This window comes from Carettochelys insculpta, chromosome 4 (genome assembly GCF_033958435.1).
Source record: "Carettochelys insculpta isolate YL-2023 chromosome 4, ASM3395843v1, whole genome shotgun sequence".
Classification (NCBI taxonomy): domain Eukaryota; kingdom Metazoa; phylum Chordata; order Testudines; family Carettochelyidae; genus Carettochelys; species Carettochelys insculpta.
Genome location: NC_134140.1, coordinates 107,873,996 through 108,018,174, shown reverse-complemented (window position 1 = coordinate 108,018,174; position 144,179 = coordinate 107,873,996). Strand labels below are relative to the sequence as shown.

General features: G+C 44.1%; 1 protein-coding gene across 2 annotated transcripts; it reads left to right on the top strand.

The window, feature by feature from the left end:
• The first annotated feature begins 72,647 nt into the window (after positions 1–72,647).
• Positions 72,648–115,946, top strand: ENPEP (glutamyl aminopeptidase). 2 transcript variants are annotated; one of them, XM_074991971.1, is made up of 20 exons: positions 72,648–73,255; positions 81,129–81,270; positions 82,785–82,916; positions 84,930–85,050; positions 87,428–87,582; positions 88,224–88,337; positions 90,057–90,191; positions 92,972–93,037; positions 96,824–96,889; positions 99,124–99,275; positions 101,880–101,959; positions 104,869–104,999; positions 105,127–105,182; positions 108,363–108,513; positions 109,144–109,223; positions 109,305–109,406; positions 109,510–109,680; positions 110,800–110,940; positions 115,057–115,135; positions 115,607–115,946. In XM_074991971.1, the coding sequence occupies exons 1-20, from the start codon at positions 72,648–72,650 to the stop codon at positions 115,742–115,744; spliced, it is 2,820 nt and encodes a 939-aa protein (XP_074848072.1). In that variant the 3' UTR covers positions 115,745–115,946. The 2 variants fall into 2 exon arrangements, with proteins under 2 accessions (XP_074848072.1, XP_074848073.1); XM_074991972.1 differs by lacking the exons at positions 108,363–108,513; positions 109,144–109,223 and having other exon boundaries at positions 72,657–73,255.
• The last annotated feature ends 28,233 nt before the right edge of the window (positions 115,947–144,179 follow it).

The following is a 144,179-nucleotide window of genomic DNA, read 5'->3' as shown; positions in this document are numbered from 1 at the left end:
GTATCTCATATTTGCCATAGGGAAATGTGGTCACCCTAGTTTGCAATGCAGTTCTTCATACACAGAACCCAAAGCTGTGAGATACTCAGCAGTGCCCCTACTCCAGGGAATCAAACACACATCACAGATACTGTAAAAACAGAGACCTCTTATTTACAAAGGGCTTATTCACTCTGAAGTGGCAATGAGCTTCATAAAGGCAGACTCCTGAGCTTAACAAGATCTTAAAGCAGATCCTAAGTGATTGAGAATAATCAGTCATTGAATATTTGCCATTTCAAGAAGCTGAAACGCTCAGAGCAAAGCAGAACTGGCTGGACAAATGAGCTGGTTTTAAATCCTGTCCTAGTACTTTGAATGTAAAATGTCATATAGCAGTGCTAGTGGTAAGACTGGGCCCACCAATGGAGTGTGGAGGAGGGCAAAGGAGGAAACTGCTCCAGGGCCCAGTGCATACGAAAGGCCTTTAGGGCTGCCTGGGCAGGTGGGGGTGTTGCATGGCACTCCAGGCTGCACTGAGGGCTGGGGGCATGCTGCAGTCTGGGCAGCGCTGATGTTTGTCTACCTCAGTCCTGCCTCATCCAATCACAGTACCATTACTTCCAGGGGTGTGGAGCAGGCCTCCCCAGCACCTTGTCCAGAAGCCTGTTGAGACTTCATGCCCCACTGAGTAAAACTGGATCTACTACATAGCTAGAAGGTAAACCACATACTATCTCTCAAAGACAGGAGTCAGGCACTTCAAAGTGCCTGCAGCTACATGCAAGGCAGCACTTCAAGCTTGACCCTTTGAAGTTGCCATGGGCGAGAATTAGCCTTATGAAGTGCTGCATATTCACCTCAGCATGTCATTAGTAACCTCCCATCACCCTGATTAACATGCCCCCTTCGGAGTTGGGGGCAAGTGCAGATCTAGCCTATAGCTATATGCAGTGAGAAGCCATTTTAGTATAGCTAACTTAGGCTCTGAGAGGCCTACTTTTCATATCTTTCCTGTCAGAAGTAGTGCAAGCAGTCTGCCAGTAAGACATGGCGTGAGGGGCTTTTTGCAAACTATTTTTCCCTCATCCCATTTTTATGGAAAGTTAAGGTCATATTAGCAAAGTTGAGACATGTACGTAAGTCTTTGCCATCCGCAACACTCTTTCTGATGCCAGCTGGAGTTCTAGCTTTTCCCCACCTACCCTGACCAAAAAGGTGTGGTATTGCCAATTGAATTTGGATAAAGGTCACCCAACAGTGTTTCCTCCTCAACCTTTTATTAGAAATAGGTCTTGGGAAAAATACAAGTTGAGATCATTGGAAATTTGGAGTATTATTGATTGTCAAGAATTCTATGAAGTCAGACTTAATTTAGCATCAGTATTTAAGAACCAAAAGGTAAATTGGGTATAAGAACTCCTCATTGCCCTGGAAGAGGGGGGCCAGACTGAATCTGCAGCTGAATCTTCCACCTGGGTTGGCTTGCTTTCTACTATCTCTTCTATCTGTTGTCTTCACTATCATTTCTTGGAACAGTCTCTTATTTTTCCTCTTTAACTTAACCTAAATTCTACCCATTGCAATAACACCTTCCTCACTGACTGAAGCGAGCTGATGTGGGCTTCTAGAGGGTTCAAAGGAGTCGGTAAGTATTGCATCCTGCTTGCCCAGTGTAAGTGTAAACCCTAAGTGCTGGTAGTTGAGTAACTCGTATTATGACATTGTTAAGTAAAATCCTTGATGGAATCTCTGATTGTACCTTGATATTAACTGTGTTAAACATCTTCAGTTTGTATCTGTTAAGTTCTGCTTGAATATTATGGTGCTGTTATTTTAAACAAACTGTGAGTGCTGCTAAAAGTATTATCTGCGTATCACCGGAAATCTTGGAAAAAAAAAAAAACAAAACTCACCTCTAGCCTAAGACAGACTTTGTCTCAGACTCTTACTGTTAACTTGTTCTTCAACTTTAAGTTAGACTGGCAAGCCTTCCCAGATCCATAACTTCCACTACCTTTTCCTGCAAATCAGCATTTCTATTGGAGAGAGAGAGAAAATGAAGACAGAAATCAATAGACAGCTCAGGGAAGAGCAGGCTGGCTTCCAAAGCGAGTGATCTTGTACTGACCAAACAGCAACCCTCAGAGTGACCATAGAACAGTCACTTGAGTGGAACTCCCCCTCTACAGAACCTTCATAGACTTTAAAAAAGCCTTCAACAGCATTGATAGAGACACCTTGTGGAAACTGCTGCAACACCATGGCATCCCATCTAAAATTATTAACCTGATCCAGTATGTATGAAACCTCAACATGCCAAGTTGTTCCTTCAGCATATTCTCAGGAATGCGACAAAGGTCCATATTGTCACCTTTTCTGTTCTTGATCACAGTGGACTGGATTATGAGCAGGACAAGAGATGGCAGTGGACATTTTTCAAACAACTAAAGGACATTGATTTTGCTGAAGATGTTACCCTCCTTTCACACCAACATGAAAGCATGAAAGAAAAGGTCACAACATGAGACAAAACTGCCTCAATGACTGGACTGAGCATTAACAAAGGAAAGACCAAGAAATTGAAGATCAGCCAGTCCAACATCATCATCACCACCACCACCACCACCACCACCACACTGGGAGGAGGTGACCTAGACGGTGTGAAGCAGTTCACCTACTTGGGGGAGTATTATGGGCAGAGACAGAGGAACAGATAAGGATATCAGTGCCAGGGTAGTGTAACAAAACCCCAGGCTTGTCCTTGTGGGTCCCTGCATTGAGTGGCAGTTTAAAAGCAGCCTCAGAGACTTGCTGCGTCCCTCGCTCTGTCTCCTGTACTTGTAGGGGCTTGGATCACGGCATCACCAGGCCAGTCTCATCAATGGCTAGTCCAAATACAATTTTTCCATGGAGGAGGCTTGCTCCTCACCCGCTGCCTCTTAGGAGTGGCCCGCCTTTTCCTGCCCTCTAGGGCTGCTGTGATGCATGGGGTGGTCTGGGGGAAGCCCAGTCCCTTCCCACACATCCTGGGGTTCTGGCCCAGGGACCCTAGGCAGCTGGGGCAGGAGGGGCTTCCCTCCCTGGGTCCTCCAAGTGCTGCAAACCACCTCCCTAGGCCACTTCCACCAGACCCATTTTTCCCTAGTACCTTCCTCAGACAACCACAGTTCTTTTCCTTGAGTCCTTCTCTCCACAGTCTCTATCCATCCTCTATCACCTTCCCCACTCCTTGCCTGCATGGGGTGGCGGGGGGGGGGGGGGGGGGGGGAGGGAGGGGGTGGAGGAGCTTTTTCAAGGGTTCCACAGGCCTTGATTGGCCACAGTTGGTTAATTAGCCCCAGGTGTTGGTTCACCCTGCTGCTGCAGGCTGATCCTTCCTGGGCCTGAGTCCTTGGGGAACATGAAAGCACAGGGAAAAGTTTGATGACTGCTAGTATATTATGCCAGAAGAAGGGATTTTCAGCTTTGCAACATATGTTACTATTTTTGAGTTACATTTGAGCATCCTGTGCTAAATTTATGTCTGCTATAACTCCATTGAAATTAAGATAATATATACACCAATTGTGGCTATTATCTTTACAAGTGTCCTTATTAAGGACAGCTTATGCTGAGAGTAGAATTAATCATCCGTGTTAACTGTTTGCAGGATCAAGTCCTATCTGGTGTGTTACAGTGTCATTTTCCAGCACCAAATAAAAGAGCAGAACAATATTACAATAAGGGTAAAAGATGCTAATCTTACAGAAATTAGAGGAGCAATGCAAACAGTTCAAAACTATAGCTTGGAATACTAGACATCAGATTGTTTTTTATGAGAACAGAATATATATTTAGCCACAACTGTCTTGGCAGTTTTTTCATCATCCCTTTGCCAAAGCTGCAACATTAAAGAAGGATCACTGCACTGCTCCATGTTTACTCAGCTTGCCCTCAACTGATATATATTGTAGGAAAATATTTGCAAAAATCTCTGTGAAATAAAACAAACAAAACGGGTCATATTCAATGTCCTATTTTTGATGTGCTGGTTTAGTCCTGTGTATACTCATAACACACAATCAATAAACTCTACAGTAAAAGCTTTGTTATTGGGCATCCCTGGGGTATTGGGGATGCCAGATATTAAAATGTGTGGATATTCAAGCTGGGGCCAGCACACAGCCCTGCTCTATGCCCCCCACATCCATCTATCTAGGCAGTAGGCAGCCAGCCCCTCTCCCCCTAGCTGAGAAGTGGGCATCTGGCCACACTCCGACAGCCCCAGCCAAGTAATCGGCCCCATGGCGGCTGGCCCCAATTGGTAAACTGGCCCTGCGGCAGCTGGCCCTGGCCAGGTAACCAGCCCTGCGGCATGCCAGTTAAGAGAATGTGCAAGTTATCCAGGTGCTGGATAACTGAGCTTTTTATTGAGTTAAGGACCTGTGCAATGTCACATAAATCTATTAGTGAGACAATAATTAATACAAAGATACACTAGAACTCATTGCTAAAAGGCTCATAGCTTTGAAGTGGAAATCAAAATCAACAACCATAAAAGCTTGACTGCAGGAAATTTGTAGACCTCTCCACCTCCTGCACTCATTCGCAAAGAAAAAAAAAACAATCCCAAAACAAATAAACAAAAAACCCCACACAAACTCCCCTCCACACACATACACAAAGGATCATAAATCAGGAAGTCCTAAGATATGAACTCATATGGACATTTTAATATTCTTTTTAGGAAGAAAGCTATTTATGAAGTACAAATAGAATCAGTACATGTTATTTACAAAATAGTAAGAACAAAGGCAAACTGAAATGACAACTAGTTGTCTTCAATTTTTACTTGCATATTTGACTTAGTTTCTCTTTATTAGGATCTACAAATTGCATCTGTTCTTAAGCATTAGATTAGAATAAGTCAGCTATCCTGTCCATATATATCTTCTAAGCAGAGGCAACAGATTAGAAAAAAAAACCTTTTGAAATAAGGAGCGATTAGAAATATAGATACGGCTCATATGGCATGCATTCACCTGATCTTAATGGGTTCTTGAAGCTGCATGAGGGTAGGCGTATAGAAATACTGCAGTATTCCAACCCATTCTTGGATTACAGAATTCATTCCCTGCTCAAAATCTGTTATTTATATTTAAACTGATGGAAAATAAAAGGTATCACTGTTATCCAGGTAATCATTCTTATTTTTTTTACAATCATTAAATAGAAAACGCTAAACACTGATGATCACTGTGAGTTTAAAAAGCATACTGTTTGATTGAGTACAGTTCTAATCTGGAGTAACTGCACCGATTCCAGAGACCCTTACCCTAGTCTTTTTGAGGATAGCATTTTGTCACCAAAACTCAGGGAGCATCCATATTCCTAAGGAGTTAAATCAGTAAAAGTTGACAGTAAATCAACAGAACACAACAGTTTTGTCAACAGTCTTATTCCACTTCCCATGAGGGAGAATACCTCTGTCGACAGAGACCTGTCAACAGAAAGCCAGTCTGGCTATTCCAGGGGGCATTCTGTTAATAGAAAAGGCCTCCAGGGTGATGCACAGGTGCCCAGGAAACACCCTATCCACAGTAATCAGAGCTCTATGATGCTTGCCTTGGGTCCTTCTTAAAGCTGCAGAGAGCCTGCAAAACACTGTGGCAGGAAGCTGAGAGCATGAAAGCAGCAGAGGTACCATCTGCAGCCCCCATACTTTTGCAGCCATCCCACCCTGAGAACCCCCTGAGCCCGTGAGGGAGTGGACCTAGGGTCCCAGGAGCCACCCCAGGACACCAAGAGGTATCCCCCCTCCTGGACCAGGGCCAAGATGGAAGCCCTCCTGGACCTGTGGAGCAGGGAGGAATTACTCTGGGACCCCAAGTCAAAGCACCATAATGCCCCCATCTATGCCTGGATGGCAGAAGGGGGGCACCTCCCTTACCCCTTCATAAAGCAGGTCCAGGTGGAAGATAAAGAGCTCCTGCAGTGCTATGTCCAGGTCTGGGATGCTGGCCAATGCTCTGGGGCAGGATCTGCCACCTGATCCTACCACAATGAGCTGCACCACATCCTGGGGTGGGGGGACACATCACCCCTGCACCTCAGCATTGATACAGCACTCAAGACCCTCCTGCCACAGCCAGAGCACAACCACCAGAAGGAGGAGGCCTCTGAGCTCCAACCCCCACCAGACCTGGAGGAAGACATGACCTCAGAGGCCAGCATCAGCCCCCTGGTCATCACTTTGGAGCCAGTCCCTGCAAGGCCACCTCCTGCGCTTCGTCAGTGCTGGGTGAGGGTCCCTCCAGCGAGTATCCTCTGCATCACACACTCCAGGGTATGGGAGGTGGGTGCAGATGGACCATGATGTGAGTGTCACCTGGCCGTCTCTGGTGGGACCTCACACTAGAGTCCTGGCACATAGTCCTGTGCACCACCTGGACCCAGCAGACAGTCCCTGGGCATAGGGTCCAGCCTGTTGCCAGCCTCATGGGGCGCCAGGTGAGCCCCAGGCCCCAGATGGGGGAGGCTGCCAGCACCTGCAATGGCTGGAAGTAGGCTAGCCACAAGGGCGATGGCCTGACCTCAGACACACTGAGCAGTATGGCTCCTGCAGGCATGAGGCAGCACCCACTCCTGTGGACAGTGCCATGAGCTGCAGCTATGTGTGGGGGCCCCAGGGAGGGCCAGGCTGCTCCCAGCTTATGTGCCACACATCACAGGATCCCTCTGTGGTCGGACACACCCATCGGCTGCTAGCCCATTCCCCAGGGATGGTCCTGGAGACACCACGGAGTCCCCAAGCAGCAGGACCTGTTGTACAGGTGACATGTGGCTTTGTTCCTGGGACATTGCCATTTTCTGGGCCCAGGAAGTGTTGGTTGCTGCTCACAGTGGGGTGCAGGGCCTTGGGGACTGGGCTGCATGCATGACTCACCACCCCCACCCCTCATCTCCCTTACAGCTGGAATCACACCATCCGAGGGCCTCACTGCCAGGGTGAGCCAGCCCCACCCCAACCCCAACACCAGCATGGGTCTGCAGCCAGAGGGGACATTGTTGAGTCCAGGAGGACCTCCAGAGGGACCACAAGGCCACTCTCTGGAGGATGGCCAACCTCCTGGATCAATGGCTGTGGGATGACAGGGAGTAGAAGTCATGAGCTTGGGATCAACTAATGTCCCGCTTTGACACAACCACAGACATCTGGTGGGATATGATGGCCTAGCCACCCACAGCTGCTACCCCTGCCCCCACTGTGCTGCCCTGGCTGGATGTTCCACAGGAGCCGTGTCTACACGTGCACGCTACTTCGAAGTAGCGGCACTAACTTCGAAACAGCGCCCGTCACAGCTACACGCATCGGGCGCTATTTCGAAGTTAACTTCGACGTTAGGTGGCGAGACGTCGAAGTCGCTAACCCCATGAAGGGATAGGAATAGCGCCCTACTTCGACGTTCAACGTCGAAGTAGGGACCGTGTAGTCGTTGCGCGTCCCGCAACGTCGAAATTGCAGGGTCCTCCATGGCAGCCATCAGCTGAGGGGTTGAGAGATGCTCTCTCCAGCCCCTCAGCTCAATGGTGGCCGCATGGAGCGGCCCCTTAAAGGTCCCCTCCCCCTCCCTTCTTGTGCAGGAAGCTGAGGGAACGTGCAGGCGGCAGCCCAGACACGCGGCCAGCCTGCACATTCCTCAGCCAGCACAGCCACCCACCCAGCTGCGATGGCTGCCCGGCAGCCCCCCCAGCGCCCCTAGGGGACCCCCCCCAAGGGGAGCCAGGGCAGCCAGCCCAGCCAGAAGGGCAGCCAGGCTGGCAAGCGGCAGCGGGACCCCTCCTGGACGGAGACCGAGCTGCGGGACCTGCTGGGGCTCTGGAGCGAGGAGGAGGTGCTCCAGGTAATGGGGAGCAAGAGGCGGAACGTGGATGCATTCGCTCGGCTGGCCGACAGCCTGGCTGCCCAGGGTCACCCTGCCTGCACTCCTGATCACATCAGGAGTAAGGTGAAGGAGCTGCGGCAGAGTTATTCCCAGGCCTGGGATGCGGCCAGCCGATCTGGGGCCGCCCCCATCACTTGCCCCTTTTACAGGGAGTTCAGGGACATCCTGGGCCCCCGGCACACCTCCTCCCCTCCGGCCACCCTTGATACTTCGGCCGACGAGCCCCAGCGGGCCCTGCAGCCGGAGTCCACCCAGGAGGTAAGCCCCGCACCCCGGGGGCCCCCCCGGAGCCCACCCCTGGGACATCGCGGCAGGAGGAGGAGGAGAAGGAGGAGGGGGGCTCCTCCTCCGCAGAATCCGGGCTGCAGATCCTCCTCCTGCCATCCCGGAGCAGCAGCTGGGCCTCCGCCCCCCGGGGATCTCCAGACCTTGGGAGTGGACCGACAGGTATGTACCCCCCTCTGGTGTACACCCCTGGGCTTGAGGGGTGGGGGGTAATAGATATGTGTCCAGGGCCCCCCACATGCTCACATGAACAGAGGTAATAGATATGTGTCCAGGGCCCCCCAAGAACAGCAGGGCCATGTCCCTCACAGCAGTGCATCAGCCCCTGCCCCCCCCCCACCCCGCACGACAGTGCCATGCCCCATCCCCGGGGCAGGGGGGAGCGGAACCTCGAGGGGCCCCCGGGAGGAGGGGTTGGGACACCCCGCAGCAGCAGCAGCAGCAACAGCAGCAGCAGCAGCATGTGATGGAGTCGGGGGAGTGCAAAAGGGAGACTCAGGCTACATATGAGCAACAAGAGCTGAATAGCTCCCAGGGGCAAAGGATGATCCTGGGGCTACAGCTGGCAGGTGACACCTCCGCCCTGAACAAAGAGGAGGGAGGAGCCGAGCTGGCTTGGAATTGGGGGGGGAGGGCGGGGGCCAGAGGTAGAGGCTAGGGGAAGGGAGAGCTGGAAGGCAGCCAGCCTGAGGAGGGGGAAAGTTGCATCCCAGAGGGGCAGCCCTTGGGGTCTTCTCCCCAGGACAGGTTGGAGGGACTGTCTCTTCCGACAGCTGGTGCTGTCACTCCTGGGAGAAACTGAGCATCTGTGGCCTAAGAAACCTCTCCTGCTGTCAGACCCTGCGGAGTGAAGTGAGAGTCGCTCCCACCAGGGGACGGGGTGCAGGGCAGGGGGACCCCTGAACCCCATCCATCACAGCAGCATCTCCTGGGGACGAGGATGGGGAACCTGCAGCACAGGGCTGGGGGGACAAAGGCCACGGCTCAGGGCCCACACTAACGCCTGTCTCCATTCTTCTCCCCCACCTCCTCTCCTGTGTCCCGCACCTGCACCATCAGAAGGACCGGAAGAGAGCGCTGGCGAGGCGTCAGTGGTCCTGGAGAGCCCTCCAGGACCATTGCTCCAGGCAAGCCCCTCGGCTGAGGACCGACTGGCCCCACGGCGGGCTAGACGGCGGACCCCGCGCCACCACCAGCCGACGGCGACGGACCCTCAGCTGCTGGCCATCCACCGTCGGCAGCTGGAGGTCGCGGAGCAGCACCTGCAGCTGCAGGAGCGGGCGCTGGCCTGGCGCCAAGAGGCATGGGGGGCCTACATGGAGACTTTCAACCGCCTGGTGGACTACCTGGCCCCCCATGCCGCGCCGGCCGCCGCAGCGCCTGACGTGCCTGCTCCACCCGCCGCACCACCAGCTGCTCCGCCCGTCGCCGTCCCGTCCGCCGTCGCCCCGCCACCCACCCCTGAGGGCCGGAGCACTGAGGGACCCCTGGAGCCAGCTGAGACTCGCCGGGCATATCTTATGGTCCGGCCCGCCCCCAGCCAGCCCCGGACAGGGCTGCGGCCGCGGCGGGGCTCCCGGCCGCCCACGTCCAGTGCTGGACTTTAGGGGCGAGGGGCCCAGGATGTGCCCCCCCGCCTTGTATATAGTTTGAACTTATTATTTTGTGCCCCCCGTTTGCCCCGTCCCCCTCATGTAAATAGTTCTCCCCTTTATCCTCCCTGGTTTTCTTTTTATTAATGAGGACACTTGTTTGTTACGATTGTTTTATTTGTACATATTACTTTGGTTCCACATGTTGTATATAGTTTGTTCTTGTTTTATATATTTATAGTTAAAAAAAAAAGTTCTCAAAGAAAAAGCAGTTTAAGTTCAGCCACAAGTGCGTGCTGTCATTTGTCCAGGAAAAGTGGGAGGGGGGTGCGGTTGGGTGCTCCATGGTGTGGGCGTTGGGGCAGGAGTGTGGTGGAGGAAGGGGCGGGCAGTGGGGGGCCTGGCAGAGTTCACCCCGCGGCCTCATCATTGAAGTGGGCCCGCAGGGCCTCCCGGACCCGGGTCCCTTCGGGGTCCACCTGCCGACTGGGGGCAGCGGGTGGCTGCACATCGGCCCTGCCGGCCTCCACAGCCCAGCCCTGGAAAAAGGCCTCCCCCTTGCTCTCCACCAAATTGTGCAGGGCACAGCAGGCACCCACAATCAGGGGGATGTTGTTGGGGCCCACATCCAGGCGGGTCAGGAGACATCTCCAGCGTCCTTTCAGGAGGCCAAATGAGCGCTCCACCACCTGGCGCGCGTGGTTCAGGCGCTCGTTGAAGCGCTCCTGGCTAGCGGAGAGATGGCCTGTGTACGGGTGCATGAGCCAGGGCCAGAGGGGGTATGCCGCATCTGCGATGACGCAGAGGGGCATGGTGGTGTCCCCCAGAGGGATCTCCCACTGGGGGATGTAGGTCCCCGCCTCCAGCCGGCGGCACAGGCCCGAGTTCCAGAAAACTCGGGCGTCGTGGGTGCTGCCAGGCCAGCCCACATAAATGTCCTGGAAACGTCCCCAGCTGTCCACCAAGGCCTGGAGGACGACAGAATGGTAGCCCTTGCGATTCAGGTATCGTCCTCCACTGTGATGCGGGGCGCGGATGGGGATGTGAGTCCCATCCAGAGCCCCGAAGCAGTTGGGGAAGCCCAGGGTGGCAAAGGCCGCGATGGTGGCATCTGGGTCCCCCAGCCTCACGAGCCTGTGCAGGAGCATGGCGTTGATGGCACGCACAGCCTGCAGAGAAAGCACATGGGACAGCACCAATGAGGGGTGAGCAGGGTGTGCGTGGCCCTGCCCTGCCCTCCCCTGCCCTGCTCTCCCCTCCTCTGCCCTGCCCTGGCCTCCCCTGGCCTCCCCTCCCCTCCTCTGCCCTGCCCTGGCCTCCCCTGCCCTCCTCTGCCCAGGCCCCCCTCCCCTGCCCTGCCCTCCCCCCCGTGGGTTCTCTTACCTCCATGAGGACAGCCCCGACGGTGGCCTTGCCGACACCAAACTGCTGTCCCACGGATCGGTAGCTGTCGGGAGTGGCCAGCTTCCAGACAGCAATGCCGACCCGTTTCTCCACGGTGAGGGCACGCTGCATGGTTGTGTCCTGGTGCCTGAGTGCGGGGGTGAGCCACTGGCACAGCTCCATAAATGTCTGCCGGCTCATTCTGAAGTTCCTGAGCCAGCAGTCGTCGTCCCACTCCTCAAGCACCAGCCGCTCCCACCAGTCAGTGCTGGTGGGGTAGCTCCACAACCGCCAGCGTGTGAGGCGGGGCGGGGGGGGGCGGGGTGCTGCAGGGTTGGGGGTTGAGCCCTGCTCCTGCCGGGAGGGCTGGGTGGACCTCTGGCTGCTGCTGCTGCTGCTGCTGCTGGGGGTCCATGCCTGCGTCGCCCGGGGTCTGTGTGCCTATGGCTCCTCAGACCGCGTGCTGTGCAGGCTGAGTGTGTCCGGGAGGGGCCCTTTAAGGGAGCGGCTAGCTGTTGCCCCGGAAGCGCTAGTCCGCCCTGTGACCCTGTCTGCAGCTGTGCCTGGCATCCCTATTTCGATGTGTGCTACTTTGGCACGTGGACGTTCCCTTGCAGCGCCTATTTCGATGTTGAGCTGCGCAACGTCGAAGTTGAAGATCGACGTTGCCAGCCCTGGAGGACATGTAGACGTTATTCATCTCTCTGCATCGAAATAAGCTATTTCGATGTAGGCTTCACGTGTAGACGTAGCCAGGATGTCCTGGACCTCCTGCAATGGCTGAGGGCCATGGCTGCCCCCACGCCTCGCTTCTTGGGCCCCCCTGCTCCTCCTGCTGACCCAGACCCCACCACAGCCTCAGTACCTCCATACCTCCCCCTGGTCCTGGTCCCAATCCAGCCCCAATGGGGGCCCTGAACCCACGGCAGGAGTGGAGCCTGATGCTGATGCCACTCAGGGCCCCACTCGCCATTGGGTTCACAGCACCCCACCCCCTCCATGGACTGAGACCTCCCATCCTCAGCCTCCCCATCCAAGCTCTGATGCTCTCCAGCCCCAAGCCACCCTCCACCCCCACACTGTGTACATTGTTTGAAGAGTTTTGCACTTTGCTTTATTGTAAATAGTTTGTACATACACTGGCTCTTTTCAACACATTTTTCTTTGCTGAAGTAAAATACTTAGTTGTTCACCATGCCCGTGTCTCTCTTTACTGGGCAGAGGTTGGGGATCCTGAGTGGGTGAAGAAAAGTGTTCTGGTGGGGATGAGACAGGGCTATGGGCCCAAGACTTCTGCTGGGGGGAGCCTGGGGATGATTACTGGGGGCTATGTGAGAAACCCTGCCTCAGGGTCTCCCGGATATGCACCCTGTCCTGATGGGCTTGGCAGATGGGAACTGTGCCCAGCTTCTCATCCCCATGGCTGGGGTCCTCCCCACTCCCTGGGAGGAAGACCTTTCCTTTCCCCTCACTATGTTGTGTAAGGCACAAAATGCAGCCTCAGCTTGGGGGATGTTGCGCTCCCCCATATCCAGATGGGTAAGCAGGCACCAAAAGTGTGTGTGCCTTGAGGTAGCTGAAGGTGCACACCAACTGCATCTGGGTCTGGTTCAGGCGGGCATGAAAGAGTTCCTGGCTTGGGTCCAGCTGGCCAGTGTTAGGCCTCATGAGCCATGGAATGAGGGGGGTATGCTCATGTTCTCAACTGCCAGCTCATGGTGGGTGATGAACATGCCCTCCTCCATCCTCTGACACAGGCCACAATTGCAGAACACCTGGGTCTTGTGTGCCTGGCCTGCCCACCCAACATGAATGTCAGTGAACTGTCCACAGTGGTCAATCAGGGCCTGCAGCACCACGGAAGAGTATTCCTTTCTGTTGACATACTTACCCGTGCTATGGTTCAGGGCATGAACCAAGATGTGGGTCCCATCGATGGCCATGATCCAGTTCAGGAATCCCAGGGTGGTGAATCCATCCATGATTGTGTCCAAATCTCCCAGATGGATGACCCTCCTCAGAAGGATGGTGTTGATGGCCATTGTGACCTGCATAGGGAGGAGATCAAACACACACATCAGGGACTGAGGGGGGAGTCCCTGGGGGGGTCCTTCCTCTTCCTCCAAGCAGCGCTGTGTGAGGGTAGGACAGCATGGGCCCCCAGGAATGGGGCTTCCCCCCACACCTGCCATCCTTGCTTCCCAAGGGTCCCCCTTTCATGGGACACCCCCATCCCACTGTGCAGGGACTGCAGCCCGAGAGTGCCTTACCTCCATGAGGCAGACCCCAAGGGTGGACCACAGCAAATTGGTTTCCGATGGAGTGGTATGGATGGAGGGATGGAGAACTTCCAGAGGGTGACTGTGACCCACTTCTCCATGGAGATGGTGGACTGCAGCTGAGTGTCCTGCCTCCAGAGGTGGGAGCAAGCCAAGTGAAGAGCACTAGGAAGGTGGCCTTCTGCATGCGGAAGTTCTCGAACCACTGCTGGGTATCCCACTGCCCCAGGACAAGACAGTCCCACCAATAGGAACTAGTGTGGTGCCTCCAGATCTATTTAGGCACTTGGGAGGACAGACATGGGTGTGAGTGTCCAGCAGCCATGGCGAGTTCCTCAAAAGCCGTGTTGGGCTCACCCTCCATGAAGAAGAGAAGGATGACTGTGAAGAGGTGCAGCAGCTGATGAAGCACCTCTGCATGGGGCTAGCACAAACCCAGGTGCTGCTCTGGCACCATGGTTCACTGGAAAGTGTGTCTCCCAGGGAGCGTTGAAGCCCTGCTTTAGCATGCCTCAGAATGGGAAGGAACAGCCATCTGGGTGGCTGTGCTGTTGACAGAGCAATTCACTTTTCTGCCTGCCTGCAATCTGTTGACAGAAGCTTTATTGGAAGATATGTTCTGACAAAAACTTCTGTCGACAGATCGCTGTAATCTAGGCATAGCCTGAGAGTCCTTTTTATGTTCTACAGTGATACTTCAGTCAGATGCATTATGTGAATTGTTGAAATGTATTCTATGTAAAAATTGCAGTTGGCCCTTTGTACAGGGCTTTAATTGTGGATGTACATCAAAGAATGTGATAAATAGCCACCATTCCCTTACTGTGGACAGCCATGGTGTAGTGAGCTAAAAGATGCGAATGAAACTATATAGTGGTCTTTAAGTTTCTGATTTAAAAACTAAAATAATGCAAATTCCTTCAAAGCAAGAAGTGGTCAGAAAGAAATTCTCATTAAACAATTTTTGCAAAAAGAAACTAAAGCGAGCAGCCTTACATAAGACTAACCAAAGAAGGCTTCACAATCACGGCAGGAATCCAGTAAACATGGGGAGAGTTTTATTGGGCTAGTTAGATCAGCCAATACTGTAAAAATTCAAAGGTCAAGCCAATTATAATGTCTGAAATTGCTAGGAGAATTAATTATATTCAAAAATGATTTCCTGAAGAAGAAATAAAATAGGAAGAGATAGAAAAAAAAACATTAAAATCAATAGACATACTGAGATATAGTGTAAAGGGACAAGTAAAATAACAAATGAATACAGGCATGCAGACTAAAGACAATGCAGGAAGCATTTTTAGCAGTAGCCCTTGTAATGAACATTTAATTTGCAACAGAGAAATTCACAGCTTACTGCTGCAGCTGATCAAAGTCTCAGGCTTCCTGAGGAAGTTGTCAAATTGTCATGTGAAGTAAAATCTTACACTAGATGACAACCTGGTCAGGTCAAAGCTGAGAGGACGTGCTGGGTGAGCGTCACAGCAGAGTTCCTTACCCCAAGCTGAGTTTAGACTTCAAAAAAGAGATGGGAAGAAGCTAGACTCTTTGAAGTCTAATATATGACAGACTTTACTATTTCTATTGATATTGCATGATAATAGGGTAATCAGCTTTCCCAATTTTATAGGGGCAGACCTGATATTCTGTGTCTTAAACAGACACCTTCTATCCCCCATTCCCAATGTTTCACACATGCTATCTGTTCAGCCTACAAGGAAGGCACTCAGGTACTGCATTGGAATGGGGCAGAATAGTGTCCTAAAATAGACAGGACAGATATGTTCTCTGCTGTGAGGGTGACTTTTAGTTCTGAGTTATTTTCAAAGTTCAGTATTAGGTGGATTAATTCTCTGTATTTATCTTTAAAAAACACATTACTATCTTATTTAAAATACCATAGGCAATAATTAAACCCCTTTCTCATCCACTTGTAGGCTATGTCTACACGTGAAGCCAACATCGAAATAGCTTATTTCGATGTAGCAACATCGAAATAGGCTATTTCGATGAATAACGTCTACACGTCCTCCAGGGCTGGCAACGTCGATGTTCAACTTCGACGTTGCGCGGCACCACATCGAAACAGGCGCTGCGAGGGTACATCTACACGCCAAAGTAGCACACATCGAAATAAGGGTGCCAGGCACAGCTGCAGACAGGGTCACAGGGCAGACTCAACAGCAAGCCGCTCCCTTAAAGGGCCCCTCCCAGACACAGTTGCACTAAACAACACAAGATCCACAGAGCCGACAACTGGTTGCAGACCCTGTGCCTGCAGCATGGATCCCCAGCTGCCACAGCAGCAGCCAGAAGCCCTGGGCTAAGGGCTGCTGCCCATGGTGACCATAGGGCCCTGCAGGGGCTGGAGAGAGAGCATCTCTCAACTCCCCCAGCTGATGGCCGCCATGGAGGACCCGGCAATTTCGACGTTGCGGGACGCGGATCGTCTACACGGTCCCTACTTCGACCTTGAACGTCGAAGTAGGGCGCTATTCCTATCCCCTCATGGGGTTAGCGACTTCGACGTCTCGCCGCCTAACGTCGAAGTTAACTTCGAAATAGCGCCCGACGCGTGTAGCCGTGACGGGCACTATTTCGAAGTTAGTGCCGCTACTTCGAAGTAGCATGCACGTGTAGACACAGCTGTACTTTTGAAAAAAGGAAAATAATACTAGGTAACATTTTCAAAAGAACCTAAGTGAGGCTTCTAAGAACTTTAAAAAATTTTGAAAGTGGGACCTGGCTACTTTTGAAAAGTTTGCCCAGTATCTTAAGATATTAAGCTACTTTTATAGCAGTTGGAAATGATATACCAAATCCTCCTCTGGCAAAATGACCCCGAAATCTGCAGTATTATGCTTGAAAAGAATTTGATGTAATGTTGGCGGGAGGGGGAGAGAAACAGCAAGAAAGACAAAGACAGAAAAGCTGAGTAGTCACAAAGGACATGGTCCAATTCCTGCTGACTTCAGTGGACATTGGGTTGAGATCAAAACTTATTGGGAGAAGAGCACTAAGAGACGGGGTGCGGTGTGAGGCACCTAAATAGGAGATAAATAGGAGACTGAGAATTGCATTAAGAAATACTTCCAATTATTAAACATAATTGTTGAGCTTTCAAGGGATCTATTCATATGAAGCCTTTATTTACTTTAACTGTAGACAAGCTATGAGTTCTGCACTGTTGTACACTTGTAAATTAGTTCAGCTCAAAACAGAAGTCATAATGTTAGTAGTAGTAGCATCCTTCAGTCTACGTAGACTATGGATCGCGCCCTTCGTAGTTCCATTTGGGATCATCATTTGCAGCGTCGACTGTGACTGTGAAGGCCCACACAAGAGTGACAGTCCTTGCTGCATCTGTTGCATGTGTAATGGGTGTCTGGCAGGTCCTTACTGTGCTTTCTGTGGGCTCACTTCTCCTCTGCTAGCTGTCTGATCCTCATCTCACCCTTCTGAAGGCCCTTCTGTAGTTCCTGCCTCCATCTGCTACGATACTCCGCCAGCTCCTCCCAACTGTCCGGCTCGATGTCTGCCTCCCTGAGGTCCCTCTTGCAAACATCTTTGTAGTGCAACTGGGGGCGTCCGGGAGGTCTTTTGCCAGAGGCTAGCTCGCCATACAGGATGTCTTTTGGGATCCTTCCATCATTCATCCTGTGGACGTGGCCAAGCCAGTGGAGCCGCCGCTGCCTGAGGAGGGTGTGCACGGTTGGGATTCCAGCTTGCTCAAGGATGGCGGTGTTGGGCACTCTGTCCTTCCACGATATTCCAAAGGTGCCTGAGGCAGCGCAAGTGGAAGACGTTCAGCCTCTTTTCCTGGCGGGTGTACGGGGTCCAAGACTCACTGCCGTAAAGGAGGGTGCTGAGGATGCAGGCTCTGTAGACTTGCATTTTGGTGTGGGTGAACAACTTGATGTTATTCCACACTCTCTTGCTGAGTCTGGACAGAGTTGTGGCTGCTTTTCCGATCCTCCTATTTAGCTCAGTCTCCAATGACAGGGTGTCAGGGATGGAGCCTCATACCAAAGAAGCCATAATCAGAATGGGGTACCATCCCCCCCATCATTGCCCCCTTGTCCCCCATCCACTCCCATGTCCCCCCACCTCATCACACTGCCCCCTATCAGCTCTCATCACCCCCAGGTCCCCCTTCTCCTGGCCTCTCCGCACCTGGCCGCGCACTGCTGCAGCCCCACATCCTCCAGGAAGGTGCCGATCTCACGGCCCAGCCATGCCCTGGGTCCCTGCCAAAGCTACCAACTCTTCTTCTGGCTGTGGCTGCCCCTGGAGCCCCACGGAACTGCTGAGGGATGTGCATGCAGGGATCACAGGACTGGGACTGGAAGCCCAGGCAATCTGAGCCGGGCGTGCCACCACCAGCCTCCATGGGTGCCGCCATCTGCACAGCCATACCACACGCCCGCCAAACCGCATGCCCACCACCGACACCCCTTGGTCTCGCCCCCCACCCCCCACACTCCCCCAAGCCCACTTGCGTCCTGCTGCCCACGCTGCACCCTGGGGGCAGCGGGTCCCTCAGCTCCAGCCAGCTGTTGGGAACGCCACCGCCGTAACCATCTTCTCGCCCCTTACCCCTGTAGAAGTAACTAGCTCCCTCTAAACTCCCCTCTCAAAACTCCCTCCTGTTAGCAACCACCCTGTTTGCAAGCGCCCAGTTGCAAGCTCCCTGGTCGCTTGCCAGCAGGGTTTAAAAAGGTCTGGCCTTCCTGAGAGCCCTTCCCTCTGACTACCGCTCAGCCAATCAGCACGCAGAGTTTAGATTTCAAACCTAAACCTAATCAAGGCTAACAGCTTCCAACTGCCAGCCCGAGCACATGGCCTTTCAAACAAACAGACAGCTCAGCACTCCAAACACCAAACAAACAGACAAACCCAGGCCCAGAACCCCCCAAACCCAGACACCCACACACTCCAGAGAGCCACTTACCCAAAGGTGCTGTAGTTTGCCCCCTCCTTCCCCAGGACAGCCCCTCTCAAAACTCCCTCCTGTTAGCAACCACCCTGTTTGCAAGCGCCCGGTCACAAGCTTTTAATGTTAATTAAAAAAGAAACTGAGTGATGTTATTGTTTTAAAGGTAAAGTAATTTTAGACTCCTGATGTATCATAAGAAATGGTTTAGGGATTCCAAAACTGAACATATTTACTCGTTAGGTAGCATTATCTCTTAGTTTTACCATTTGAAACATCTTGAAAATAACCTACTAAAAATCTGAGAGAGTTTGTGCACGTGTGTGTCTGTCCATCCGCCCATCCATACATGTATGAAATTGTTGAAGAACTCCTGAACAGCAAGAGCTAGGGCCACCAAAGTTGGTATGGAGCTTCCTCTTAACATAACTTAAAGCAAGGTGAGGGTTTGGTTGTGCCAGAAGAATGGGATGTGCCTGGAATGTGACTATTTCTCATCAAACAGAAAGGTGGGGCTCTGACAGCAGGGAGTGTTATACTCCAGAATGACTACAGGATGGCAGCAAGCATGGGGGACAGCTATATGGTAGAATGACCACAGAGGGTGGAAAGCAAGGGCAGTCTCTGTTGCCCCCACAGCTCTAGAGAACTGAGGAACAGATGCCAGCAGAGGAAAAGTCACTGGTGCCCCAGCCAGGCTGGGGGAGAGGCCCTCACTGCTCCAATAGCCATGGACAACTGTGGAGCCTCCCAAGGCAGGGCAGTGTGGACCCTTCTGCCCCAGCAGAGCAGCTAGTGGTCAGGCAGCATGGCCCCTGGATCTCCCCACACCTTCCAAACCCCAACCCTGACTCCTGCACCTTCGCTCCTGCCCTTAGCCCATCCTTATTTCCCGGCCCTGACTTCTACACCCCTCACATCCCCAGCCCCCTGCTCTGAAGGAGACAAGCCAGTTCCAGCTAAATCTTCTACAGGTTGAACCTCCCTAGTCTGGCATTCTCTCATCCAGCAACATCAGTAATCCTGCATGATTTTAGTTAGCTGGAGAATCATTTATCACGGGTGTGGCCAAGTTTCCTGTGGTCCCATAAAGTTTGTTTACAGACACCAGTCCTGGGTTTCAGTGTTCTCTGTTATTATTACCCCGAAATGTTTTCTATGAGCCCAGTAGTCAGTAGAAGGATTGGTAAGGCTGCTAGATAATACTGACCTCCTTTGGGCTGGCAAATTCTCTTGTTTGGCGCTGGTCACGTCCTGAAAGAGCCAGATTAGAATGGTTCAACTTGTAGTAACAAATAGCAATAATGTGAAATGGCAGTAGCTAGAAAAGCAGAAGAGTTCATTGGCAGAATATGCATCTCATTTGCTGACCCCTAGTCTAGCTAATGCACTATGCCCTTTTCCAGCCAAGCCATGGTAAACAGCTGCGACAGAACAGCACTTCCTTTCCACAGTATATTTCCAAAGAATGATTGGGTACTGCATTATAATGCATTTGTTGGGATCAAGTTAGGCCTGTATGTTACCAGTTTACCAGGTCACACTCTCCCACTTCTTGGTTCTCCTTTCCTTCAGGTGCTAATCCTAGAACCAAAGACATTAGCTCTAAAGGTAATCCTCATTTTATCACTGGACTTTACAGTTAGCCCTGGAAAAAATACAGCACTGATTCATTATTAGCAGATTATCACTTTTTACCTTACTGGCTTTCCCCAAAGGTAAGCTATATACACTTGTAGAAACTTGCCACACATAGAATTTCATAAATACAAAAATATTCCCTGCAGAGATTCTAAAAGTTAGATGTGAATATATCAAGGTTTTGATTCTAACCATGCCACTTAGGTCTAAATACACTCCTTACAATACACATAACTGTTATACAAAAATTAGACTTGTCTTTACATATACAAATGCTTAACATTCAAAGTGTTCTTAACTTTCAAGAAATTTAACAGTTGATTATAATTCTAATTAGTGTCCAGAAGATCTGTTTTGTACCCAATTTCATTTTTATCCATATAATTAGAAAGTTCTCTGATTATGTGTAAATACAGTTTTGCTCCACTAAGCTTTTCCCCCACCATGAATACTTCGTCAAACATGCCTTTTCTTTGATACCATGTTTATTTGTGTATACAGAAAATCATTCAGCTGAATTTAGAGCTATGGAACAACAAGAACATATACCACTGCTGTGTTCAGTGTGACATATAAGCCGCGTCTACATGTGCCAGCTACTTCGAAGTAGCCGCGCCAACTTCGACGTAAGGCAGCGAGACATCGAAGTCACTGTCCCCGTCAGGAGATGGGAATAGCGCCCTACTTCGACGTTGAACGTCGAAGTAGGGCACTTGTAGCCGAGCCGCATCCCACAACATCGGAATAGCGGGGTCCACCATGGCGGCCATCAGCTGAGGGGTTGAGAGACGCTCTCTCCAGCCCCTGAGCTCTATGGTCGCCACTTGCAGCAGCCCCTTAAAGCTCCCCGCCCCCTGCCTTCCTGTGCAGGAAGCTGAGAGAGCGTGCAGGCAGCAGCAGTAACACGTGGCCAGCCTGCACACCTCCCTGCAGCCAAAAGACATCCCCCCCCACTGCGATGGCTGCCCGCCAGCCCCCCAAGCACCCCCAGGGCACCCCCCTCCAAGGGGAGCCAGGGCTCCCAGCCTGGCAGCCAGCTCTGGAAGAGGCAGCGGGGCCCCTCCTGGACGGAGGCCGAGATCCGGGACCTGCTGGGGCTCTGGAGCGAGGAGGAGGTGCTCCAGGTAATGGGGAGCAAGAGGCGGAACGCGGATGTGTTCGCTCGGCTGGCCAAGGGCCTGGCCGCCCGGGGTCACCCTGCCCGCACTCCTGATCACGTCAGGAGTAAGGTCAAGGAGCTGTGGCAGAGTTACGCCCGGGCCCAGGATGCGGCCAGCCGATCTGGGGCCGCCCCTGCCACTTGTCCCTTTTACAGGGAGCTCAGGGAAATCCTGGACCCCCAGCACACCTCCTCCCCGCCGGCCACTCTTGACACCTCAGCCGATGAGCCCCAGCAGGCCCTGGAGGCGGAGTCCACCCCGGAGGCCAGCCCCGCACCCCAGGGGCCCCACCAGGAGCCCACCCCGGGATGCCGGAGGAAGAGGAGGAGGAGGGGGAATCCTCCTCCAGCGACGGGGGGCTCCATATCACGCTGCTGTCCTGGAGCTCCAGCAGGGCGTCCGCCCAGAGGGTGTCCCCCAACCGTGGGAGCGGACCGTCAGGTATGTACCCGCCCTGGTGCACACCCCCGGGGTTGAGGGGCGGGGACAACAGACATGACCAGGGCCCTCCACACACCCAGATGACCATGGCTCCAAGGACAGCAGTGGCATGTCCCTCAGAAGAGTGCATCAGCCCCTGCCCCCCCAGCAGGACAGCGCCATGCCCCATCCCTGGGGATGGGGGGAGAGGAACCTAGGGTCCCCTGGGGGGGAGGGGTGGGACACCCATCATCATCATCAGCATCTCCCGGGGATGGGGATGGGGAACCAGCAGCAGAGGGGTGGGGGGACAAGGGCCACGGCTTGGGGGCCACACTAACGGCTGTCTCCACTCTTCTTCCCCCCCTGTGTTCTGCAGCTGCACCATCGGAAGGCCCAGAGAGCTCTGGTGAGGTGTCAGTGGTCCCAGAGAGCCCACCGGGGCCATCGCTGCAGGCCAGCCCCTCAGTGGAGCACCAACTGGCCCCACGGCGGGGACGACAGCGGACCCAGCACCACCACCGGATGGTGACGGACCCCCAGCTGCTGGCGACCCTCCGGCGACAGCTGGAGGTATCAGAGCAGCGCCTGCGGGTGGACAAGCGGCGCCTGCAACTGCAGGAGCGGGCACTGGCCTGGCTGCAGGAGGCATGGGGGGCCTTTATGCGCACTTTTGAGTGCATTGCAGACTACCTGGCCCCCCATGCCGTGCCGGCCGCCGCTCTGCCAGCCCTGCCCGCTCCACCCCCCCACTCCACCCACTGCTCCATCCGCCGTCCCACCGCCATCCTCCACCGAGGGGCCTTCCGCTGAGGGGGACCTGGGGCCTCCTGAAACCCGCCAGCCATATCTGCCGGTTCGCCCAGCCCCCAGCCAGCATCGGCCACGGCTGAGGCCGAGGCAAGGGTCGCGCCTGCCAACCCCAAGTGCTGGACAGTAGGGGGTGTGGGGCCCAGGACGTGGCCCCCCCCTTTGTACATATCCCCATTATTTTGTATATAGTTTGTATTAGACCCCTGTTATTTTATGATACCTGCCCCCCCAATGTAAATAGTTCTCCCCTTCCTTGTGTTCCACTATTTATCATATAATATATATATATTTGTAGTAATAATGAGAGAATTCACCATTTTGTGGTTTCAAGAACAACAGGTCTATTTTTATTTGCAAGAAAAGTGCGGGGGGGTGTGTGCTCTTGGGTGCTCTGTGGTGTGGGCGTAGGGGCAGGGAGTGTTGTGCAGGTTGGGGGGCTGCAGAGCGGGGCCTGCCAGCGTTCACCCCATGGCCTGGTCAAAATGGGCCCGCAGAGCCTCCCGGACCTGGGTCCCCTTGGGGTCCACCTGGCGACTGGGGGCAGCGGGTGGCTGCACGTCAGCCCTGCCAGCCTCCACAGCCCAGCCCTGAAAGAAGGCCTCCCCCTTGCTCTCCACCAGGTTGTGGAGTGCGCTGCATGTGCCCACAATCTGGGGGATGTTGGTGGGGCCCGCATGAAGGCGGGTGAGGAGACACCTCCAGCGCCCTTTGAGGCAGCCAAATGTGCGCTCAACCACCTGGCGCGCATGGTTCAGGTGCGTGTTGAAGCACTCCTGGCTGGCTGTGAGATGGCCCGTGTAAGGGTGCATGAGCCAGGGCCGGAGGGGGTATGCCGCGTCTGCGACGACGCAGAGGGGCATCACAGTGTCCCCCACAGGGATCTCCCACTGGGGGATGTAGATCCTTGCCTCCAGCTGGCAGCACAGGCCTGAATTCCTGAATACCTGGGCATCATGGATGCTGCCAGGCCAGCCAACATAAATGTCCAGGAAGCGGCCCTGGCTGTCCACCAAGGCCTGGAGGACCACTGAATGGTAGCCCTTCCTGTTCAGGAAGCATCCTCCGCTGTGCTCCGGAGCTTGGATGGGGATATGGGTCCCATCCAGAGCCCCGAAGCAATTTGGGAAGCCCAGGGTGGCAAACCCCGCGATGGCGGCATCTGGGTCTCCAAGCCGCACGAGCCTGTGGAGAAGCAGGGCGTTGATGGTGCAGACAACCTGCAGGGGAAGGACATGGGAGAGCACCAATGAGGGGTGTGCAGGGTGTGTCTGGCCCTCCCCCCCCAGGACTCCCCTCCCCCTCCAGGGCTGACTCCCCCTCCCCGTGGGTCCTCTTACCTCCAGGAGGATAGCCCCGATGGTGGCCTTGCCGATGCCAAACTGCTGGCCCATGGATCAGTAGCTGTCTGGAGTGGCCAGCTTCCAGACAGCGATGCTGACCCGTTTCTCCACGCTGAGGGCACACCGCATGGTGGTGTCCTGGTGCCTGAGTGCGGGGGTGAGCCACTGGCAGAGCTCCAGGAATGTCTGCCGGCTCATATGAAAGTTCTGGAGCCAGTGGTCATCGTCCCACTCGCCGAGCACCAGCCGCTCCCACCAGTTGGTGCTCGTGGGGTAGCTCCACAGCCGGCGGCGTGTGCAGCGGCAGGGCGGAGGACAACAGGGTCTGGGGTTGCTTCCTCCTGCCCTGGGGGCAGCTCCTTTTCCACGAATAAAAGGTGATCAGCTGCCTCCTGCATGGCATTGAGCAGGGCGAGCACTGCTCCTGCAGGGGCGGCTGGGTGGACCTCTGGCTGCTGCTGCTGCTGCTGCGGGTCCATTACTGCTTCGCCGAGGTGCGCATGCCTATGGCTCTGCAGACCGCGTGCTGTGCAGGCTGAGTGTTTCTGGGAGGGGCCCTTTAAGGGAGCGGCTAGCTGTTGCCCCAGAAGTGCTAGTCCACCCTGTGACCCTATCTGCAGCTGTTCCTGGCACCCTTATTTCGATGTGTGCCACTTTGGCGTGTAGACACTCCCCTGCAGTGCCTTCTTCAATGTGGTGCTGCCCAACATTGACGTTGAACGTCGACAGCACCAGCCCTGGAGGACGTGTAGACGCTATTCATCGAAATAGCTTATTTCGATGTTGCTACATCGAAATAAGCTATTTCGATGTAGCGTTCACATGTAGACGTAGTGATAGCCTTATACTGACACATCCTTCTATAAAATTGAATCATGTTGTATTTTATGAAGCTCATTTCAAATCAAAACTAATTCTTTGCTTCGCCAAAAATCTAACAGTCTTCTAAAACAACAACTGCATCACAAACTGTAGGCTCTCCAAATTGAAACATAGCTGTGGTTCTTTTTTCACCAATGAAAGATGACCTGTACAGATTCTTAACTTGTATTATTTGTAATGGATGGGAAATCCACATAGCTATCCACCTGGGGAATTGATACAGCTGTCAATAATGTGGTTTCATTGTAGGTTTATTCTAAAGAATGCACCACCTATGCACATTTTTGTCAGTGTCCTTTTCAATGTTGGACAGATCAAAAGGAGCTGGCAATTAAACTCCAATATAGTCCTATTACATTTGCAAGGACAATACAGTACAGACTGTAATGCTGACCTCACCTTGATCAATCAATCCTGAAGGTATTCCTGGTTCCCTTTCACGTGCAGCCATGTCTTTTCACAGTAAAATCTGCAATCTCTTTGGAGATAGGCTGAGTATTCCTTTAGTTCTTGTGAATACCACTCCACAACAGCCACAGTACATCAGTTGTCAGTGAGCATTGCTATATGTCTGGCCTATCAAATTTTATTATACCTGCTCTAAATAACAACACCCTGCACTCCACTCTGCTGTCTAGTCACTTCTCTGGAGACTCAAATGTAGGTTCAGCTTTTGAGAATTCTTTCCATCACCCTTTCTGTGATAGACAGTTCCCTCTGATCTGGCTTCATCAGTATCTGTCTTCATCAGTATCCGTGTTTGGCTGCTGTACAACATTGCTGGGAGTACTGTCGAGTTGAAGAGGCCAGCACATATTGGCTTGTTGATTTTTCATTGGGAGACATCCTTGGTAGTACTGAATGCTCACCAGTCTGCTCTGGTCTCTCCCAGACAAGACACAGAGTTGGGATTACCATCCTACTGCAGAACAAAACAGACACTGGGAGTGACTCCCAGTGAGTTCAGCAGTACAAAAGTTGACCTTCCATCCCCTTATAATCAACCTATTGAGCACTGTAGTGAAGACTGATGGTTTATAAAATCAACCTAAGACCCTTAAATTCAATTAATCCCCTAGTGTAGACTGGACCTTAAGGAGGGCATGCCAATTTCAATAGCCATCTGAAGACAAAGACCTGACTGCTTTTCACTCCTTCAATAGACTTTACACCCAGGCAGGAGCCTTTGTTCAGTCTCCCCATCCCCAAGGAAAAGTCTCATATTCAAGATGAACTTCCGTACCAGGTAGCATGGTCACATGTCTTTCTAGGGCCAACCACAGTTTGGGCTTACAGGAAGAATAAAAACATTCATGCATCATTGGTTTGAGTACTGAGCCATTAAGTTCCTAAGGTATTACTAATGGCCCTCAATAGCACATTTACAATTACAAACAGATTCACACTTAATATTTCTAATTTCACATACAGGAATGATACATGCACAAAAATATGATATACAGATTCAGCCAGTTGTAACTTTAAAATGATATGCTACATGACCTGTTTTACATAAAGCAGCGTTGGGTTATTCATATTCATAAGCCAATTTTCATAAAGCATAGGTGCGTGCATGATAGGATGAAAAACTCTCTCCATTGAAGTCAATGGCAGTTTTACTATAGACTTCAAAGGGGTCTGAGATTTCAACTTCAGGCTATAAATACATACACATGTATGAATAGAAGAAGACTTCAGTAGAAAATCAGGTGCAGTGTTGGCTGGCTAAATATATATTTATGAGTCTAATTTTAGGCACCTTTATTCTTAAAAATCTTGCTATTATGCATAGTTAGCATTTCACAGCTGTAGTTGAGGACAGTATTTCTCTCATATAGGTGGGAGCTGCTTCAGGAGTTGCTGCAACTCACGAACTAGATGGAGTTTCCAAGACCTAGTTGTCATGAAAATGCACTTGGACTGGAGTGAGCTCAGAATAAATTGGCAAGTTCATCAATCATCATTATCAAAAATAATAAATGAAGGAATTGTCAGTAGTGACTGAACATCATTGCCATCTGTTAGATGCTTGGTAACATGAGAAATGAGATGGGTTTGTCCAGTTCCAAGTGGATAGATTCCCATGTCACAAAACCTACCGCAGCTGGCACCAGCTGGCACCATGGTTGACTGGCAGGCAATCTCTGCACAAAGTCAGAGAACTGAATCAAGCAAGACCTCTTGCTTTTCCCTAGGCCAGGTTGAATACGATAGCTACTATGAGAGAGCTTGCTGCTGCTTGTATTATATTTATTATGTGAATACACAGAAGGTTTTGAGGTTCATAATCTGGCACTTTTCAGTAGTACAAACACAGACAAAGAAAACAAAGGGGACCCAATCATATCACCCTATACAACTAACATTCTGTGAACGGCAGATCTCTATTGAATTGACAAATCTGGTATTATCCAAAACATTTTCCAAGAGAAGTCAGTAATGGCAAATGAACCACTGAAGGGTTTTGTCTAAACTTGCATATTCCCCTTGTCCCTGGTCAGAGGCTGACTGAAGGGACTTCTCCATCTGGAGGAGTTCAGCCTCAGGTCCCTATCTCTGTATGCCCAGGACTTCATTTTTTCACTTTTGGACAGGTTTTTGGGAGAAATTCCCATCTCCCACACAGCAGACATGCTGGCTGTGCCCACTGGACCATTTCTTGAAGCCTGGAGAGCTGGGCATGTTGGCACTGAGAAACTGTTAAAAGGCCCCCTGCAGTGGAAGTTGTCCCCCGCCCCGCCACAACTAACTGAGAAAGAAAGAGAGAAAGAAAGAAAGAAAGAAAGAAAGAAGCCGCATCTACACTACCCAGCTATTTTGAAATAGCCGCCCAACTTCGAAATAGCGTGTGGCGTGCCTACATGTGCCATGTGCTATTTCGAAGTTGAAATTGACGTAAGATGGTGAGATGTTGAAATCACTATCCCCATCAGAAGATGAGAACAGTGCCCTACTTCGATGTACAACGTCAAAGTAGGGCGTGTGTAGACGATCCATGTCCTGCTACATTGAAATAGCGGGGTCTTCCATGGTGGCCATGAGCTGAGGGTTTGAGACGCTCTGTCCAGCCCCTGCAGGGCTCTATGGTCACCTTGTGCAGCAGCCCTTAAATCTCCATGCCCCCGGATTTCCTGTGGCAGGAAGCTGAGAGTGTGCAAGCAGTAGCACAGTCACATGCATAGCCTGCACACCCTCCAGACGCCCTGATCCCCCACCTAGAACCCATGGCAGCCAGCCAGCTCTCTGAGCACCCTCAGGGCACCCCCCACCCCAGGGGGACCCAGGGCTCCCAGCCATCCAGCCATGGGGGGAAGAGGCGGTTGGGCCCCTTCTAGTCAGACGCCTAGATCTGGGACCTGCTGGGGCTTTGGGTCAAGGAGGAGGTGCTCCAGGTAATGGGAAGCAAGTGGCAGAATGCAGATGCATTCGCCTGGCTGGCCGAGGGCCTGGCCACCTGGGGTCACCCTGTCCGCACTCCTGACCATGTCAGGAGTAAAGTCAAGGATCTGCGTCAGGGTGATGCCTGGGCCTAAGACACAGCCAGACAACCTGGGGCCACCCCCTCTGCTTGCCCCTTTTACAGGAAGCTCAGGGAGATCCTGGGACCCCGGTACACCTCCTCTCCACCCTGACCACTCTTGACACCTTGGCTGAGGAGAATCAGCAGGCCCCAGAGCCCTGCACCCCAGGGGGCCCCAGAGGAACCCACCCCTGGGACAGCAGAGGAGGAGGAGGGCTCCAGCGATTGGGGGCTCTTGATTGATCTCCCCTCCCGCAGCTCCAGCAGGGCATCAACCCGACAGGTGTCCCCCCACTGTGGGAGTGAACCTTCAGGTATGTACCCCAGGCGCACACCCATGGGTTAAGGGGCAGAGACAACGGACACGACCAGGGCTCCCCACACACCCAGCTGACCCTGGCCCACCACCCTGGAGTGGATCGTCAAGCAAATGCCACCCCGCCACTGCTCCAGCTGCCATCCCTCCCAGCCACCCTCCACCTGCCCTAGAGCCTGCCGAGAAGGAGGACCACGGGGCTCAGGAGCCGGCCTGGCCATACCTGCTGGTCCTCCCGGCCCCCATTCAACCTCAACGGGGCCTCCAGCCCAGGCATGGGTCATGCCTCCCCACGCCGGGTGCTGGACAGTAGGGGGAAGGGGCCAAGGACTGGGCCCCCCAGGTCCCTCTCCTTTGTACATAGTTCCCCCATTCCTGTTTAGAAATATTCATTGTTGTTGGTTTCAATAATGTTTGGGTTTATTTAAAACAAAAACATGTGTCGTGTGCTCTCAGGGCACAGTAGTGTGGGTGCGGGGGCAGTAGTGTGTTGTGGCTGGTGGGGGCAATGAGCGGCCCACCGGGATGGCCCTGCTGGAGCTCACCCCACAGCCTGATCGAAATTGGCCTGCAGGGCCTCCCGGACCTGGATCCCCTCGTGGTCAGCTTGGCAGCTTGGGGCAGCAGCTGGCTGGGGTAGACCATGCCAGCCTCCCCAGCCCAGCCCTGCATGAAGGCCTCCCCCTTGTTGTCCACCAGGTTGTGGAGTGCACAGCATGTGCCCACAACCTGGGGGATGTTGGGGAGACCCAGGTCCAGGCAGGTGAGGAAGCACCTCCCGCAGCCTTTGAGGCAGCCGAAAGTCCGCTGGACCACCTGGCGCGCATGGTTCAGGCGAGTGTTGAACCCCTCCTGGCTGGCTCTGACGTGGCCTGTGTAGGGGCGCATAAGCCAGGGCTGGAGGGGGTAGGACGCATCCTCCACGAGGCGGAGGGGCCTGGTGGTGTCCCCCAGAGGTTGGGTGTTTACTTGTAGATTGTTCACCTTGTCACACAGCAGATGCTCTGCTTGACCTGGCTGAGGTGGCCTCAGAGGTTGTGTTGAGGACCCCAAGGCTTTTGGTCTTGGAGAACTTTAATAATTCAGGTTGTCTTGGCTGGTCCAGTCCAAGATTTTATGGCTGTTATGACAACATTAGGACTATCCCAAGACATAACTGTCCCCACACGTTGCAGGTCATATGCTTGATCTAGTCTTTTGGACTAAGGGTGATAAAGTTCTCAGGAGAAGGGAGGTGGTTACACTCCCTTTGTCATGGACTGATCACTGTCTTGTCAAATTTGGACAATTTGTTGACTTTCCCCTCCACCAACGCAGGGGACCAATGTTTGTGCTTGGAGGCTGATGGACTCTGAAAGATTACTTGGCTTTTATGGCAAATGGTCCTGTTGATGTCCTAGTCAATATATGGAACACCAAGGTAGCTCTGGCAGTTGACACAAATGCTCCTCAGTGCCCTCTTCAAGCTAGTCAAGCCAAGTTCATTCTCTGGTTCTCTGGGGAGTTGATGGCGGAAAAACAATCTGTGTGATGGCTAGAATGCTGCTGGAGGACAACTAGAGCTGAGCCTGACAGATTGTGGGTTAAAGTGGAATTGTGAGCTTACTCAGTAGCTGTGTTGACAGCAAAGAAAAACTATTTTTCCATCTGTACTGGGGCTCAGGTTTCAACACCGGGTGCCAGTAAGTCTAAACAGTCCTAGCTATCCCATTAAAATGGGATCTCAACCCACTTTGGGGTCCCAACCCACAGTTTGAGAACTGCTGTTACATAGGAATTTCAGTTTGATTCCGTGCTCTCAGCTCCCCCACTGTACAAATCACTCCAGGTGCCTGGTGAGCTGGCAGAATACTAACATTGGCAAGGATCCTGCACTCTGGGGACTCCAGAGAGCAACATGTTTTTTTTTGTTTCGATGCCTGTTAACAAGAAAAGGAGCTGGCAGGCATGTCACTCCACACACGCATGGGCCAGTGATCACAGTAAACCCAGTGTAGTAGGTTTGCCCTTTGCCCAGTTCAGCAGTTGAGATTTAGTCATAGTAATAATTAGTGTTCACTGTGCAGTGTACATCATACCTTGAAAGTTCCGCACAGGCATTAACAAAAGCTAATGTCATGGCAGCATTATCAGACAAGCCAATACTTTTAATCACAAATTTATTTTTTATTAGTGAGTAAAATTTCAGAGCTGTAAGTTTTGACACCACAGGCCAGATTCTTCTCTCACAGGTGCTGAGATGTTAAGTTTAGAATAGGGTTTAGGCCTATTCCTTTAGGGTCTTAGGTCTATACAGCAGCGTTATTTCAAAATAACAGCTGTTATTTCAAAATAACCATTCTTGCATCTATATGATACAACTGCTATTTCAAACTAATTTCGAAATAGTGGTTGAGTTTTTTTGAACTTGGTAACCCTTGTTCTACAAAGAAGAGCACTTTTTTTGAAACAGGCACTATGGCTGTGTCTACACTTGCAAAGAGGAATGCAAATGAGAAAAATTGAAAATACAAATGAGGCACTGATTTACATATCTTGTGCTTCATTTGCATAATCTCTTTTCAGAAGAGATTCTTTCAAAAGGAAAGAAGCAGTGCAGATGGGACTCTTTTGAAAAATAAACCCTATCTTTGACAGAAGCCTTCTTCCTGAAACAAAATAGGGATATATTATTTCAAAATAGGGCTGCTGTGTAGACATACTCTTAGGCTATGGCTACACTATGCTTTCTGTTTCAGGATACATTTGTAATAGAAACCCCATGGCTAAACACCATGCTTGAAATAGCAGGAATATTTCAAGCACGGTATTTCGTTCCCATTAAACCTTATCATACCCGGTGTAGCCTGCACCAGATTCGAAATAAAATGCCTCAAAATAACTTATGCAATTTGCGCAATGTAAATTGTGTAACTTATTTCAATCTAGGGCCTTTCTTCCTGAGACAGTTATCTTACCTCACCTGTCCCTTTTCCTGACTGATTCCCTCAGCCTCCTTCCTTCTAGGACCCAGATGTCCTCTTTTAAGCCTAATGGAGGGTTGGGGGTAAGGGCACCCTGTGACAATTTCCTTATATTGTTTTTTTTTTCCTGTATTTGGCTTCTGAATGAAAGCACGCCACCAACAATTTTGAAGCACCATATTTTTGTAGGGAAAGAGTTCTAGCAACATTTAACAGCCCCTCTTGAGATTCCTATGGCTTCTCTCTAACATATTTAGGCTCCTATATCCTGGAGAACATAAGTTGGCAGTGTATCTGTTGGGCTCCTGAAATGCTGTTGCACAAATACCCAGGATACTGTATGTTTACTCCAGCCAAAGCCACAAAATGCACTTTGGAATATATGACTGGGGATCCAGGGTGTGATAAAAAGCAGCAGCAGTCTTATGGCCCAGCAAGCATGATGCTGGACCTGTTACTCTCATCAAAGATCTTCCGAGTACAGTAGTTGGGGCTAAATGATGAGCTTAGAAAAGCATGAGAGAGTTTGTGGAGTATGATGCCTATGGGGAGCCCTTTAGGAAAATTTTCTTTAGAAGCCAAACTTTCAAGAAATGTGGAACCCGTTGAAGGTTGTCTACAGGACGGGTGTGAAGGACCCATTTGTGGCCAAGGAGCATTCCCATTGGCAGGCAGAGAAATGGAAATAAAAGGTTGTAAGTGAGAGGAAAGGGGTTGAAAATCATTTTGATTTATTTTTATTCACGCTATTTTGCCCATTCCAGCATAGGCATACAAGCATGTATCACACTTCATGCATAATTATGCGGCTAACAGCTAAACTAATTATGCATATCCACTTGTTCTGGACTTTCCCAGCCTGGGTTAGAGTAATATGAAAAACGGTCAATTAGGCAGATGTTACAGGGAACACTGGTATTGTGGTACAGTAAATTGGGTACTAGATCATCCCTCAGAAAACCTGGGCTCTGTTCTTGCCTTTGCCACTGATTTACCCTCTGGTGTCAAGCAAACTAGTGCACCCCTGTGAGCTTCTATTTCCCCTTCAACCCTTTGTCTATTTCAACTGTAGATCCTCAGAGCAGGGACTATTTTTTGACTATGTTTGCACAGCAGATACACAAAGGGCCTTGATCTCACTTGGGACCTTTAGATGCTATTGTTAAAAAACTATTAAATAATCAAAATTAACATTGGTAAATATAAAAACACAATGCACCAGGTTTGCCTTATCTTTGTTTCAGTTTAGCTCACCAAGATTCAGCTGGACTTATAATGCACAAACAGAATTGTCAGCATATTGATTGGCTCTGAAGTACAGGATAATAAACCTGACAGAAGATAGAGACGTAGGGCTGTTAAAAATAGACTATGAATAGATAGTTTGAAGGTAGAAGTTGATAGAAGTACTGAGCAGTAACATAACGCTTAAAAAATAAAGATGACTACTGCTCTCTGAATCTGTACATTATATGAACTTCATCTAATTTGTTTTTAAAATGTGTGTACCTCCTGAACATACCTGAATCCAAAAGTTACAGGTATGCCCAGAAACACAGCCATCTAAGTGCTTTTGAATTCACCAGTGAATTCCTGGAGGAGTGTTTGACATTTGTTGCTCTAGTTTATTCAATAAACCTATTTTTATTTTACTAAAAGTGGGTCTGTTGTTCTTGTGGATTCTTTCTATTATAGCTGCCAGAAATTATCTTAGAGAAGAGAAAGGTTTTGTGCTCCCGAGTGTGGTATGGGTCTCAGGAGATCAGGGTTCTATTCCTGCCTTCACTACAGGTGACCTTAAACAAATCACTTGACCTCTTTCTGATCTTTTTCTCATCTCTAAAACAGGAAATAATATTTTCTTACTTCACTGAGGACCTGCGAAGAAATACGAATTCATATTTATGAGGCACTTCGTTGATTGTGAAGAGCATCATAGAAAAGCTGACATACACAAAAATCAGGCTATGTTTGGGCTTTCAAGTACAGATTTTTTTTTTTTTAATAAAGGACTCTTTCTTGGGAGTAATTTTTTTCATCTGCAACATTTCTTGCTTTTACCTCTGGACAATATGTACATATTGTAATTGCAGTGATTCCCTTTATGAACCGCATGCTTTTTAAAACCTTCAATGCCCTCTCTGGCATATTGAAAAACAGAACCAAATGTTTTCCTTTAACATACATTTTTCAAACCTCTCAAAGGTACCAGACTTGCAGACTACAAGGGTGAAGGTTGTCATCTTCTTACATAAAAACAGAGAAAAGGACAGGAAGCCACAATCAAAGAGAAATCTCACCTCAGCATTCCTTCAGTCTCAGGTACGTTGAAGTTAAGATACTGAACTTAGAAAAACTAGGTTTAATTTCATGCCTTGCTACATACTTGCTGTATGACACTTGGCAAGAGGTTCAAAACCGTATTCACCTCAGAGCTCAATGCACGATGTAAATATGAGCCAGATTTTTCAAAAGTCCGTCCAGGAATTCCCATTGTGTCAGTCTCTCTATGATTCATTTCCTCACCTGTAAAATGGAGATACTTCCTGTCTCACACCCTTTGGGCTTGTCTACATTAGCTCCCTACTTCGAAGGGAGCATGGTAAGTAGTGTGTCGGGAGATTATTAATGAAGTGCTGCGCTGCATATGCAGCACTTCATTAAGCTAATTCTCCCCCATGGCAGCTTCAAAGTGTTAAACTTCAAAGTGTTGGCTTGCATGTAGCCACGGCTCATCCGCTGGTACTTCGAAGTGCCAGGGCAACTTCCAAGCCCCTTTTTCAAAGTGTCTGGACAACTTCCAAGTCCCTTTACTCCTCAAAATTTTGAGGAGTAAAGGGCCTTGGAAGTTGCCGCAGCACTTTGAAGTACCAGCGGGTTAGCCGCAGCTACACACGAGCTGGCACTTTGAAGTTTAACACTTCGAAGTTGCCACAGGGAGAGAATTAGCTTAATGAAGTGCTGCATGTGCAGCGCAGCACTTCATTAATAATCTCCCGACACCTTACTTACCATCCTCCCTTCGAGGTAGGGAGCTAGTGTAGACAAGCACTTTGTGTATCTTGTCTGTTTAGATTGTAGGATCTTTTGAGGTAGGGACTGTCTCCTTACAATCCCTAGCAAAGGTGATTCCTTTCACAGCTGGGACTTCTAGACACTGCTGTGGTAATAATAGTGTAACCCTTTAGCCAGGTGGCTAAAAGCAGAAAAGAGTAGTGGGTGAAATATATTTAGGGCCCACCTTAGCAAACAGCTAAACTGGCTCAAACCCCCACCTTCTTTGTGTGGCCTCAACAGTGCCCTCTACTTGCACTCAGAGAATGTGCTCAAACAAGGAAATCTTTGGCAAAAGACATGGTCATAAACTTGGGAAAACCCAGAAATAGAATATATGCAAATAAAGGCTAACATAGCTCCTCTAACTCCCTTACCTTTGGGAAAATCTCATAATTGGGTGGGAAAAATCCTCTGAATTGAATCGCCTCAGCTACCCACAAAACCCCACCAATGATTGGAGTCAGTCCAAAAGTCTCTCTCTAGTCCCAAAGGAATTGCTCCCATCAACTAACCTAGCTTACTGATTCAGCTGTATTAAGGTACTGGACAGGCAAGTCCTCACTAGCATCTACTCAAGGCCTGTCGTCAGTGATAGCTCACAGCAAAGTCTTCAATCTGCATTGTCTCTGGCTGGCCAGCCCTCTGCACCAAAATGAGTTACGGTGACTCCCTAAGAGTCAGAAAAGGAATTGTGGGTTGACAGCCTATGCAGATGAATCTCTTTGGCAGCTTTTTTTGCTTTTCACCAACAGAGCAAAGAAATCTTTCATCTCCAGAGCTTCTGCCAATGGAGCTTACAATCAAAACCACCAGCAGCTCTACTAATTTTGCTAACACGTAAGATATAACATTGTTATTGTTAGACGCACCAGCAAGATTAAAACAATAGAGAGAGAAAGGAATAACAAAGGGTATTACAGAGTGAAGAAACACTTGTAATGTGGCATAAACACTATGGGAATTGCTGCTGGTTTGATCTTTGTGGAGGTAAACTTGTGACATGATCAATAATGCTTCCGGGTTTCCTCTAGCTAAGTCTCCCAATGACAGTGTACAATATAATTTAAATATTTATGTTGTGCTCACCACTATAGTATCTGAGTACTTAAAATTATCTCCAACACAAGAAAGTTGCTGTTGTTGCTGGAATATTTACTAAACACCTTTTATTTTGAAAATACCAGAATCCTTTTACCACCAACTTTGCAACATTAGAATGACATGCATATGTTCAGTTTCTTCTAGTGATAGTGGAACAATTCTTTTCCTAAGTGTTTTGGGACAGGGGAGTTGGATTATGCCTGAGAATAATAGAGAAATTAGACAAAGCATGTTATTTCAGAATTCCAGTCAGCAAATGCAAGACTTCAAAATATGCTGAGAATGTGTAATGTATAGCAGCTTAAGAAAAACTAATCTAAAGAAAACAGTTCCTTGGCATTATTTTCATATGTGTAGGGAACAGCAGGAAGATATGTCAGACTGTGCAGACAAATAGAAGATTATCCTAGCTGTGGAATTCAGTAACCACCGTGATTATCCTTTCCTGCTAATGTGATCTAGTTGATTGAAAAGAAGCATTTTAAAGCCATATACTGCCACTTGCAGGTCAAAGTAAATTTGCATTTGTTACACTTGGATACATAAAAACAAATATCAAGCAGTCCTGTAGCATCTTCAAGGCTAATGACAAATTTATTTATTAGGTAATGAGCTTCCATGGGTAAGACCCACTGCCTAACATTTAGAATAGACAATTGGAATCTAGAGTTTATATAGCAGGGAGAGAGGGAGCAGTATGACCAAGTACATTAGACTAGTCTCTTCCTTTAAAATTTAAATTATACCTCATGAGTTCATCATAAGCATGTGAAGAACTAAGAAATTACACTGAACACACAATAGTAACCGAGAGGAAGCCGTGCTAGTCTATACACTATCAAAACAAAAAGCAGTCAAGTAGCACTTTAAAGACTAGCAAAATAGTTTATTAGGTGAGCTTTCGTGGGACAGACCCACTTCTTCAGACCATAGCCAGACCAGAACAGACTCAATATTTAAGACACAGAGAACCAAATACAGTAAGCAAGGAGGACAAATCTGATTTGTCCTCCTTGCTTACTGTTTTTGGTTCTCTGTGTCTTAAATATTGAGTCTGTTCTGGTCTGAAGAAGTGGGTCTCTCCCACGAAAGCTCACCTAATAACCTATTTTGCTAGTCTTTAAAGTGCTACTTGACTGCTTTTTGTTTTGAGCACACAATAGTAATAGATGATACAGCATAGGTTCATCTGCAACTGTGTCAAACTCAGGCTTAGTGCAATTGAACTGTGAGTGGCACAATTGTCTAAATCATCCTCTTATATCATTGACTCTCATGATGGGGCTTAACTGTGCAAATTAGAGCATCATCTGGGCTTCTCTAAATTGTGCTGGTTGAAATAGTTCACTGGTGGGCTGTTTGACTGGCTCAGAATCATTTCTATCAGTTCCTTTTTTTGAGGATGAGTGGGAACGCAGGTCTGGCTAAGCCGTGTTTTCATTACTGGTGGATTCACCAAAATCATAGCAATAGTTAGCGCAGCTTTAAGTCTTTTTTGTACCAGTGTATCATTGGCTGAGGACCTGGCTCTTTAGCCATAAGGTAAGGAAATGTTTGAGTCCATTATAATAATCTTAATAGAATATTATGGATGGATAGCAATTGAGACTCATAAGGAAGAGAGAAAGAAAAAGGAAAGCAAAAAATGAAACAAGGATGAGGGCAGAACCATACTGCTTTAGTAACGTGTGGTTTTGAATATCTGACCTACCTGATTAATCCTATATTTCTCCATAGGGAAACAGAGGCCTGAAGACCTGCTTTAAATACTTTGTGTGAGATTTGGTGTGGTCTAGTGTATTAGATATGAGACTGAATCAGAAAACCTGCTTTCTAACCCTGAACGGGTTCTTTATGGCTACGTCTACACGTGAAGCCAACATCGAAATAGGCTATTTCGATGAATAACGTCTACACGTCCTCCAGGGCTGGCAACGTCGATGTTCAACTTCGACGTTGCGCGGCACCACATCGAAATAGGCGCTGCAAGGGTACGTCTACACGCCAAAGTAGCACACATCGAAATAAGGGTGCCAGGTACAGCTGCAGACAGGGTCACAGGGTGGACTCAACAGCAAGCCGCTCCCTTAAAGGGCCCCTCCCAGACACAGTTGCACTAAACAACACAAGATACACAGAGCTGACAACTGGTTGCAGACCCTGTGCCTGCAGCATGGATCCTCAGCTGCCGCAGCAGCAGCCAGAAGCCCTGGGCTAAGGGCTGCTGCCCACGGTGACCATAGAGCCCCGCAGCGGCTGGAGAAAGAGCATCTCTCAACCCCCCAGCTGATGGCCGCCATGGAGGACCCGGCAATTTCGACGTTGCAGGACGCGGATCGTCTACACGGTCCCTACTTCGACGTTGAACGTCGAAGTAGGGCGCTATTCCGATCCCCTCATGAGGTTAGCGACTTCGACGTCTCGCCGCCCAACGACGAAGTTAACTTCGAAATACCGCCCGACGCGTGTAGACGCGACGGGCGCTATTTCGAAGTTAGTGCCGCTACTTCGAAGTAGCATGCACGTGTAGACACAGCTTATGTGTGTGTGTTGTACTGCATAGGCAAGTCATTGGGGCTTGATTCTTCAACATGCAGAATCCTCTTGGGAGGTGCTGAGCTCTTTCAATCTAGCTGACTGCAGTGTAAGTTGAGGGTACTTTTAATGCTCTGCACCTTTTTCTGAGCCTCATTTTTCCCATCTGGGGAAAATGGGTATTGTGCCCCTATCCTTTGAGCCTCACAGAGGCACAGTCTCTGCAGCTTCCAGAGACACAAAACTTTTCCTGAATCAGTAGTTGTACAATCAGTAGTTGTACAAAATCACCTTTTCAGGAAAGAAATCACTTGGAACCGCTTCTCTGAAGGCAACCCCCCCAACCTCTTTTTCCCAAGGAGTTGTAAAGAAATACAAGAACACTCCACAGAAAATACATGCAGGAAGCTGTGAGCTCTCTGGTAACGTGTCTGTGGCCAGGCACATAGTTTTAAGCCCCTGTAGGACATAAAGAATCAACCAGTACTTGTATCTTAAAAAAAAAAAAAAAAAAAAAAAGCACTTTTATTATTAAAACAAGACTAGCTTTGCAAGCATTTTATGTGGCTTAAAAAAACACCATGAATTAAAGCAAATCACAGGGCTTTTTCCCTGGATCAGATTCTTGGTTACAAGAGGGCAAAGGAACAAATAACCAGCTCAGACATAATTTCCAAACCCCAAACAATGAAAACAAACTCATGTGACATCCTAAACTTTTCCCTCCTCACACATTCTGATGAGGCCATGGGATCTGTTCAAAAAGAAGTGAGCTCTTCCCTCTCTTTTCTCTGTTTTTGTTTTTTTAGCAAAGGGGAGATGCTGCTGCGATTTACTTTTAGGTTTGAATTTTTTCTCTGGATTCTGTTGGGTCTTAGGACCTCCCCTGCCCCCAGAATCCCCTTCCTTGGAGGCAGGTTAGCTTAACCCTTTCCTAGCTCTCCAGGTAAGTTTAGGCTTTTCTTTTTAGGCCCCCTTCATAACAGGGCCTATAGTTGCTGTCCTGGTTCTCCAGGCATCCAGCTTCAAACATTTTGGGATTAATGTTTGTGCTTTTTGAAAATGTAAAGCATTATATTAAAATTATTAACTGTTCTCTGCCATCTAAAGAGAAACTTTTCAAAAGAGCATGCAAATCTCCCTTCTTGTATCTCAGATCCACTTCAGGATAACACATACAGGCTACGTCTACACGTGCACGCTACATCGAAATAGCTTATTTCGATGTAGCGACATCGAAATTTTCGATGAATAATGTCTACACGTCCTCCAGGGCTGGCAACGTCGACATTCAACGTCGACATTGGGCAGCACCACATCGAAATAGGCACTGCAAGGGAACGTCTACACGCCAAAGTAGCACACATTCAAATAAGGGTGCCAGGAACAGCTGCAGACAGGGTCACAGGGCGGACTAGCGCTGCCGGGGCAACAGCTAGCCGCTCCCTTAAAGGGCCTCTCCCAGACACACTCAGCCTGCACAGCACGCGGTCTGAGGAGCCATAGGCACGCACACCTCGAGCGCCGCAGTCATGGATCCCCAGCAGCAGCAGCAGCAGCAGCAGCAGCCAGAGGTCCACACAGCCATCCCTGCAGGAGCAGTGCTCACCCTGCTCCATGCCATGAAGGAGGCAGCTGAGCACATCCTTGCCACAGAGGAGGAGCTGCCCGCAGGGGAGGAGGACGCAACCCCCAACCCTGCAGCACCCTGCCCCCCCACCTCATATGCCGCCGGCTGTGGAGCTACCCCACCAGCACCGACTGGTGGGAGTGGCTGGTGCTTGGAGAGTGGGACGACGACCGCTGGCTCCAGAACTTTCGTATGAGCCGGCAGACATTTCTGGAGCTATGCCGGTGGCTCACCCCTGCACTGAGGCACCAGGGCACCTTCATGCAGCGTGCCCTCACAGTGAAGAAACGGGTCGGCATCGCTGTCTGGAAGCTGGCCACTCCAGACAGCTACCGATCCGTGGGCCAGCAGTTTAGCGTTGGCAAGGCCACCGTCGGGGCTGTCCTCATGGAGGTAAGAGGACCCATGGGGGGAGGGGGAGGCAGCCCTGGCAGGGGAAGGGGGCCCTGTCAGGGGAGGGGAGGGGAGGGGGGCCCTGGCAGGGGAGGGCCAGACACACCCTGCACACCCCTCATTGGTGCTCTCCCATGTGCTTCCCCTGCAGGTCGTCCGCGCCATCAACACCCTACTCCTCCACGGGCTCATGAGGCTTCGGGACCCGGATGCCGCCATCGTGGGCTTTGCTACCCTGGGCTTCCCCAATTGCTTCGGGGCTCTGGATGGGACCCACATCCACATCCGCACCCCGGAGCACAGTGGAGGACGCTACTTAAACCGGAAGGGCTACCATTCTGTGGTCCTCCAGGCCTTGGTGGACAGCCGGGGCCGTTTCCTGGACATTTATGTGGGCTGGCCTGGCAGCACCCACGATGCCCGGGTATTCCGGAACTCGGGCCTGTGCCGCCGGCTGGAGGCGGGGACCTACATCCCCCAGCGGGAGATCCCTCTGGGGGACACCACCATGCCCCTCTGCGTCATCGCAGATGCGGCATACCCCCTCCGGCCCTGGCTCATGCACCCTTACATGGGCCATCTGTCAGCCAGCCAGGAACGCTTCAACCTGCACCTGAACCACGCGCGCCAGGTGGTGGAGCGCACATTTGGGCACCTCAAAGGGTGCTGGAGGTGCCTCCTCACCTGCCTGGATGCGGGCCTCACCAACATCCCCCAGGTTGTGGGCACGTGCAGCGCCCTACACAACCTCGTGGAGAGCAAGGGGGAAGCCTTCTTTCAGGGCTGGGCTGTGGAGGCTGGCAGGGCCGATGTGCAGCCACCCGGTGACCCCAGTCGCCAGGTGGACCCCGGAGGGACCTGGGTCCAGGAGGCCCTGCGGGCCCATTTCGATGAGGCCATGGGGTGAACGCTGGCAGGCACCCCCCATCCTCCACGACACTCTCTGTCCCCACGCCCACACCACAGAGCACCCAAGAGCACCCCCCCCACACCTTTCTTGAAAAGAAATAAAACCAGACATTTGTTTGTGAAACCAAATCTCTGTAGAGAACTCTCCTTATTATTAATCTCTTAACTAACGACTATGTACAGGCCGGATAAATATTATATATATATATATATATATATATACATATGTATACATATATATATGTATATTACAACTCCAATAAGATGAAAGAAAAAAAGGGGAAGACAAGGAAGGGGAGAACTATGTACATGGGGGGCAGGTATCAGCATCCATAACAACAAAATATAACAACAGGGGTCTAATAGAAACTATTTACAAACACAAACATACAACTGAGGGGAATATATATAAAGAGGGGGGGCCATGTCCTGGGCCCCACACCCCCTAATGTCCAGTGCTGGGGGTGGGTGGCCACAACCCACGCCTCGGCCTCAGCCCTCACCGGGGCTGGCTGGGGGCCAGGCGGACCGGGAGATACGGCTGGCGGGTGTCAGCTGGCCCCAGGTCCCCCTCGGCAGAAGGGCCCTTGGTGGCGGGTGGTGGTGCAATGGCGGGTGGATTGGAGGGTGGAGCGGCGGGTGGAGCAGGCAGGGCGGGCAGAGGGGCGGCTGGCGCGGCATGGGGGGCCAGATAGTCAGCTATGCTCTCGAATGTCCGCATGAAGGCCCCCCATGCCTCCTGGCACCAGGCCAGCGCCCGCTTCTGCAACAGGAGGTGCCGCTCGTCCACCCGAAGCCGCTGCTCCGCGAACTCCAGCTGCCGACAATGGATGGCCAGCAGCTGGGGGTCCGTCGCCGTCCAGGAGGGCGGCTGGCTCCGCCGTCGTCCCCGCCATGGAACTGGTCGGTGCTCTGCCGAGGGGCTGGCCTGGAGTGATGGCCCCGGTGGGCTCTCCAGGACCACTGACACCTCGCCGGCACTCTCCGGTCCTTCCAATGGTGCAGCTGCGGAAGATGGGGGGAAGAAGAGGGGAGACAGCCGTTAGTGCGGGCCCCAAGCCGTGGCCCTTGTCCCTCCACCCCTCTGCTGCAGGTTCCCCACCCCTGTCCCCGGGAGATGGTGCTGCTGCTGCTGCTGGGTGTCCCACCCCTGCCCCCCGGGGGAGTCTAGGTTCCGCTCCCCTCATGCCCAGGGATGGGGCATGGCACTGTCGTGCTGTGGGGGCAGGGGCTGATGCACTCCTGTGAGGGACATGCCACTGCTGTCCTTGGGGCCATGGTCATCTGGGCATGTGGAGGGCCCTGGTCATGTCTCTTGTCCCTGCCCCTCAACTCCAGGGGTGCGCACCAGGGGGGTACATACCTGACGGGCCGCTCCCACAGTTGGGGGACACCTGGTGGGTGGATGCCCAGCTGGAGCTCCTGGATGGCAGGACAATCTGGAGGCCCCCATCACTCGAGGAGGACTCCCCCTCCTCCTCCTCCAGTGCCCCAGGGGTGGGCTTCTGGGGGGGCTCCCGGGGTGCGGGGCTTACATCTGGGCCGGACTCCAACTCTGGGGCCTGCTGGGGCTCGTCGGCCGAAGTATGAAGAGTGGCCGGAGGGGAGGAGGTGTGCCGGGGGCCCAGGATGTCCCTGAGCTCCCTGTAAAAGGGGCAAGTGACGGGGGAGGCCCCAGATCGGCCGGCCGCATCCTGGGCCTGGGCGTAACCCTGCCACAGCTCCTTCACTTTACTCCGGACATGATCCAGAGTGCGGGCAGGGTGACCCCAGGTGGCCAGGCCCTCGGCCAGCCGAGCGAACACATCCGCGTTCCGCCTTTTGCTCCCCATTACCTGGAGCACCTCCTCCTCGCTCCAGAGCCCCAGCAGGTCCCGAAGCTCAGCCTCCATCCAGGAGGGGCCCTGCTGCCACTTCCCAGCCTGGCTGCCAGTCTGGGAGCCCTGGCTCTCCTGGGGGGGGTCCCCTGGGGGCGCTTGTGGGGCTGGGGGGCCGCCATCACGGCGAGTGGGGGTGTGTGGGCGCGGAGGAGTGTGCAGGCCGGCCTCGTGGCTGTGCTGCCGCCTGCACGTTCTCTCAGCTTCCTGCACAGGAAGGCAGGGGGCGGGGAGCTTTAAGGGGCCGCTGCACGCGGTGACCATCGAGCTCAGGGGCTGGAGAGAGCGTCTCTCAACCCCTCAGCTGATGGCTGCCATGGCGGACCCCGCTATTTCGATATTGTGGTTCGTGCAACGACTACACTTTCCCTACTTCAACGTTGAATGTTGAAGTAGGGCGCTATTCCCATCCCCTCACGGGGTTAGCGAGTTCGACGTCTCGCCGCCTAACGTCGATGTCAACTTCGAAATAGCGCCCAACACGTGTAGCCATGACGGGAGCTATTTCGAAGTTGGCACCTCTACTTCAAAGTAGCCGGCACATGTAGATGCGGCCACAAAGTAGCACATCTTAATAAAGGGGCCAGGAGTTAGTGGGAGGGTACAGGTCAGTGAAGGCGTAGAATTTACTTTGTTATGTGACTGGCTGAGTGGCAGCATGCCCAAGCTAAACAAGAGGGAAGCTTTCCAAGCCTATTCCAAGATGGGCAGCTGCAGTACAATGCCACTCAGTCAACACGCCTGGAGTCAGTCAGTGCAAACTCAGAAGTGGACGCAGCTGACCATGGAATGGCAGAGTCAGGGTGACATACTGCCTGAGTGTGTCCCACTTGCCATCCTCCCCTGGCAGTGTTCCGTTAAAGCCTTTTGTTTAATACCTAGGAAGGGTGGCAATCCCCACCTGAGACATTATGCAAATGCATGCTGCTTGGTCATCAGGGGCAAACCAAACCTGGAGCACCTTCTTTAAAATCTTCACCTCTCTGAGCATGCCTACATCAGCAAACTTGCATATGTTAAGAAAATTCAGAGAAACTGAACTCTTTCACTGAGAGGGAACATAGTTTAACAACAGGCCATAAGAGGGTAAGAGATGGGCATCATGTGAGAGAAGGGTGATACTTCAAATTAATGATTGTTAACGAATGGTGAATTGCAGTGGAAGTGCCATATTACTGAATAATTTTATCACGATAAACTCTTATTTTGCCAAAATTAATACTAGATTAATACTTGTGAGTGTAAAACCTTTTAAGCACATTACGTGCTCACTGCTCAGCAGAATGGCTGTGTATGCTTCTTGGGATGGTCAGGAAAGCATGGGCCTTCTTTTCTCTTCAATAGGTATTCTTGTTCCCTCCCCACATTAAAGGAAGCTGGTGAGTATATTGAATGACAAGAACAAAATTCAGAGCCCTTGTAAGGCAAATTTAACAGCCCCATAGAGAGAAAACAAGTCTCTACCATTTTCTAATAAATAATTTTGCATAGCTAAAATGCTAGGATGCATAAATAAGGGCAATCACTGAATTAACCAGGGATGAAAAAAATGCTATGGAATTACACAGTAATTTCAACTAACTGAATTTGTTCCTTGATGTTGAACTTAACTGCTTTATTTTTATTAGTAGAAACTATATGTGTTTCACCCATGGATGGTATAATTAAGTTAATGATCAGTGAGTGTAATGAATTTGTGGTTAAGCCCAATTATGTAAACCTTTCATTCTTGCTCTGTCTATGAGTAGGGGGTCTTAAGTACTTTAAATGAGTTGTAAAATTTGGACTTAAAAGAAAAAACTTCCTGAAAAAGAAAAAAAATCATAGAAATATGCTAATTTGTACTGACTGCCAGCTTCACTGAGAATTAATCAACTTAATGAGTTATCCAATGAATGAAAATAATTTTTAAAAAGTAAGGATAATTCATCACCAAATATACTTTGTTCATTTATTTTAAGAATCATAGTTTAGTTTTAATTAGCTATTAAACTAAGTTATTTCATTGACAATATGTATATGAAAAAATAGTCTTAATTACTTGAAACGTCATTGTGTTCTGCTGTTAAGTCTTATGCAAAACTATATACTCAGTTCCCAACTACCTTCAGTTTATTAGATCACTTTGTCTCTCAGCTATCCTGGGACCAACATGACTACAATACCATTGCATAGTTCAAATGGTATAATTCTAAGCCTACCGTCGGATTCAGAAAATGTATTCAAATAATTAAAAACTGAGCAGACCACTGCATATTTCAATTCATAAAGCTTACATGGTTGCAAACATTATGCCACAGCTGTGTCTATGACCAATGCATAGTTCAGGTTTGAATGATTCTACACACATTTTCATATTTGTCCAACTAGTGAAAATTTAACAGTGCTTTACAATTCTTTTGGTGTGAAGGAATGAGTTAAACATACAATTTAATAAATAACAAAGGTAAGAAGCTCACAAACTAGTCTTAAACTCACCCTCTTTCTCTTTTTGGATATAAGTGGTGCTGTAGCCAGTTCCATCTCTCCTTGACCACCTGTCCAGAATGCATCTGACTGTCTGTCTCTGATGCTAAAGCTACCAGAAAGCTGTAATTGAACGATAGAATATATGACATGAGCCATTAGATTTATAACTTTATTGTAATCTCATAATTTTATCCTTTGTGGGTGGATGAGCAGTTTGTTTCATGAGGTATGTCTACACTGCACTTCTGTCAACAGTACTCTCTCAACAGAGTATTATGCCTCAAATTTTTGAGGGATAACACTGTCAAGACAAAAGCAGAGTTCTGTCAAGACTGTCGACAGAACGCTTTATGAATGTAGATGCTCCCTGAGTTTTGTCAACAGAAGCCAGAGTGGTTAACCACTGGAATAAATTACTAAGGGAAGTTGTGGAATCTCCCATCATTGAAAGACACACAAACATCTATCAGGGACTGTCTAGATGGTACTTGGCCCTCCCATGGGCACAGGGGACCAGACTTGATGACTTCACTAGGTTCCTTTCAGTTCCAGGATTCTATGAAATTAAAAAGAAAAGTGATTAGAAATCTTTAGATGAATTTACTTCATATTCTGTAGTTGAAGGAAGCAGAAGCACATGGCATCAGAAGTTGCCTGCAGAGCTTTCACTATACTTTCTGCTTAGGCCATTGATGAACATTCACTAGCATCCCCTGTCCTGGGCAATCTTTTCTAGTTCTCACCAGATGTATCCCATCTTTTTTAGTGTCTGCATTCAGGTCTCTATGCCTGGCACTTCTTGGGCATCCTCTTTTCTTTTTTTTTCCTTGTGGGGCCCAGCTTAAGGCTTGCTTGTGATGGTGGTGGTTGGTTTTCTGAGGGTATACCCAATCCATCACCATCTTCTCTTCCTGATTTCTTCTTAAGAAAGTTAGTGAGTCAGTTGCCACTGGTCTTGGTTGTTGATGGTATATGGCTGGTGGATCCAGAGTGTTTTACAGAGGCAGTTATTGATAAATGTCTGGATTTTTTGACAGTCCTCTTTGTTGTTCTCCAAGTGTCTGCTCCATACAGTAGGACTCATGTGACATTGGAACTGGATAACCTGATCTTGGTTTGAGTTCTGATCTGCTTAGAATTCCAGAGGTTTTTCATGGGAAGAAAAGCTGTTCTTGCTTTCCCAAACCTCACTCACACATCAACATCGGTGCCCTCCCAGCCCTCTGCTTGCTGCTGCTGCTGCCCAGGTTTATGAAGACCTTGATTTCTTTTGGCACAGCATCCTACTGCCATCTATGACTGTCTCTGTGCTACTGCTGTTGATCTTCAAGATCTTAGTTTTTCCCTTGCGGGTGTTCAAGCCAACAGTAGCTGAGATGTTGGCAAGGTGTGATGTCTTCTCTTGCATTTGTTGGTGGCTGTGGGACATAAGTGTCAGATTGTCAGTGAACTCCAGGCCATCCAGCTGGGTCCACAGTGTCCACTGAATCCAATTTCTTTTCCCTCCTGTTGTCATTTTCATGACCCAGTTTATCATCAGGAGAAAAGGGAATGGTAACAATAAGCATCCTTGTTGGACTCTGCAACTCCTTGGCTATGTCTACACGTGCACCCAACGTCGAAATAGCTTATTTCGATGTTGCGACATCGAAATAGGCTATTTCGATGAATAACGTCTACACGTCCTCCAGGGCTGGCAACGTCGATGTTCAACTTCGACGTTGCTCAGCCCAACATCGAAATAGGCGCAGCGAGGGAACGTCTACACGCCAAAGTAGCACACATCGAAATAAGGGAGCCAGGCACAGCTGCAGACAGGGTCACGGGGCGGACTCAACAGCAAGTTGCTCCCTTAAAGGGCCCCTCCCAGACACACTTTCATTAAACAGTGCAAGATACACAGAGCCAACAACTAGTTGCAGACCCTGTATATGCAGCACGGACCCCCAGCTGCAGCAGCAGCAGCCAGAAGCCCTGGGCTAAGGGCTGCTGCCCACGGTGACCACAGAGCCCCGCAAGGGCTGGAGAGAGAGTATCTCTCAACCCCCCAGCTGATGGCCGCCATGGAGGACCCCGCTATTTCGATGTTGCGGGACGCGGATCGTCTACACGTCCCTACTTCGATGTTGAACGTCGAAGTAGGGCGCTATTCCCATCCCCTCATGGGGTTAGTGACTTCGACGTCTCGCCGCCTAACGTCGATTTCAACTTCGAAATAGCACCCAACACGTGTAGACGTGACGGGCGCTATTTCGAAGTTACTGCCGCTACTTCGAAGTAGCGTGCACGTGTAGACGCAGCTCTTGTGAGCTGTCCCTCAAAATATGACCCAAGTGCACCCTAAATACTCAGAAGTCAAAAGTAAATGAAAATTGTTTTGCGAACTTGCATGCTTTTTAAGGCAATCATGATTTTTAGGGTGGGGGGGCTGACTCATGATTTTCAGCATTTGGGGTCACCTGTGCTACTGCTTCTTGTTACAAGTCACAAAACTAGGAAGGAATGTGCTCGCTTAATTTGGTTGTCTGTGAATGAAAGGGGAGCCAGTTATTTTAGAACCAGCTCTTGCAAGGTGCTGAGTTCTTTCATCTCTCATAGATTTCTTTGAGAAGCTGAGGATACTCGCACTTCCTGGGAAACTCAAGCATTTGATCCTTTAAAGACCAGGAGGATATTTAATTTGCTTTGTTGTTTTCATGTTACGACATAGGCCACTGCCACGTTTACTTCTTTGCAAACTAAATGATTCTGTAACTATGGTAAGTGTTGTAATGGGCTGAGCAGCCTACAGTTTACTTTAATAATTCATATAAATTCTGGCATTTCTCAGCAATTTCCTAGACAACTTGATCTCACACCTGAAAAATTTCTGAGGGAAAACAAATGTTCACCAATATTAATGGGAAGTGGGAAGGCCAACTCTGATTTTCTTAACCAGACGTATAACTTTTATCATGAGTAAACTGAAGCAGCACCTACTTTCTTATTACAGATGCAAATATAACATTTGTATGGATCAGTAAATACTTTTCCGCTACAGTGTAAACAGATTTGACAGTTTAAATCTGTCAAGAATTGCAGAGATAATTATGCAAATGCCATACAATACCAAACAAAGCTGATTTCTTAAATATTCCCACATGAATATTTATGTTGCAGTTATAAAAACAAGTTATGTAAGACTAGGGATGTGCTGACCATAAAATATCCATGATGACCTTATTCTGTTACCAGCCTTGCCCAATAATTTGGGATATGGTAATTAATTAGGTTTACTTTTCTGGATGGATGGGATTCTGTGATTATATCAATGTGCTGCTTATGTCACTTGTATTTTCATATGGAGCTGTATTTCTCCCATCTGAAAGTACTTTGATAATGGAGCTATCCTGCTAGATCTAGATTCTCAGGGATGGATTCTTTCTGCTCCAGAATAAGAAAACACACACACACACACACACACACAACCTCTTTTATGTCCCTAGACTAAGTAGGCTGGGTCAAGCAGCACTTCCAAGCTATGATCCTTAAATCCCCTTGAGCTCAGCAGGGTGGGTTGAATGGCAATTTCAAGCTGTCACCAGTATATACCATCAGCACCATACTCGAATAGACTACATCTGAGCAGGTTGGGTCAAGATGCTACCTTCCTGTGCTACAGATTAAGCATGTCCCTATCTCTATTTTCACATTAAAAATTGTTCTAGTAGTAGCCCCCTTGATGAGCAAATGCCACAGGATTTCTGGGATCTACAGGGATCTTTATCTAAAGTACGAGGAGCATTCCTACAGACCAAAGGGGAAAGCCAAAAACACACAAGGGAGAGAGAGGAGAGAGAAGCAATTGGCTTAACTATGAAATTTATTTATTGCCATCAATAAATATGCCAGGTAATAACCATACAGGAAGACCCAAAAACAGTTATAATATTAAATCCATTTTACATTTAGTTACAAAAGAAGGGTGCATAACTGATTGCACAAGTCAGTGTTAGAAGGCTGTAGCTAGATCGTAGGGTATGGAGGGGAGGATTGGGTTCTCATTACTGCATGAAGCTTGAATCAATCAGGGTTCCAAGATAGTGGTGGTAACAGAAGGGCCAGAGTTTTTGGAGAAAGGCAGAGGCAACATGATAACTCAGGAGAAGATGAAGTTCTATTGGACCTGACAGATATTGGAGTGAGGCATCAGAATGAAAATAGAAACCTTCACGTGAGTGTGAACAGGGAAGATTTGTAGGGTTGCAGGAAGAACACTGGAACTGTTTGAGTAAAATAATGACTTCAAGGAGCATCCCAAACTTGTTCTGCTAAGCAATAGGACCTGATCATTCTTGGCCATGGATAGTGTTCCTTCAAGGGAACTCACAATACAATTAGGAAACTTCTGTCCTTTACATACCAGTAAAGGATTTATTAGTAAAATTGGTTTGATAACTACTCAGCTGGATGTGTCCATTAACATCTGAAGCAGAGATTTCCCATCATGCAGTGCTTTCTAATCCCAGAGTTCTGTGCACTTGTTGCCTTAGAATCTATATTCTGCCTTCTATATGCTAATGGCAGTGCAAAGAAGACTAGGGAAGTTGCTAAATCCTGTCACCCTTGACAAGAAAGGGTTAGTTTGGTCTCACTGACATTTCATTGTCTTGAAGCAATGAACTTTGGGATCAGCAAGCAGGAAAACACTGCATCATGGGAAATCTTTGCTCCAGATGTTAATGAACCAGCTGTCCAGTAGACAGTAGCTGACATAACCACATCAACCATATGGGGGCTCAAAGTGATGAACAATTATATAAGCACTGTCATCTTGGCTACAGTTACACAACAGTGATCTCTCTAAAGAGCTTATTGTCGGAAGTGATGTTCCAACAAAACTTCTGTTGACAGATCGTGTCTACACATAAAAGTAGATCAATCTTTCAATTTGCTCTGTTGACAAAAGGGCTCCTGGAGTGTCTACATGGCTTTTTATTTGACAGTTTCTATTGACAAAATGCATTTTGTGTGTGCACAGTCCACGAGTTTTGTCTACAACACTCACGAGTGTAACCATAGCCCTTCAGTATTATGTGTATTACAAGACAATTTTTGGTCCTTCCCACAATTATAACCAGATTCTGGTCACGGTTATCTCTTATGATATACAGAGTCAGCCTAATGGCTTAGGGAACAGTCCAGAAGATGATTTTGAGAGACACAGCAAGGCTGACAAATATCAAGTGGTCATAAACATTTCTTTAAAACATTTTTGTCTGAAAATGGTGATTTATTGTAACCAAAACTGTTCTGGGAAATGGTTGGTTTCGATTAGTTTCCTATTCTGAGAATGCCGAGGCACAGCATAACAAAATAGTTAAACTACCCAATTTTGAAATTTTTTAAAAGGATGAAAAGACCTTTCCAGGTTCTGTATCAAAAAAGCCTATTCCTTTATAAATTTAAGTTAATTTATAATACAACATGTGAAAATGTTTAAAAAAAAGCACTACAATCTAAAGTGAAACAAATAGTTTAGGTTGACATGATCTAAAACTTCTTTTTTTGGCTTGTACATTTTTAGAGATTGACTTTTTGTACAAATTAGTGACAAGAAAATACTTTGAACTCTTGAAAATTCATCTCAGATGGAAAAATTGGTACCTATCCAATTCTCCTAAAGTCACATAAAGAGTGTTCTGAGGAACATCTATGGCTGGGACCAAATTTAAATTCCCACATGTACCCTCTGCTGAAGAAGTGGAGCCCAGAGGAATATGACTTTCAATCTTGGCAATACATATTGCATTTTTAAGGCAACAACCACGGGAGCAAAAGCTCACAAGTCTGTTGTAAAATGATGCGGGAGATTCTCCTCATCATAGGGTTGCTGGCCCCTTTTATGGGAGCCTAGTCCCAGGCTACCTGTGGTAAACTCATTTCAGGGGAATAAATCTGTCTAGGTAATTAATTAGATAACCATCTGCACTTTAAAAAAGAGCTCCTAAGTTAGAGGCACTTCAGAGACCACAGGCGTCAAAGAGAAGGAGGGCTGTACAATGATTGAGCACAAGGGAGAGACAACATTCCAGAGAGCCCAGAATTGAGAACCACAGGCCTTAATGACCTGCCCCCACGAGCTAAAGGGAGAGACTTTTATAGTTCAGAATTATTTTGGGATATAATGAAGTAGAACCCTAAAAGAGGAATTTTGCCTTCCGTTCTTTTGAGCTGTATGGAGTTCTTAAGAGGTCCTGAGAGAAGGGACACTGAGGCATGGAGCACCTGCAGCACTTCGGGGGGCAGGGGCAGTCCTGCATAGCGCCCAAAGCCCAGGCTTGAAAACAAGGGCTTCATTGAATGTCTTCCCACTAAAATACCCTATTGGTCGGGTTGGACTTCTGTGAACAAGGACTCTCTTCTTTCACGTGAGACTGACATGGTTATGGTGCCATCCCTCTCCCCATGACTGCCAAATTGCTCATCTCTCTGTGATCATGGGCTATTAGTCCCTAGTCCCTCAAAACTTCAGCAGGCTCACATGTTTCCTTGCAATGCTCTCACTTTCTGGTACCTACCTCACCCCACTGTGAACCCATCATGCTTCTTTGGGTCCCCATTTACTTTCTGGGCCTACAGTCCACAAAACATGTAAAACTTGAAATGACTGACAACAAGAGCACAGAAGCAGAAAGACTACTAGAGTTAGCATCTTTGTGCTGAGATCTTTAAATGTGAGGAAGAGGCTCAGACTGGAAGATATGAATTTGGGAAGATGACAGGCTACTGAGAGATTCCACTAGAAATGTGAACAGTGCCCATTAAAGGGCTCCAACAATACCAACTTATTTTCAGACCTTTTAAGAGACCTGAAGCCAGTTCTGAGAGGCCAAGGATAAAGACGGAGCAGGTTGAGGAAATAGGTTAAACAATAAAGGGAGATGATTACAGAGGCAAAGTTCTATTCTACAGTAAATTATCCTTCACCATGGAAAATTGATCAAAGGGCTTCTTATTAGAGGGGAGAAAAATATATCAAGAAGATAGTATAATCTTTACAGCAATGATCCTGTTAATTATTATCTGCATGCCAGTTGACTTCATCACATTGTAATTTGCCTCTGACATTTCAAATCTCTGTCTCACCTTGCCTTATCATTCTCTAGAGAGTGTCACTGGTGCAACTAGGGTTGTAATGAGGTCAAGGCCTTTTGGAAGTATCTAGCTGTACAGTAAACATATATTTAAAATGGCTACCAATTATTAAATGCTTAGGTAAGAAAATAACTTGAACTGTCAGCAATTCTGTTGCTCTTTAGTACAAATGTAGCAGTTGAAAATGGTTACATACTAACCACCCAACCAGTTAATTGGACAGGACACACAATTTGTAGTGAATGAGGAAATTTATTTTTTCTGAAGCTATTACCGCACAAGAGAAGAGTGAGAAATATTTCATGCATCACAATTTTCCAATGTAAATTGAATTATAAAATGCTGTTTAGTTTTGTGAGTGGAAGCAGTTGATTTAAAATAACAATAAGTAATATATAATATGCAAGAGGTAAGTAACGTCTTCCTATGTGGTTACTATTTGTATTTCATTTGCATCCAAAGAACATAATCAAGGTCATGGACGCATTGCACCAGGTGCTGTACAAACACATAAGAATAGACAGTCCCCACTCTGAAGATCTTACGATCAGAATTATGAGACAAGTTGGTTTAGCAAAAAATAGAACAAAACAAAAAACCAATGGGATGCAATGTAGTAGGGAAGTCCATGTTTAACAGGGACATGTAGTGGAACCAACTAACGACTAGCATGGGGCAGGGTGGGGAGGGGGCTCCTTTCTCTTGTAGCAAGTCCGAAGGCTTTTTGCTTTGGGGTGGAGACACTTCTGACTTTTAGGGAGGCAGGGATTCACCAGCTATCACTGCAAGACCATTATAAATTCAGTAACAGTCACCTTCATCAGTGGAAAAACTACTCAGGTTCTCCCCACTGCCACAACATCAGTCATAGAATCTTTCTTCCTTTTTGGTGCTATCTGATTCTTGCATGCCTTTTAATATAAGCCTTCTATTGGGTTTGCAAATAGGTCCAGGCCTGCCCCCAGCCCTGCATTGTAAGGCTACGTTACACTACAGCAACGTTTTGAAACAAATCCTTCTGGAAGATCTCTTCAATAAAGCTTCTTTGAAAAAGCATGTCCACACACAAAAAAGCGGATCAAAAGAGTGATCTGCTCTTTTGAAAGAGAGTATCCACACAGCTCCTGCTCTTTCAAAAGAATGGGCCAGGGACTGAAAAATCAGGTGCCGTGAGGACTGTTTGTTTGAAAAAGGGCCTGAAGAGCAACTGCATGCATTTTGTTTTGAAAGAAGCTTTCAAAAGAAGGTACTCTTCTTGAAACGGGAATGGAAGAGCACTTTCAAAAGGAGTGCCACATTCTTTCAATGTAATTTTGAAAGAACACTTCGTGTGTAGACAGTCTGCTGGATATTTCGGAAGAACTTGCTCATGTAGATGCAGCCAAACTTTCAGCCTGCTGTACCCATGCATCCTAGGTCTTTCTTAAATCAAGTGCTCCTTCTCTAAGCAGAAGACAGATGGTAACAGAGGTGGGATTCACTGCCAGTTCTCTAGGCAACCAGGCTCCTGGGGAGAGAGCAGAAAACCAGCCCTTTCCCCCTGCTGATAGTGGATTTGGTGATCCACACTAATTTGGGCACAACTAAATGATTTTTAAATTATAAAAATAGAAACATGTACGTAAAACTGAGCTTATAAATCATATCTCCATAGATCACTGCAATGTCTTTGAGGCCAACTGAAGTCTAGGATTTACACAGATATAGGGCAATTATGCCAGAGTCCAACACAGTAAAAACATTATTCTGCTAGAATTTACATTCATTTGTATGCATTTAGATCATCCCTTTCAAAATCATCTTTCCTCAGAATAGTTCTGTTACTGAAGAAGGATAGCTGGGTTTTAATGACTCTTTTAGCTTTTACATCAAATGCATCATGAAGAGAGGGGGCTAGCACATTAATCAGCCCAGCAGCTTAGGAAAACATGAAGAGTTTTATGCACACAAAGGCTAATAAATTCATAAGCAAAACAAAAAGGACATTCACTGACCATTTAACGCTTACATGTGTCGTGTGTTTGCCTGCATGTATTTGTTACAAAGTGGCACGAGTTCTATGCTCACAAGCCGGTGATTATATCAAGGTGGCAATCAATCTGTAACATCGGATGTATTGCATTACTCATTTGCATCTGTACAAGCCAGCTGAGAGACTTGCCAGGCCCCTGGGCAAAATGGGAGAGGCAGCTCTATGCCCCTGGAGGAAACAGGGCCTCTGGCAGAAGGCATAGGGTCAAAGGCAGCCACCCTTCAGTGCTGCCTGGACTGCCCCTGCACCCTGAGTGCTGTATGAAGCATGCCACAGCTGCTCTCCAGCAGTGATTAAAAAGTCCTGGACCTCTTCGAATCTCTGGGCTGCAGGACCAACTGGCCCCTTCTACTCCCCTGCATTCCCCCTGCCCCCTTTGGCAGGCCTACATATAACAGCGCAAGTCAAACATGTAATAAAGTAAATGGACAGACTCTCAAGGGAACTGTATGAAGCCACAATACTTTCCCTCTGAAATTTTTCTTGACATTGAGCAAAAATATGAGATTAAAGCAAAAATGAAGTTAAATTGTTTATCCAAGATCCCACAGAAGAAGTGAGAGCTGAGAGCGGAATTCAGATCACTAATGTTACAGCCCATTGCTTTAGCCACAAGATTGGACAGTAATTTGCAACCACAGAATTTTCCAAAGGCACTGTGGTTATCACTAAATTCAACAATAAATGATGTCTGTAAAGGATCAAGTGCAAGTTGGAAAGCCTGAAACAAGGAGAAGGGAGGTTTTGTTATTCATTTGGATTGCTGATGTGGGAAGCAGGAGTCTCTGAAGAACACAGAACATACAAAGCCACTGGAAATGCTACATTATATTTACATGCTTTTTGATGGTAAGAGAAACAAATATAAGGAATTAGAGCTTTTTGTAGTGGTTATACTGCCACAATAAACACATTCATTCTTTTCATTATCATTGAATGAAACTGCTATAAACTTCTATTTACACTCACAAAGACAACAAATTACAACTCTGCTTTATGCAAAATAAACACCTAATAATTGATCAAAGCACATAGACTCTGTCCAGGAGATAGATGAGTGAACAAGGGAGGACCTGTGGAGATTTAAGGTGTAAAAAGATGCCCTCTGCACAGCCCTTGTATACATGCCAAGCACACCCACATTCCCCATAACCCCCAGAGCATTGGAATGCTCCCTTGTACAGCTCTCAGGAAAGAGAGCAGGCCATAATGGAGTCCTTGGCTTGCCAGTTATCCTGGTTAACATACAGGAGGAAGCATGCAGCATGCCTTCAATTGTGGCAGAGTGGCTGCACTCCCCACTCTATACTTACGAGTTCTGGGAGAGATCATGTAATCCCTGCAGCAGTGCCTACTGGAGATGGGTGAGCAGCTTTGTGTTGCCCTCAGTTCTTATCAGGGACAGTCTAGACCTAGAAAATTCTCTTCCCTCTTTACATTTATGAAATCACTGAGGTGAATAAAGGTTGCTAGTGCCTAGAAGATTGCATGCCTTCATCCTATTGCAACTTGCATGTTGGATTTAATGAAAGCAACCCCGGTCCAGGCAGATGGATGCAGTTCACTCCCTGAGTAAGTTCCTGAGAAACTCAGCTGGGCAGCATAAGTGTATTTCCATCCCAGCCCTCTGCAAATCTAGGTCTTCCAAATATCCCGGGAAGGCTGGGAAGCACACATGGAACATTTTTTTTTAAAAAAAAATCAGCAGATTGGTCAATAAAAGGCACTACTGTGGTTAGTGTATATTAAGAGAACAGTGCTTTGATAGAAGCCTGTAAGAATGCAGCCACAGCTAGATCCTTAATAGCAATAGACATTAAGCTGTGTTCCCAGACTATCTACCTCAGCTTCAATATCAGCAGTCTTTCTTTCTCAATCCTTGTACTCAAGGAACTCCCCACTGTTTTCCACTTTATTGGAAAGAGATGCCAGTAGACACTTTATATGTATCCCTTGGGTCTTCAGACATCATACAGCTAGCACATACAGGTTGATGAGGCATGAACTCCTGAAATCTTATCACCTAGCTAATACAGTACGGCCTTGGGCATTTCACAATGTCAGTCTCTCCATCTTTAAGTGAGGATAGCACATCCATATTTCGCAATGGTGTTGTGGAGGTTAATTATACATTATGGTGCTTTGAAAATATACAGTGCTATAAATCCTGACTATTATTATAGAGATATAGGTTCAACATCTATCTTATACATCACACAGGCTCTGTTCCTTCAGTAGCCATTCTAGAGCCCAACTTCTTTTTCTTACCACTGGTACTTTCCTCTTCTCTTATTTAGCACCCGTCAAGTAAGGATTTGTATACAGTACTATTAACTTTCCCTCTCTGAAATTCCTAAGGAGTTTACCTCTGAATTTCCTTCGTGCTCACTGCTAACTAAGTAAACTCTTTGATTGTTGGTCATATTGTTTTTAACCATCACCTCTATTCACCCTCTCAAAACTTTCCACACGATCGTCTATTCTTTTTTCCTCATTTAAGAGCAGATTCAAAAATTGTCACTGTTATAATTGGGAGATCCCTCTTTCAAAGCTCTCCAAATATTGCAGAAAGCAAACAAACAAACATTTTTGCAACTAATTTAGAACATTTGCTTTCAAGACAATAATTTTGATCAATTGATTTGGCATCATCGACTCCCTTAATTTTGAAAGAAATTCAGTTGCTTTTCCAGACATCAGAGTTAACCTATTTCTTATTCCCAGTGGAAACATACCAAATATTTATTCTATTGTCATAGACAAATCCTAGTAGCTTTTCTCTAGGAGGTCAAATTTTGAAACCAAAATAGCTTCTAACATTGAAGGAATAATTTCAGTAATTCCCTCTACTCAGAAGTAGTACTCTAAAGCTACTCAAAAGTAGTTTCTTAAAAGTTGGTGAAATCAATTGGATATGGACCCAAATGTTTGCTAAGAACATGAAGAAAAGCCCCACTGACACAGACCAGTGGTCCACCTAGACCACTATCCTGTCTTCTGACAGTGGCTAATACTAGGTGGTTCAAGGGAATAAGTAGAACAGGGCAATTATTGCATGATCTATCTCCTGTCATCCACTCTCAGTTTCTGGAAGTCAGAAGGCAGGGACAGTGACAGCAAGGATCTGAATATCTGATCATGTTGGCAAATGGCCATTGATAGACCTAGCCCCCATTCACACAGCTACTGAATATTTTGGCATTATGCCAGCATTCCCTGGCAATGAGTTCCATAGATTGACTGTGCAATGGGTGAAACTTTCTTTTCTTTATCTTAAATTTGTGTATTAACTGGTTGACCTCTCATCCTTGAAGGTGTAAATAACACTTCCTTATTCATTTTCTTCATATCATTCACAATTATATCATTTACTGGCAGATTCATGATGGTAGCACCAATGACTCCATCGTATTCCCACTCCCATCTATCAAATCCCCAGTTTTCCACAGGCTGATGGTATTCCCTATTTGGCTCTGTAGTTTAGTTTTGGTGTTTTGGGGCTTAGTCTGGGTCCAGCTCGTATTCATTAAAAGTTTACTCACCTAGTAGCTCAGAGACATGTCATCTCTACAATTTGTGCAATGGTAATAAAATCTATTTCATGCTCCTTATCAGAATTTATATACTTATTCTAGTTGCAGCATGTATGAAAGTCCCAAGAACATTGATGATATTTTCCTGCAATCTTCTAGTCAACAATTAAAATAACAGGGATAAAAGAGTAAAGTCCGTGAACACGTATCAGTCCAGATAGCAAAGAAAGCAATTCCTATAAATTGCTTCAAAATGGCACTGGTGAATCATGCGTAAACAATTAACTTGTTAAGGATCAAATAGAATCCTTTATTTTTGGTACAATGGTAAAATTAAACTTATTGAAAATTAATACACAATATCAATCTAAATACCAATTTGTTGCCGCATACACTTAATCTTCTTTTAGCTCAAATACATAGGAAGATGGTGGGTAGCCATTACACAGGTGCATAGGGTAAGAGGAGGAAATATGGATTCCTGATCCATATGCATTCCTGACCCTTTCCCTTGTGAGTAGCCCTTTTCAGGCACACACTACATCTTGGTGAGCTCAAGGGAACAAAGGGGTTTCATGCCAGATAGTTTATCTAGGTGAGATTTTGATAGGCAGCAGAAAGAATTGTAACTCTGCCTTCCACCTACCAAACTTTAGTCAGCAGAGCTGCTGGCTGGCTGCTCAGGGTGGGGTGCTATTTAATTCACTAAGAAATAACTTTACTGTGCACACATGTTCTTCTTATATAGGGGGTCTTTGATGGAAATGTCTGCCATCAGAATATGATGGTGGAGCATATTCTGACGAGAACAAAGAATGTAATGCATGAATTGGCATTAATAAAATGGATGGGGTGAAATCCTGGCCTCGCTGAAGTCAATGGAGTTTTGCCATTAGAGCTCACTGAACTTAATGGCAAAACTCTATTGACTGCAGTCAGGCCAAGTTTCCACTATGTGGATGGTCTACTTTTGCAGCAATCTAGATAATGGGAGTTTACTGGAGATTAATGATTGTCCAGGTAGAGTTGATATCCTAAGGAGAATTGAACCAAATGCTGCTCTCCCTGAAACTGGTGTACGTCTGTAGTATATGCATTGTTTTGGGTGGTCATTAATCTTTAGAAAATATCCCTGAGAAGCTCTGTGTTGTTACTTAAAATACATTTTTAAGAACTAAAAGGCCCACTTGGGTGGGTTTCTGTTTGTTTCTTTTCGACTGTCAGGGCACAGGGTGTTTTCACTAATGGCAGAAAGTTTACTGACTATCTCTCAGGACATGACCGGTCATTCGGCTGAGTTAGATGGGAGGTATTATTACTAACACTTCACCTGAGCTTATCTTGCTCTCCTCATCTATCTGTTATTCCTCCCGATTTTCCAGAAGGTCTCTTTCCAAGGTTCGTTCCCTTCCCACGGACTCTAGCAAATCTCTACCTCCTGCCACTGTCCTGCTGATATTTTCCTCCCTATTCCCACTTACCTAGATCATCACTGCTGCTTACGTCAGACCTTTGCCAGTCCCCTCTCCAATTCTATGTATGTGTGCTCCCCGCTTCATCCTGACAAGGATAGCATATTGCTCGAGGACAATGAGTCTGGGGAATCAGTGAGGGTTTCCATTAGCATGGATATGGAAAGGATTACACTTCATTCCAAGAAAGAGTTCTGGCCCATCTTCCTACTGCCCTCATGTCTGGACCCAATTTCTCAAAGTTGCCATCTTTCACTTAGAAACTAGCCACTTTGGCTGTGTCTACATTACTTCTCCCTTTCAGAAGAGGCATGTAACTACATCTGATCAAAAATGCAAGTGATATGCAGATTTAAATATCTCACACCTTATTTGCATACTTCCATAGATCTGTCTTCTGAAAGGGGCTACTTTCAAAACAAACAGCAATGCAAACAGGGTTCCTTCGAAAGGAAAACTTACCTTAGAAAGCACCCTTCTTCCCAAAAAAAAAATTGGGAAGAAGGGTGCATTCAAAAGCTGGGTTTCCCTTTGAAGAAACCCTGTTTATTTAAATCTGCACCTCATTTGCATTTTGATCAGATGTATTTACATGCCCCTTCTGAAGGGGAGAAGTAGTGTAGACACAGACAAAGTGTCTAGTTTTTAAGTGAAAGTTTGCACTATGCAAAGGAGGCTACCAGTGGCACAAAACACTGCCATCAAATTAATATAATCACAGAATCCCAGGGCTGGGAGGGACTTCAGGAGGCCATCGAGTCCAACTCCATGTGCAAGTCAGGGGCAACCCTCACTAAATCATCCCAGCCAGGACTTTGTCAAACTGGAATTAAAAACCTCTAGGGATGGAGATTCCATCACCTCTCTAGGTAACACATTCCAGTGCTTTACCACCCTCCTAGTGAAATAGTTTTTCCTAATAGCCAACATAGACCTCCCCATCTTAAGAGGGTAACTTGAAGACATTGCTCCTTGTTCTGCCATATGTCCCTACTAAGAACAACCTCTCTCTGTCCTCTTTAGAACCCATGTTCAGGAAATTGAAGACAGCTATAAATATCACCCTTCACTCTTCTCTTTGCAAACTAAATAAGCCCAAATCCCTCAGCCTCTCCTCATAGGTTGTGTGCTCCAGCCCCCTAGTCATTTTCATTGCCCTCCACTGGAACTTCTCCAATGTATCCACATCCTTTCTATACTGGGGGTGGGGATGGGGGCAGAACTGGATGCCGTACTCCAGATGTGGCCTCACCAGTGCCAAATAGAGGGGGATAACAACTTCTCTAGATCTTCTGGAAATGCTCCTCCCAGTGCATGCCAGTGTGCCATCAGTCTTCTTGGCTACAAGGGCACAGTGTTGACTCTTATCCAGCTTCTCAACCACTGTAACCCCCAGCTCCTTTTCTGCTACATTGGTACTTAGCCAGTTGGTCACCAGCCTGCAACAATGCCTTGTTAAACCTCATCAGATTTCTTTTGGCTCAATCCTCCAATTTGTCTACGTCATTCTGGACCCTATCCCTATCCTGGACTGTATCTACCTCTCCCCTAGCTTAGTGTCACCTGCAAATTTGCTGAGGGTGCAATCCAACCGCCTCATTCAGGTCATTAATAAAAATGTTGAATAATACCGGCCCTAGAACCTGTCGTTGGGGCATTCCTCTTCAACAAGACATTGAGCCATTGATTACTAGCTGTAGGGCCTAACCATCTAGCCAGCTTTCTATCCACCTTACAGTCCATTTATCTAATCCATACTTCCTTAACTTTTGGAAAAGAGTATTGTGGAAGACTGTATCAAAAGCTTTACTAAAGTCAAGGCATAGCATCACATCCATTGACTTTTCCATGTACACAGAGCCAATTACCTCATTGTAAAAGCTAATCAGATTGGTTTGGCATGACTTACCCTAGGTGAATCCATGCCAACTGTCCCTGATTACTTCCCCTCTTCCAAGTGCTTCAAAATGGATTCCTTGAGGATCCCCACCATGGTTTTTCTGGGGAATGAGTCAAGGCTGACTACCTATAGTTCCCTGGATTGTTCTCCTTTCCTTCTGTCTTTTTCCAAGATTCTCCAGAAAATCTTACAGGGAGGCTAGACACCCAAAACTACATTTAGGCATTCTGAAAGTCAGGCCATTTAAATATGTATCTAGGTGCTTGTCTTCAGGAACCTAAATTTGAAATGTTTAAAGTAACACTGGTCATAGGACAATAAGGGAGAAGCTTGCACAAACACTTCTATCTGTAGTATGTTTCATTGAACCAAATGTGATATAAAACTATATAAAACTATGGTACGCCCACATCTTGAGTACTGCGTGCAGATGTGGTCTCCTCACCTCAAAAAAGATATATTGGCATTAGAAAAGGTTCAGAAAAGGGCGACTAAGATGATTAGGGGCTTGGAACGGGTCCCATATGGGGAGAGGCTAGAGAGACTGGGACTTTTCAGTTTGGAAAAGAGGCGATTGAGGGGCGATATGATAGAGGTATATAAAATCATGAATGGTGTGGAGAAAGTGAATATAGAAAAATTATTTACCTTTTCCCATAATACAAGAACTAGGGGACACCAAATGAAATTGATGGGTAGTAGGTTCAAAACTAATAAAAGGAAATTTTTCTTCACACAGCGCACAGTCAACCTGTGGAACTCCTTGCCCGAGGAGGCTGTGAAGGCCAGGACTCTATTAGGGTTTAAAAACGAGCTTGATAAATTTTTGCAGGTTAGGTCCATAAATGGCTATTAGCCAGGGATAAAGTATGGTGCCCTAGCCTTCATAACAAGGGCAGGAGATGGATGGCAGGAGATAAATCACTTGATCATTGTCTTCTGTTCTCCTTCTCTGGGGCACCTGGCATTGGCCACCGTCGGCAGATGGGATGCTGGGCTCGATGGACCTTTGGTCTGACCCAGTATGGCCATTCTTATGTTCTTATGTTCTTATGTTCTTATGATGAACTCCTTATTGTCATCGGCACTACGTTCACTCATACATGTTGGAGGAAGATGAGTGAGGAAAATGTTTGGAGAACCAGGGAAGCCTTCTCTGTCTAGTACAGGGCACTAAAAACATCCCAACTATACATACAAAATGATGGAGACTCATTTAGTTATAACTGCTCGAGAGAGATCTTGGAGTCATTGTGGGTAGTTCTCTGAAAACATCCCCTCAAAGTGATGCAGCTGTGAAAAAGCAAACAGAATATTAGGAATCACTTAAAAAAGGTATATAGAATAAAACATAATGTCTTACTGCCTCTTTATAAATCCATGGTACATGCACATCTTGAATACTGCATACAGATGTGATCACCTCATCTCAAAAAAAATTTTTGTCATTGGAAAATGATTAGGGGTTTGGAATGGCTGCCATATGAAGAAAGATGAAAAAGACTGGGACTTTTCAGCTTAGAAAAGAGGAGACTAAAGGGGGACAGAAGTTTATAAAATCATGACAGGTATGGAAAATGCGAATAAGAAAAAGTTAGTTGTTCCCATAACATAAGAACTAGGGGGTTCATTTCACCAAATGAAACTAATAGGTAGCATGTTTAAAACTAACAAAAGGAAAGAAAAAGCAGTCCTGTAGCATTTTAAAGACTAACAATAGAATTTGTTAGGTGATGAGCTTTCATGGGACTAACCAAATTCTTTAGATCTGGTTAGTTTCTATGATGAGGTAACTGGATCTGTGGACAAGGGAAAGTCAATGGATATGACATACCTTGACTTTAGCAAAACTTTTGATACAGTCTCCCACAACATTAGCCCATAAGCTATGAAAGTATGGATTGGATGCATGGACTGTAAGAGAGGTAGAAAGCTGGTTAAGCAGTCAGGCCCAGTGGGTAATGATCAATGGCTCTATGTGTGGCTGGCAGTCAGTTTCAAGTGGAGCACCCCAAGGATAGGTTCTAGGGTGGTATTGTTCAACATCGTTATTAATGACCTGTATGAGGGGATGGATTGCACCCTAAGAAAATTTGCTTTCTGAGCATCTTCCAGACTACTGAGAGTTTGAAAATGGCCAGCAATTTCCCTTCTCTGGAGGCATTGTTTCTCTTACTCAGAGGCTTCATGTGTTCCTCAGTTTTCACTAAAGGCATGTGATCACACAAATTGCCCTCAAACTAACAGGATATTCCACAAACTCTAAAGGGATGGTTGTTATCAGGGATGATGCTGGGGGAGCATCACCTCTCTGTCTATGTGACTAGCAATATCACCACAAATTTAGTGCATGTTTATTTTGGCTTTACAGGATGGGAGTTCCTGAGCTGATTAACATGGCTACATAATGGTGCTTTTGGATAAACTAAAACTAGCTGACATCCTGGTGCTCCTAATCCGTAAAGCCACTTCCGCACATATTAAATATTTGTTAGGATCTGATAGAATTATAGGTTGCTGTTCACACTTAGGATCATTTTTTGTGTGTACATTTCATACCAAAGGCTCAATTAACACAGGCTTGAGAATATTAGCATATCCAACTCCCAGCCAGGGCACCCGACAGCCAAGCTGGACCCCAGGGCAAGGGCAAGGGGGCCAGGAGGAGCTCCGCGCTCTCGGAAGGGGTGGGACCAAGGACAGAAGGGGCAGAGCTGAGGGCACCTTACAGACCATGGAGCCCATTCCCAGCACTGCCTGGAGTGCCCCTTGTGGCACTCCTGCCTCCTCAGGCAGCCCTAAGACCTGTGCAGAGCACTGCGCTGGCACACCAGTGGTGATTTAAAGGGCTCGAGGCTCTGGTGGTGCTGCTGTCACAAGAGTGGCCAGAGTCCCAGGCCCCTTTAAATGACCAAATCCACAGCAACTGCCCTCTATGCCTCTCCCGCCCCGCCCCCCACACCAGCAGGTCTCTTTTCCGAAGCTCTTTCCTCCACTATGACACCACATTCTGACCAGTTTTCTTAAATGGTACTCAAGGGCAGAAGCCCAAACAATGTAATTCCTTAAATACATACAGAGTTCTGTTGTTCTGAGATTGACTATCATTGCACCTGAGGCAAATCATTTAACCTCTCTGGCTTCTGCTTCACAGTCTTCAAAATGGGATAAGCTAAGCTCGTAGTACTAAGGGTTTGGAAACATTCTGATGGTAGAAGCTATATTACAGTTTAGCCAGGCAACATACACAAATATGTGACTGCATAAACACGTCACTCCCAAATTATATCTTTTAGCTTCTTTTCAGAGTACTGTTTGCCTTTCAGTAGCAAAGAAGGGGAAACTGTGACTCCCTCAGGCCCAGAACACAAGCTACAATTACTCCTTGACCTGTTCTGGCTGATTAAACCCTGACAGCTCCAAGGAAGATGAGGGATTAGCAAATGCATAAACAAGACAGAATTACATAATGAGATTAAAGGATCTTAAATTTGCAAAGCACATGCAGCAAAGTACACATAAAGAGCAAACTTCCTGATTCTCAGAGTTACAATCATCTCAGGAATGGAGGCTGTAAGTGAAGGGTTTGTAACTGAATAAAATATTGTGGTTATTTTTCCGAAAGTTTACAACTGAGCATTCACTAAATACAGTTTTGAAACTTTACTATTCAGAGGTTAAAATAAACCATTTTCACTGAAATAAAACAAGCATAGAAAAAGTTTCCTTAATTTGTAAATTTTTCAAAAACTCTTTATATGCTTAGTAGTTACTTTTATCATAGTACTATACCTTAAGTGCTTTGATTGTTATTTGATCTGCTGCTGTCTGACTGCGTATGTATGGTTACAAATTATGTGTTTGGCTGACTGGTTAGTTTGTAACTTTGGTGGTCATAATTCTGAGCTTCTGCTGTACCTAAACAGGGTTGCTATGGAATTCCATTGTTTAAATAATGACAATATTGAATCTTTGCTGTTCCTTTTGAAAGACTGTGGAGTAATTCTGCTTACAGTATTTTGGAGCCTGTATTATTCATGCAGTTGTGGGGTGGGGGTTGAGAAAAAGGCATATTTATCACCTCACTTGAAAAAAAAACACATTCCTAAAATCTGGAAAAAAAATCTATTGTGATTAAGTAACCCAGAGGCGTGCTAGAAAGCTACTGAGTGTTTATCATTAGATTACTCTGTCCTGATCAGGCCAACTCTGCTACCAAGTGCTCATTCAAATCTCCTACATCCTCTTTCCTCAGACAAAAGGTTGCTTGTGGTTTCATCTATGGTTTGTACTACTGTGGGGAGATCAATAAGCCTTTGCTCATTTCCCCAAACATTAGAAGGCTGATGCTAACCAGGTTGGCACCTGTGTTGCCAAGCTGATTTCTGGTTTTACTCTCCCTTTGCAAAAATTCCTGAGTCTGTATACCAGAACCCCAAGTTTTGTTCCCAAAAAGGACATGTAACTCTTCCCATGACCAGTAGTCATTCTTCCTCCCATTTACTTTTAACTACCCAATAAATCTGTCCTTATGTGCTAGTAAGTCCTGGCCATCTGCCTGTCTATGCCATCACAAACCATTTGCTCTTCATCTGATAAGACCAGAGCCAGCCAAGAAACCAACTGGTTACATGTTCAAACATTTTCAGTAAGACATTTGGCCAACCTTTGGCTCCATTTTGGTTTAAAAAAGGCCTATGAGTAAATATTTAATCGATTTTCAACCTCTGCTGGTGAATTAAGCTCTAGTCCTGTGACCTTTCATTTTCCAGCTGTTGTTGGGGAGCAATTACCACATCAATCAGTTTGTACTGCTGTTCAGCTAGTGTCTGTAACCTTCTACTATTTGGCTGAGCCCACAACATCTGGGCTCAGCCAAATAGTATGTGTCTGTTTTTGCTGTACCTCACAGCATACTGCTCCTGTGTTGCTGCCTGATTTTGCACCAAGAATTGAAGAATCTCCTCCATGATTCCCTTTTCCTATGGGAGGTTCTGGTAGATAACAACCACCACTCCTCATATGGCATGCTGCCATCTCAACCAGCAGTCCTTGCCCCCAAAACAACACACTTTAGCCTTTCTGGTTAAGGTTAACCAGTGAAGGTTTATTTGTTTTCAGTGTGGATCAGTCATCCACATACAGTTCCAGGACAGCATAATTCTTTTTGCTCAGAAATACAAAATGAAGGTGGCTTGGAAGCTTCCTGCACCTTTGTCCAAAATTAGAAATGGGGAATGATGATTTAACAGCCATAGGGGATATACAAGTTGCTCTCCACAGATTGCACTGACTTACAGTTTACTTTCATTGCAGTGGAAGTCATAAATTTTGATAAATGCCTCACTTAATCCTGCCAAAAGGGTGGGTTAAAGGGGGCAGTAATGCAGCAATGACAGCCAGAGCCCTGGGACCTTTAAATTGCCACCGGAGTACAGCAGCGCATGCTCCATGAAGCTCTACGGGCTGGGGAAAGTGCACTGTTCCACTCCCACCCCTTGAATGTTTCCCTGGACCATCTATCTAGTCACTATGGAGAAACAGAATGAAATAAATGGGCCATTGATCTCTTCCAGTATATGATTCTTATAGTCTGATGTTAATATTATGTGCACCAGAAATCAAGAAGAGTTACAGAAAAATGATTGCATGTATATGTTATTTTTGAAATTGATATTTTAAGAAGCACATTAAACTTCGTGGAACAATTAGGTCTTAAATCACAGAACTTCTCTGTCAACATATTTTCAGTTCATTTCCAAGTCTGTTATCTCCTGCACTGGCTTTTACAACACATTTGGAAAGGAGCTGAGGCACCCAACTTGTAGTATCTTATTTAGCACACTGTAGTTACTCATGCCACATGGGCCTGGATAACTATAGCAAGAGCAAAAGCATTAGGTGAAGGGTTAGGGACAAAAGACAGGAAAACAAGGAAAATATTCTTTTTTTTTTTTAAACTGACAGCTGGTGTGAGTATGATTTATGAGTGTGGCTGGAGAGGAGGAAGAAGGTTACATTGCTGGGGTGAGGAAAGAGAGGTGTGTTTTGGAAGGGTACATCTAGCTGACGAAGTTTGGTTATTTTGTTCCCCCCTTTTAAAGAATTTATCTCAGTGGTAACATTTATGGGTTTGGCTCCTTTCTAGCTCAGTAGAGGAGAGAGCTGGGAGGCTGTGTTATGACATTATGGTGAGCTGTGCAGAGGAACTTGTTTCGCTATAAGTCCATGAGGAAATAGGGCCTGTTGGTTTTTCCTAGTGTCTCCTTCTCAGCTCCTGATCCCTGCAGCAAGGAGTTTGAGACCTATCCAACTCAGTGGTTGCAAATATCCGCTGCTGACTTATGATGAGATCAACCAATGAGACCAATGGGGGTCAGCTTTCTAAGACTTTACTCAGGAAATACAAACAGAGTTGAAAAAATCCCGAATGTCTTTAATTAAATCAATTCAGTATAAAGTCTTTGCACTTTCAAAGCACACAAATTCAAGAGGACATGATTTATGAACTAAGATTTCAAACAAAACCAGGCTTCATGTATAATGATACCTGTTAAGGCTCATGACATTTCTCGGAGATTAATAATCATGTGAGAGTGTTTGAAACCTGAGATGAAGACCAGGTCTATCATTAATTCCATAAGAAATATGCAGTGAGGGTATTATATCTGTTAGAATTCATTTGGGTCTGGACTGAGAACCATTTTTCAAGTGGAGGAGTCTTTCACTTTCCCTGCACCATGCTGCGGAGACAAATAGGTAGAAAAATCCTGCAACTGAAACACTACCAAAAATAATCACTACAGCATTACTTAGGATATTTCTCTTGTAACCAAAGCTCTCTAATAATGTATAGGCAAGTAAGGACCAAATTCAGCCTGCTAGGTGTTCCAGGATTTAATTCATAGTGAATTACCCTGAAATCTCAGTGTAAAGGCTGCATAGAGAAAACATAAAATAATCTGAAGAATAACAAAAGAGTAAGAACAATAGGACCAATGACTCTGCTAGTTCTTTTACATTTTAGGAACATGAAGCCAAATACATCCCTGGCATGACTCCAGCAAGTTCAGTGGAGTTACTCCAGGTATGAATTTGGCTCATTAAGTTCATGTCTGCAGTGGTTAGCCATACATTTTTTTAAACTCTTTATTTATTTCTGTGTCTTTGATATTTCCCATAGCAGCTCTCGTTTGCTATTACCCTCAGTGAAGAATCTCATGGAAGGTGCCTTGCGTCCTCCACATCCAGCTACTGTTGGTAGGAACTGTAATTATCAAATTGTCATAAAGCTGCTTCTACTAAAATTGTCTTTGGCTCATAACCTGGCTGACTCAGTTTCTCCTCTCAGAGAACTCTACACCAGGCTCTCTTGCTTCACTAGCACTCTTCCTGTGATCCAGTCTATAACAAAACATACTGCAAATCAGCCATCAACTTAAATCCCCGTATACAGTCCATATCTACACACGAGGCTTGTAATGCTTAAAACCCTGATCTTACCTGCATAAAAAATCCAACAGCTTTTCTGCACTTCCTTCCCCCCCCCAAAGTTCCTCAGGGTCCAGCCATGCAAATGTCAACAGAAAAGCCCCTCCACCCATCCTGCTGTCTTCAGCTGTCTCTGGCCCTTGGGTTTGGCTGTCTGCCTTACAGCCAGCAAGCATCTCCCTCTACTGGAGCAAACTGAAGTCCAGGGAGCATCTCTGACACTCTGGGTTAGGGAACGACAATCAATCTCCTGGCTCTGGTAGCTCTCACACTGTACTCTCCTCCTTATGGACCCAGACCACTCTGACTCTCTTCATCTCTTTATCAGGTCAGTAAGTTTCTTTATTGTTTCAGGCATTGCCTTGTCTTCTTAATTGATCAAATGGGAACACCAGCATGGAGAATTTGGACCTACTTCATTCACAGGCGCCTGGGTCACGTATTAACACCTCTCAGCCTCAGACTGGTGGAGAGACTTTTGATTTTTTGTCTCTGGCTAGCCCCCTGGTGTCACCTAATGCTATTTCCATCCCTCAGATTTCAATAGGGGACAAAGCTTATTTTCAGTATGGGAGGGATAGTCCTAGCCAGAGGTCCTAAATCCTCCCCATCAAAAATTTACATCCATAATGGGCCATAGCTATACCTGACACTCACACTTCAGTAAAGAAATGATCAGTGGCACAGCAGTGCTCATGCGTAATTGATTGTAACAGTTTTATCATGTTTCCTTTGCAGAAGAAGGAACTAATGATCTATGCTGTGTGCCATGTTAATAATTACATCCTTGCTCACTTAGTTTTATGTCATTTGCTTCTGTTATTTTCAAGACTTAAACACAAATAACATTTTGGCACTGTCTCACCCAGTGTGTTTCCTCCCACCCCTTCCCTGCATGAGGTGCAAATACTCTTAATTTAATTTTCCATAGAGAAATCTGCAAATATTCTCATAATTACAATAACCAACTAACTTTGCTACATCATTTGATAAGTTCATCTGGTATTACTTTTTACCTTTTACTTAAAAAAACAAACAAACTCAGTATGGGCTGAAATCATACCTTTTTTGGCTAAAGAAGCAGTGAGAAAACCTGACACATGTAATGTGTCTCTTTATAAGTGTTTAACAAGTCATTCTGTTTCAAGGCATCTGGTTTCAAGCCTGCTCTCTCTCTCTCTGTCTCTCTCTGTACCACTGAGCTAGAACAAAAAGAGAAAGCAAATTGTAAATGGTCAGACCATGATGACCTGCAAGGAGAGCCCCTATTGCTGGAGCTTACGCTCTTACCAAGTTCATTAAAAGGTACTGTTTTCCCAAATCATGTCTAATTTTGATAACAGACAAAAAGAAAAAAATAAAATTAAAGAAATAAAAAAGATTCCAGTTGTAGACATTGTTTAATTCTTTTAAAGCTGTCTGAAAATAGCTGAGTTATAAGTAACTTGGAGCTCTCCAATGAACAAACCTTGTTCTTTGGCTTCTGGGCACAAGTTATTAAGTTATTTCAATAACAGCCTGTTTTCTCAATCTTGTAGCAGGGAATGTCACACCAGAGTGTGTCTTAGTGGAGGTTGGAGACACCTGAAAATGAGTTGAGAAAAAAAAGAGACTTGTAAAGCTGTGACCAGAGTCATCTCTGAAAAGGCTGGAGAGGGATTAACCCAGAGGAACCTCTAGCACTGAGCTATGTGAATATATTTCAGCACATGTAGCAACTGCATTCAGGTCTGAGGGCTAGCCACCCTGGTGAAATTAAATCCAAATTGTTTAAAAAACACTGAACTGTATCTAGTGTAACAACCAAGAATTAAGCCATGAAGCCCCTTGTCAATTTACATGGGAGTAATGTAGCCAAACCCCTGCACCTTATTTTGAATACAGGCACTGTCTTGCTGAAATAAGTAAACACTGGAGACGTAAGTTCTTTCTTGGCCAGTTGAAAACAGCTGACAACTGAATGCTTCTGTTCCACTTTTACATTCTTTCCCCTTGGGCATAAAACAAATGGGAGCTTATTTTGGTATTCAGTTATCATCTACTTTGCTATCCAAAATACAGATTGTACATCATGCCTGAGCATGGAATTATTACTTACAGAAGTAGGCTTGACTCCCAAAAGTTGCCTTTGCAGGAACAGGCTGTACTTGGTTCACGTTGCCTAATGACTGGTTATCGAAACGAAGGTCCTCTATAGTTGAAATAATATTGTGAGCCTTACTTTTAGAAAGAAAACCAAACAAGCAGTCCCATAGCACTTTAAGGACTAACAATTTTATTTATTAGGTAATGAGCTCTTGTGGGTTAAACCCACTTAATCAAATCTGCTTGTTTTTTGTGAAGCTACAGACTAGCATGGCTACCCCTCCAAGACATTTTAGAAGAGTCTGAAATGGCTTACACAACACAAGGAAGTAAAAACATCCCTAGCTACCTGTTTGCATGTGCAGTCCTCAAACATCTCTTGGAAAACTGGTCCCATGTATGTGAAAAGAGTAACATTTTAAAGCTTGAAACGAAAGCAAAGCTGTATCATTTTATCATCAGTGCTTCAGCTTATAACCACATGGAGTCACGCGATAAAAGTGACTCCATAACTGAGTACGCTGACCATCCATCCCATTTCTGGTGGGACAGCCCTGTATTTTGGGTGTCATGAAGGCATCCCTATTTATTTTCAAAACAGGGCTGTGCACTGTCAGGGCTGCTGCCCAGTTCATGGCTCCCTGCAGCTCAGGGGAGCTAAGAGCCAGACCCACGTAGCTGCGTGGGGCTCTCGGCGTCTCATGGGAGCCAGGAGTTGGACTGCTATGGCTGTGCCTGGCTCCTCCGCTGGTCGCCAGGAGATGGATCTGTGTGGCTGCTGCCTGGATCTCAGCTTCCTGTGCCTCAAGGAAGCTGGGGAAGCACTGCTGGCTGCCACCTCCTTTCTGGCTCCCTGAGGTGCAGAGAACCAGGAGCCCATCCACAAGATGCCAGCCAGTTTCCTGGCTCCCCACACCTCCATGAAACTGGGAGGGACCCGCCCGCCACCATATCTCCCTGTCCCATATTTGGGATAGGGAGATATGGTCACCCTATAACTGAGGGAAGACAACTGAATAAAACTAGAAAGATTTTTTTTTAAACCTTGGAAATTTTATTGCACAAAATCTGAGGTGGAAGTTCAAGAAAATCCTTGGTTGTTGTTAAAAAGAACAATAACAGGAGGAAAAAATAAGTAGTGGCAAAGGTTGAAGCTTCTTAGCAGTTACACCACGATCTGTGAACTCTCTTTCTGAAAGCTGCTGACAGAGCTTTGGCATATGATCATCCTCTAACTGCTGATTAACAGAGTACTGTTTTATATTTAACTGAGAGAAGAGCAGGGGGAGGGGCTGCACTGCTTATAAGGAAAGTAGAGTAGTACCAGTGCTCATTTCCTCTGTCTTCTTCCACAGCTACTCTCTTCTGGATCTGGCCACTTTATCTCTGGCTCAGTGAGTGCTATCTCAAATTAACTGAGCGTCTGGTAGAAGAAGTGGTGGGAGTGACAGATACAGAAAAGATAGAACTACACTATTAAAATACAAAGTGAATCTTCATGGTTTACTAGAAACAAGCAGTGCTGCTGAGGAGTTCAGTAAGCCTTTTTTTACAGTGAATGCTTAGCTTTGAAAGAGGAGAGGGGAGCAAAGATGCAAGGAATGGATTTTGAGGAAAAGACGTCTAAGAGGTACTGCATGAAGAAAACGCATGTGGCCATCATCTGTGCAGTGGTGGCTGCAGTAGGTGTAGCTGTGGGACTTGGTGTGGGATTAAGCAGACCTGAGCCCTGCCAAACTTTAGGAGGCACAGAGCAGCCAGCAACCACTGTTCCTGGGACAGAACAGCCGCACCTCTGCCCTCCCAAAAATGATGCAAGTGGAGAATGGACAAATTTCAGGCTACCCACTTACATTAACCCCACACACTACGAGCTGGAAATAAAGCCCGAGATGGATGCAGATATTTACACAGGGACAGTCAGCATCACCATCATGTTGGATAAAGCAACCAAGAACTTGTGGCTTCACCTCCGAGAGACCAAGATCACAGAAATGCCTGTGCTCCGGAAATCCTCCGGGGACCAGATCACACTGACAGAGTGTTTTATCTATGAACAACACGAATATGTGGTGATGGGGGCAGAAGAGACGCTCTCTGCAAATAACAGCTATATCCTTACCCTGAAGTTCCAAGGCTGGCTGAACGGCTCCCTGGTTGGATTTTATAGAACCACCTATACTGAGAACGGAGTGATCAAGTAAATCCATTTTTAAAACTTTGACTTGCACATTATTTCTGCTTACTCAGACCCGCTTTCTCCCTCTCCTCCTTCTCTCTGTCACCAAATTGCTTCCATTCCTACATTGCTCTTTCTTATTTTTCAGCTCCCCACAGAAGCTACAGTGTTAAGAATACCAGAGCAGTCTCTGAGCCATTACTTACCAGGATATGTGGTCTGGATATTTTTATTCTGAAAAATAGTTTGGAACTCCTTTAGCTATAGTCCATCCCTGATCCTTGCAAATTCACATCTGGGAGTTGTATGCTGGGACTGAAGCTGTCTGTTGCTCTGTATAAGTACTCCACTACATAGGATGAGTTCTGTGTATGTTGTTTTCTACAGGTTCCCCAAAGTAACTGCCTTTGAGTGAAATACTAACTAGCTATCACTGTGGCAGCTTTCTTGACAACCTCTTGGATGTCGTAAGCCAAAGGAATGTGAGAATCAGAGCTCCACTTTTCCCGCCTCAGCTGGTTTAAATTGGATGTAGATAGGTTTGACAGTGGAGGATATGTATACATTTGACATATTTCTGCTCCACTTTTAAAATGTCACAAAGGTTTAGCCACAGTTAAAGAACCCAAACATATGTGCTCTTGATGGTTCAATTAACATTTTGCTTACCTCAGATTATCACTATTTCAAGGGCAAGGTTTGAAAGAGCTGCCAGACAGTGCTAAGTGACAAAAATGTCTCTGTGTTAGGAGAGGGGCACTAAAACCACCACTTTCTGCTCCATTCCTGATTATTTTTAAAGGGGCATTTCTAGCCCTGATACTTAGAAGGTAATCCAGAATCAGCAGGCTGGCTGCTTGAATACCTCATAGCTTTCCTCAACAGCAGCAGAGTGAAACTTATGGTTTTCATTGTTATTAAAAGTGTGGTGCAGTTACCTCAGCTTCACCCTGCGGCTGACTGGCAGTCCCATGAGCACTAGCAGAGGCTGACATTGGCCAGGGAGGATGCAAGGGAAGACAGAAAAGCAAAGATTGACTCTGCCCTCGCCCTATATGTATACAAATGGGCAGCACAATTTGATCTAAGAGGAAGCCCTATGGGGACCATTTGTCCCCACTTGGCTCTTCAGCTGAATTCTCTCACTACCATCCCTATACAGCTCCTCTGTTATCAATTTAGACAAGGTACTTATGTTCCTAGCATCTAATAGTCTTAAAATGATTAGCAAACATAACCTCACAACATCCCTGTAACTTGAGGAGTTATCTCCAGTTTATTGGAGGTTTGAGGATGGAGGTGTGGAAGGAGGAGTAACCCTCCCAAGGTAACACAAGAAATCTGTCAGAGAATCAGGGACAAAACTCATATTTCCTAAGGCCCAGTTCAGCATCTTAATCACAAGCTCATTGTCAATCTCATCCATCTGTCAGCTGGCAGGCCTCAATTTCAGAAGTAGGGGAGGAAAAGTGGAACAGCAGCTCAAGTGCAAAACCAGGAGTAATCCCTTCTTCGTAGCAAGTGCATATAGGAAACAGCGTGAAGTAAACACGTGTGCATAGTAGAGACTGAGCCTCTTTTAAAAGGACATTATTAAGAGTGCAAAGTCAAACACTAAACATGTTGAGAAATGCCTAAACTAAAGAAGCCTGATTAATGTGCTATTTTTTTCTTCAGAACACTGCCTTGTTCAGTCAGCAGTGTGGATGGTGCTCAATAAATGAGCAACTATTCTTTATTATGCCATCTTCTCATCATTCCAAGTGTTGCTCTAGGCCTTATTTTTTGTACACTATTCAAACTTCAATCGGGAGATGTAATTATTGAATTGTCACATGCATGTTTCTATGGTACCCATTACTAGTGTTTCAGTGCTTCGCAAACGTTAATGAGTATCTTTACAACACTCCTGTGAACAAAGGGATAGTGCTTTTCTTATTTTACAGATGGGGAACTGAGACACCGAAATTAAGGTCAAAAGTATCCACTTCTTTTAGGTGATATCAGGATGTGATTTTTTTTTCACAGTATGTAGCATTACATGGATTTTCATATATTAAAGCACAGCTCCTAGGGACCTCAGTAGCATTTAGATGTTGTAAGAATTTCTGCAACTTAGGTAGCAGAATTTCAAGTGAAGTGTCATTGGTGACCGCCTGTGAAGTTTGTTTTAACTGATTTTCCTAGTATGAGACAGGAACTCAGTGGCAGAGGAAGGGATACATTCCAAATCTGTAAAGCAGCATGCCTGACCTGTACAAGCATGCCTTACCTGTACAAGCATGCCTTACCTGTAAGACCATACATTCTCTTCTTATAATTTCCCTGGCTGAGTCATTACATATCTTCCAACGTCTGCAATAAATCATGCAGGCATCCCACAGACAAACCTCCTTCACAACAGAACCCTGATTCGTTCCCCAGGAAGATCCGTTCTGTATACTGAATAAGGCAGAGGTCCTCTGGAAAGAAAAATAGTATCTGATAAAGTAATTTAAGGCTCTCATAGGCTGTGTCTACACTTGCATTGCTCTTTCAAAAGAGGCATGCAAATGAGGGAAATCAAAAATGCAAACGAGGTGCAGATTTACATATCTAGCATCTCATTTATATATTCTTATTTCAAAATAGCTTCTTTCAAAAGAAGAAAACCAGTGTAGATGCTGCTCTTTCAAAAGTAAACCCCATCTTCGAAAGAATCCTTCTTCCCTCTTTCATGAGAAGGATTCTTTCCAAGATGGGGTTTACTTTTGAAAGAGCAGTGTCTACACTGGTTTTCTTCTTTTGAAAGAAGCTATTTTGAAATAAGAATATGCAAATGAGGTGTCTGATATGTAAATCTGCACCTCATTTGCATTTTCGATGTCCTTCATTTGCATGCCTCTTTCGAAAGAGGAATGCAGGTGTAGACACAGCCATAATGTATATGAACAAGATATGTGAATTAACATTGTACAGGCAATCTTACTTCTGGCATTTCCTAACTTTTGGGTACTTGACTTTGCAACCATAATACTTATTTAATGTTGTTTTGTGTGTGTAATCTTCTATACTTTAAAAAAAGCAAACTGAAAAGTAAGCAAACAGAAATTCCATCATGGAATCACAGGGTTCATCATCAGGATTGGAAACTGTAGCTCTACCACACAGATGTCTGCTATTTGAACTAGCAGAGTAACTGATAGCAGTAGCAGGTTGTCATCCTTTATGAGGGAGGATGAGACACACATTTTTCTGGTGGCTTTCATGCACATTTGCTGATGGCAGAGGAATGGTGAGGCTCAGGGATCTTGGGTTGCATTCCAGGCTCTGGAGGGAAGTGTTCTCTAGTGATCTCAAAGTCTTTGGTTTATATCCTCCCAGATGGATTTTTTGTGTCTCCTCCTCTTCTATTTGTCTGTCCCAGTGCTCTCTTCCCTACTCCATGGATACTTGCACTAGCCTCATTCTGTTCTCCTCAATCCCAGCCTCCTTGCCAAGCCAGTCCTAGTTTCTCTCTCTGACCTCCTCATCCCAGTCTCTCCACATCCACTCTCAGGCTTCCTTCTAGCATGCACAATCCCAGTCTCCTCTCCCACCTTTTCCTCAGTTTGTCCCATCTGTTTCTTCATCTAATCTGTTTTTCTCCCTCCACTTCCTCTATCTCCAACAGCTCTCAGTCCCAGTCTCCCTTTTTGGGCTCCTACTTCAGTGTCAGTGCCCCTCCACTCATATCCCTCTGGGTCCTTGCCCCAGTCATCTGCCCTCCTCCACTTTCCCTCACCATAACCTCCTTCCACCTGCTTCACTGCTAGGCAGTCCCAACCCCCTTCTGGATCTTCGTCTGACATCAGTGTTCCCACACACACTTCCATCCTTGGCTCCTAGTCCCACTCTGCTTAGCCAGCCACTCCCAGTCTTGCCCCCACCAGTCCCAGCATCTCTCCCCTCTCCACTCACTGTCAGCCTACAGTCCCAATCACCCCACAGAAGGTTCCTTGTCTCAGTATAATCCCCTTATCTTCCCTCAGCACTAACTCTTGTCCCTTCTGCAGTCATATCTGGTTGCTTTCTCTTCTGCATCACCTGTCACCAGGGGTGTGCTGGGCTCAAGATTTTGGGTGGGCATTGAGAACACAGGGAAGACAGGCTTCCTGCTCTAAAGTCTGGTATGCAGCCTCCATCTGTGCCTCAGCAGCCCAGAGCTGTAATTGCAGGGAAAGTTCTGCTTGGCCCTCTGCTGCAGCATGACCAGTGCAGATGAAATCTTCAGTGAATTTAGTGGCCACACTTTAACAAGGAACTATGCAAACTGTGGTCTTTGAAAGACTTGAGCAGATTTGTGCAATTATTTATCAGGATGGCTGAGCTCAGATACCAATGCCAGCCACTCTCTGCTGAATTTCTAGTCCCTCCTCCAGAGCATGAGGGCACTAGAGATTCACAAAGGAAAGAGCACCAGAATGTTTTGATGGGGCAAGGACCTTATTTCTGCACCTGGCTCACGGTAACAAGCTGCTGACCTATTTTGACTGAAAAATTTCAGTAAATTTCAGCCTGAGATAATACCTGCTATGGAAGATTTTAGTTGAAATGATAAAAGTTTGGCAATGTTAGAAGAAAATGAAAACAGGTATTATCATGGAGAAAATTGTGTAACTATAATAGGCAGTGCTACCAGCCCAACCTATTTTATGAGAGGGGACTGGAGTGGGAATGTCTGAGCCATCTGCAATCAGCCAAATCTTACTTCTTCTTGAATAGCCTCAGAAGCTGCGGGACCTGACTGCTGATGGAGAAGAGAGAGAGTGGCTGCGAGGAGGTAGAATGGAAGAAGTCAGCTGAGAGGCTGCTTCTCCCGCTAGGATTGCTTAAGCATTGCTGCAGGCCTTTTTCTCTATACCCTGGATATGGGTCCAGATATCATTGTTCCTTGGATCCACCTCTGGTTTTATACATTCACCGGAAAACAATACTGCGTCCCAGACAAGATGATTCAGTGATCTGGGGACTAGCCTGGGACTTAGGAAATCACAGTTTAATTCTCTTCTTTGTCACATTCTCTAGGATACTGGACAATCAGACAATGTCTACACTACAGCAACCTGTCAACAGAGTGCATCTCCATACAAAAAAAGATTGACAGAGCAATCTGCTCTGTTGACAGAAAGCAGCCACTTTGCTCTGCTCTCTCCCAACAGAATGGTTGACTGGAAGCTCTGCAAACAGGGCTGCACAGGGAACCAGAAGCCCTCTCTGTCGACAGAAGTGGGAACACTGCACATATTGTCGACAGAACTCTGTTCTCAGAGGACATGTCTACACTAGAAACATCTGTCACCAGAAAGTTACTGTCAACAGGGTTATCGTGACAGAACCTCTCTCACAACTTGCTCTGTCGACAGAGAACTGCCAGACTGCACTGCCCTCTGGTGCCAGAAAGCAGAGTGGCAGCTGTGCAAAGAAGGCTGCCGGGCAACTGGAAGCCCTCTCTGTCGACAGAAGTGTCCACACTGTAATTTTATCAACAGCACTCTCTCTAGAGATAGTTATGCCTCAAATTTTTGTGGGATAATTCTGTTGAGGAAAATGCAGAGTTCTGTTGAGACTTTGTTGACCAAATGCTTTAAGTGTGTGGACGCTCCATGAGTTATGTTGACAGAGGCCCCTTCTGTTGACAAAACTCTGTAGTGTAGACCCAGCCAGAGCGTTATGCCTCAGATTTTCAAGGGATAACACTGTCAAAACAAATGCAGAGTTCTGTTGAGACTGTCAACATAAGGCTTTATGAGTGTAAATGCTTTCTGAGTTCTGTTGACAGAAGGCCTCTTCTGTTGACAGAACTCTCCAGTATACAAACAGCCTCAGTGTCTCTGCACTTTTACATGTAAATGGGGATAATTGTGCTTCCTTACCTCATGGGGCTGTGATAAGGATAAATACAATCAAGAATAAAATGTGAGGTACTCTGGTATGAGAATAATAAGTTCCATGAAAATACCAATAAGTTTATTCTGAAGAGTTACAGCTTTTTCAGTTCTCAGCTGCTATTTAGAGATGTGAAATAACTCCAGTTTCCTTTTTTCTGGTATTACTGAGGATACAGATGAGGCAAGGCAGCTGTGTCTTGGGTTTGCATAACTACAAAAATCTGGCTCAGATCTAAATTCCCTTTTATTCACGCCACTAAAGTGAAGCATTGTGGAGTGGGGAGGGGTCTAGTTTGGGCATGTCTCCAACTGATAAGAAGCTGATATTTCTGTTTTTGTAGATTGGCAAATATGTGAAATATTTCCCCGTTTTCTCTTTGAATGTTCTCTGTTTAAAAGAAAGCCGAGGCCATTTCTGCAGGCAGCAACCATATTTTGCCATGACTCTGTGTATCCCTTGCTAAAGTGCCAAAATTTCCCTGGGAAAAAGATGATGCTATGTTTTGAAAAAAAAAGTATGAAAATCCATTACGTAACTGAGGGAGACAAAATTTCTCTTTGTCTCTTTCTCTCTTTTAATGAAAATCTGTGTGTGCTTGGCAAAAAAAAATGGTAATTTATCACACTCTAAATGTAGCAATGTTTTATTTTGGGAACAAATAGCTGCATGTGGTCACAGACAGATCTATTCTTAATATTCCTGGCATATTTACAACTTTGTCACTTCTGATTCATGTTTCAAAACCTAGAAATCAACAGAAATTCCAGGGGCAGGATCCAACTTATAAAAAGGGAGTTTTTATTTATTTTTTTAACCTTACAACCAAGTTGTAAATTATTTCACTTTTTCTTTAATTAGCGCTATGTTTGCACCAGGTTATGGCTTGGTCTACAAGTCTCTAATACAAATGCCATGACTTGTGGCACTTAGGGACATTGCGTCACTAGTGTTTGTCTGCACAGGTTTGGGCTATGACAGAGGGCAGGAGGGGGCTGTGACCTGAGACAGGGGACTGGGGTGCAGGGTCTGAAAGGGGCTATAGTACAGGAGGACTGGCAGAAGGCTGGGGTGAGGGAAGAGCTGGGGTGCCATAGGCAGGCTCTGACCAGGAGACTTACGTGGGCAACTCCTGGCCAGCAGCCCAGCTGATTTTGCAGCCAGACTCTCTTCTTGAGGGGCCATGGCTGGTTCCATGTATGTATGAAAGCCTGAGGGGAGGGGAACAGGTGATTCACACAGAAAGCACCCATTGGCCAGAAGCCATTCAATAGGATTGGGCTGGGGGCTGGGACAACACTTGAAACCTCTCTCACCCTCCCACCGAGTTTGCAGCTATTGAAAGAAACAGGACCCTGAAGCTGCTTTTCTGAGTTGGGTGTGTGCCTGAGGCTCCCCACTGCATCACCAGGCCAGAGCTGGTGGTTTGGTGGGATGGATCCAGATCATGGGCCATATTTTATCAGCCCTGTGACAGGGGGAAACTTCGGATTTTTACACTTTGGAAGAAGAGTCACCTGTCTGCAAGCTGCAACAGCCTGCAGTGGAAGCCTCCCGGAACCATCAGTGTAGGGATAGGAAGAGGGGAGATGCTGAGTGCTAAGATTGAGGGGGGGCATTGCCCATCTTTGCCTCTTACACCTGCCACCCATGGTGAGCAGGATTTCTTCTTACTGTAGGATGAAATACTTGTGTTTTCCTTTACTTGCTCTTTGAAAAAAAAATTGAGTGCATCTGAATTGTGTACATCTTCCATTTGTACCAAGTGGTTGTGACTTATAAGAACCCACGTATATTGGAGGGTTATGAATATTTAAGTTGTATCTTAAAGCTGTATCTTATAAAAAGACCACTGAAAATAAAACTTTTGCTAGATCTGCTGCAGTTTGCAGTATTAACGAACAATTATACTCATACATGGCAATAACAAAGAATGACTATTATGAAGGCTTAGGAGAATGCAACTTCCTTTTTCTTTATTTTAAAGGAGCATAGCAGCTACTGATCATGAGCCAACAGATGCACGGAAGTCATTTCCTTGCTTTGATGAGCCCAACAAAAAGGCAACTTACACCATAATTATCATCCACAAAGAACCATTCAAAGTACTCGCAAACATGCCAGTAGAGGTATGTATTTCATAAAGAGTTTTCATACACAAGTAGAATGAGTCTGTAAAACAACCAGTGCTTTTTTTGTGCCGGTACCGAGTACCGGCACCTTGGCAGCCCTAGCAATGGGACTGGCTGGGGAGGAAGCTGGCTGAGTACCAACTCCTATTTGTTTAATAAATAAATAAATAAATAAACCCCCGAAGCCCTGAAAACAACTTTAACAATAATTCAAATCTAAACACCCTGACTAACCTACACTAGCCCTCCCTTTCGGAAGGGGCATGTAAATGCAGTGGATTGAAAATGCTAATGAGGTGCTGATATGAATATTCAGCACCTCATTTGCATAATGACAGCCACTTGCCACAGCAAAGTGCTGCTTTCAAAACACAAAATAGCCATGTAGACGGGGTTCTTCGAAAGGAAGAAGGGTGCTTTTGAAAGCAGGGCTTCGTTTCAAAGGAACACCTTCTACACAGCTTTCGATGTGGTGAGTGGCTGCTATTATGCAAATGTGGTGCTGAATATTCATATAAACACCTCCCTAGCATTTTCAATCCTCTGCATTTACACGCCCCTTCAGAAAGGGAGAGGTTGTGTAGGTGCAGCCACTGTGTGTTGATAGATCCTTTGTCATTTCAGAAGCTTTACATCTTATGGTTTTGAAAGAGTTATATGAAATGAGAGTGGCGATTTAGATATCATTCTTAGTTGAGTATTACTGGCCATCAAAGCTCTGCAGCAGAGCACAACACAACAAAACTCTGCCAATCCCAGTGCAGGTGAGAATATTTTCTCTTTAGCTACCTATCCACATGCACATATCTTGTAGACTTTCCTCCCCACCAGCCATCCATAAATGATTCACAATGATGCTGGTTCCAGGTTGGTAGCGAGACAAAGGTAATACCTTTTATTTGGACCTCAACTGTTGTTTTGAGAAAGGTTTCAAGCTTACACAGACCTGACCAAGAGCTACAGAGGGACCTCACAAAAGTGGTGACTTGGCAACAAAATGGCAGATGAAATTCAGTGTTGATAAGTGCAAAGTAATACACACTGGAAAAAAATAATCCCAGCTATACATGTGATGATGGTTTCTAAATTAGTTATTCCAGACAGAGATCTTGGAGTCACTGTGGATAGTTCTCTGAAACTTCCACTGAGTGTGCAACAGCCATCAAAAAGACTTACATAATTTTAGGAAGTATTAAGAATGGTATAAACACTAAGCAAATGTCATAATGCCACTATATAGATGTGTTCCCACACTTTGAATACTGGGTCCAGTTCTGGTAGCCCTACCTCTAAAAGGAGCCAGAACTGGAGAAAGGTTCAAAGGAGGACAACAAAGAGGAGCACAGGTTTGAACTACCTCTAAATGAGTTGAGACTAAAAGGATTAGAAGCATTTATTTTAGAAAAGAGACAACTAAGTGAGGATTTGATAGCTGTCTATAAAATCATGAATGAAGTGGCAAAAGTGAATAGAGAATGTTATTTACTCTTTTTATTTTTCTCCTTTCTTAGCAAACAGTTCAACTGAGTGGTGGCTGGAACAGGACAACTTTTCAGAAATCTGTCCCAATGAGCACATATTTGGTATGCTTTGCAGTGCACCAGTTTGACTGGGTAGAAAGAAAGTCTGCCAGAGGAGTTCCTGTAAGTCCAATTTTCATTCTGAACATATTCCAGATGAGAGTTCCAAAAAACATAAAATCAGCTTTTCCTATTGTATTGCTTAATCTTCCCCTTTTTATGGGCTGTGTTCTTCAGGAAGTCAAACTAGATTATCAAAATTGTCTCTTCTTGCCTTACAAACTGTGAACCTATGTGCACTTGGCTCTTTTACTTTGTAATCTACTGCACTGTTGTGTAAAATGCATAGTGCAATGTTATTAATTATCAAAACAAAAAGCAGTCGAGTAGCACTTTAAAGACTAGCAAAATAGTTTATTAGGTGAGCTTTCATGGGACAGACCCACTTCTTCAGACCATAGCCAGACCAGAACAGACTCAATATTTAAGGCACAGAGAACCAAAAACAGTAAGCAAGGAGGACAAATCAGAAAAAGATAATCAAGGTGAGCAAATTAGAGAGTGGAGGGGTTGGGGGGAAGGTCAAGAATTAGATTGAGCCAAGTATGCAGAACCTTCCCCTCCACCCCTCCACTCTCTAATTTGCTCACCTTGATTATCTTTTTCTGATTTGTCCTCCTTGCTTACTGTTTTTGGTTCTCTGTGCCTTAAATATTGAGTCTGTTCTGGTCTGGCTATGGTCTGAAGAAGTGGGTCTGTCCCATGAAAGCTCACCTAATGAACTACTTTGCTAGTCTTTAAAGTGCTACTTGACTGCTTTTTTTTGTTTTGATAGTGTATAGACTAGCACGGCTTTCTCTCTGTTATTAATTATATTACAGTAGTATCTATGTGCCCCAATCGCAGTAGGAGTGATGCAGATAACATGTTAAAAAAATCACAGTCATGAAAGATGGGAGCTTTACACACTCTGAATTGAATGTGTGGATCTGAACCCACAAATATGAAGTGACTCCTATAGTTTTGGTTACAGATTGTATCCAAAAGAGTAGGGAATCAGCTCTCCTGTTCTGGTTTGGATTCAGACAAAATTTTGTAAGCCTTCCTAGTCTCGTGGGATTTTTATTGTTCAAAACTCTTGTGAGAGCCGTTCAAGATTTTACTAGATTTGTTGAATCTAAGCTGAAACTGTAGCTATGATTTAGCCTTTAATCCAAACTCCTTATTGAGCCAATAATTCTGATGGAATGTTTAACACCAGTAACTAGTTTGTTGCCCAGCTTTTACAAGGTGACATAGAAAAATTCTTCCAAAGTGGTGCTGTTGCTAATTTTCCTTCCTTTTCTCCTAAGAATCAAGGTACATGCTTTTGATATAAGGCTGTTTTAAACTTTTGTTCAGGCTAAGTTATTACTGTTCTGGAGAAACTATTGCCTAATGACTGTGAATCCAGATTTCTGGATGGTATTAAGAATACTGCTATTGACTCCCTATGTGACTTTCCTTTGCAAGTCAGTCCTCTGCCTCAGTTTCCCATATGCAAACCAATCCCTCCCCACATTGGGTTCAGTGACATGCAAATCTGATGCTTTTCAGAAAAATCTGGCAGTTTGACCCTATTTTGTTACTAAACATCAAATAGTATACTGCTGTGCTCAGGTCTCCTTGCTCTAAAACTTTGTTTTTGTACATCTTGGCACCACATAAGATACAAAAATGTTGGTAACTAGCTGAACTAAAGTCTAGGAGCACAGATGCACTCCTCTTTATCTATATCTTTTCTGGAACTATCCAGATGCCCCCACCTACCTAGCTCAAGCTAATGTCTTACAGAGTGTGACCCCTCTTGCATTACTGGTAAAGTGGAACAACCGTGAAAGGTGAAGGCAATAGCAAATAATATAGGTGTAGGCTACAAGAGATATAAAATAGGTTAACATATCCTTATAGGCTACAAAAGCCTCCTCAAAAAGGTGATTTAGATAAGGATCCTAGTGTTAAGTTTTGTCTTCCAGAGAAGAAAAGTCAACCATATTATCATTTTTGCTAAATGATGTTTCATTGCAAGCCACATTTTGTTTTGTTTTGACCAACTAGAAGCTGCTCTGATTGTGTGTCTCTTCTTTTATTTTACAGCTCAGGATCTATGCACAGCCGCAGCAAATGCACACAGCAGAATATGCTGCAAATGTAACTAAAGTTGTATTTGACTACTTTGAACAGTATTTTGATATGAACTATTCTCTTCCAAAATTAGGTGATTACCTTCATTCTCGTCCTTTACTAGCACTGTTTTGTTTTTTGCTGTGAGTCATTGTTTTTTCTTGGGAGTGTGAGAACATAGAAATTTTGCTGCTACTGCCAGAATCTGAGGAGCTGTAAGGCTTTTTAGCTCACGATGTTCTATTATGTCATGTGGGGAGGCTCAGACCCAATTAGGACATTCTCCTCCCTTAATTCTGGAAGCTGAATCCAACCCCTGGGACTAACACCTCTATATCAGAGTGTCCAAATTTTAAATAATGAGAACATCAGTGACATCAACACAGAAACAATATGGCTAAATACAGCCAAATTCATCTTGAGATAGACGTGTTCAGTGCCCAAGAAACTTCTTGACAAAGAGTCATGTGACTGTTTCAAATTTGTCTGCACCCATTTTCACGAGAACTGACTTTGGACCAATGACTATAATTTATTTGTGTAGATGGATTGAATAAAGACCCCAGAGCCAAACAAAACCAACTTTCATACAGAACCAAATATTGGCTATAGCCCTTGTATGCTAAGGTCCCAGAGTAAAATATTGCCTTTGAGCATCCCTAAATTTGGATGTTTGAAATCTGAACTAATTGGGGATATAATTAAAGCTGTGGAAAAGCTACAGAAGCAGCCTCTGATATAAATTCAAAAGTTATAGTTTACTAAGGTTCACAAACTTAAATGTATGGAATCTTAAAATAAATAAATAAATAAAATGGGTAAGCTGTGTTAGTCTATATCTAAAAACAAGGAGAACTTCTGTGGCACCTTATAGACTAACAGATTTTTTGGATCATAAGCTTTCGTGGGCAAAGACCCACTTTGTCAGATGCATGCCCATGAAAGCTTATGGTCCAACAAATCTGTTAGTGTATAAGGTTCCACAGGACTTCTCTCTCTCTTTTTTTTTTACATGAGAATGCAGATATAGAATTTTTTTATTAAATCATGCTATGAACTGTCTAATGGCTTACCCATGTAAAGCCACTGACATGCTAAATTCTCTGAAGGCTTTGAACTTCCTCTTTTCCTCACTCCTAAATATCAGCTAAGTTGCTATAAATTTCCATATGTATTACAAATTACAACTATATCCCAAGACCTACCTAAACTGTTGTCCATTTATCTGGCTATAAGCTGACTCCATTTTGTGGGTCCATTTAGACAGGATCTTTACTATCTGTAACCAAGCTCATGTTTCTGTAACATGTCTAGTGGCCATTTAAAGGACACTAAGTTTCCATCTATGGTAAGCCTCTGTCCCCTGACAAATATTTAGAACATAAACCAGCTAAAAGATTATATGTTGTGGTCCTCTGGGTGTCAAGTTGTAGGAGAAAAGATCTCAGCTCTCCAACTGAGAACCAAAAGTCCATCTTTCTTTCATAGCTGTATAATATTGTCTCTTCATTGTTAAAAATTGATTACATCAGAATGGGTGAATCAAAGAGGATTTTAACCAAGTAATTTAACTAAATTCATTTACTGTCACTTCAGAACTTTTGGCATCATTAATATTTCTTGTGACCCTCATTTCTGTGTCTTTGACAGATAGTATAGCATGTCCCATACACCTTGCCAGTTTGATAGCTCTGACCAGTGACTGAACTGGCTAGAATAAACAGACATTAATAATTCTACCTGCAATTTGCACTTAAATATCTGCGTAAGGCTTTTTGTCCAGTTTTGAATCCATTTGATCCATTTTATCCTGATCCATTTGAAAAGGCTGCTGTCAATCCACACACAACAGAATGTGAGGCCAATCAAATCCAGAATTCTTATTTTAATTTGTATTGATTATGGAATTGGAAGAAGTGATTCCACAGATTGCAGTGAGAAGAAGCAAAAGTTTTACTACATGGAGTATTTACTTCAGTTAATAAGACAATAAACATTTGTTACTTCAGAGAGTGATTAAACAACAACATGCTTTGTTATGCTATGGGTATTTTCAGATGCGTTATTGCCAAGAGAACGTATCCCTAGAAAATGCTCTTAATTTCTGAAGCCAAACTGTAGTGTTGATTCACTGTAGTGTCTTTCACCACACGGTTGCACAACACTTTACCTGAAAATACGACTTTGAATAGTGTAAATTTTCAAAGCTACATTAAAGTCGTTGGAGCCATGACAATTTACATGCAGTTGAGAAACTGCCCCAGGGTATTCCTGAACATCTCTGTTCCAGATTGAAAGTACGTATTGCTCATTGCAATACTAATATGGAAGACAACCAAAAGGTGAGCAACAAAACAAGCTATTACCTTATGTTGTGAATATGCAGAGGGCTGCTTTCTACCTCAAAAGGAATAATCACTTAAGAACTTAGGAAATACAATATTTACCCAGCTTTCTTGCTTTCCATATAGATAAAATAGCTATTCCAGATTTTGGAACTGGTGCTATGGAAAACTGGGGTCTGATTACTTACAGAGAAACAAATCTACTTTATGATCCCAAAGAATCTGCTTCCTCCAACAAACAGAGAGTAGCAGCTGTGATTGCCCATGAACTCGTTCATCAGGTAGATGCCTTTAAATGTTTAATGATTTTAAAGCACTGGAAGTGCACCATATCTGTTCTTCATTTGTGAAAATAATCAGTCGTACATTTGGTTCCAGGTCTTGTAAGCATGTTAAAACCTCACTTTAAAAATAAGTGCACAAAGATAATTCTACAGTTTTATAGCACTGAAATTATTGAAAATGGGCTTTTCTCAAAAAATTAGATATTAGGGCTAGATTTTCAGCCAACCTCTGAAAAATCTGCTTGCAACATCATCTCTCTCACACCCACTCACCCTCATCATTTACATGTGCAGATATGTGGCTGAAACTTGCAAATGGATGCAACTAAACTATGGAAGCTGCTTGAAAATTTGGTCCATATAAAGGTAAATGAAATCAAGAAGGAGAAACTAAAAATACTTCCAGTGGTGTATGACTCAGTATCAGTCACTGCTGTAATATGTAATTTCATAGTACAAATGATTAACGTGAGTCATCATCTGAATTGTTATTAAAAACCCACCATTATGACAAATTCTTCTTAATGACAATGGGAAGAAATGTAAACAAAATCAATGTACTGCAAGAAGATTTGCAGTATTATAATATACACTTACTGTAATAGTTAACACTTCATATTTAATGCTTACAATTGTAGTGGTTTGGAAACATTGTGACAATGGACTGGTGGGACGACTTGTGGCTGAATGAAGGGTTTGCCAGTTTTTTTGAGTTCCTGGGAGTCAATGCTGCAGAAGCTGATTGGCAAATGGTAATTATTTCTGTACTATGTTGGTTATTTGGAACAGAATGAAAATTACAGTGACATCATAGACTTTGAAAAGAAGGAGGCACAGTGGATACTCATACATTTGATTAGGGTGGCATGCAGCTACCCAGAAAAGGAAATCTATTAACAAATTGGCCTGTGCAGTCGTATACCACAAAACTCTTTTGGTCGGTCCGTGTGAGGGCTTGGCTCAGTTTCTTGCCCTAGGAACTAAGTTCTGTTCTGAAACTAGTCTGTAGGACTTGTGAAGTTCTCCTCCCCTGAGGAAAGTAATAAATAGTCAGTAATTAAATTCTGAACCCAGACATGGTGATTTTGCAAGATGGCTATATGTCTTCATCCTGAAGGATGACGATTCTCCTTTTATTCATTCAGAAGTGAATTATCTGGTTTGGTTTCAAGTGGTTACATAATCACAATCCAACCTGGAAGTCTGGTGGATTTGCAAGTGGGGGTTTAGGGTGAATTTCTTTAGATCCAAACCTTTTGCTTTGCTCTGGTCCCAGATCAGAAGGTAGGTAACAGTTCTCCCGTTCAAGCTGCTACAGGCGTTTTAACCACTAAGTTATAGTACAGGGCAGATTTAACCAAAATAAAGTTTAAAAAAAAAAAGTGGTGACCGGGTGTCCTGCCTATCCTAAAGCTCCCAATAATGATAAAGGTGGAGCTGAAATAGTTCAACTTATGATGCTGCAAGAAAATTAAAACAGGTGTGCTTATATATATTTTACACATTGGAGGACTAATAACTTCTTGTCTGAATTAGGTGACTTTGTTACCTGTCAAAAAAAAAAAAAAGATGTCATGGCCTATTTCTACCAAATTAATATGAGACTTTAGCTACCATATGCATTCCTATTCTTATTTATATTTAGTTTGTTAGATTTTAGCATATTAAACCCTTTACAGCCAAATGCCAGTCATTGAGACATTTACTTTTAGCAGTGACCAGAGCATAACTTCTGCTCCAAAACAAAGCCAAAAACCATGATACATCTTTTCATTTATGCAATTCTGTGCTGTACATGGGGGGGGGGGAGCAAATTCTTCCACCTTGTGTTAACTACATTGTATCCAGAAGTTTGAAATTCCATTGGTCTTGCATTAACATAACTATGTGTTACTATCCTGAGGTGTTATAGTCCTTTTTAAAATCCTTACATTATTTTAGAACTGTGTACCAATGAATGGTAAAACAGAGAATTATAGAGAAGTTTAGTCTCATTCATCTATTAATCAGGAATTAAGGGAATATGTATAAAAATTACTAGATCTGCCAAAGAAAAACAGAACTAAAATAACAAAACAATCAGGGACAACCCCTGAAGAAACCCTACATACTCCTCAACCCAATCTCTACATAGCCATCTGTGCTATGTTTCAAATCTAAATTGGAAATAGTCTCACTTTTTTGCCTTGCTGAGCTTTTTGTGTTTTGGGATGCACCTTTGCAAACAGGATTCTATAAGCCATAATTTATCATAGCAGAGGGAAAAAAAGTCCCCATCTTAGAAATACAGTGCTAATGCACAAGTCATTCTGATGAGCAGGTGAAGTTTCATTCTGTATTCCTCCTCTGTCCACATCCCCACACCCCAAAGACAGGTCTGGAAGTTTCCCTTAAAGTTATAATCTACGTGTTCTTGGAATAAGAATTACAGCCCTGGTTTTGTTTCTGTTTTAATGTTTTCTTTTTACCAGCTCGATCAGGTGCTAATTGATGACGTGCTGCCTGTGATGAAGGAGGACTCCTTGTTGTCTTCCCACCCTATTGTGGTCAATGTGTCATCTCCTGCTGAAATAACATCTGTATTTGACGGCATCTCATACAGCAAGGTAAGAAAGCCCTGGCATTATAATCCTAACTACAACAAAGAGCGTTTAAGGAGGAGACAAAAAGATAGTGGAGTAAACAGTCACCCTGTGTCTTCACTAGTATTTTTCCCTGAACAGTTCCCCATCATTGAAGTCACAGCAACTGCAATAATTTAGCCAGGGATACAGGCAGTCATCATAGTTCTGTGTCATCTAACTCTGCTCACAGCACATGCAGAAATATGGGGATAAAAAATGCTGGCAGTTTCTGGTACTCTGTCCACCCTAGAGCTCCCATTGTGAATGATGGAACTGTATTTTTTCTAGAATGTATAATTGACCTAGTGTTGATAGCAGTAAATAAATAAGGGCTTCTAATGTTGCTGAAGCAGTGACAAGAGACATGTCTGCTATTTTTTAGTGGAAGTACTTGTAGGAGCCAGGCAAAATATTTTACTGCAAACTATTTCTGCTAATGTTTGGTTTTAATATACTTAAAGCATTTGGGTTAACAGTTGTACAGATCATTCCCATTTGATGGCATAGATAAGAATTCCTTTAATCAAAATTCTCAGTCCATGATGCACTCAAAGGCTAGGTTACACAGCAAAGTTATTTCAAAATAACTATTATTGTGAAATTATTTTGTCATCTACACTATGTTCACACTATTTTGAAATAAATTTGAAATAGCAGGTGTGTTGTGTCAAAATCTTTAAACCTCACATAGCAGGAGGAATAGCTCCTATTTCAAAATAGTTATCTTGAAATAGTTGCTGGTAAAATACAAGATAACAATTATTTCAAAATAGCAGCACTAAGTTATGAGTTTACAGAAAGCTCTTCTTCAGGCCATATTTATGTTTCTGATTAAATTGACATTGAGTTGTAAATGGTGCATTGTCAACTACCATACACTTTACTAATTTGTTTTAGTGTTACCTGAAAGGAAGCAAAGTAATCTGATGATTAGGGATTTGCCTATGTACAGTAAAAACAGACCAAGTTAAATCCTCAAAGGATACTCAGATTCCAAATAAACTACATCCCTGTCTCCTAACGAGAGAAGCTTGCCTTGCTCACCAACAGAATTTGGTTCAATAAAAGATATTACCTCACCCTCTTGTCTCTTTAAGTTGGGAAAAGACAGTTTGGCCATATTATAGAGCTGGTTGAACTTGAATTATTGCCTTCCATTTCTCTCCAAGTTTAACTTTACAGTTTAATCCATTATGTCTTCATATAACAACTGATGCTGATACAGAGTTCTTTTTCAACTAGTCTTTAGAGTCTCAGCATTTCTGAATCTTGTGCATCAAAGCACTAAAGCTTCCCAGTTGATCTGGCCCAAATGAAAGAAATTATGCAAAAATACTATGTTTATGTAACTTGCGTTCTTCACTGTGTCACAACTTCAAGGGGATAACAACAAACAATGAGGAAGTTTGTGAAGATGAGAAACACATCTCTACATTGTTTATAAAAGGGTCCTTATTGTCTTTATAATTAAAAGCAGTCCTGAAGATTGTAAGTCTCTTCAATTTTTCTAACAAATAAAGGTACCTTTTTTCCATTTGAAAAGAGTCATCTGCTGGTCAGATTCAGAACTGCAACAATAAATTGGAAATAAAAGTTTCTAAACTAGGGACATATCTATTAGGCCTTGGTTACACTAGCCCCGGCCTTTCAGAAGGGGCATACTAATGAGCCACTTCAGCAGATGATGATAAGGTGCTGCCATGAATGTGCAGCGCCTTATTAGCATAATGGCAGCCATGTGTTTTGAAAGTGCCACTTTCGAAAAGCACACCGCCCGTGTAGACAGGGCCTTTCGAAAGGCCCCCCATGGACTTTGAAAGCCCCTTCTTCCAATTTGGTTTTGGGCATGTTTGCTAATGACGCGCTGCATATTCATGTAAGTGCCTCATTAGCATCTTCCAAAAGGTGGGAGCTAGTGTAGCCATGGTCTGACTGTTTGAAACTGCAACTCTATATCAAAGCAAGCTATGGAAATTTTAGCACATGGTAGCACAATCCACATGGCCAGCATTCAGGAGGCTTGTTCACTGTCTGTTCACGCGCTGGCTTGAGACGCACTAAATCTTGGTGTAGACAAGTCCTAGCCATTGCATAAATATGCTCCATATTTATAACCACTCTGGTGTGACTTTAGTGTGTCCAATCAGTCATCGCTAGGAATGGTGTTTCAAGACTTATTGAGGACTAACAAGTATCTATTCTCATGGGACAGTGACAGTTTAAAAAAACATTTGAAATTTTTTAACTAACCTATTTATCTGCCAGGGAATACAATTTACTAACCTTAAAGTTGTGTGTTGGATTTTGTTTATTTTGTTTCCCTCTCTTTTGTGGCTCTCTCATTTTCTCTCTCCTGCCTGTCCATTATTGCTTCTCTCAATTTACTTATCCTATTCTACATTGGGGTTATTCCCCACCTTCTTCCTTTCCAAGGCCCCATCTCACTTAGTCTCCTTCTAGTCCCCTAAGATTCTTTCACTGGAGTATGTGTCAGGGGGCCTGCCAACCTGCTTCAGAGACTGCTATTTTTATGCCATCCCAGCATCATTTAAGCCAGGGGTGGGCAATAAAAAAAAGTGGCAGCCCACCAGGGTTTGTCCCGGAAGACCTTCACCACTATATTTACCTATGCACAGGTATTGGGTGATCACAGCTCTTGCTGGCCATGGAATTGAAAAAAAGAATTGAAGTCTTTTAAAGTAATGAGAATCTAGTTTTTAAAAGGTGTAAAATGACCTTATTCCCTTTCTTTTTGTACTTAGGGAGCGTCAATTCTCAGAATGCTTCAAGACTGGATTACACCTGCAAAATTTCAAAAAGGATGTCAGGTATGAAATACAGTGAAACACTCCGAAAACCAAAACAAATCACATGCAGCAAAGGGAAAGATTTTTGTCAGAAAAGTAAATCTGATAAACTCATGTTTAGTGTTCCCATTAGAATTAAAGTAACTATACCTGCATTAAGATATATATTCCTAACAACATCTCTAAAATAACATTATTCCAGTAAAGCTACATTTTATTTTTTTGGGAGGTAGGTACACTAACTTCGTCATTCACATCTGAAAGAAACTGATTAGACAATAGCTTACATGAATTCTCAGCATGATGATACAGTTTGGTAATGACATAGGCATTATGAAATATTTTGCAAAGGGAATAAGTAGCACCATTACGTGATGATTTATAATCACAGTAAGTTAGAATTTGAACAGCAGTGTTGTATGTGTATTTGAGGGCCAGCCAGTGATGACCCTAGACACATGATATGTAACAATACCCTCCTGATTCTTCCTTAAATACTTTATCCTTGTCCTCTTATCAGCAATAACTAGTCACCCAGCTATCAAAGCACTCCTGCATCTTCCTAACAAGTACCTCTAGAACACATAGTTGTGCTGTGCTGTTTATGGAAATGTACCTGAAAGGCTTTACAAATTTTGATTCACCAGCCCAACACCTCCAAAACTTGAAGTTGGTCCTGAGGCCATTAAAGTCAAACTTCACCTCAGAGCATGCAGAGTTATGCCACATTTGTCAATCCAGATGAGTGGTGCTAAGAAGCACTTGACTCAGGGGTTGGGGAGATCTCTCCTTTACTTTAATCCTACTGAGAGATTAGGATATAGGTCAACCACCATACACACAAAAGAGAAAATTGAAGAGGGGTTCTCTCCAAAAATAGAGGACATTACTGCTGTCCTCTGAAATCTTTAAATAACTAATCATGATACCTTTGCTGCCTGGATTATTAAAAATGTTAATATCCACACACGTGCCACACCTCCACAAAACCAACCCACTTCCCTCTGAGATACTACAGTGACATTTTTCAAGACCTCTTCTTCAAAGTAAATCCTTAGAAGTGGTGATACAGATACCTGAGCCCCATGTACTCTATGGTAGACCCCCAACTTATGTGGAGGTTGCATTCCTGTGCAACACCACATAAAGTCAAGTTTCATGTTACCTGGGGGAGCCAGGAAACTCACCAGCACAGTAGCGCTGGACAGTTTCCTGTGAGCAGTGCGGAGCTGGGAGCCTGGCTCCCAGCCACCCACAAGAGACAGGAAACTGATCGGCATTGCTCCGATGGTCAGTTTTCCAGCTCCTGTCAGCAATGGCAGCCAAGAGTCAGCCCCTTTCAGGAGCTGTTAAACTGCTCCTGTCAGGCTGCCACTCCTGTCATTGGTGGGAGCTAGTGCCTGGCTAATGGCTGCCCACCATTCACAGGAATCTGGAAACTGACCAGTGCTGCTGTGCCAGTCAGTTTCCTGGCTCCCCTGAGTGGCGGACAGCCTGGACCCACGCACCAGCTCCCTGCCACTCAGAGTCGCATTAACCCAAGATTCATGCAACTTGAGTGTGCGTATCTCAGGGTTCTACTCTACTGCTCTAATAGCTGCTCCCAAGCTGCAATGCATGGTACCAAGATAGAAAGGGGCTGGGAGAACATCCTGGCTGGTCAGCTGATTGATTATATTGAAATCAACAAAAATTGTTTCCATACCTCAGCAAGAACAGTTGTAAGAAACACAATCATTCAATCACACTTCATATTATAAACCCAAGCTGCTGTGACAAATACTTCTGCTTAGCCACATCACTCTAAAAGCACAAAATAGCTGTGGTGATCAGACAGCACCACCTACTTAACATTTAGTAAGATGGCCAGGAAAGAAAATATCACATGCTATTTGCTGTGTCAAACTCTCAGAGTAGCACTGAACTTGGAAAAAGCATGTTTTAGCATTCAGTATTTAAGCATAACAGCAAATCATTTACGCATAGCTAATAGTTAGCTATTTAAGCCTTTAAGAAGATTTTGATCATACAATGCAGTTGTCCAAATTATCATAGTTCAACTTTAACTTCCATTTTTAGAAACCCCTAAAATAACTCTTTTTCTGACCTGTTAAATAACGCAGAAATTTACAAAAAAATTCTTTATTGTTTACTTGACTGGGCAAAATGTAAAAAATCTAGGGCTCTGTCTAGGATTAATACATTGATGTGCAATGAATTACACTGGAAAACACTGATTTCCCCATTTTAAGATTAGACCTGTCCTTTAGAAAGTACTGAAACTTACAGGGCACTAACAGATGTACCTTGCACTGCTCGGCTCCTTAACTGAAGTAATTTTTTGAAAAATAAATGAAAAATGTCCATGCTGTTAATATTTTTTCAAAAATGAAGAAAAATTAAGGCTGTGTGGGTGGGGAGGGGATTCTGGAGAGAAGAGGTGCAGGGAGTTAGTGGGGGCTCAAGGCAGAGGGCCCAAGGGCAGTGTGGGGTGTCGAATTTAAGGCAGGGGTCTCAGGGCAGGGGTCTGGGTGGTGGTGGGGTACTGGGCCACCTCGTGGCAGTGAGGGTGACACTGCTATGGTGGCAGCTCCTACCTGGGGCTTGGATCTGCACTCCCCATCCAGCAACTCCTCCTGGGAGGGAGGGATTTGGGGCTGCTTGCCGGTCAGGTGGTGGCAGAAGCTCTTGCGGCTGTGCCCTCCAAACCTGCAGCTTCTCCAGAGGGTAGTGGCTGTCCCATCCTGCATCCTGTAGTGGGGGTGCGGGACAGCACCTTGTTGGCTGACCCCAGACTCTAGCTGCCCCTGTGCCAGCCCTACACTGGTCTGGGGGTGTGATACTTTCGGGGTTACCTCCAGCATCCTGCAGCCCCCTCCATCCTGCAGCCTGTCTGGGTGGGGCAAGGTTCTGGAGCTTGCCCCTGGCCTCCACCATCTCCCTCCTGTGGCCTACAGGCTGTTCTGGGATTGGTGTCTCCCTGCAGCAGCCCCCTCTGCGGCCTGTAGGCTCTCCTCATGGTGGGGGAGGCTCTGGGATTGGGGCAAGGAAGCTATTTTCCCAGTCTTTGCGGCAGGCAGGATGATGGAGCCACAGCCCTGCTGGCCCCTCTATTGGTGTTGCACTGCACCCCAAGTGGCCACGCTTAGTATCACCTCTTTCTTGTCTGTGCCCCTCCCTTTTCCTTCCCACCTCCGTCTGTTCCCTCCCTTTCCATGTCCTGAGAAATCCTGGGATTTCAGGCATTTCTGTTGCAAATGTTTTCTCAGTGAACTTCTAGGTTTTTACTGTTCCAGTTTGTTTTTAGATTGAGACATAGAAATTAATATAATTTTTATAGAAACAGTGGACCCAAGTTTAGTTTCCAAAAGAAAGAAGCTGGCTTTCTTACAGACAGTCATCCTGGAGACATTAAGATCTTTCCTTTGCCCTAAATTTTCACTAGGAAATGGTGTTGAAAAGTCATATGGATCAGTATTTCAGATCCTTATAATGCAATGTGCAATATTTTAATACGTCTGGCTTTCCCAAAGCTAGAGGAGTGGGAGCAACTGATTTCACCCCACATTTGCATCAGGAGTAGTGAGGATACCTCTGAGATTTCCTTTCTAGAACAACCTGTGGACTCTGCATTAGGAAAGTGTTTATAATTTTCTTCTGTTCGGAAGGCAGTGAAATAAACAAACATACATACCTCAGAAAGAATAGAAGCACAGTTAGGAAGGTATGCTGCATACTGGTAGGACATATAACGTTACAATATGTGGATTGTTTTGAAAAATGGCATATTTCCTTCTCTCTTTCTAGGAGTATCTAAAAAAATACCATTTCCAGAATGCAAAGACAGATGATTTCTGGGAATCCTTGGCACAGGTATGATCTGTAACCTTGCTATTAAAGTTTCTGTACTGACCCTACAGTTTAGAATTTCATTTGCCTTTTTATGTTGTGAACCTCTGGAAGAGAGATCATTGCCCAGGCAGCCTCCTCCAGCCCAGCAAAGTCCAAATCCCATCACGCTCGCAAATAGTGATTTTTTGGAATGGGAAAATTGCTAGGGGATAAGTGAGGGTAAATTGCTAAAGCCACATTCACAAGGTATTTAAACGATTCCAACCTACACATCTGTCCCCATAAGCCTCATTTAATGCATGCATATATATATATATATGCTCACCCAGTCTCCCATTCCCCTAATATGATTCTCTCTATAGTAGGGTTTTCTGGAGAACTCATCACAATAGTATCTAAGCCAGTCATGTTTAACCTTCCCAAACTTACTGTATCCCATTCAGGAGTATGATTTGTCTTGAATAACGTTCAGTTTCATCTACTTAAAAACTACTTGCTTACAAAATCCAACATAAAAATACAAATGCATCACAGCACATTATTGTAAATTTGTTTACTTTTCTCATTTTATTATATAATTACAAATCAAGTTCTGGCTCTTCCTCTCAGTTGCCTCCTGAAGCCCAGCTGTTTTCTGCCTACCCGTGTTTTTAGCTCCTTACTTGGACACCAGGGCTATGTCTACACTAGCCCACACCCTTTCAAAAGGGGGATGTTAATGAGACACTTCAGGATATGCTAATGAGGTGCTGTTATGACTATGCAGTGCCTCATTAGGATAATGGTGGCTGTGGCACTTCGAAAGTGCCACTTTCGATCACGTGTGGCTCGTCTACAGTGTCCTTTTCGAAAAGACCCCGCACACTTCAAAATCCCCTTACTCCTATAACGAAATAGGAATAAGAGGAATTTGAAGTGTGGAAGGTCTTTTCAAGAAGGACCGTGTGTAGATGAGCCGCACGATCAAAAGCAGCACTTTTGAAGTGCCATGGCCACCATTATGCTAATGAGGTGCTTCATATTCATGACAGTGCCTCCTTAGCTTATCCCGAAGTGTCTCATTAGTATTCCCCTTTCAAAAGTGGGAGAAGAGTGTAGCAAAACCAGCTTCTCTGCCCTGGGCATTAATATCTCCCCATTAGACTCCAACAAAGACTCACATCCCCTGTCTGATCTGACTTGTTTTTTCCTCTTTTGATAAGTGCTGTTGATACTGGGCCATTTCCATCTTGCTAAATAGAGCTTGTCAGCTATGGCCCTCCCTCTTACTGGGACCCCACTCTTTTAATACCCCTCTGAAACCACCACCCCCACGCATGCATCTGATGAAGTGGGTCTTTGCCCACGAAAGCTTATGCTCCAGAATATCTGTTAGTCTATAAGGTGCTACAAGACTTCTTGTTGTTGACATAGCCCATGTGTCTTCTGCTTTCCCAGCCAGATTCCAAGCTGCCATTGTGCCCAAATTCTGGATTAGTGTCTCCTCTCCTACCCGTAGGCCCAGGCTCTCCTTTGTTCTCTACTCCCACTGCTCACATTACCTGTTTGAGCTGAAAAACACCTTAACTCATTTCTCTCCAGCACATGGTGGATTGGAGAAGCACTGGCGAGGTCCCATGACCTCAGTCAGAGTCAGCTGCACTTGAATTTGTGTGTAAAAAGGAAAGGGTGGGGCAGCTGCTTAATTATAACAGCTGTCCTTAATGCTTGCTGTTTCTCCTTCCTTCCCCTGGTACCTACTCGAAGTTTTCTGCAGGATGGAGGCAACAGCTCAGCTCTGTTGAGAATTCACGGAAGGGCTGGTTTGCAACCCATAATTTGGGAATCCTGCTCCAGAGGAGATTGCCCAAAGTGATGGAGTCTCCGCTAGTCCTTCATGTGCTCTACTGTCTCCTCAGAAGGCAGCAGAGGAGGGAAATCATTTGAGCTTGAAGTGTACAGAGAAGAGCAAGACACAAGGGCAGGGAATATTCTTTGCCCCTCCTAGTGCCTGAAACCTGACCTAGTTTAAACCTGTTTGCTTTCAGAGTATTTAAAATATCTCTGTTGAAAGCTCATTACTTTTCTTCAGGTACACACACAATGAAAGAATTTAACAAATAAAATATTTGAGCCAATAGGGCTCTATTTGCTGAACTGTTAGGAACAAAGCCCTAATATTAATGTTCCCTTTCTGGTCTTCTATTCACTCAGCATAAGAGTTTTATTGCCTCAAGTCTGTTTTAGCTCTCTGTGTGGTCTGCTGTTATTCTTAGGCAAGTGGTAATCCAGTGAAGGAAGTGATGGACACCTGGACCAGGCAGATGGGATACCCTGTATTGAGTGTGGAAGCTAATTCAAAAGTCAAACAGAAACGTTTTCTGTTGGACCCCTCAGCAAATACTTCTGAACCAGCCTCTGAATTTGGGTAAGGTTTTACTCTACATGCCTGTCCTGTAGGCAAACAGTAAATAGCTAGATTCTGTAGACAAGTGGTGGGCAAGCTGTAGACCACAGACCACATGTGGCCTGGCAAAGTAAACCACTGGCAGGCTCAAGACAGTTTGCTTATACTGTTCACTTGCAGACGCTGTCCCCCTCCTGTATCCCTCCTCCCCACCACAGAACTGTTCCAAGTGCAATGGAAAACTGTACTTTCTTCACCCAGTCATCATAGATTGGGAGACTACTGGGGCATTTTGACCCAGACTGAGACTGTCACAGCTCAGGTCCAGGTCTGGGGCTGGGACTAAGCTGTGAAATAAACCATCTAATAAAAGTTTTACTGTTCCCTGAAGCCAAAAGGGGCAGCCTCCCTAGCTGACTACAGCACTTCTGTCTTGACGAAGTTCTGTCCTATATATTAACACTCAAAAGAGAAATCCATCTTCAAGAACTCATTTTCTTTAAGTGTGTTAAGCAAGTTTGTGGCTACTATGTAGCATGTACATGATCTCAGAATCATATAAAAATCACTCCACTAACAATTTTATCAGCTTTCTCCTCGAGAATTGTAACAGCCAGCCTTCTGGCCATGCAATAATCCTTTAAAACTCCATGACAATAATTCTCCAAAAAGACAGCTAATAAATGTTGGAAATATCAAAGAGCTGACCTTTCTCCCAGTAGGTGGTAAAGAGGCACCACATCCTTCATTTTCTTACTTGCTAGAATGATGCTATCCTTCATTTCATCCTAGGGTTCTAACACAGTAAAATCAGAAGAATGACCGTTTTTTTGTATAGTGCTTTCACCATAATATTTAGGACAATAGAAAAACATCTCTGGGCTGGATATCGATCAGTGACATTAAACTATATCTTATATCTCAGGTGGTCCCATTGATGTCAGTGAACTTTATCAAGAAATAAGAAATTAATATCAATGTGGTCTCAACCTTTAAAAAAAACCCACAACCCCACCCCACCCCACCCTACCCCATTTAAGAAAAATTGTAAGTACCCCCAAACTTCTCTCATGTATCCCTAATTATATGCGTACCAGCAGTTGAGAAACATGGTCCTAAAATAATCTTGAAACAATTTGAATAAAATAATCTTCAAATAATTTTGAAACAAGTGTCATTCAACTTTTCCAGATTACTGTAACCTTCTCAGGAGTCAGATTTGTTTTGCATACCACCAAGTTACACCTCACTTAAAAACTATTTACTTACAAAAGCATGCAAAAATATCACAGAAGACTACTACTTAATACTTGCTGACTTTCTACCATCTCATTATCAAATAAACGAATTGGAATAGAAATATTGGGCTTACATTTCAGGGTAAGGCATATGAAGCAGTAGAAACAAGTCATTGTCTGAATGAACTTTTAGGTCGAACTGACTTTACTGGTGTTTTTTATGTAGCCTGTGGTAAAACTAGGCAACTATCTAGATGAGTTGATGTTCCCCCTGGAAGACCTCTGTGTACCCACAAGGATCCATGTACCCCTGGTTGAGAAACACTAGTATAAGAGAAGAAATACAGTATGGAACAGCCAAAAGGTCTTAAGTTCTAATTCTGGCTTTGGACACAGATTCATTTGAAGAGCTCTCAAAGAATCACATAAAAAAAGTAAAATAGAAAGGTTCTGTTAAAAAGTCATAGTAATTCTTAGCAGCTTACCACATGGCGGTATTGTAAAGGTTAATTAGTTAATGTCTGTAGAAAACTTTGAACAATGTAAACCTCTACTTCATTAATCTTGTGACCTACTAGATTGTCATATCATGCTAAAGTAATACAACTTGACAAAGCGATGTTTCTAATTGTGTATATTGATAATAAACCCATTTATAATATATAATGGTACATAAGTTAGTTAGTCCTCACAACACTCCTCTGATATTAAGTAAATATCATTCCCATACTATTGATGGGTGAAATGAGGCACAGACACATTAAGGAAAGGCACATAAAACATACTAACTTTAAGCATGGGAATCATTCCATGGATTTCAGAAAAATGGCTTAATCATATAGCTAACATTAGGCATGTGATTAAACACCATCCTAAATCAAGGCATGAGTGACTTGCCTAACACCTCACGTTGTCAATGACAGATTTGACATAAAACTTTGTAAGTCCATAGCTCCCAGTCCTGTGCTCAGTCTGCCAGGGGCATGGCAGGAACTGTGTATATTTCATAGCTTAAGCTACATATATATAGCACCTTAAACTCAAAGGCTCTTTTGGCATTTAGCACTGTTTAAACTTTTGCCGGGAAGATGCCCTAAAGCAGTTTATTATATTTTAACATGAAGCTATTGTTAAAAGACCATTTGTTAGCTGTGGCATTTAGTCACACATTAGTGAATATATAGATATAGATACACAGTTATGGATAAATTTATAAATTTACTATGAAAAAGTAAATTCATGAGGTTCCTAGAGCAATAAATCTGGATAATATGAGTGCTATAAAAAGTATTATAATTCATAATAATAATTGATAATGTTTTAAATATGTTATCTTAGGTTTCCTTTCAAAAGTTGTTTATTTCTTTTTGCATGTAAAATATTTTAGTTACGCATGGAATATCCCAGTGAAATGGCATGCTGGGAACGAAATACGTGTTACATTCTACAATAAATCAGAACTTGCAGGTAAACATCAGCACTGTTTCATTTAAGAATTACAGTAAGATCAATGTGACAACCTTGCAAAGTATTAAAAATATCCATGATAAGAACAAAAAGAAACAGTTAGCTTTTATATTTTGCAGGGCTTGAAACACTTTGCTTGAGAATGACAGATTCTTCTCTGGAATTAGAATAATCCTGTCCCATAAACAGGAGTATGCTAATTAAGACCTATAATTAAAATCTATTCTTATTTATTTATACAATATGATGTTCAGCCCAGTACAAAATTGATCGTTTGGTTTGGAGTAATTTGGGGCAAATTAAAACAAAGATTTCCATTTAATTTCAATCATATCATGTGTATGTGTGAGGACTGCTTATTCAAACATTTAAGACATAGTGGGTTCGTCTACACTAGCCGGCTACTTCGAAGTAGCTGGCACAATGTTGAAATAGTATGCATCATGTCTACATGTGCCGTGAGATATTTTGATGTTGAAATCGACGTTAGGCGGCGAGACGTCAAAATTGCTATTCCTATCTGAAGATGGGAATAGCACCCTACTTCGACATTCAACGTCGAAGTAGGGCGTGTGTAAATGATCCACGTCCCGCTACGTCGAAATGGCGGGGTCCTCCATGGTGGCCATCAGCTGAGGGGTTGAAAGATGCTCTGTCCAGCCCCTGCTGGGCTCTATGGTCACCACATGCAGCAGTCCTTAGCCCAGGGCTTCTGGCTGCTGCTGCTGTGGCTGCAGCTGGCAGTCCATGCTGCATGCTAGGGGTCTGCAACCAGTTGTCGGTGCTGTGGATCTCATGCTGTGCAGGCTGAGTGTGTCTGGGAGGGACCCTTTAAGGGAGCAGCTTGGGGCTTTGCTGGCTCCTTATTTTAACAGAGAGCACTTGTGTGTGTGGACGCTCTGCATTTCCTTCCGGGGTGGCTCCTTTTGACGTTCTCCCTCACTACTTCGATGATGATTGTCGATGACACCAGCCCTGGAGGATGTGTAGACAATATGCGTCGAAATAGGCTACTTCAGCATAGTGTGCAAGTGTAGACGTAGCCAGTGGATGCATCTACACTAGGAACTAACTTTGACGTTAGACTCTCTGCTGGCTACTTTGTAGTAGTGCCTATACACATTTTCCCTTACTTTGAAGTTAAACTTCGAAGTAGGGAGCCCAACTTCAAAGTCCTTACTCCATTGTCGGGAATGGAGTAGTGCCCTACTTCGAGGTTTAACTTCAAAGTAGGGTGTGTGTAGATGCTCATCTTTGAAGTTGCTTACTTTGAAATTGTACTTCGAAGTAAGCAACTTTGAAGTTATTTTTGTAGTGTAGACATAGCCAGTTCAATCCATTGCTGCTCAGAAAAACACTTCCACATGTAATTAGCTATAAGTATGCTTTTCCATTAATGGCAATGGGACATAACTATGTGCTTTTCTGAACCTCAACCTAAGGGAGAAGCTGGATCTGAATGTCAAAATTGTACATACATCTGTGGCAGTCAAGTGTAGTTTAGCTAAGTGGAAGGAGCTGCAGTATTTTGCTAGGTTTGGAATCAAGTGAGCTCTGTTTTGATCTATAAAAATAAGATGTCCATGAAAGTTAGATGTTCTCCCCACCCCAAAATTCTACATTTCAAAATTTGAAAAATTTCTCCTGCTCAACAATATTCCAAAATTCAAAAATATCTGATCAGTTCTTCTAGTATTTAGTGCTTGTCTCTACTTTTATGGGTTTTTAAAATTTTATGTAAAGTTCATGTTTCACTTACTTGCATTTAGAGTCCAGAATGAAAATTAAGCCTACCCATTATGTTCTGATGCAAGACAGAACTGCATGAAAGAATTTTTCTCTTACCAGTCTCTCCATCATAACCCAAGAGGCTGAGAGTTGTACTAATGAATTAGAACATCTTTTGAAATACCTTTCATGACTCACCCAAAGTGAGAAATGCTGCTTACTAAGGGCTGAGTCAATAGGAGTGGAATAGGAATAAAAGGATTCTGACTTGAAAACAGACACTACGTGAACTTTCAAAACCGCTAACTACAATGAGAACAATTTAACTTTTGAGAATGAAGCATCACCCTCATGAGCTAGTGTAGGTCTACACAGCTATTTCAAAATAGCAGCTATTATTTCAAAATAACTATCCTACCCTGTGTCTACACATGCCCCTTCCTTTCCAAAGTGGCATGTTAATGAGTGGGTTCTAAAGATACTAATGAGGCGCTGCAATGAATATGCAGCACCTCATTAGCATAATGGTGGCCGCGGTGATTTGAAAGTGCGACTTTTTGAATTGCGCGCCACCCGTGGAGACAGGACCTTCTGAAAGGACCCCCCAGCTTTCAAAAGCCCTTCTTCCGATCACCAGATGTTCATTGCAGTGCCTCATTAGCATCTTTCGAACCTGCTCATTAACATGCCCCTTTTGAAAGGAAGAGGCACATGTAGACCCAGCCCTAGTGTCTACACAATGCAACTGCTATTACCTTATTGGCTTATTTGGAAACAGGTGCTGTTAAGACGGGGCATAGAGCCTCTTTTGAAATAACCTACAGTGCATCCAATGGCTCTAATTTGAAATAGGCTGTACATGTGTAGACACTGTATTTCAAAATATTGTTTTTCCAATAAACAATTTCCTTTATGACTAATTTAAGTACATTAGTCTCCATTTAATAATGAACATTTGCCTACAGATTCCACATTGTTACCACGGTTATTTCCTATGCTAAACTAACAGCTGGCATCAGTATCTTTATTTTCTGCCATTCTAGAGTTTTTGGACCTTTTGCAGTAAAAATATCAAAGCAGGACTTTTGGAGCAAATATATTTCCAATTAACTACCCTGCTCCTGCAGCTACTGTATTTATATGGATGTAAATTTTTCATCACTGTTTGCTTATTGCCACAGGAATTACTGTAACATCCACGAACCCTAATTCTGTACTGAAAATAAATCCAGATCACATTGGATTTTATCGTGTAAACTATGAAATGCAGAACTGGAACAACATAGTGAATAATCTTCTTAATAACCACACGGTGAGTCTCATAAAATTAACTGGTTTTGTTAGGAGCTGGTTGGTTGCAGCATCTACTGACAATTACTGTTTCTTGTACAAACTACAATAATCTTTCTTGCTCTCTTTTTCTTCCTCCCCTTATGCAGTTTTTTTCTTCCGCTGATCGTGCTGGGCTTTTAGATGATGTATTTTCTTTGGCAAGGTAGGTTTTATTATGAAACTCCTGGACTATGGACATTTTAATATAGCTTTCATGTCTTCCCACTGGTTGTTTTATTGACATTCTCTTGGTTTATGTAGTAAAAATGAAAAATTTTAAACTATTGTTTTATTGTAACTACAGAAAGTATCATGTCTTGGTTTGTCTTTCTTCTCTTACATTTTCCTGCATAAGAAGTAGATTTAAACGTGTGTACACCTTATATTGGTATCAGTTAGAGCTAGCCTTATCTATACAGTATTAGGGTCTGATGCTGAATCAAAGACATCAATGGGAATGTTGTCATTCAATTCAATGAGAGTGATTTAGTCCCTTTCTCTGCCTGCAAAACTGCTGGGCAGTGGGGCAGAGGAGGTATTAACGAATAAGCAGACAAGGGGGATCCAGTAGATAGAGTATACTTAGATTTCCAGAAAGCCTTTGACAAAGTCCCTCATCCAAGTCTCTTGTGTAAATTAGGTTGTCGTGGGATAAAAGGGAAGATCCTTTCATAGACTGAGAACTAGTTAAAAAGACAGGAAACAAAGGGTAAGAATAAATAGTAAATTTTCTGAATGGAGAAGGGTAATGAGTGGTGTTCCCAAGAGTCAGTCCTAGGACCAATAATATTCAACTTATTCATAAATAACCTAGAGAAAGGGGTATGTAGTGAGGTGGTAAAATTGCGAACAATATGAAACTGTTCCAAATAGTCAAGACAAAAGCAGACTGTGAAGAACTTCAAAAAGATCTCACCAAACTGAGTGATTGGGCAACAAAATGGCAAAATGAAACTAATGTGGGTAAGTGTAAAATAATGCACATTGGAAAAAATAACCCTAAGTATACATAAAATATGATTGAGGCTAAATTAGCTACAGCTAGTCAGGAAAATGATCTTGGGGTTATTGTGGATAGTTCTCTGAAAATATACATGTAGAGTGCAGCAGCAGTCAAAAAGGCAAATAGAATGTTAGGAATTATTTTAAAAAAGGGATAGAAAATAAGACAAAGAATATCTTACTGCTCATATATAAAACTATGGTATGTTCATATCTTGAATACTGTGTATAGATGTGGTCTCCTCACCTCAAAAAAAGATATTTTGGCATTAGAAAAGGTTCAGAAAAGGGCAACTAAAATGATTAGGGGTTTGGAACAGGTTTCATATGAGGAGAAGCTAAAGAGACTGGGACTTTTCAGTTTAGAAAAGAGGAGCCTGAGGTGGGATATGATAGAGGTATATAAAATCATGAGCAGCATGGAGAGGGTGAATAAAGAAAAGTTATTTACTATTGCCCATAATAAAACTACTAGAGGACACCAAGGCTGTGTCTACACTAGCATTGCACTTTCAAAAGAGGCATGCATTTTGGGAGTAAGGGAACTTCAAAGTTCAGCAAGTACTTCGAAGCACCTGTGGCCACACTGCAGGTGTGTCTACATTAAGAACTAACTTCGAAGTAGCCAGCAGAGAGTCTACACACGTTTTCCCTTACTTCAAAGTTAACTTTAAAGTAGGGAGCCCAACTTCAAAGTCCTTACTCCGGGAATGGAGTAGTGCCCTACTTCAGAAGTTTAATTTCAAAGTAGAGTGTGTGTAGATGCTCAACTTTGAAGTTGCTCATTTTGAAGATGTACTTTGAATTAAGCAACTTTGAAGTTATTTTTGTAGTGTAGATATGGTCTGCCTGTCAGCACTTTGAAGTTGCTAACTTTGAAGTTCCTGCAGTGAGAATTAGATTAATGAGGTGCTGCATATGCATCACAGCACCTCATTGCTATTCTCCACTTGGGCTTGTTTACACGGCCCAGTTGAAGGAGGGAACTAGTGTAGACAAGCCCACATATATCAGTTGATGCATTTTATAAATTCAGGTTGGATTTGCCAAATTATATCAAAATACTTCATTCCAACATTTTCTAAATAGAATGTGTTGATTTGTTTATATATGGTCTCTTTTCATCTTGAGAGATGGTGGTTAGCAGCAGTGGTGAGGTTCTATGGGCAGTGTTTGAGTCTGCAGCTTCTCTCGTGGTTTATCCGTCCAATATTGGATTTGCGCGGTCGCTTGCAATAACCACGTCAGTCTATTTCTATTTGTTGGGTATAAGCAAAAAAAATATATATATAGAAATTTTAAAATGTAAAAGCTTTTAAAAAGTTTAATCTAAACTACCCATTTTGTTGATGTTAAACTGAGCATTTAATTTGGACCTGCAGTGATTTTTTTAAACTTTTCAGTTTGCTGAAAATAAATCCATTTCTAATTGACCTTGAATGAATGTTGTCTGACTTTTCCTCCCAATGAATTGAAAGAAAAACAAAACAGCTATTTCCCCATTTTTAGTTATTAGCTGTTCTCCCAAGAGCATTGGCACTGAATGGCAGTGTGCTTGCTCTCCCTAATCTATTTTTGGACCAGAGAGTCCATAGAATCCTCATGAGTGCCTGTTCTCTAATGTAGCATATTCCCACTGGGGAAAGGAATAAGAAACCCACAGCAGCCCCAACTTCCAACTGTTGTGGGAAAGGCAAGGAAGACATTGACCCTGGTCCTTCCCAAAGGAGACAGAATTTGTTGGAACTCCAGAGCCCCTGATCAGCCCTATCCTCTGCCAGTGTGGCTGTTGAGGGGAGGAGAGAAGGGAGACAAGAAAACTTCTCCCAACCACATTGACAGAGGATGGAAGAGGACACCACTTGTTTGGGGCCCACTCTGGCCTTCTGTCTTCCTATCTGGGAATATGTAGATTAGGTGTTTTACACAAAGTGTGGAAGAAAGGATGAGTGATATGTGAGAGACAGAGAGTGAGTGATGGAGACAGAAGAACTTAAATCAAAAGCAAACAGACATTGAAACTGAAAAAAGTAGAAGGCTGATGTCTAACTTGACCCTTCTGAAATTTGGATTTGAAAAGATTTGCTTCTAGAGAGGCACAAACTCCCAAGGCAAGTATCTCTGCTTCCTGAGTATAGCCCTTCCAATACTACTTCTTCCTCCTCAAAAAAACACTGTTTTGAAAGCAGGCAAGCAAGATTTCAAATTTCATACTACAAAATGGTCCTGAAAAGAGCTTCTTACAAGCATACATTCCATGGTTGTATCAGTTACAACTAACTTCTGTGTTCCAGTTACAAACAAGGAAAGCTTATGTCAGTTTTCTCCATTCCTTCCTCAGGGCTGAACTTCTGAATTATGCTGTCCCACTGAATCTAACATGGTATCTACAAAATGAAGAGGACTATTTACCTTGGCAGAGAGTTATCTCATCCGTATCTTACCTCAGAGACATGCTTGAAGATGATACTGAGCTCTACCCCAGGTTTAAGGTGATGCAGCCAATGAAAGCCTTGCAATAATCTATGCATTTTACAGTTCAGGTCTATAATAATGGTAACATTGAAGCCTGAGTGATTTAAAAGTTGCTGAAACCGTTTTATGTACAATTTCAACACTGAGAGGTACATGTTCGCTCGTCTACACGGGGGTCCTTTTCGAAAGGATTCCACCGACATTGAAATCCCTTATTCCTATCAGCTGAATAGGACTCCCCATGTAGACAAGCCACGGGCGAGCAAACTGCGGCGCTTCCGAAGTGCCGTGGTCGGTAGCATGGTAATGAGGTGCTGAATATTCATTTCAGTGCCTCATTGGTATTATTTGATCTGGCCATTAGCATGGCCATTTCGAAGTTTTTAGTAAGTGTAGACGTACAGAATGGTGAGACATTATCTTGTGTCAGTGCATCTTAACAGTGTAAAGCAAAAGTGAAGTATGATGTTTACATCCTTTCATGACAACATGTGTTGACTGTGTTCCAAGTTTTTTTGTTGTTTGTTTTCCTAGGGTATAATTAACTGGGTTTTGTTGTAGGATTTTTTAAAAGGGAATCTATGGCTATGAAAACCTTGTTACATCATGAAGCCCATAAGAGTAATCAGAAAACTTCTTTATTTCAGGCATACTTTCGCACCCTGGTTAACCCTGTTGCAAGTAACCTGGGTTGGAAAGATGATGAAACTGGAAGTCATGTGATGAGGTTAAAATTTATGGCATACATTTATATTATATTGAGATGCAGCGTTGAACACTAGAAAAAATATATCTCTGTTTTTTGAAGGCTTCTTCGTGCAGCTGTTTTAGAATTTGCATGCAAAATGGATGACACGGATGCTTTAAACAATGCATCTAGTTTATTTCATTCCTGGTTAGATGGAGCAAGGTGAATATTTACAGTTTCTACATTCAGTTAGGAGGACTATGTGTGGTATTATATGCCACACAGAAAAAATGTGGCAATCATAATATATTGCTTTTTTTTTTAGTCCCCCTGTAAATCTCCGGCTGTTGGTCTATCGCTATGGGATGCAGAACTCTGGCAATGAGACATCATGGAACTACATGTTTCAGCAATACCAAAGCACTTCATTAGCTCAAGAGAAGGAAAAGTTGCTCTATGGTCTGGCATCAGTGAAGAACATCACACTCTTGGACAGGTTGCTAAAAAATATCCTGAAAGGATTATTTTCTATTAGAAATAGGGCTAATTTCTCCACCTATTTACCTACATTGCCATTTTTGTTATATATAAAATACAACATAGAACACAGCAGATTGTCAAATCCTGTCACTTTAATAGTCCTCTCTGAGTTTATACTGCTGGTAACTAGACAGTGTCATTGCTCCCTTGCTTGAAAGAGTATGCTTGACATGATAATTGTTATAGCCCTTCATCTCTTGCAAGCATAGAAATACCCTAATTATTACTGCTACCACCACCAGGGCTACCATCTTCCAAGGTCCCAGCTGGGATCTGGGCACCATCGTGCACATTAAATGACAGTCCATAACCCCAAGGGGTTTGCAGTTGAAGACAAGACAAAAGATCATAACCAGCAAGAGGAAGCACTAGAAGAGTAGGGATGAGGGTAACAGTAAGATGGATACCTGGTGACTGAGATTAGCATTTTATATAACTTCATATGTGCACATCATTCAATGCTATTTTGTAACTAACTTGTATACAGTCATAGCTTCTGTGAGTAAACCACAGATTAGTCAGACAAATTCAAATCTCTGGAGAAAAACCAACAACAACAACAAAAATCTGCATTGTAGGTAATTCCCACATGGAATATGGCCCACCCAGAACCCAGCCTTTTTAGCAACATCAAGGATAAAAAGAGCACACTGCTGAAAAAGCTGTTTGTGCGATCAACCACCTGTTTATGGGAATGAAGTACAGAACTCTCAGCCCAAGTTACAGAAGAACCTCACTGCAGGTGCTACTAATGTATGTTGTAGCTAAGAATAGCTCACTAATATTGTCCTTGAATAGGTCTGTGTGACCATGACTCCACTCATTTAAGTCTCTAGCACTATATTTTCCATAGCAAAACACAAACATTTCTGCAGATCTGAGCTGTACCTGCCAGATGGTTTAGGCTGGTCTCAGAAAACAAGCAAAGAAATGAAAATACTGAGATGGCTTTCACTATTATTCTGAGCCATGGCAAATCCATACGTGAATAGTTGCTTTACAACTCACTTTTCACAATCAGTTAGGAAAGGTTCCAAAGTCTGTTTAAAATTGTTTCCCATCTGGTTTCTCCTAGGTATCTGAAGTACATTTACAACACTAGTCTTATTAAAAGTCAGGATGTGTTCACTGTCCTGAGATACATCTCCTATAACAGCTATGGCAAAACCATGGCTTGGGACTGGATACGGCTCAACTGGGAATACCTAGTCAGCAGGTAGGTTAACATTCTTTCAATGTTTTACACTTCACTCTAAGTCTCCTGTCCCTTATTTTCTTGTCTTACCTCACTTTAGTCTCTCCCTGAAGCAATGGGTCCCAACCATTTCTATAACACAACACACTTCAACAAGACAATTCCACAGCGCACCCACATTTTTCAGATGAATTAATTGCTCATAAATGTCACCCATTTACTTACATTTTCTATGGCTACAGTCTTGCATGCAGCATAGTAGTGCATATGCCAAGCTAAACAAGGTTTGAATGCTTTAAGCTGCGTCTACACGTGCACGCTACTTTGAAGTAGCGGCACCAACTTCGAAATAGCGCCCGTCGCGTCTACACGCGTTGGGCGCTATTTCGAAGTTAACTTCGACGTTAGGCGGCGAGACGTCGAAGTCGCTAACCTCATGAGGAGATAGGAATAGCGCCCTACTTCGACGTTCAACGTCGAAGTAGGGACCGTGTAGACGATCCGCGTCCCGCAACGTCGAAATTGCTGGGTCCTCCATGGTGGCCATCAGCTGGGGGGTTGAGAGATGCTCTCTCTCCAGCCCCTGCGGGGCTCTATGGTCACCGTGGGCAGCAGCCCTTAGCCCAGGGCTTCTGGCTGCTTCTGCGGCAGCTGGGGATCTATGCTGCAGGCACAGGGTCTGCAACCAGTTGTCAGCTCTGTGTATCTTGTGTTGTTTAGTGCAACTGTGTCTGGGAGGGGCCCTTTAAGGGAGCGGCTGGCTGTTGAGTCCGCCCTGTGACCCTGTCTGCAGCTGTGCCTGGCATCCCTATTTTGATGTGTGCTACTTTGACGTGTAGACATTCCCTCGCTGCGCCTATTTCGATGTTGGGATGAGCAACGTCGAAGTTGAACATCGACGTTGCCGGCCCTGGAGGACGTGTAGACATTATTCATCGAAATAGACTATTTCGATGTCGCAACATCGAAATAAGCTATTTCGATGTTGGCTGCACGTGTAGACGTAGCCATTGTGTTTCAAATCCACAAGCCCACTGGAGTCAGGACACAGCATTTAAACCATGTCCCAGTTGCAACAGGCAGCCACCCTCCCCCTTGCCACAGCAGGGAGTGAGGGTGGGCTTCCCGCCAACTTGTTCAGGCACTGAACAAAACTGCTGCCCTAAAGTCAACCTTAAGCAGGAACATATCAGTCCATGTCTCATAATGTCAAGTGAAGTGTCTTTGGGTTTTTCCATTTCTGTGGAGGCAAATGGCTCTAAGAAGTAACTCCTTTGGACAGAGAGACCTGAAAGTGTTTTAAGTTTTATTACTGAAGCCTGTAGTGAAAAAAATTAGTTGCTGACAACTTAAAATCCTATGCTAAAATTCCATTCTAAATCAAGGCTTCCTGAGTAGCACAGCGCAGGAGTTGATTTGTTTGTTGGTTACATCTCTGTATTTTGGACAATGCATCTGCTTTCAGATCTCTGAAACAGTACTTAAAATAGAAGAACAGTTAAGGTGCCAGTCCAATAAGTTATTTAAAACATACATGACTTTAACCATGTAAATAAATACTCCATTGGTTTCTGGAAGCCCAGCCATTAACATTTGATAGTGTGAGATGTGGAGCGCCCTAATCTGCTACAGTTTTCACAACACTCAGCTTCTTGAAGATTGAAGGGTAGCATAAGGCCCTCCGCACGATTTAAACTTTATGGGGACCTATGAGTGGAATAATTAAAGATAAACTTCAAAGGAGTCTTCACAGCAGCCCATCATAAATTTGTTGAAGAAGGTAGCAGTAATTCCATGGATTCCATGACTAACATGTCCATGCAAGTTATATATTAGCCAGCCAATAGGCTTGAGTAACAGCTACGGAGAGAATGCATTGTAGCCCAGAGTCCTAGGTACACTTTCTATTTCCCCTTTCCTCTGCCCCAAAAGAATTTCCTGCCATTTCACCCACACAGACTGTGCCTATTCTGATTTTCTGCAGTCCCATTGATTGCCACCCTTAGTGACTTGTGATCTCTTCCACTCTACATTCTGACAACACTAGGATAATCAGTCAGGGTATGTTTATACTACAGAGTTATTCCAGAATAACTTATTTCAGAGTTATTATTCCAAAATAAGCTATTCTGAATTAACACATCCACATTACAGGGAAGCGCCAAAATAATCAAACATTTTGAAATCGTGTGTCCAAACACTGTAGAGCCTATTTTGGATTAGAGCCCTGGAAGCACATAAAAGAGGCACTTACAGCCAGTATTCTGTGTCTACATAGCAGTGTTATTTTGGAATAAACTATTTGGCTGTGGCTACACTAGCCCCCGCCTTTCGGAAGGGACATGCTAATGAGCCACTGCAGCAGATGCTAATGAGGCACTGCCATGAATATGCATCACTTCATTAGTATAATGGCAGCCATGAAAGTCTCGAAAGTGTTGCTTTTGAAATGCACACTGCCCATATAGACAGGGGCCTTTCGAAAGGACCCCCCCCCCGATTTCAAAATCCCCTTCTTCCCATTTGGTTTTGGAAAGAAAGAGCTTTCGAAGTCCAGATGATCCTTTCAAAATGCCCCCGTCTACAGGGGCAGCATGCGTTCCAAAAGTGGCATTTTTGAAATGCATTTGGCTGCCATTATGCTAATGAGGTGCTGTATATTTGTGGAAGCTCCTCATTAGCATCAGCCAAAGTGGCTCATTAGCATACCCCTTCTGAAACGTGGGGGTTAGTGTAGCCATGGTCTTCTGGAATAGCTTACTTCAAAATATCCCCTATTCTGAGACGTCTATTTTGGAATAGTCACTATTCCTCATAGAATGTGGTTTACCAAATTCAAAACAAGACATCCACTATTTTGAAATAGTGATTGCATTGTGTAGATGCTTTCAAAGTTATTTTCAAATAGCTGCTATTATTGCAAAACGACTTTGCTGTTTAGACATACCCTCAGAAAGCTTTTGCTTTAATATATATATTTCATAAAAAGGCAAGGTTTTTCCTAGAAAAGGGGCAGAGAAAGTACATGACAGTTTCCTAGAGGTGTGCTCTATTAAGCTGTGCCTACACTAGCCCCTTCCTTTTGGAAGGGTCATAGTAACAAGCGAGGTCAGAAGACGCCAATGAGGTGCTAACATAAATATGCAGTGCCTCATTAGCATAATACCAGCCACAGTGATTCGAAAGTGCCAGTTCGAATCGCTCACCACCTGTGGAGACTGAGGCCTTTCAAAAGCCCCTTCTTCCTATCTGGTCTTAGGAAGAAGGGACTTTCAAAGTCTGGGGGGAACCTTTCAAATGGACCCTGTCTCCATAGGTGGCGAAAAATTCGAAAGTGGCATTTTCGAATCGCTGCAGCCACCATTATGCTAATGAGGCACTGCGTATTCATGGCAGCACCTCATTAGCATCTTCCAAGCTCGCTCATTACCATGCCCCTTCCGAAAGGAAGGGGCTAGTGTAGGCACAGCTTTACAGTTTGGACTTTTTGAACTGTGTTTCTGTGAGAGAAAGTATTGTAATAAAAATTTGAAGAATAAAAGGATGTAGATAAAGCAGTTAAGACTACTACATGGTATTTCTGTCCCCGGATGATCACTAGCAGCCAGTGCCAGGACAAAACTGTAGCAAGTTCCACAGAGGTATGGGAGTGCTGTTTCACTGACTAAGCAGTGGTTAATCCCCAGTCTGGACTAATATAGAATATTGTCTGTATTCACACCAATCTACAATTTTTTATTCCCTCTTATTGCGACTATGAAATAAGGTTCCAGCTTTGCTCCTGTCTATTCACACTGATTACTCTTTCACTTCTGTTACTAGACTAAGATACTAAAAATGGAAACTCACTGAAGCTCTCTTGAAGGATTCAGATCACAATAAGTCTGACAATTTACACACTTTTAGCTCCACAAAGGGAAGTACACATATGATTGTTATAATGAAAATTTCTCTCAAAGGTTGGCTTGATTCCAGAAAATGCCACTCCTTGAATATGTACATATCAGAGATCTCACCATCTGCAAAATAGTACAAAAATTATGCTAAAAGGTTAAGAACTAAAATAGTTTAATAATAAAGGAATGAACTTTCCAGAAATCAATCTTATTTTATATCAAATACTATTTATTTTTTCAGATACACTATCAATGATAGAAATCTTGGTCGACTAGTATCCATAACCGAAACATTCAACACTGACCTTCAGCTTTGGCAGGTATGGAGATTATGTCCATAATCATTTTAAGCCATGAAGCTCTTTTTATGATGTTTACTGTGTTGACATGTGTTGACTGTGTTCCAAGTTTTTTTTGTTTGTTTGTTTTCCCAGGGTATAATTAAGTGGGTTTTGTTGTAGGATTTTTTAAAACAGGAATCTATGGCTATGAAAACTTTGTTACATCATGAAAACCATAAGAATAATCAGAAAACCTCTTTATTTCAGGCATACTTTCACACCCTGGTTAACCCTGTTGCAAGTAACCTGTGTTAGTTTTATTTTTTAAGAGCCTAGCATGGATTTGAATGCTATACATAATTTTTCAAGTACCAATCCTGAAGCCCTTTCTCAAGTAATATTTTCCATTATTTCAGGAGCACAGAATGAGACCTCATACAAATTACTTGATGGCTAAATACAACAGATGTATTTCCTGCTTATGAATTCATTTTGTTTTCTCTTTTCAAGATGGAAGATTTCTTTGAGAAATACCCTAATGCTGGCGCAGGAGCAGCACCCAGAAAACAAGCTCTTGAAACAGTTAAGAGCAATATTGCATGGTTAAAACAAAACAAGGGAGAGATAGAAGCCTGTCTACCAACGTAATGCTTTACTTCAAAGTTGTGAAGAATTAAAAACATCCTGTCTTATTTTATGGAAGACTGTTTACAAATGCTGTCTCTGAATCTTACACTTTTGCACATGAATAAGTTTATTCATGAAAGTACTCACTAATACTAATAGGACTACTTGTATGGGAAAAGTCATTCATGCAATAAACAATAACAGAGAGGAAGCCGTGCTAGTCTATATACTATCAAAACAAAAAGCAATCAAGTAGCACTTTAAAGACTAGCAAAATAGTTTATTAGGTGAGTGGGTCTGTCGCACGAAAGCTCACCTAATAAACTATTTTGCTAGTCTTTAAAGTGCTACTTGACTGCTTTTTGTTTTGATGCAATAAACAATTGTAGGATAGGGCACCTGTTTGTCAGGATGGTTTGTTTGTACCTTCCACCAACTGCTTTGAAAAATGTACTCCTTTGTTTATGTAGAAAACAATCTGTTTAAGAGTAGTTTGAACACTCAGGGATTCCCTTCTCAGTGTATTTTATTAGTGGTCTATTCCAAGGATATTAAGTGGTAATTTGAAGTTTTTAAAACTATTTTATGTATTTATGCCTGTAAATGACATGTCATTTGAGATTTAGTTTTGCATTCTTAGTACTAACAATATGTCAGTTAATCATGTTTCTCAACTGATTCTTTAAAAGTTTAACTATTGGTATTCAAGGGATCAATATTACCAGCCTACTGTTTAAAATTGTTTGGTATTCTGTAATTTTTATATTTTTCTCAAAACAAGAGCTCCTAGGATAGCAGTCACTGTAGCCGTGTCTACACGTGCACGCTACTTCGAAGTAGTGGCACTAACTTCGAAATAGCGCCCGTCACAGCTACACGTGTTGGGCGCTATTTCGATGTTAATATCGACGTTTGGCGGCGAGATGTCGAAGCCGCTAACCCCATGAGGGGATGGGAATAGCGCCCTACTTCGACATTCAACGTCGAAGTAGGGACCGTGTAGTCGTTGTGTGTCCTGCAACTTCGAAACAGCGGGGTCTGCCATGGCGGCCATCAGCTGAGGGGTTGAGAGATGCTCTCTCTCCAGCCCCTGCGGGGCTCTATGGTCACCGTGTGCAGCAGCCCTTAGCCCAGGGCTTCTGGCTGCTGCTGCTGCAGCTGGGGATCCATGCTGCATGCACAGGGCCTGCAACCAGTTGTCGGCTCTGTGGATCTTGTGTTGTTTAGTGCAACTGTGTCTGGGAGGGGCCCTTTAAGGGAGCGGCTTGCTGTTGAGTCCACCCTGTGACCCTGTCTGCAGCTGTGCCTGGCACCCTTATTTCGATGTGTGCTACTTTGGCGTGTAGACGTTCCCTCGCAGCGCCTATTTCGATGTGGTGCTGCGCAACGTTGATGTTGAACATTGACGTTGCCAGCCCTGGAGGACGTGTAGACGATATTCATCGAAATAGCCTATTTCGATGTTGCCACATCAAAATAGGCTACTTCGATGTAGGCTTCACGTATAGACGTAGCCTTATAGAGGTAAATATCATGTGTCTCAGACACAAATATCTTATATCTTACATTCTGTGCCTTGAAATGATATTTATGATTGATTAAGGCAAATCAATAGGGTGACTAAAGCAAATAAAGATGGTGACTCTTTTCATGTGGGTTGATTTAATGATAGAATGTTGCAATAGAGAATATGTAGTAATACTTACTAGCAGGAGGTGTTTTTCCCCCTCGTGCTGCCTACTCTTAGGCAAAAGTTTGTGATCCCAACTGGCCAATAGGTACTGTGTAGTCTCCTCTGTACCTAAACCAAAGGAGACAGGAATCTATTACAGTGCTCCTCTTGAAATCCAACCATTTTAGCTCCTTTTTTAAAGCTCTGGAGGCCCTCCATTCAGTCCCTGGAGTGTCAATTATCATGTAAATGAGGGCTCACCTGAGACTGAATCACATACCAATGATGACAAGCATGAGTTAAAGAGCTAACCTCACAAGCCAAGAATTGTAATAGGTCCCCATCCCCTGTGGATCAGTCAGAGAGCAAAATCCCTTTCACATACCAAACAGTGGGCAACATTGACACCTATCATAAAGTAGGAAAATAACTTTAAAAGATGTTTCATCTCCATTAGCTTCAAGACTGGCATTAGTTTGTGAAGTGTGTCTGAAAAATATATCTTATATGTCTTAATTAAGAAAATATTAATGAGAAACTGTGAGGCAGCTCATCTAGTAAGAAGAGAGGGGTGTAGATGAGTAGCTGAGTTCTAACTAGATTTGATCCAGTGCAATACTGGACAGTGATAAAAGCAGCAGCAGAAAGGTGTGAGTGTTTCTGGGTACACCAAGACAGATACTGGGAGAAGTATGTATTTCAAATGAGTAGCTCACTGTCTCTCACTTCTGCCAGAAAAGACTTGTACAGACTAGTAATGAACTGCATCAGGAAGAGATACATGAGCCTTCAGCCAGTCCGTAAGCATCAGCTGTAGCTTCTGGTTTGGAAAAATGATGATAAGTATTAGATTCTACGTGGGCAATAGAAACTGAAATGGTCACTGGGAACCCCACTTTTGACTCAGGACAGCCTGTGAAGTGGTCCTTGGCCTCAGTACCCCACAGAATTCCTCAGATAAACTCACTATATCCTGTGGGGTATCAAAATAGGCTCTGTTGGGTGTTTTAATTTATTGTCCAAATTTCATTACCATAACCCCCAATGCAGTCTGCCACTCCCTAATGCAATCCAAATGGCACATTCGTTTTCTAGCAGTCCAGCTCCAAGCACAGCTCTGGTGTCTTTCCTCATGCCCCAGCACAGCTCTCAGGTATTGCTCTGACCTCTCTCACCATGCCTAAGTCAGGTCATCAAGCTGAGGCATATTTTTGCTTTATTTCCTTCCTAGGTATGGTTCCAATTATCGTCTTACACCATTCCCCACCCTTCCACTTTTTCTGGTCCTCCAGCTCAGAAAGCCACCAGGTACCTCCCCTTGCTAGTCTCAGCTGTCATGTCACACCTCTCCAGTCTTTTCTGGCCTTGCTTATCTCTCGAGCCCAAAGAAGCTTGTAAGTGGCCCTCTGAATGCTTTCTTACCTTCTGCTCTCACCAGCCTTTTGTGGCTCAACCAGGGACATCTCATCATCCCATCCTTAAGGGAAACCCCTATCCAAAGCTCTCAGTCCAGCTCTGCTCTTCCTCTGAGCTCTCTTTACTATCAGGGTCTGCCATTTCAAATTATGTCCTTTAGATTATGCAGTGCTCTTGGAACCTTTGAACAGCTCACGGAGACTGTACTCTGTGTCATGCACTTTTCAGCCTGTTTGTTGTACATGGATACTAGATCTGCTACAGGCTAAATTATTTGGTCAGGAATTGGTGCATTTATAAATGGTCTGAGATAAGCTTAAGGATGCCAATTGGTAACTTAGTCCAAAGAAATGTGAGCTGTTTTAAAAAGAGGTAATTTTCCCATGATCATTTGATCAGCAAGGAAAGAATTTCCACTGATAAAGTGAAGAAGTAGAGAAATGGCTGGCTCTATAGCTCTGTACAGGCTTTTAGGACTCTGCTTTTCCTGTTCTACCAACAGAACAAAAGCTTTTGCATACAGGGAGTAAGAGAAATGCCATGCATAACCACCAGCAAGTGCTTTGGCATTGCAGGGTTAAAACAGCACTTGAAACTGTTTCAGTGTTACCTTATGCTTACCTGAGAAATTTTCATATTAAAACATAGGTGTGAGTGCTGGGAACATTTGAGTGGGAACACTTCAGTCTCCCTGGATACTCAGTAAGAGATTCAGAAGTGCTCATCCCTCAACAACAATAACAAAAAATCTTCAAAACCAGACTTCAAAGAGAAACTGCAAAGCTGCAATTCATTTGCAAGTTTGGCAGTTTTAATCTGGGTTTGAACTGGAACTGGGAACAGCTGGCTCACTACAAAAGGAGTTTTCACTCTCTTGGTACCCACATCTACTCATCAACAGTTGGGAGTGAGCTACATCCACCCTGACTGAATTGGTCTGGTTAATAGTGGTCCTTCACTTGATAAGGTAATTCCCTTCTTTCCATGTGCTAGTATATTTATGCCTGCCTCTATAACTTCTACTCCATGCATCTGATGAAGTGGATCTTTGCCCATGAAAACTTATGCCCATATAAATCTATTAGGGTGCATCTGCACTAGCCAGCTACTTCGAAATAGCTGGCACAACATCAAAATATTACACATCGCGTCTACATGTGCTGTGAGCTATTTCGATGTTGAAATCAACGTGATGCGGTGAGACATCGTAATTGCTATTCCTATCCGAAGATGGGAATAGCACCCTACTTCAACTTTCAAAATCGAAATAAGGCGTGCATAGATGATCCGCATCCCGCTATGTCGAAATAGCAGGGTCCTCCATGGCGGCCATCAGCTGAGGGGTTGAGAGACGCTCTGTCCAGCCCCTGCAGGGCTCTATGGGCACCGCGTGCAGCAGCCCTTAGCCCAGGGCTTGTGGCTGGTGCTGCTGCTGCTGCTGCTGCTGCAGCTGGGAGTCCATGCTGCGTGCATGGGGTCTGCAACTGGTTGTCGGCTCTGTGGATCTCATGCTGTGCAGGGCAAGTGTGTCTGGGAGGGGCCCTTTAAGGTAGTGGCTTGGGGCTTTGCTGGCCCCTTATTTCGACGGGGAGCGCTTGTGTGTGTGGACGCTCCGCATTTCCTTCCAGGGCGTCTCCTTTCGATGTTCTCCGTCGCTACTTCAATATTGAACATTGATGGCACCAGCCCTGGAGGATGTGTAGACGATACACATTGAAGTAGCCTATTTCGATGTTCTTACGACATAGTGTGCTAGTGCAGGCATAGCCTTAGTCTTTAAAGTTCCACAGATCATCTTGTTATTCTTCCAAATGATACTATTGTGAACCTGATCTTTTAAATAATTGAAATTATCAGGTTATCTAGGCATGCCATTTAGGTGGAGGGGTATTTAATTCCCCCCTAAATTTCATGCTTGATGTCTGCTCAAGTGCATGCCATAGCCGCAGACAGTGCTCTTTATGGTAATAGAGCTTGAGTGTGTATGTGATGAGTGTTGTGCTGCTCCTGGCTTTGTCTTTAAGTCAGAGAGTTTGTCTGTAAAGAAAGGGAGGCTGGGTGATTAAGATAACAAAACGGTTGTCATTAAATGATTGAAAGAGCCTTAGATGATCATGAAAATATTTCCAGGTACTCCAGTTAAAAGATAGGAAACAAGGGGTAGGAATAAATTATGAGCATGAAGACTGGTTAACAGTAGTGTCCGCTGGGGGGGTTGTCTTGGGACCAATACTGTTAAACATATTCAAAAATGATATAGGAAAAGGGGTACAGAAAGAGATGGCAAAATTTGCAGATGATACAATATTAGTCAGAATAGTTAAGTCTAAAACTAACTGGAAAGAGTTGCAAAGAGATCACATAAAGCTGGGTGAGTGAGCAACACAATAGCAGATGGAATTCAGTATTGCTAAATGCAAAGTAATGAAAGTGGCAAAACATAGTCTCAACTATACATATAAAAATATGATCTAAATTAGCACATCCAGGATGACCGTATTCTACCCGAGCAGCCAAAAACAAAACAAAAGAAAATCCCAAATTTGCCTGCTATGTTGGGATGTGCTCATTTATTAAGGTTATTCTTCTGGGGGGTTTGTAGTTTTACCAATATACAGCTTGTGTCACTTGTACACTCATTTGGAGCTTTTTTACTCCCTTCTTCAAGTAACACTCAATGGACCTATCATGCAGCACATAGGTCCCCCAGGGCTGGGTTCTTCCAGCCACAGAATTAGATGAACACACACACACACACACACACACACACACACACACTAACAGAGCATGTCTAAGAAGATGGGGTTAATCAGTATTCCCAAGCTGACCATTGATATATCCCTGGATTTAGCAGGCTGGGTTCAGCAGCACTTCCTTGACACAACTATTATATGCCACAAGTTCAGCATGTCCTTATCCCCACTTGTATGTCACAGTTGCTCTACTAGAAAGTCACTTGATGAAGAAATCTCACAATTTATAATGAGCTTTGTCTGTACAAGTAAAAATTGCATGTGTCTCAGAAACCATCATCTCACATCTGTGCCTCTAAAGATTTTTATTTCTCTGAAGCCAGCCCACCTAGACAACCAGCAGCCATCTCTGCTTGATGGCTGAAAAACAAAACAAGTGAGCCCTGTAAAAGAACCCATCCAAGAAAGAGAGGGAGGGGACAACAGAACTCTTTAGCTTACATAAGAAGAATTTTGCCACAAAGGAAATGGAGAAGACAAAAAAAAAAACATGATGGGGGTGGATGAGAAGGAGCAAAGCAACCAGATTAACTGTGATAGTTATTTATTGCCAAGTGATACCTATATGAGAAGAGCCAAACAAACAAAACAGATGTAATATTGAAACTAGCGTAAATTGGATCACAAAAATTCAGGTTTAGAAATCTATAACTGAGCACACAAATTAGGATTAGAAGGCTATATCTCGAGTGAGATGGGGAAAGTGATTTGTTTTCAACACTTGAACTTTGAATTGATCAAAGTTCTGAGGTGGTGATGGTAGCAGAGGTTCTGAAATGCTGGAGACTGGAAAAGCCCCCAGCAGGATCATTCAGGAGAAGACAAATTCCCAATGGACCTAATGTAGATGTTGTCTCTAAGCATTAGAGAAAAAAATCTTACTGGCACATGGGTTGGAGGGTTTTTTTTTTTTCATTTTTTTTAAGGGAAACGACAATAGTTGCAAGAAGGACAATGGATTTGTTCATGGTTAAACTGATGGAACTTACTATTCCTGTCTATGGCCTGTGTTCCTTCAAGACAGCCCAGAGTGCAAATAGGCGTCTTCTGTATTTTGAATACCAGTAAAGGATTAGTTACTGGAATCGATTTGATAATTACTTATCTGCATGTGTGCAGGCATGAGTTGATTACTGTCTGGAGCAGAGATCCTGCCCATTATACAGTGTTTCTCTACTTTTCTGGTCCTGGAATTCATAAGGGTTCTTCCTTGGACTCTCCATTCTTTGTTCTGTATGCTAATGGAGGTTCCTCTCTGTCCCAGCTACAATGCAAATAAAGATACAAATGAGTTTCCTGAATCCTGTCATCTTTCTTCTGAGGGGGTTAGATGTGTCTTTCACTATCTTCTCATTGCTTTTTGTAAGACTTTCTTCTGACCCATTTCAGTTCAAGAGGAGGCAGTCCAATAGGCTGGACTCTGCACCCTAGTTCCCCAAGAACACAGAGCTTATAATTCCCCCAAATGATGGAGAGCTGGTGATCAGTGAGTATCCCCTTTACATCCTCACCCTGTGGGACCAGGTCTAATCTTCATTTCATTGCAGCCACCATACCAGTCACTGGATCCAGCAGAGCAGTAGAGCAAGAACAGTTTGGAAACTGATGATCCCCACAATGGGATGAAGATGATATTTAAAAACCTGTTGTACTGGGGATCCACCAAAGCAAAGTCTCCCACCAGCAGTGGTGGTCTGGTTGGTTTTTTTTTGTTTGTTTTGTTTTTTAACTGCAGTGACTAGCCAGAGATCTCTTAACTGTGGTGTTCAGTCTTGAGTTTGCCAGCCTTCCCCAAAGTTCAGAGCCTTTGCCGCTCAGCTTGTAAGAATGGAGTTAATAGTCCCTTAATGGAAGTAAGATCCAATCCAAGTGAAATGAGAAAACCCTCCTTTTAGATCTCAGGATGAGCATTCAAATGTTGTACAGTTCATATAGACACAATAAAGTTAACATCTCAGCTAACTATACTGGTTCCATTACAGAAACAGTAATTAAACATGGGTTGACCAATAATCAGTTCAGTATTATACATCTCATTCTCACACACACGCGTTCATCCTATAATATATACTATATCACATAACATATAATAACAGGTCCCTCTTACTGGGTAATAAGGAAAGGACAGTGATTCCAATTCCCAGGCTGTGGGAAGCATTCATCATGTTCCTCCGAAGCCTTTTTCCCCATACTTTTTTACATTTCCACATATTATTTTTTCTGCCAGGCCTGGCAGTTGGGATTTCTGAAGTACATCACTGAGTTATCATTAATTTGTAATCCAGGTGGAAATGACTACTACAGATGAACGTCTCTCATCCGACACCCTTGGGAACTGACCAGTGCTGGATGAGAAAATTTGCCTGATGATGGGAGGTCAATATTTTCTAGCACGTTACCAACACTTCCTCTGCTTACTGGGATCTTAAAAGACACTTAGGCGTAAATTACGGTTAAATAACTGATGAGAACACTAAGAGCCAGAACTTGTGACTATAAACACGCTTTATAGGGCCAAAGGAAAGTTGACCACATCCATAATAGGTGATTGTTTGGCTAACTAAAATCATGCTGTGTTATGGATGTTGCTGGATGAGAGAGTTCCAGATAAGAGAGGTCCAACCTTTAGGTGGATTGCTCTAATTTTTTTCTTGCCACAGTTATCAGAAAAAACTGCAAGTTTTTCTGGCGGTGATTGAACAACTTGCTACCCACTGTCTACCTGGGCTGGAGACCTAATCCTTCCTCTGTTACGCAATGCTGAATCAAACTGATCGTGTCCATGGGATGTAGGCTAGAAGATTCAATCTGACATTATGTAGCCTTATGAATTGTGACCATTTGTAGACTAATTTGTTAGTAGCCTGTTAAGAATTACGTATGAAAGAAAGTTAAAATATGGTAACTGAAACTTCATTTTAAAAACTCTGTACTACCTTGACTCTGTGTGAACTTAGGTGTATATCTGTAGCTTCATTTAGAAGTGTGCATGTGTGGGTGTGTGTAATGGGATTAGTCTTTGAAGCCAGCCCATCTGGACGACCAGAAGCAAATGAGCCCTGCAAAAGAACCCACCTAAGAAAGAGAGACAAAAGCCCCATCAAGAAAAAAAGATCCAAGTCCTACCTGCTGTTAGCTGATGAATCGTGGTCACACAGTGTCCTGGGGCAATGAGACATGTCAAGAGTTATGGACTGAAACATATGAAAAGATGGGTGCAAAACTATAGAACTGTGTCTCATCTTGTTAATATCAGACCATAGATTTGAATTGACAGAAGCCTGCTAAAAATAGAGAGAGAGTTTGTTTAGGTCTGTAAATATCATTTCATCTGCTGCTTCAGAGTTCTGCATGAATAGATTCTTCTCCCCACATAGGAATCAGATCCATTATGTTCTGCGTGCTCCATGCTGGAGCTTGTTTGTAATCCTGGATGTTCATGGGCAGGTGTGCTGCTGGACTCAGTACCTTTCCCACTGAAATTCAAAGTTCCCAGGGCTTTTCTTGTGTACCTGAGACAGCAGAGGAGTTGAATGTGTTTGCCAGAGAAAGTTTATATTGAGGCACTGTGGGATACCTCCTGGAGTCCAAGAATGCAATTTGAATAGTGCTATGTTTGGATGAATTTCAGTTTAGCACTCCTCCTCTTGTCGAGGTCCAGTACCAAAGTCAACATTGAATGCCCTTAAGGTTGGCAGAAGGGGCTTGATAGTGTAGACTCATTCATTATAAAATTGACATAATGCAGCTAACTTTGACTTAACCTCATAGTTAAGCCAAATTCTTTCTCTGTTACCTGGTGCCAAAACAAATTGATTTTCTCCATGGGCTCTTTATGAGCTTTTGTTCCTGATCATCAGCCTATATTTTGATCTTGGTTAAAGTATCCCATTTCCCTGTACACATTTCTCATGCACAAACTGAATCAGTGCCCCATCCTGGCATCTGGATGGAGACTAGCCAGTGGTTGTGTTACCTGACCCAAATGTTTAGAAACGCACATACGGTAGGGACACCCATCTTTACCCAGTTCCTAGGGCTGAAGGCATAACCCACTTAATTTTGTCACCACCCCTCCTTCTTGGAAAACTCCAAGTTTACCCATCTGTGGGGTTCTGGGCTATACTCCTCTATGGACTCAGGACAAACACCATTTCCCTATGGAATATGGGAATAATCTTTTGTGGGTTAAGCGTTTATAGGGGATTTTTTCTCCTGTCTTGAGCTAGCAGTCAAGGGGTTTCTTTTTCAGCCTTATCTGCTTCCCTTATCTCACTAATGAGCCCTACCAAAAGCCTTTTTATGCAGTCATGGTATTGCTCTAAAATCTTTAACACAAAAGTCTTAATTCATTTTTGCATGGCCTTGCAGTTATTCTAAGCATGATTCTTAGCTTGAACATTACATGATAATAAAAGTATTCTGAGAGAGGAACTCACTAAAAGAACTTAGTTTTCGCAGGTCTGTGCCTCAGTTTTCCTACACGTCATCAACTACTCAAGTGTCATTAGGATCACATATGGCCTGTATTCTCCACCAATTTGTTACCAGATTTACCTGTTACTTGGGAATGGGGGTGCCAGTTAATTAGGGTTAATTTTAAGATGGGGTTTAGTAATTGTATCAATATACTGTTTGGCAAATTGTGCTTTCGTACAGAGCTTTACATCTCTTTTCCACAAATTCCCTCTCAATGCAGCGCCTAACTTACCCATGGCTGAGTTTTTTCTAGAATGACATGCGTGCGCACACGTGCGCACACACACACACACTCACTGAGTACCATAAAGTACCAGTTTAATTAGCACTCCCAGCTGAATATATATATGTCTCTGGACTCGGGAGCCTGGGGCAAGCAGCAATTCCAAGGTGCCTTTGGACTCAGCAGACTGGGTTGAACAGCTTTTATAAGCTGGCAGATTCATATGCCACAGGTTCAGCACATCCATATTCACACTTTCATATTACAATTGCTCTGGTAGTAACTCACTTGATGAGGAAACCGCACAGATTATTGGGTACTGCAGGAATCTTTAGCATAGGTATGAGTTGTGTTGCTGTAGAGCAAATGGGGAAATGAAAACCATGCATGAGGGAAGGAGGGAGGGATGGGATGGAGAGAAGCAACAAACTTAACCTTGGTGTTATTTATTGCCAGGTAATGACCATGCAAGAAGAACCTATCAAACAAAATAGTTATAATATTAAATCTATATTAAATTTTATTACAAAAGTCAGGTTTAGAAAACTACGACTGATCACAGAAACCTGTATTAAGAGGCTGGTGAGTCAGGGAGAGGGCTGGGTTCTCACCATGCCATGAAGCTTGAATTGATCAGGGGGCAGAGGCAGTGGTGGTTGCAGATGGTCCAGAGTTCTGGAGACTGGCGGAGTCACTCAGGGGAAGATGAATTCCCAATGGGCCTGATGCAGACATTGGATTCATGAATCATAGTTAAAAAAATACAGCTTTTGTTTTTTGTTTTGGAAGGGGAATAACAATGGTTCCAGGAAGAACACTAGATATGTTTATGGGAAAACTTATGGCTCATCAGACTATCCAAAGGTGTTTTGTTTAGGTGAGACAATGGGAATTAAGTATTCCTGGCTATGCATGATTTTCCATCAAGGTAACTCACAATGGAAATAAGAAGCTTCTATATTTTGGATTCCATTAAAGGATTTATTCCTAGAATTGGTCTGATAACTACTGAGCGGGGTGTGTGCAGGCTGGGGTTCATTAATATCTGAAGCAGAGATTCTTCCCATCATGCAGGGCTTCCCTGTTTTCTAGTCCCAGAGTTCAGTGGGGTTCTTCCTTAGAATCTCCATTCTGTATGCTAATAGTGAGACATTCCTGTGCCATCTACAATGCAAGTCAGGCTAGGTGAGTTTCCTTAATCCTATCATCTTTGTGCAGAGGGGTCAAGTGGACATGTGAGAGGGCATGTCCTTCATTAGTCCCACGGGCTGGATTCTGCCCCCATGTTTCCCCAAAACATAGAGCTGATAGGTCAAAAAACACAGATCTTTCTATTGTAATTCTGACTGTCATTGGAAATTCTGCCATTTTTAAAATTATGTGCCTCCTGGGCCATGTTGGGCTGGGCAAATTTCTACCCAACTAATTTCCTTGAGAAAACTTGGTAGTGTAGACATAATCTCAGAATAAGGTATTAACTGTGGTATCTACTCTGCTAAAACAGACCATATAAAATGGTTCCCACTGAATGTGCAGGTGTATATACATTTTAAAAAACATTTAGTTAGAAATCAAGGTGGCTAGCATTACAAACAGGCTTTCATACACAAAGGGGCAGATCTTCAGGTGTATCTCAGCAGCTGTCACTAAACTGCTCAATTGCCTCTTCTATAATGATGGCTGTCCCTGCGACTCCCTTATCTAGGTCTTTCTCTGTGGCAATATTCTTAGTCTTCTTTTTGAGCCCTGTTCTGTATGCATTCCATTTCTTCCTACATAGCCTCGCCACATCTCTTCTTTTCTTCGACTGTGTCTTACATTTTCTTTTGAGTTTTATCTTGATGTTTGTGATCACTAGATCGTGGTCTGAGTCTATATCAGCTCCTTGGAAAGTTTGGCACTGCTGTACTGATGTTATCCATCTTCTTATCAAAATAATATCTATCATGTTCTTGGACTTCCAGTCATTCAATTGCCATGTCCACTTCCTACAGTCCTTTTGTTTGAATCTCGTTTTGCAAATAACCATCTCATGCTATGCAGCAAACTCTAACAGTTTCTCACCTCGTTCGTTTCTTTCTCCATATCCAAACCTTCCCATGACTCTCTCCCAACCTTCATTATCTTTTCCAACCTTCGCGTTCCAATCTCCTCTGATGATCAACACATCTTTCTTCAGTATCTCCTCCACCGTCTTTGTCAAGTCTTTATAAAATAGCTCAGTCTCTTCCTCTGTACTGTCCGACGTGGGTGCATACACCTGAATGACTGAGATGTTGAATGGTTTTGCTTCGAATCACACAACCATCATTCTTGGACTCACCAGTTTGTATCCTAAAAATACTCATCTAGCTATTTTGCTAAGAAGGAATCCAACTCCTGCTTCATGCTTCGTTTCATTTCCTGACCAAATGACTTCTCAACCGCATATCTCTCCTGATCCCGTCCAACACATCTCTGCCAGTCCAAGTATATCACATCAATATCTCTCCATTTCCTTCGGTGTTGGAGTCATCCAGAGTGGATAGCAGACTAATACAGTTGTTGAAAGATATCAATGATAACGCGGAGGCAGCAGTGAGAATATGCGGGGAGTTGGGAAGTTGGTTTAAAACAAGTAGAGGTACGAGAGAAGAAGATCCAATATCGCCAAGTATCTTCATCGCACATCTGGAGGGAGCAATGGACAAGATCAAGGAAGAGGTAGAAGGGATGTCTGTGCATGGGAAAAGAATTAACAACTTGAGGTTCGCAGATGATATAGTTATCATTGAGGAATATGAGGAGAAGCTAGTGAAAATGGTGCAGGTGTTAAACGAAGAAGGGAAGTGGTATGGACTGATTATGAACATCGATAAAACAAGAACAATGGTATTTGGAGATAAGAAAATAGGAAGGAAGATCAGTGTGGATGGTATTGAACTAGAAACTGTAGAGAAGTTCACATATCTGGGGAGCAACATAATGTATGATCTAGACTGTAAGAAGGAAATAGCGACTAGAATAGCGAAAGGAAGAGCGAGTTTGAAGGCAATGGATAAGATCTGGAAAAGCAAAGCAATTAGCTTAAAAATGAAGCTGGGCATCTTGAAAACGTGTGTATTTAGCAGCATGTTGTACGGATGTGAGACATGGGTGATAACGAAAGGTTCAAAAAGAATAATATTGGCTTTCGAAAGGAGTTGTTATAGAAAGATTCTGAGAATAGGATGGATGCAGAAGGTCACCAATGAGGAATTATATAGGAAGACACAGCCAAAAGAACACCTGCTGCAGGTTATAAAATGGAAGCTACAACTATGTGGACATATTTGCAGAATGAACGACGAACGAAAAATCAAGACCTTAGTATTAGGCATAATGGTTGGTTCGAATAGGAGAGGCAGACCCCACAGAGAATGGATAGATGATGTAGTAGATTGGTGCAGAGCTAATCTACAGAAACTAAGCCACTCTGCACTGGATAGGGAAAGATGGAAGGAAATTGTGAGAGAGGCATCAGACACCAACAGGCACTGAGCCCACAGTTATTGATGATGAAGATGATGATGATAGTAAAAATGATCATAGTCCCCCTGCAATAAGCTTGCGGATCCCAGGTTGGGAACCACTGGCTTACATAGTTTTAAATAATTTGCAAAATTACAATCAATTGTTATTTATTAAATGAAATGTTTTCCAATAATGTTATTAATTGCTGTCCAAATATCTATGTTGCGACTTCTTTTTTCATTTAATGACGTGTGCATAGTGGCTAGAATTGGCTTTGATGGGGTCCACAAACAGTGTGGGGAGTGATTGGGGGTCTGGGATCAGTTTGGAAGGGTGATTGGGGGTCCACACTAAGCCACTGGACACACTACATTTTATTTAGGGGCTCTCTGCTGGTAAGAGAAACAAATAATCTAAGGAACTAGAGCTTTTTGCAGTAGCTATACTGCCACAACAAACACTTCATTCTTTTAATTATCATTTAAAGAAACTGGCTATTAACTTCTATTCACACTTACAAAGGAAACTAATTACAGCTCTGCTTTATACAAAATAAACAAAATAAACACCCAACAATTTAATTGATCAAAGACCAGATTCTCTCCAGAAACTGTGTGAGTGAGTAAGTGAGGAGGTGGCAGAGACTTAGACCTGGTCTACACTGGGGATCAAAGTCAATCCCAGATATGCAATTCTAGCCATGCTATTAGTGTAGCTAGAATCAAGGTATCGGGATTGTCTTTGTTCCCTGGTGTACATCAGGGATCTTTGGACTTGTAGTGATGTCCCTCACCCCATGCATCAGCGTGTGGAGTACCAGGGTCAACAGCTGAGCTCAGAGAGACTGATTTTGCCACATCTTCACACACACACGTCAAAATTGATCTCCTGAAGATTGATCACAGTGTACCAACCCTCCCCATAAGTATAGACATACCTTCAGGGTGCAAAAAGACAACCACTGCACAGCCCTTCTGTAGCAGCCAAGGACAGACACAGCTCCCATGCTCCCCAAAGCACTGGGATACTCCCTCATACAGCTCACAGGAGACAGAGTGTGCCATAGGGGAGTCCCTGGCTCACCTTTTGCCCTGGTGATCAGAATTAGTGATATCCAGGGGAGACCATGCTACATGCCTTCAAGTGTGGGTGCACAGCTCCTTTACACCAAGGAGTTCTAGGGGATATCATATAATCCCTGCAGCAATGCCTACTAGGGATAGGGGAGATCAGCTTTTTGCTGTCCAAAGCTGGGATGGGTTGGGGTGGGGGGCACTGTTGCCACTAAGAGTTTTCATCCATGAGTAGAGTAAGTTTTGTCATGTACAGGAATACTGAGGTCATGTGTGCTTGTTCAGATGTGTGCTGTCCTGGCACTGCACCCATCAGTTACTAATGGAGGTACTTTTAAAGCAGATGTGCACACACACATGCACACATGCGCGCACACACACACACACACACACACACACACACACACACACACACACACAGACCCAGACCCAGAGAGAAGGGGGGAGCCCCAGCCCAGCCACACACCAACACAGAGAGAAGAGGGATGCCCCATCACACCACACGCAGGACAGCAGGGGTCAAGAGTGGAACTTGCCCTCAGGCCAGCCCTTATAGGGCGGCTGGGATATCCTGGCATTGCCACGTGGAGCAGTTCACAGAGGCTGGAGCTGCACTGTGGCACTCTGCCAGCTTGAGAGGGGGCCTGTGGGCTGACTGCCCTCAGCCCTGCCCCTTCCAGCCTCAGGCTTTCCTCTTCTGGGAGCACGGAACCAGGCCTCCTCCCACCTTGCCCTGGAGCCCAACATGGCTGTCAGCCCCACTGCCCCCCCCCAAAAAAAAACCTCAACAAACCCTGAAATGATGCCCATGCCCAAATCCACCTTTTGGCATTTTGAAAGTCAAGCCATTTATTTCCAGGCCTAACTATGCATCTAGGTGCTTATCTTCAGGAACCTAAATCCAAAATGTTTGAAGTAACACTTGTCACAGCACAACAGGGAGAAGCTTGCACAAACACCTCTTTCTGTACCATGTTGCACTAAACCAAATGTGAAGAGCTCCACAATTTTATAGGCACTACATCCACTCATATATGGTGGAAGAGGAGGAATGAAAAAGTCAAGCTTGGAGAACCTGCTACATTTCTGCTGTTTTGTTTTGTTGGAGTACAAACTAACATGGCTACCTCTCTGTTACTGGTGCAATGGCAGCCTTGATTTGGCATGTAACCTCTCCAGTAACTCGCTCGTAGCAACCTCTTGTCTGATATGAGGAGCAGCAATATTGCTCAGAACTGGAATCCATGGGAGTGGAGTTGGGCTCTGGATGCTAGAGATACCTTTCATAGCTAGGTGACGAAAGAAAAACACTGCTTCTTTAGAACTAAGAAAAATTACTATAAGGCTGTTTTGCATATCTTGATAATATAATATTGACAATTTGTGTTTTGATTATAATAAAGCTTTAATGTTTTTCATCTCTGTGTTTAAAGTCATTAAATAATTGTCTAATCCCCACTATTGTCTGATGCCCCCACAGCTTTTTGTTTTTGTGAGATCTTAAATCAATAAAAATATAATTCTTAAAAATAAACATATTATCTTCCAAAATTATTAAAAAATTGAATTCTGATAAGCATACTCCTGTTGATGGAGCAGTGTGTGGACACTTGCAATTACACCACTCATACTGTCTCCATATTATAGGTAAATGGTCTCAAGTCTTCTGCTATTGTGAATACCAATACTTTTTCTCTCCCCGCACCCAGTTCTGAACTTATTGTGAAATGACTGAAAATAATAATGATTCAGTTTATATGATGACACTGATTTTCTATATAATATTCAAGTGGAATTGTTTCTGCCTTTGAAGTTTTTATTTCTTATTTTCTTAGCTTTTGAATTCTGACATATTAAAAAGACAAAGGCCAATGCAAGAGATAACAAATGTGGAAATGAAGTGCAAGTATGTTGACAGGGAAGTCATCTGTGATTTAACATCCAATTGCTCAAAAAAACTGTAACGGAATTCTCTTTTCCCTATATGACTAGGGTTATCTATGGTAGTGATGTTCAAGGCATACTGGTATGCTGTGAAATTTGTCCAAGTGTGCTGTGAAATTCCTTCATGCTCTTTGCAGAGCCACCACTGGGGAGACGGGGTTATAAATGATGACCCTGCACCAGCTAGGACTAAAGCAGCAGAACTGCCTAAGTCCCAGCTGGCATGGGGCTCCTCAATTCCCCATAGAGCCACCATGAGGGGTAATACCAACCCCACAGGATGCCATTCACACCAGGAGGCAGCTGAAATGCTTCTTCCCAGCCTGAATGAGCTGGTAGGGAGCCTGCCCCCACTCCCTGCTCTGGTAAGGGGGAGGAAGAGAGGGTGGGAGCCTTTTGGAGCTGGGATACAGTTTAAATGCTGTGCCCTGGCTCCAATGGGCTGGCAGGGAGGGGAGTCAGCTTTCAGTGGTTACTCATTTACTCAACATCCCAGAGCAGATTTTAAAAAAGCTTTTGAAACCCACTCTGCTCATGTAGACAGGGGCCTTTCGAAAGGACCCCCCCCCCAGATTTTGAAAGCCCCTTCTTTGCAAAACCAAATGGGAAGAAGGAGCTTTCGAAGTCCAGGGGGGTCCTTTCAAAAGACCCCTGTCTACATGAGCAGTGTGCGTTTTGAAAGAGGCACTTTTGAAATGCCCATGGTTGCCATTATGCTAATGAGGAGCTGCATATTCATGGCAGTGCCTCATTAGCATCTGCTGAAGTGGCTCATTAGCATCCCCTTTTTGAAAGGTGGGGGGCTGGTGTAGCCACTGCCATCCAGTTTCTCCTATATGCTCCATGCTGTAGGTATTTGCAGACCTCAGCATGCATGGTCAGCTGGGCTGGTGAGCTCTCCAACCTGATCAAACAGGAAATGAACATTCAAAAGTTTCCTGTTTACTTGGCTAAAGTGCAGCACACTCTTCAGTGGAGCAGTCTGGGACACCTCCTGAAAGCCAGTCTTTTCTAATTACCAAGCACTGTGTCTACACTACCTCTAAGTTGACACGGGAAGGTCAACTCAAGCACCCGCAGAGGTGGAGTACAGAAGTTGATTTTAATAGGCTGCTGGGTCTGCAGAAGGGGCTCCGCAGAGTTGGGACAAATTCATTATTAATTTGACCAAACACATCATATATTGAACTAATGCCTTAGTGTAGACCAGGCCTAAGATGTTATATGTAAACCATGATCCGCAGTTCAGACAGAATTTATTGAAAGAAGAGAAGCAGAGAGCAGAATATACCTCAGGTTTGTCTCTTTATCATTACTTTTTACTTATATAACCCCATAGATGTGAAGGGTGCCTTACAAAGTAAGTAAAGACAGTGTTCCACAGAAGGAGTTTGTAATTAAAAATTGGAGAAAACCAGAGCATCCCTGATCCTGGAAGGGTTAAAGAAAATAAGCTCATAACATTTCATGGATAAATAGGGCACAGATTTGGTGTGTGGGGTGGGACATTACACGTGTTTGACCTATGTCTATGTATATAAAAGTTGACATTTCATAAGCTTTCTCAAATAAGTGGTTCAGACAAGGGTCTCAGTGTTTGGTTTAATCTTCCAGAGAAGGAAAGTCAGACATATTATCTTTCTCTTTGCTAAACGATGCTTCAGTGCTAAATACTTTTGTTTTGACCAGCTGGCATCAGCTCTGAGTGTATTTCTCTACTCTCTTTTACAGCTCAGGATCTATGCACCACTGCAGCAGATACACGCAGCAGAATATGCTGCAAATGTTACTAAAATTATATTTGACTACTTTGAATGGTATTTCAAAATGAACTACTCTCTTCCAAAATTAGTTGATTACCACCATTTATATTCTTTATTTTCTTCATTTATTATCACAGTTTCATTTTCTGATCTGAGTTATTGTTATTTCATGGCACAGGGAGAACACAGAAATTTTGCTGCTAATGCAAGAATCTGCTTTGATTGTGACTTTATAATTTAAGATGCCTTATTATACCATAAGGGGAGGCTCAGCCCCTATTAAAACATTCTCCTTCCTTCATTCTGGAAGCTGAGTCGTATCACTGGCACTACCACTGCTATATTAGAGTGTCTAATTTTAAATAATGAGAAATGTCAGGGATATCAACACAGAAGCAATATGGGCTAAATACAGCAAATGCAGCCTGAGATAGAATTCCCAAGGAAGCTTGTCGAGTCACTGGTCACAAATTATGAAATTTGTGTGCACCCATTTCCATCAGTACTGAGGTTAGACCAATAACTATAATTTGTTTTCAGTAGATGGGCTGAATAAAGAGTCCAGAGCCATAAAAACCCAAACCAGACATAGAACAACATTTTGCCAATAGTCACTACATTTTAAAGTCCCAAAGCAAAACACTACTTCTGAGCATCCTTAGATTTGGGTGTTTGAAATCTGGATCTGATCTTGAAATTTGAACTAATTGGTGACATAAGTAAAGCTATGGAAAAGCTACAGAAGCAGCGTCTGCTATATAATCAAAGGTATAATTTACTAAGGTTCACAAATTTAAAGGGATGGAAAATTAAAATAACCCAAAATATTAAGGCAGCCAGAGGATTATTTTTCATGCTATACAATGTCTAATGGATTACCCACATCAAGCCATTGACATGCTAAATTTTCTGAAGGTCTTGAACTTCCTCCTTTCCTCAACCATAAATATCAACTGAGTCACTGTAAACTTCCAGCTGCACTCTGGGTCACAGGTAAGTTGGAAGACCCAGCCACATCACAGTTTCCCTTTTACCTGGTTACAAGCTGGCTCCACTTTGTGGATCCATTTAGACTGGAAACTCATGTTTCTGTAACATGTCTGATGCCCAGTTGGAGAACACTGTTAGGTTCCATCCACGTTGGAGACTAGAACGCTGTCTCCTGACTTAATAATATTTGTAACATAGACCAGCTTAAACATTACATGTTGTGCTTCTCTCAGTGCCAAGTTGTAGGAGACAAACATTTCAACTCTCCAGTTCTAAATCAAAAGTCCATCTTTCCTTCATAGCTTTAAGTTACTGTCCCTTATTATAAATTGATTACATTAGAAGTTATAAATAAAAAAGGCTTTTAACAGTACAAAAATTCAATTAAATTAATTTATTATCACATCAAAGCTTCTGACATCACTGTTTGTCTTGTACCCCTCATTTTTGGACATTTGACAGACTGTACAATTTGTCCAACAGACCTTGCCAGGTTAACAGGTGGGACCAGTGACAGAGCTGGGTAGAACAAACAGATATTACTAATTTCACCGGCAGTTTCATGTGTATATAGGGCTTTTAGTCCAATTTTGAAGCCATGTGATCTATTTTACTTTTACATTCTTGTAAAGATTGCTATCAAATTTTCACAGAACAATCTGCAATGCCAGTCAAGTCCAGAATTCTCATTTTAACTTGTATTGCTTATGGAATCTGAAAACTGACTCCACAAATTGTAATGAGAGGGAGCAAATATTATTTAGTACATGGGGGATTTACTTCAGTTAATAAGTCAATAAAATATTTGTTATTCAAGAGGGTGACAAACAATGACATTCCTCATTATGCTACACACCGTTTTAGATGCTTTATTGTCTACAGCTTGTCCCTTGAAAATTATATTAATTTTTGTAGATAAACTGAAGTATTGGATCATGTGTGTTTCCATACAATTGCACAACAGTATATGTGGGAACAGACCTTTGACAAAAGTAAATTGTTAGAGCTACATTAAAGTTGCTTGAGCTATGGCAATTTATTTTCATTTGAGAATCTGCCCCACAGTAGCACTGAATATCCTACACCTACGAACAGAGATCTGAGATATCTCTCATTGCAGTATGAAATGGAGAACACTGTCAAATGGTAAGCAGCAAAACAAGCTATTATCTCATGTTGTGAATAAGCAGATGTCAAGGCTTGGCATTATACTTAGGACAAAGCGAGCCTGCAAATGACTGCCTTCCTACCTAAAAAGTATTAAGAATATTAGCGAATACAATGTTTACCCGTCTATCTTTCTTTCCATATAGATAAAATAGCTCTTCCAGATTTATATATTGGAGCTATAGAAAACTGGGGCCTGATCACTTACAGAGGAATAAATCTACTTTATGATCCCAAAGATTCTGCTTCCTCCAACAATCAGAGAGTAGCAGTTGTGATTACCCATGAACTCATTCATCAGGTAGATCTCATTAAATATGTAACATTTTAAAACCACAATAGACACTTATCATGACAGTTAACACTTCATATTTAATGCTTACAATTAGAGTGGTTTGGAAACATTGTGACCATGGACTGGTGGAACGACTTGTGGCTAAATGAAGGATTTGCCAGGTTTTTTTGAGTTCCTGGCAGTCAATGCTGCAGAAACTGACTGGCAAATGGTAATTATTTCCGTACTATGTTGGTTATTTTGAAACAGAACGAAAATTAGACTCCTGTCACAAACACTGAAAACAAGGAGATGTGGTGAAGGCCAACAGACTTCAGGTGTCCCTGGGCAAGGTGTGTAGGGCCAGCTCCATGATGCTGCTGATGCTCCAAAGCAAAGCCAGAAGAATTATGAGTCCTTTTGTTTGTGCAGTGTTGTGCTATACATAACTCCTTCCACCTTGTATTATTCACCCTACATCCTAAAGTATAACCACACATAACTACATGTCATTATCGATCACAAAGTTATCATAGCTGAAGAAAAATGTCCCCTTCTTAGAAATATAGTGCACAAGTCATTAAGTAAGGAGATGAAGTTTCATTCTGTATTCCTCCTCCGTCTGCATTCCCACACATCGAAGGCAGGTCTGAAACTTTCCCTTAATTACAGCCCTGGTTTTGCTTCTGTTTTAATGTTTTCTTTTTACCAGCTTGACCAGATATTAATTAACAGAGTGCTGCCAGTGTTGAAGGACTCTTTGTCATCTTCCCACCCTGTTGTGGTCAATGTGTCATCTCCAGCTGAAATATCATCTGCATTTGATGCCATATCGTACAAGAAGGTAGGAAAGCCCTGGGATTATAACCCTAACTATGACAAAGGGTGTTTAAGGAGGAGACAAAAAAGACATTGGAGTTCACAACCAGCCTGCATCAGCACTAATTTGTTTTTTTTTTTTGAACAGTTTCTCACCATTGAGGTCACAGCAATTGTGAGAGCAATAGTTTAGCCAGGGTTCCAGGAAGCCATCATAGCTCTGTACCATCCGAATCTGCTCACAGCACTTGGAGAAATATAGGAATTAAAATGTTGGCAGTGTCTGGCACTCTGTCCACTCTAGAGTTCCCATTCTGAATTGTGGAGGTACACTAGCTCTAGCATGTCTAATTGACCTAGTTGTGATAACTGCAGCCTGCCACTCATCTAAGCAAGTGCACTTAATGTTGATGAAGCAGGGTACTGCCTGCATGCTCGGGTGGCACGCCTGTGTGGGACCCTTGGGGTCAGGACATGGCCACATGGCCCACCTGCCTCGGAATGGGCAGGGGTTTGCTCCACCATGCCCCGCCCTTACCTCATCCAGCCCATTCTGCCCCACTGCAGAGTGTGAGACCCGTGAGGCATGTACCAGAAAGTCCCTCACAGTGATGGTAGGCGGCCCAGCTGGTGCTGTGACAGGTCGACGACACTGAGGGCCCCACGATGCCAAGGGTGCCGTGCATGATGTGTTTGTGGGATTGAACCTGTGAGCCCATGTCCGTCTCCCTGTGTAGTCCCTCCACATTGCGAGGCTGCTATGTGGCGTGCTGTCCATGGAGTGGGCCGGGGATTGGGTGTCCACTCTGGGGTGGGTACAGGGACGTGTTGGTGTCCAGCTTATGTCCCTGCTTGCGTGACACAGTTGTCTTTGCGTGACAGGGTCACTGGGACTCCTTGCCACTTTAAGGGCAGCTGGAACAAGGGACCATAGAGCTCGACTGGTTCTGTGTAGAGCATCTCCGTGTTCCCGGTGGCAGGTGCCATGGCAGACTGTCCTTTTGGAAGAGGGATTCATGGAGCATCTACATGCATTTTCTTCTGGAAGATTCTTCCAGAAGAAGATGCTTCTCCTGAAATGGGAGCAGAGGAAGGACTCTGAAAAAGGCTCCACGTTCTTCCAGAAGAACTAGCCTGTGTAGACATGACCTAAGGGTATTTCTACACAGCAGCCTTATTTCAAAATAAAGACCATGGCTATACTAGCCCCTGCCTTTCAAAAGGGGGATGCTAATGATCCACTTTGGCAGATGCTAATGAGGCGCTTCCTAAAACCAAGTGGGAAGAAGGGGCTTTCAAAGTCTGGGGGTCCTTTCAAAAGGCCCCTGTCTATACTAGCAAAGTGTGTTTAGAAAGCAGCCCTTTCGAAACATGTGCAGCTGCCATTATGCTAAAGAGGTGCTGTATATTCATGGAAGTGCCTAATTAGCATCTGCCGAAGTGGCTCATTGCATCCCCCTTTCAAAAGGTGGGGGGTAGTGTAGCCATGGCCAAACTGTTCTGGAAGAGCTATTTTGAAATAGCACAGCTACACACAAAACTCCATTTTGAAATAGCAGTTAGCTATTACAGCATCTACACAAATACAGCCTATTTCAAAATACAGCCAATGGATGCACTGTGGCTTATTTCAAAATAAGCTCTATTTCCTGTCTTAACAGTACCTAGTTTGAAATAGCTATTCCTCTTATGAGAGTTACCAATTTCAAAATAATCCAGTCACTATTTCAAAATTATTTCAAAACAGTGGTTGTGTGTGTAGACACTCGGATTGCTGTGTAGGCCTACCCAAAGAGAGCAGTCATGTAAAGAATTCAGAGACTCCCAATGATTACTTGCATTGAAAAATCTGTTTTCACAAAGAAATTTGTAGGCTTAAGTTTATGAATTAATTTTTAAATCCTTAGTGAATAACCCATATACTGTGCTTTTGTATCTTTCCTTCAGAACTCTGTATGTAGCTATTTTAACATGGCAGCTGCTAATATTAAATTACAGCCTCTTCCTTTCTCAAGGCTTTCATTATCATGCTTAGCAAAAACGTATCTTTCATTGATTTTAACCTCAACTATGTCTAGAACAAACTACAAATGTTATGCATCTCTTTTTATTAGCTAAGCTACAACAGTTTACTAATACTTTACAGTTTTTTTTTTCTGTTTTCCATTGTTAGTACACATGCAGAACAATACAAATCAGTATTTATTGCATCATAAATGCCCAATGGCTAACCACAAACATTAGGCAAATTGGATTCTAGTAACCCTGAAGGTTTCAGTAAAATCAACAAAAGCCAAGATAAGTAAAATGAAATGAGATACTCTGGACCTAAAGCCGATTTAAGTTTCACCAATACAGTGAGTAAGAGATGTGCTCTTGTTTTCTACAAACTTTAAAGGTATCCTGATGGTACTATGCTGTAAAAGAAATTGGATAGAAAGCTCCCTTCTTTAATTTTCTCTCCTCTTTGTGTTTGCTTATTGACTACAAAAAGGAAGGTTTCAAAATATACCACTGCTTTGGAGAGAAATGCGATGTTTGGGACTAGTGAGTTGAAGATCTATTTTAAATACTAATAAAACCTCTGGAAACCTCTTATGAAAGTGTATGATGGTTGTAAAGCACATTTGGAATTCAAGATCCCTTTAATCAGAACACAAACATATATATAAAAAGAGGGAATGAATTTCTTAGAGTCTATGGAGTCATCACAGCACACAATTACATTCCTGGTCAGTATCTGTTTGATAGGGCACTAGGTAGAAAAGCCAAGTTAGGTAAAATGGATGGTTATTGTAGCCAGGCAGTTTCCAGATTATCAATGAAACAAAGTGATGGAGATCATATTTTTTGTGCATCAATTTACGTTGATAAGAGACAAAAGTTTTTCAGTTTACACAAAGTTCTTCTTCAGGACATATTTATGTGTCCTGATTAAATTAACATTGAGTTCCAAATGATGCATTGTCAACTGCCATACGCTTTCCTAAGAGCTTTTCTTAATTTATTTTTAGTGTTACCTAAAAGGAAGCAAACTACTCTGATGATCAGAGATTTGCTTGCAGGCAATAACGGTCCAAATTTAACCTGCAGATTGAGGATACACAGATTCAAGATACATTATAGCCCTGACTCTTGAAGAAGAGCTCCATGTAATAAGTTCAAAAGCTTGTCTTTCTCGCCAAGAGAAGTTGGTCCATTAAAATATATTACCTCATGTCTCTTATCTAATTAAGTTAAGAAAAAAGACAGTTGGGCTGTATAGCAGAGCTGGTATTAGTGACTCCAGAGTTAGTCATTCTGACATTTTCACTTGAATGTCCTTCCATTTCTCTCTCAGTTTAATTTTAAAGTTTAATCCATTATGTCTTAAGACAACAATTGATACTGATTAATTTTAGAGAAAATATTTTAAATATTTTAGATGAATTCTTTTTATAGACTTAAGAGTCTCAGTATTTCTGAATCCTGTGGCTAAAGACACCGAAACTTCCCAGTTGATCTGGCCCAAATGAAAGAAACTATGTAAACAACTGGGTTTATGTAACTTCTGTTCTTCTACTTCATACTACCATAACTTCAAGACAATGAGGAAGTTTGTGAGGATGAGAAACACAGTTGCACATTGTTAATAAAAGTGGCCTTATAGTCTATATAATTAAAATCTGAAGCTTGTCAACCTCTTCAGTTTTTATAACAAATAAAGCTACTTTTGCATTGGAAAGGAGTCATCTGCTGACCAGATTCAGAACTGCACCAATAAATTGGAAAAGAAAGTCTCCAAACTCTGAACTTGTCTGCTGCTGTTTGAAACAACTACTCAACATCAAAGCAAGTTGTGGAACTTTTAGCACATGGTTGCACAGTCCATGTGGCCAGGGAACATACAGGAAGCTAGTGCACTGAATATTCACACCCCAGCTTACTGTGCACTAAGTTTTAGAGTAGACAACCTCTAACTATTGCATAAATCTGTTCAATGTTAGTAACTACTCCTGCGTGACTGGTGCATCCAAACTGTCATTCTTAGTAATATAAACAATGGACCAAAGGCTGACTGAAGACTGGCATAAGTGCCTAATCCCATGGGACAGCAATAGTTTTGATTTAAACTGTTCAAGACATTTTTTCAACATTTCTATTTTTCTTCATGGGAAATAAAATTTACTAACCTTGAAGTTGTATGTTGAGTTTTGTATTTTCTTTCATTTCCCTCTCTTTTGGGAAGGAGAGTTTCCTCTTTTCCACCTGTATATTATTTCCTCTCTTGATTTATTTCTCTCCTGTCTTGGTATCATTCCCATACTCTTCCGCAGTTTGTCTCCTCCTTGTCCCCCCAAGATCCTTTCTTCAGAGTTAGTGTCACAGAGCCTGTCAACCTGCTTCAGAGGCTGGTATATTTTTTCCCAGGTCAGCACCTGAGCATAATTCAACCCCTGACTAGAGACAGTGCACAATCTAAACTGCAGATTTAAAGCATTTTAAAGGCTCCTAATTTCTTACGCAAAGTCTCAGATCTGAAATCATGGCACGAGTATGAGTGTAAGTATGAAAGTGAATGGGACAGTGAGAATGCCTTGCAGAAATAAAGAACTATATTTTAGCCAGATAGATTACTTGTATGTTTGTTCTATGGCATATTTACTTTAGTGAAATCTTTTAAAGTAACAATAATCTACTTATAAAAATACTGTGAAATTATCTTGTTCCCTTTCTTTTTATACATAGGGAGCATCAGTCCTCAGAATGCTTCAAGACTCAATTACACCTGCAAATTTTCTAAAAGGATGTCAGGTATGAAGTATAATTAAATATGCCAGAAACTAAAACAAACTACAGGTAGTAAAGCAAAAGATTTTTCCCAGAAAAGTGAATGTGATACACTTATATCTGGTGCTCTCAGAATTTGGGGTAACTGTTTAGGCACTATTTCTGTCACTGACCTGACACTTCCAAAACTTGACCCTAGTTCGGAGGCCACTATAGTGAAACTTCTCCTCAGAGTGCTTACGGAAGCTGGACCCTGAAAACAATTACTCCACAAACACACACTCCTCTACTTTACTACTACCAAGAGGTTAGGATACATAGTTAGAATACATGCCAACTACTATACACATGAAAGAGTAAATTGGAAAACCTGGGGTCCTTTACAAAAATAGAGGATATTATTGCTGGCAAATTAATCCCTTTGTTGCCTGGCACCCTTTGTTGCCTGGGTTATTATCCACCACAACCCATGCCAAAAACCTCTTCCAAACAACTTCAATGTCTCCCTTCCCTTCCTGCCTCTCCGAACTGTTACACTGGCATTTTTCAAGCAAATGCTCACCACTGAGCTGGTCCTCAAAATGAATCTTCAGGATATGATGGTAGAGATGTTTGAGCCCTGTTTACACAGATGCTCTAATTGTTGCTCCCATGCTAGAATGAAATAAACGGGCTGGGAGAACATCCCAGCTGACCACCTGACTGATTATATTGAAAGCAACACAAAAACCTTTCCATACATTCAGTAAGGGACAGCTCAATATGACAGGAAAACATTGTCACACTCCGTATATTATAAGCACAAGCTGCTGTCAGAAATGCTTCCTGCTGATCTACATCCCTATAAAAGCACAGAAATAGCTGTGGTTGAGATTGGAACAAACAGCACCACCTACCTAACATTCAGTAGGCAGGCTAGAAAAGAAAATAGCACATACTCCTTGATGGCTACGTCTACACATGAACGCTACATCGAAATAGCTTATTTCAATGTAGTGACATTGAAATAAGCTATTTCGATGAGTAACGTCTACACATCCTCCAGGACTGGTGCCGTCGACGTTCAACGTCGACGTTGGGCAGCACCACATCGAAATAGGCGCTGCAAGGGAACGTCTACATGCCAAAGTAGCACACATCAAAATAAGGGTGCCAGGAACAGCTGCAGACAGGGTCACAGGGCGGACTAGCGCTTCTGGAGCAACAGCTAGCCGCTCCCTTAAAGGGCCCCTCCCAGACACACTCAGCCTGCACAGCACGCGGTCTGCAGAGCCATAGGCATGCACACCTCGAGCGACACAGTTGTGGACCCCCAGCAGCAGCAGCAGCAGCAGCCACCAGAGGTCCACCCAGCTGCCCCTGTAGGAGCAGTGCTCGCCCTGCTCCTTGCCACGCAGGAGGCAGCTGAGCACATCCTTTCCACAGAGGAGGAGCTGCCCGCAGGGGAGAAGGACGCAACCCCCAACCCTGCAGCACCCCATGCCCCACCCGCCTCATACGCCACCGGCTGTGGAGCTACCCCACCAGCACCGACTGGTGGGAGCGGCTGGTGCTCGGAGAGTGGGACAACGACTGCTGGCTCCAGAACTTTCATATGAGCTGGCAGACATTTCTGGAGCTA

Bases quoted from the DNA above. Each gene is read 5' to 3' on its own strand.
- ENPEP (XM_074991971.1), top strand. From the start codon at position 72,648: ATGCAAGGAATGGATTTTGAGGAAAAGACGTCTAAGAGGTACTGCATG. The intron at 109,224-109,304 runs GTTAAAATTTAT...TGTTTTTTGAAG, and splicing joins ACTGGAAGTCATGTGATGAG to GCTTCTTCGTGCAGCTGTTT. The intron at 109,681-110,799 runs GTTGCTAAAAAA...GGTTTCTCCTAG, and splicing joins AACATCACACTCTTGGACAG to GTATCTGAAGTACATTTACA.